The sequence below is a fragment of the Rhinoraja longicauda genome, chromosome 5 (genome assembly GCF_053455715.1).
Source record: "Rhinoraja longicauda isolate Sanriku21f chromosome 5, sRhiLon1.1, whole genome shotgun sequence".
Taxonomy (NCBI): Eukaryota; Metazoa; Chordata; class Chondrichthyes; order Rajiformes; family Arhynchobatidae; genus Rhinoraja; species Rhinoraja longicauda.
The window spans coordinates 84,658,943-84,803,121 of NC_135957.1; the positions used below are offsets into that span (position 1 = coordinate 84,658,943).

At 46.7% G+C, this 144,179-nt stretch overlaps 2 protein-coding genes across 4 annotated transcripts in view; one reads left to right on the forward strand and one right to left on the reverse strand.

Annotated features, from left to right (window-relative positions):
* Positions 1-23,883: 23,883 nt before the first annotated feature.
* armc2 (armadillo repeat containing 2) lies at positions 23,884-116,915 on the forward strand. Its single transcript, XM_078400255.1, has 18 exons — positions 23,884-23,997; positions 25,446-25,727; positions 27,944-28,016; positions 38,511-38,676; positions 41,497-41,689; positions 59,604-59,680; positions 65,870-65,977; positions 67,251-67,426; positions 69,151-69,253; positions 71,300-71,523; positions 77,883-78,028; positions 81,992-82,091; positions 96,512-96,842; positions 103,550-103,672; positions 104,524-104,637; positions 111,337-111,469; positions 112,236-112,396; positions 116,108-116,915. The coding sequence occupies exons 2-18, from the start codon at positions 25,471-25,473 to the stop codon at positions 116,278-116,280; spliced, it is 2,658 nt and encodes an 885-aa protein (XP_078256381.1). The 5' UTR covers positions 23,884-23,997; positions 25,446-25,470; the 3' UTR covers positions 116,281-116,915.
* Positions 116,916-121,969: 5,054 nt separating this feature from the next.
* Positions 121,970-144,179, reverse strand: part of sesn1 (sestrin 1) — a 24,803-nt gene continuing 2,593 nt past the window's right edge. For 2 of the 3 annotated variants that reach the window (XM_078399879.1, XM_078399877.1), the window contains exons 2-10: positions 139,314-139,379; positions 137,595-137,792; positions 136,078-136,260; positions 133,594-133,815; positions 132,665-132,812; positions 131,745-131,860; positions 129,756-129,946; positions 128,741-128,885; positions 121,970-124,593 (exon numbers count right to left, since the gene is read on the reverse strand). In XM_078399879.1, the coding sequence (XP_078256005.1) occupies positions 124,507-124,593; positions 128,741-128,885; positions 129,756-129,946; positions 131,745-131,860; positions 132,665-132,812; positions 133,594-133,815; positions 136,078-136,260; positions 137,595-137,792; positions 139,314-139,379 (1,356 nt within the window). In that variant the 3' untranslated portion in view covers positions 121,970-124,506. The remainder of the gene's footprint in view (positions 124,594-128,740; positions 128,886-129,755; positions 129,947-131,744; positions 131,861-132,664; positions 132,813-133,593; positions 133,816-136,077; positions 136,261-137,594; positions 137,793-139,313; positions 139,380-144,179) is intronic. The other variant, XM_078399878.1, reaches the window with a different exon arrangement.

The following is a 144,179-nucleotide window of genomic DNA, read 5'->3' on the forward strand; positions in this document are numbered from 1 at the left end:
TTGTATCAGAATGATTGAAGTGGTGATAGAATGGGACTAATGAACAGTGTCAACAAAGGCAAGAATACTAATGAGAAAACGAACATGTCAACTGATTGAATGAAGTGGAACAAATCGGCATCGTCAGAATGCCGGAAGACTAAAAAACAGATGATGGTTTTAATCCTTTTTAACCTAATATGCAATTGATTCATTGGCATTTTTAAATAATTTGAAACTGCATGAGCTTATTCACAATGAATTGCTGGTTTGAATGGACATCTCGAATTTATGACCCAACTTTATCTGGTCTTCTATAATAAGAGTGTAAGATTTAGAGGTGTAGTTGGTGATTTAAAAAAAAATACATTCATGTGTTGACAAATCACCTACCCTTGGTAAAACTGCCTCTAACTTTGCTTGGCTTTACAGACCAATGTTGTGTACAGACCAATCTTGTGAAATAGTGATTGGGTAGAAAGTTTTTTTGTGTGTTTACAGATTATTGCATTCAGAGATAAAAAGCCAAAATAATTTTCTCTCAAAGCCAATTTTGTTGCATGCATTGGAATTTAAATATATTTACAGGATTGGACAACTTGCTCTATATACACATTAATCATAGAATTGTTTTCAAAGTTCCTATCATTTAAACAGAAAGAAAACTTTGCCCTTCCCCATTCTGAGTACAGATTGATTTGATATAACAAATCATATCATCATCATCAGATAAAAAGCTGCCTCCCTTTTGAACAGAATCAACAATGGTCAGCTTTAATGTGGTCTATTTTCTGTAGGTACATTTATACTTGTATAGTAAATTGTTTTCAATAATGCATTTCTGTATGACATTTGTACATTTATTGAAAGTTTTATTGTACTGTGTACCCTTGATCACCTTTTTGAAATGTTTCTATATAAATATACAGCAGCTCAGATTGCACCAATTTATGCATATTTCTTCAACTAATGTGTAAGATCTTTCTCTTTATACAATAGGGTAATGCACATTTATATTTTACTATGGCCAGAGACAAATCATTATGCATGATTATTTAGTAGTAAATTAGCAGTTTGCTTCAACTCATTGCATGAAATGCTAGGCCATTGTGGTCATTGATGTTAGTGCCCTTGGGGAGCGAACAGTGAAGAAACTTAAATGTGTAACTTATGTCTCTCATAAATGGATTCTTGTCTTTTCATCATGGACGTCATCTAAAAAGGTGTGCTATATGCTATTGTAATTGTAGAATGATAGCATATCAATTATAGCTATTGAATTGTCCTCATCAAATGTAAATGAAGTTTAAGGTAGTATATTCATTCCTTTCATTTACCAATGTTTTTATTTTTGCTCTTAAAATCACACCACTTATTAACTTCTGAATCAGGTATTTTGAGGGAGAATTCTGCATATGCCAATGTTCTTTCTATGGTAGAATAGCAATTAAAAATGCTCCCGTTCCTGCCAGTCTATTTGGAATCGCACTACCAACCATAACCCAGTGTTGTCAGTGGCCTGAATGTATAGCAAGTCTCAGGTTAGCATCTCAGGATATGGAGAGAGGGAATTGCAGGGATTTACAATACCACAATAAGTGAATGTTAACTCAAACCTTCTGGGGTTTGTATAAAATTAATGGGAATGGAAAAGTGCTTTTGTTCTTTTGAAATTAATTTAGTCCTAATGTTTGCAACTTGTAAAACTCAGATCATACATATATAAGCCAATTTGTTAAATTCACTTGTGCACTGTCCATTGATCAGATTCCATGCCTTTATTGTTATCCCCTCCCCCCACCCCCCCCCCCCATGAAACGTACCACTTGGCTACCAGTTAAATCTATTGGTTTGAAACTGCCACAATTCAAGTTTCTGGGAAAAAATCAGCATTTTTTATAAACTCTGTCCACTATCCAATTCTGCCTGCATCCATTGTTCAGAATGTGGTGACTGGCACTGATTAAAATTGAGATGGGAATATCCTATATTTTATTTTTCAAATGCATATATTGAAATATTATGTACATGAAATCTATATTCTAAGATGAATATACTACCTTCCCTTCGCCTCCTGTAAATTTGATTAGTTTTGACAAGAAAACAAAAGTTCTATTGAACTGCAGTTTTTTATTGAATAAATTATTGGTATGTATTGCTATGTACTTCATTAATCTGTGCTCTAGAAGAGTGCGCATGTAAAATAAAGCTTGATAACACTATATATTGAACTGAAATATTTCCTTTGGGTTCTAATTTTCATATGTAAATTCTATTCATGGGTTATTCCAAATGGAAGGTAGTTATAAATATAATTGCACAGCAAGTTACTTTTTTCTCATCTACTGATCTCATCTATTGCATCTGCTGTTCCCAATGTACATCCTACAGACCCAATATAGACCCATGGCAACCATTTCAATAAACACTTACGCTCGGTCCGCTGAGGCCCAACGGATCTCCCAACCATTTCAATTCCCATTCCCATACTGACCTTTCTGTCCTGGGCCTCCTTCCTCCATTGCCAGAGTGAGAACACAAGCAAATTGCAGGAACAGCACCTCGTATTTCGCTTGGGTAGCCTGCAACCCAGCGGAATGAACATTGAGTTTGTTAATTTTAAGTCACTTCCACCTACACTCCTCCCCACTTGCCCTCTTCCTCCTCTCCAGTCGTTTAACTAGTTCCTCAGCTCTCCACAGAAGATAGACACAAAATGCCTGAGTAACTCGGCGGAACAGGCAGGATCTCTGGTTAGAAGGGATGGGTGACTTTTCGGGTTGAGATCCTTCTCACCACATTGTATCCTTCCTGAGTTCCCACCCCCTCTAGCCAACAATAGGCCCACCGGGGCACCACCCAGCCTGAGATTTAGTTACCGGTCCTGATTGGTCCTGGTGTTTTCTTGCACTAGCTCTTCATTCCCCCCCCTTCAGTCTGAAGAAGGGTCCTGGCTCAAAACGTCACTTATTCCTTTTTCTCCAGAGATGCTGCCTGACCCACTGAGTTAGTCCAGCACTTTGTGTCTACCTTTTTGACTAGGTTGTGCACTTACTACCCATGTAAGAATCTGAGTTCTCATTTGGAAAATCTCCAAATTTGAAAAGCTGAAACCATTTGAAAATGCCTTAATTACTGCCTTAATTACTGTCATTTTCTCCTACACATAGGATAGTGTACAAATGTGCATATTCACTCACCCATCCAGTTCACTGGTCCCTTGCCAAGCCACTGGTAGTTTGGATTTTTTTCATTTGTGGAGGCTTTCAGTGACAGCAGTCCAGGGTCTGCCAAGAGACTTTAGACTGACTTGGGAAGTAGTAAGAACAGTCTCAGTCTGGGGACACAAGAAATTGCGGATGCTGGAATCTTGAGCAAAACACAAATGCTGGAGGAACTCAGCAGGTCAGGCAGCGTCTGGGGTGGGACACAAAATGCCGGAGTAACTCGGTGGGTCAGGCAGCATCTTTTGAGGAAAAAATAGGTGACGTTTCAGGTCACAAATTTTCTTCAGACTGAAATTAGAGGTGGGAGGGGGGGGGGGGAGGAAATAAAACGGAAGTGAGAAAAGGTCAGAACAAATCAAGGCCGGCAACAGATGACCGGAGCCCACAGTGGCCCATTGTTTTATTCACAAAATGCTGGAGTAACTCAGCAGGTCAGGCAGCATCTCGGGAGAGAAGGAATGGGTGACGTTTCGGGTCGAGACCCTTCTTGTTGTCTGGGGAAGGTGTGATAACGAGGTTTACAAGGATGTGAACAGTGGAACTGGCAGAATGACAATGTGGGGGGGGGGGGGGGGGGGGAAGAGAGAGGGGATGGAATGCAGGAGTTACTTGAAATTAGAGAAATCAACTTTCCTTGTAAACTGCCAAAGCGAAGTATGAGTGTGGCTTCACTCTGTGACAGTGGAGGTGGAGGTGATGTGTCGGGTCGACTGAAGACATGAAACGACACCATTCCTTCTCTCCAGAGATGCTGCCTGTCCCGCTGAGTTACTCCAGCATTTTGTGTCCATCTTCGGTTTAAACCAGCATCTGCAGTTCCTTCTTACACATTTCACCTGCTCCACTGCCAGATCTCCTCAAGGTATGTCTACTTTGAAGAAGTTTGCTCTCCAATGAGAGTTCTGCAGCTCAGTCTGAAGAAGGGTCTAGACCTGAATCGTCACCCATTCCTTCTCTCCAGAGATGCTGCTTGGCTCGCTGAGTTACTCCAGCATTTTGTGTCCAACCCCTCCATAGATTAAGCCTGATTTGCTGAGTTCCGCCAACTCTCTGTGCCGGGGTCGAGTGGATGGGGTGCTGATGCAGGGAAACGATAGGTAAAGTGGTATTTTTACTGATATTTTTTAACACATCCCAACATTGGCCTCGGGGGCTGTGCCTGTGCAATCCAGGAGTAGACGACCCTACAATAGACAATAGGTGCAGGAGGAGGCCATTCGGCCCTTCGTGCCAGCACCACCATTCAATGTGATCATGGTTGATCGTCCACAATCAGTACCCCGTTCCTGCCTTCTCCCCATAACCCCTGACTCCGCTATCCTTAAGAGCTCTATCTAGCTCTCTTGAATGCATTCAGAGAATTGGCCTCCACTGCCTTCTGAGGCAGAGAATTCCACAGATTCACAACTCTGACTGAAAAAGTTTTTCTCATCTCAGTTCTAAATGGCCTACCCCTTATTCTTAAACTGTGGCCCCTTGTTCTGGACTCCCCCAACATTGGGAACATGTTTCCTGCCTCTAACGTGTCCAACCCCTTAATGATCTTATATGTTTCGATAAGATCCCCTCTCATCCTTCTATCTTCCAGTGTATACAAGCCTAGCCGCTCCAGTCTTGCATTGCTGTCATGTCCCCGCCCCTTCACAGACTCTCTGTGAAGTGGATATTTTCTGAAATAGGAGCAATAATAAACTGGACTGGACCGAAAACAACGATGCGCTATACAGAAAAGGCCAGAGCAGACTATCTGCTAAGGAGGCTCAGGTTCTTTGGAGTGCAGGGGGCACGCCTAAGGACCATCTACAACACGGTGGTTGCATCGGCCATTTTCTATGGAGTGGTCTGCTGGAGCAGCAGCATCTCAGCGGTGGAAGGGAAGAGACTCGCCAAGCTGGTCAGGAAGGCCAGCTCTGTCCTGGGTTGCCCCCTCGACTCAGTGCAGGTGGTGGGAGAGAGGAGGAGGATGGTAAAGTTAACATCGCTGCTGGACAACGACTCCCACCCCATGCAGGACACTGTCACTGCACTGAGTAGCTCCTTCAGTGACAGACTGCTTCACCCCAAGTGCGTGAAGGAGAGATATAGGAGGTCCTTCCTTCCCGCTGCTGTGAGACTGCACAACCAGCACTGCTCCCAGCAGACGAGTCAACAATAACAGCTAAGAACACACGGAAACTGATAACAATTTATGTATCTTATTCATAATGAATGATCTCTTGCTATCCACTCTGCTGCTGTAACACTAAATTTCCCCAGGTGGGACAAATAAAGGAATATATTATATTATTTTACGCAGTCCCAGCTGCAACTGCCCATAAAGGCCCATTGCAGCATCACCTCATTTGTTTGCCAGCGAGCCGTCCTCTCCTCTCTGGGTCTTCAGCTTTGACTTGCCACTAGGGTTGCCAACTTTCTCACTCCCAAATAAGGGACAAAAGGTGACGTCACCGCGCCCTACGTGACCTCACCCAGCCAGTGGCCACGTGCTCCTGCTCCATCAAAGGCGGCCACCCGGGCCGGGAGGCGGGTTGCCACTCAACCTCCGTCAGGCGGCACCCGGGCCTACAGTGTCCGGGCCCTCAGCGGCCTCCGGGCCTACAGTGTCCGGGCCTACAGTGTCCAGGCCGACAGTGCCCCCCCGGGCCTAATACGGGACATGCGAATTTAGCCCAATATACCGGATGCCCCGGCTAATACGAGACAGTTGGCAACTCTAGTTGCCACACATGATGCACCAACAAAGAAATTGGCCTCTGTTTCATACTCCTGGGGCTACAGTTACACAGCATGGAAAGAGGCCCTTCTACCAAACGTGCCCATGCCAACCAAGGTGCCCCCTCCACACTGGGCTCACCTGCCCATGTTTGGCCCATATCCCTCAAAACCTTTCCTTATCCATATCTCATCAATTTATTGAATCGTTGCACAATTTATTTGTTAAGACCAACAGCTGACCATAGCTCACGCTACTTAATATTCAGGGGATGTAGGTGACAGGGAAGTACACTGCAAGGCCTGCCAAACAACCTAAGAATAAATATCATCTCATGGAAAATTCTCCTGCTTCCTTGTTAGAGGATTACTTTTCTGCCAACTCTAAATTGAAGATTAAATTTTCTTAAACAAAATGATAAGACTCTAGGTACAGTGTGTATATACCATTCTCCGAAAGAATAAGGTAAGTGGGCAGTAAAATATTGTGTTTTTTTCTGTAGGAGAAAAACTGCAGATGCTGGTTTAAATCGAAGGTAGACACAAAATGCTGGAGTAACTCAGCGGGTCAGGCAGCATCTCGGGAGAGAAGGAATGGGTGACGTCTCGACACGAAACATCACCCATTCCTTCTCACCCGAGATGCTGCCTGACCCGCTGAGTTACTCCAGCATTTTATGTCGACCTTGCTTTTTTTTTCTGAAGGAAGACACAAAATGCTGGAGTAACTCAGTGGGTCAGGCAGCATCTCAGGAGAGAAGGAATAGGTGTCGTTTCGAGTTGAGACTCTTCTTCAGACTGATGTCAGAGGACAAAGATAGAATGTAGTGCAATTAATATTCAATTAGAGAAATCAATATTCATACCGTTGCGTTGTAAGCTGCCCAAGTGAAAAATGAGGTGCTGTTCCTCCAATTTGCATTTGGCATCACTCTGTAAAATGGAGGAGGCCCAGAGCAGAAAGGTCAGTGTGGGAAATGAGAAGGGGAGTGAAGGTGTTTGGCAACCAGAAGATCGAGTGTGAAAGGAACAAATCAAAGCCAGTCTTGGAGCCAGGGAGCAGGAGGAATCACAGAGGGGGAGCAGCGAGAGAGGAGGTGAACTTCTTCAAAGTAGAGTAAGAAAATAACTGCAGATGCTGGTACAACTCGAAGGTATTTATTTCACAAAATGCTGGAGTAACTCAGCAGATCAGGCAGCATCTCAGAAGAGAAGGAATGGGTGATGTTTTGGGTCGAGACCCTTCTTCAGACTGATGTCAGGGGGGCGGAACAAAGGAAGGATATAGGTAGAGACAGGAAGACAGTGGGAGATCTGGGAAGGGGGAGGGGAAGAGAGGGACAGAGGAACTATCTAAAGTTGGAGAAGTCAATGTTCATACCACTGGGCCGCAAGTTGCCCAAGCGAAATATGAGGTGCTGTTCCTCCAATTTCCGGTGGGCCTCACTATGGCACTGTAGGAGGCCCATGACAGAAAGGTCAGACTGGGAGTGGGAGGGGGAGTTGAAGTGCTCAGCCACCGGGAGATCAGGTTGGTTAAGGCGGACTGAGCGATGGTGTTGAGCGAAATGATCGCCGAGCCTGTGTTTGTCTTCAAAGCAGACATACCTTGAGGAGATTTTGCAGACAAAATGTGTGGGAAGGAACCGCAGATGCTGGTTTACACCAAAGATAGTCACAAAATGCCAGAGTAACTCAGCGGGTCAGGCAGCATCTCTGGAGAGGAGGAATGGGTGACGTTTCGGGTCGGGACCCTTCTTCAGACTCAGCGGGTTCGGCAGCAAAGTTGTTGTACAAGGTTGGAATTACCTCTTGGCATGGATTGAGCATTGTGTTGTGGATAGAAAACAGAGGAGTAATTAATTGGTCATTCTCAGGTAGTCAATCCACAGTGAGAGAAGTGCCAGGGATCAGTGGCTCCTCGAGATTTATTTTCATGATTATGCTGAAAATACAGAATGCAACAATTCCAACTTTCACCGTACCTTGGCATATGTGACAATGAACTAAACTGAACTTTGTTCAAGAAATATAGCTGGAAACTGATAAAGCTAGAAGTTATGGTGCAGCTTTATACGACTTTGGATAGGCTGCATTTGGAGTACTGCCTTGTGTGTAATTCTGTTTAGTTTACTTTAGAGTTACAGCGCAGAAACAGGCCCTTCGACTCACCTAGTCCACGCCGAGCTGTGATCACCCTGTGCACTAACACGATCCTGCACACACCATGGGATAATTTACAATTATACCATGCCAATTAACTTACAAACCTTGATAGACACAAAAAGCTGGAGTAACTCAGCGGGACAGGCAGCATCTCCTCAGAAGGCAGTGGAGGCCAATTCTCTGAATGCATTCAAGAGGGAGCTAGATAGAGCTCTTAAGGATAGCGGAGTCAGGGGGGTATGGGGAGAAGGCAGGAACGGGGTACTGATTGAGAATGATCAGCCATGATCACGTTGAATGGCGGTGCTGGCTCGAAGGGCCGAATGGCCTCCTCCTGCACCTATTGTCTATTGAGAAGGAATGAATGAATGAATAAGTTTATTGGCCAAGTATGTGCACATACAAGTAATGTGCCTTCGTGCTCCGCTCACAAATGACAACACAAACATACAGTTAACAATTAAGATTAAAGCATAACCACATCAAAACAATACAGATACAACATTATGGTCCAAACATGCGGGTGAAAATAAACCAGGACAAAAAAGAGACTACAGACTTTGGTTATTGTGTAAAACTATCACTCGTGGAAAAAAGCTGTTTTTATGTCTGGCTGTGGCTGCTTTGACAGTCTGGAGTCGCTGGAAAGGGTGACGTTTGGGGTCGACACCCTTCTTCAGACTAGTTAGGGATAAGGGAAATGAGAAATATAGACGGTGATGTGGAGAGATAAAGAACAATGAATGAAAGATATGCAAAAAAGTGACGATGATAAAGGAAACGGGCCACTATTAGCTGTCTGCAGGGTGAAAATGAGAAGCTAGTGCGACTTGGGTGGGGGAGGGATAGAGAGAGGGGGAATGCCGGGGCTACCTGGAGTGAGAGAAATCAATATTCATACCACTGGGCTGTAAGCTCCCACAACTATCTCGACTACACTTCTTCCCACCCTGCTTCCTCCAAAGACTCTATCCCCTACTCCCAATTCCTCCGTCTACGCCGCATCTGCGCCCAGGATGAGGTGTTCCATCCTAGAACATCCGAGATGTCCTCATTCTTTAGGGAACGGAGGTTCCCCTCTCCCATCATAGATGAGGCCCTCACTCGTGTCTCCTTGGTACCCCTCAGCTCCGCCCTTGCTCCTCCTCCTAATAGAGACAGAATCCCCCTAGTCCTTACCTTCCACCCCATCAGCCGTCGCATACAACACATAATCCTCCAACATTTCTGCCACCTCCAACGGGATCCCACCACTGGCCACCCTTTTCCGCCTTCCGCAGAGACCGTTCCCTCTGCAACTCCCTGGTTAACTCATCCCTTCCCACCCAAACTACCCCCTCCCCAGGTACCTTCCCCTGCAACCGCAGTAGATGCAACACCTGTCCCTATACCTCCTCCCTCGACTCTGTCCAGGGACCCCGACAGTCCTTTCTGGTAAGGCAGAGGTTCACTTGCACCTCCTCCAACCTCATCTACTGTATCCATTGTTCAAGATGTGGACTCTTATACATTGGCGAGACCAAATGAAGAATAGGCAATCGTTTCACGGATCACCTTCGCTCAGCCCGCCTGAACCTACCTGATCTCCCGGTTGCTGGACACTTTAATTCTCCTTCCCATTCCCACACTGACCTTTCTGACCTTAAAGCTTAAAGCCCAGTGGTATGAATATTGATTTCTCTCACTCCAGGTAGCCCCGGCATTCCCTCTCTCTCTATCCCTCCCCCACCCAAGTCACACCAGCTTCTCATTTTCACCCCACAAACAGCTTACAATGGCCCGTTTCCTTTATCATCGTTACTATTTTTGCATATCTTTCATTCATTGTTCTTTATCTCTCCACATCACCGTCTATATCTCTCGTTTCACTACTCCCTAACCAGTCTGAAGAAGGGTCTCGACCCCAAACGTCACCCATTCCTTCTCTCCAGAGATACTCCAGCTTTTTGTGTTTATCAAGGTTTAAACCGGCATCTGCAGTTCCTTACACAACCTACAAACCCTCACGTCTTTGGAGTGTGGGAGGAAACCGGAGCACCTAGAGAAACTCCATGCAGGTCATGGGGAGAACGTAGACTCTGCACAGATAAGTAACATAGAAACATAGGAAATAGGTGCAGTAGGAGGCCATTTGGCCCTTCGAGCCAGCACCACCATTCATTGTGATCATGGCTGATCATCTACACTCAGTAACCTGTGCCCAACGTCTCCCCATATCCCTTGGTTCCACTAGCCCCCAGAGCTCTATCTAACTCTCTCTTAAATTCATCCAGTGATTTGGCCTCCACTGCCCTCTGTGGCAGAGAATTCCACAAATTCACAACTCTCTGAGTGAAAAAGTTTTCTTCTCACCTCAGTTTTAAATGGCCTCCCCTTTATTCTAAGACTGCGGCCCCTGGTTCTGGACTCCCCCCAACATTTTTCCTGCATCTAGCCTGTCCACATTTTGTGCCTTTTAAGTACCCGCGGTCAGGCTGGAACCCGTGTCTCCGGTGCTGTAATGCAGCTTCTTTAATGCTGTGCCACCGTGCCACCCTGATCTGGATCTGTCCGCCCCATTACAGGAAGGGTGTGGAGGCTTTGGAAAGGGTGCAGCTGAGGTTTACTAGAATGTTGCCTGGAGTAGTGGGGATTAGTTACTGGGAGAGGTTGGACACACTGGGGTTGTTTGCTCTGGAATGCCAGAGGCTGCGAGGAGACCTGATGGAAGTATATAAGATGATAAGAGGCATCGATAGGGTAGACAGTCAGAACGCTTTTCCCAGGCTGGATAATCAAAGGTAATTTGTGCGGCACGGTGGCGCAGCGGTAGAGTTGCTGCCTTACAGCGAATGCAGCGCCGGAGACTCAGGTTCGATCCTGACTACGGGCGCTGTCTGTATGGAGTTTGTACGTTCTCCCCGTGACCTGCGTGGGTTTTCTCCGAGATCTTCGGTTTCCTCCCACACTCCAAAGACGTACAGGTATGTAGGTTAATTGGCTTGGTAAATGTAAACATTGTCCCTAGTGTGTGTAGGATAGTGTTAATATGCAGGGATCGCTGAGCGGCGCGGACCCGGTGGGTCGAAGGGCCTGTTTCCGTGCTGTATCTCTAAACTAAACTAAAGTAAACTAATCTAACTGGGCATAACTTTAAGATGGGAGGGTCAAAGTTTAAAAAGGTGTGCAAGGTAGGTTTTATTCTACACAGAGGGTGGTGGGTGCCTGGAATGTGCTGCCTGGAGTGGCAGTTGAAGCAGAGACGTTAGTGGCATTTAAAAGACTTTTGGACATGCAGGGAATGGAGGGACAGGGGATCAATTGCAGGCAGATGTGATGGTCTTGGCATCATGTATGGCACAGGAATTGTGGGCCGAAGGGCCTGTTCGGCTATCCTGTTCTATGCAGATGATGGAAAGGATGATTCAAAGATAGGTCGTGTGAGTGGGCATGAAAAAGGCAGATAGAGCTGATGTTAAAATGGGAGGTTATTCACCTATAGAACTAGACGGGCGTGAATCTCTCCTGCGGGCCCGGCAACCCTCCCCCAACTAACGACACTCATCCACCCTATCCTCCCTCGACCCCCCTTAAAACTCCCCTGGGGCCGGGGGCAGGCGAGGGGGGGAGAGGAAAAGGGAGGGAGCCACTCACCCCAGCCCTGGGCGGCCATCGCTGTGGCCAGCGGTAGGAGAGCTCTCCTCACCCCCCCCCCCCCCTCATTGGCTGCCACTCCCGTCATTCCGGTGGGTCCTGCCCCCGGCGGCCATCTTGGGCATGGCAATTAGAAAAGGGATTTTTTAAAGTTTAAAAAGTGATTTTTAAAGTTTAAAAAGTGAAAAACGTTTAAAATATAACAACCATTTGAGCAGCAGGACAATGGTGAGTATGGTGGACATAAAATTGTTGCACTGTTGTGTACCATTTTGGCTGCACTTCAGGTATAAACAAAGTAACAAACATACGAGAGTTTTAATAATATATAGATATTTGTACATACCAGGGTCTGGTCAACTAGCATTACATTATTAATCCATTGTATTATTGATTTTTATATTAATTTGTGTTACTGCATTAATAGGCCTAGTAAAGCTTCAGCAAGTAAGAATTTCAATATTCTGTTGCCAGTGCATATAACATTTAAAGTCTCTTGATTCCCGTGACCTGCCCATGACTGCAAGAAACTGCAGAGTTGTGGATGTAGCCCGGTCCACCACACACACCAGACCCCCCTCCAGTGACTCCGTCTACACTTCACGCTGCCTCGGAAAAGCACCCGACATCATCAAAGACTTATCCCACCCCAGTCATTCCTTCTTTTACCATCTCCTGTCCGACAGAAGGTACAGAAGTTTGAAAGCGCACACCACCAGACTCAGGAACAGCCTCTTCCCCTCTGTTATCAGGCTTCTGAACGGTCCTTCCATAAGCTAGGGCACTGTCCGATTCACCTCTGCCCCATTGCGGACATTGGACTTTGTCTCTGGAACTTGTGTGGTTGCAGCCATTTTAGTTGTCTTGCTGCCAGCATTGAGTTACTGTAATAAAGACTTCTGTTGTACCTTGAAGACTCGCAAAGTTTCATACAGGCATAGAACAAGAACTCGAAAAACATATACTGTATATACACACACACACACGCACATATATAGTGTAATAATAACAATAATAGTTATGGAGTTCTGAGCTTAATGAGGTTGCAGTGATTAATAACCTGATGGCACCTGGCTGCTCCGTTTTCATTAAGATGTGTGGATTTGTATGTTAATTGTCCTGTGTAAATTGCCCGTGGTGTGCAGGGAGTGGATGGGAAATAATAGTGTGAACGTCGGCGTGGACTCAACAGGGCCTGTTTTGACGTTGTATCTCTCAACTAAACTAAAATAAATTGTGTCAATAAACTCGAGTGAAATCTCAATGCAAATGACTTTATCCTGCCGCATAGTTTCCACTGTCAAAGTGAAACCTTTGTTCACAAATTCGTGCATCTTTTCAGTTAATGAGAGCAACTATTAGCAAGAATATATATATATATATTTTTGAACAAAGTTTATTTCTGATTTTTTTATTAATACAGCATTGACAATTCAATGCATGAACACATTAGTACTGATAGAAGGAATGGGCGACGTCGCCTGAGATGCTGCCTGACCTACTGAGTTACTCCGGCATTTTGTGAATAAATACCTTCGATTTGTACCAGCATCTGTAGTTATTTTCTTATACTTTCTTTTAGTACTGATAGATATCCCCCCACCCCCTACCCCCCACCCACAATACCATTCAGAGGGTATACAACTTCAGATATGCAAGGAAAATAAGCAAATAAGTAAACATAAACAGAAGCATTAAAAATTTAAAAAAATTAAATAATAAAAAATAAAAAGATAATAAAAATAATAATAACAATAATAATCTTTTTAAAAGATTGTTAGAGGTTTAAAGCAGTACACCATATTATCTAGGGCACTAACACGCATAAAAACAGAGAAGAGGGAAGCAGAAAAATCGGAATGTTAAGACTTTCTAATACTTCAATTCCACTCTTAATTACATACACACATATCAAAGACTCTACTCAACCATAAAATAATCAGAGCCTAAAGCATCAATACAACTAAGAAAAGGTTGCCATATCAATGTAAACTTGTCAGCTGATTCCCTAACCTTCTCCAATTTAATAAAATACAACATATCCCTAATCCACTGTGCAAATGTTAGAGGGTTACAATCTTTCCATCTGATCAAGATTTGTCGTCTGGCCACCAACGTGGCAAAAGACAAAAGATTTAGTTGATTATTATTTAATGCAAGACTTTGTGTTACCACACCGAATAAAGCAAGGGGAGCTGATGGTTCTAAGGATTCATTAGTAGTTTGGGAGAGCATATTGAATATTAATTGCCAAAAATTAGATAACTTAGGACAATCCCAAAACATATGAATTAAAGTGGCTTGATTCTGCCTGTAACGATCACACATGGAGTCTATATTGGGTGTGAATTGGGCTAGCTTAGCTTTGGTCCAGTGCAAACTGCATAACAGTATGCTTCATGCATATCGAAGATGTGTATATACCCCGAATCTTCAAGAATATTTGAATGTTATTTTTCAATGACGTGATATATATATATTTTTAATATATTTTTTTTCCCCAGTCAATACAATACAACAGATTGACTATACAGTTGTGAAAGTTACATAGTACAAAATCATTGTATCAAAAATAAAACAATATAATCACACACGATATTTTCTAACCGAAAAAAAAGGTGTAGGCAGAAGCCAAAGCTTATTGTGCCTACCCTTAATACTTAACAAAATATGATTTAAAAATAACACTACATCATAAGTCAGAGGCAGATAAACAAAACATAGAAAGAAACACAAATATATTCAAGAACCATCATTTCTGTCATGTCGAAGGTATTTATTCACAAAATGCTGGAGTAACAGCAGGTCAGGCAGCATCTCAGGAGAGAAAGAATGGGTGACGTTTCGGGTCGAGACCCTTCTTCAGCTGCCTGACCTGCTGAGTTACTCCAGCATTTTGTGAATAAATACCTTCGATTTGTACCAGCATCTGCAGTTATTTTCTTATACTTTCTGTCATGTCAGTCACTTCTCAGTGCTGATCACATTTTAGTCGCGCATTACGGTCTTTTAAAAAATAAATGCATTCTTAAATAGTGTTTGCCACCCATTATTAATGCAATGCCAACCATATTAACCAAAAGGACTGCGTGCGTGTGTACGGTGAAAAGCTCCACTTTGCTTCTAGTCCCAGCAACAGTCCGACGATTGGCTTTTAGAACGAGGGGGTGTCGTTAATGATTGGTAGAATTGGTCTGCGAACTGGAGCTGCAGAGAGCGGAGATAAAACGGTCATTGGCTGACAAAGGGAGAGCTTCGAGACAAATGAACAGCTTTGTATCCAAGGCAGTGAGTCATGTGCAGCTATTTTCTGCTTGCCTTGGATGTAGGAAGTGCCCTGCGTGCCAGCGCAATAAGTGGAGGAGCTAACGCTGAATTATTATATCATCTGAAGACAGCGTGTCTGTCTGAATCGTTCACAGTTCTTTGAGCAGCATTCATGCAGAGATGACCACGGGCTAAATGCTACCCACACTCTGCTCACTCAGTGCAGAATATTATATTTAGGACATTAGTCCATCATGCAGATAGACACAAAGTGCTGGAGGGACACTGCGGGGCAGACAGCATCTCGAGAGAGAGAGAGAGAGACGGAATGGGTGACGTTTCGGGTCGAGACCCTTTCTCACTCTCAGTTTGAAGAAGGGTCTCAAAACAAAACGTCAACCAATCCTTTTCTCCAGAAATGCTGTCTGTCCCGCCGAGTTACTCCAGCCTTTTGTGCCTACCTTCGGTATCATCCAGCAATTGCAGTTCCTTCTGAGACGCAGGTAATAAATTGGCCCACTGCACTTTGCCTACCGCCACAACATATCCACGGACGATGCCATCGCCCGAGTCCTACACTCGTCCCTGGAACAGCTGGACAAGGGAGACACCTGCGTCAGAATGACAGGCAGCATCTCCGGACAGAAGGAATGGGTGACGTTTCGGGTCGAGACTCTTCTTCAGATTCGACCCGAAACGTCACCCATTCCTTCTTCCCAGAGATGTTGCCTGGCCCGCTGAGTTAATCCACCATTTTGTGTTAATCCACCATGTTGCCTGGCCCGCTGAGTTAATCCACCATTTTGTGTTAATCCACCATGTTGCCTGGCCCGCTGAGTTAATCCACCATTTTGTGTTAATCCACCATGTTGCCTGGCCCGCTGAGTTAATCCACCATTTTGTGTTAATCCACCATGTTGCCTGGCCCGCTGAGTTAATCCACCATTTTGTGTTAATCCACTATGTTGCCTGGCCCGCTGAGTTAATCCACCATTTTGTGTTAATCCACCATGTTGCCTGGCCCGCTGAGTTAATCCACCATTTTGTGTCTACCTATGTCGGACTCCTATTCATAGACTACAGCTCTGCCTTTAACACTATTATACCATCCAAACATCACCAAACTCGCGGGACTTGGTGTCAACACTCATCTTTGCAAATGGATCCTCGACTTCCTGACCAACAGACTCCAATCAGTGAGGATAGGGGACAAATCATCCTCTACGGTAATCCTCAACACTGGTGCTCCACAAGGCTGCGTTCTCAGCCCCCTTCTTTACTCCGTGTACACCCACCACTGTGCAGCCACGTACACATCTAATTCAATCTACAAATTCGCAGACGACACCACCATTGTGGGCCGGACATCAAACAATGATGAGACGGAGCACAGGAAGGAGATCCAGAACCTCGTGTCCTGATGTCGAGACAACGACCTCTCTCTCTCAATGTCAGCAAGACAAAGGAGATAGTGATGGGCTTCAGGATGTGAAGCGGTACACACGCCACAGTTTGCATTGACCACGCCGAAGTAGAGATGGTTGAAAACCTAAAATTCCCAGGAGTCAACATCACCAACAACTTCTCCTGGACCGCCCATATTGAAGCAACGACCAAGAAAGCACACCAACTTCCTTATAAGGCTTAGGAAGTTCGGCATGTCCCCTACAACTCTCACCAACTCACCATCATTCTACAGATGCACAATAGAAGGCATTTTATCAGGATGCACCACAGCTTGGTTTGGACACCATCACATAAACCAACCTCCCTATTATTGTCTCCATTTATACCTCACGCTACTTCGACAAGGCCAGCAGCATAATCAAGGACGAGTCGCACCCCGGCCACTCCCTCTTCTCCCCTCTCCCATCGGGCAAAAGGTACAGAAGTGTGAAAACGCACACCTCCAGATTCAGGGACAATTTCATCCCAGCTTCACCACAACCAGAGAGCAGTGTTGAACTACTATCTACCTCATTGGCGACCCGTGGACTACCTTTGATCGGACTTTACTAGCTTTACCTTGCACTAAATGTTATTCCCTTATTATGTATCCATAAACTGTGAATGGCTCGATTGTCATCATGTATTGTTTTTCCGCTGACTGGTTAGCAGACAAGGAAAGCTTTTCACTGTACCTCGGTACACGTGACAGTAAACTAAACTGTAAACTGCGGATGAACACAGGCAAGGGGACTTTTGATGGACAGATGATTGGCCAGAGATGAAAAACCTGACCTGAAATGCCACCTACCCATGTTCTCCAGGGATGCTGTCAGACTCACTGAGTTACTCCAGCACTTTATATATCTTGTGAACCAGCATCTGCAGTTTCTTGTTGCAACATAATCAAAGACCTGTCCCACCCCGGTCATTCCTTCTTATCCCCGCTCCCATCCGGCAGAAGGTACAGAAGCTTGAAAGCGCGCACCGCCAGACTCAGGAACAGCTTCTTCCCCTCTGTTATCAGGCTTCTGAACGGTCCTTCCATAAGCTAGGGTCTGATTCACCTCTACCCCAGTAGGGACATTGGACTTTATCTATGGAACTGATGAGCTACGATACTGAGAACTGTGCAGACACCTTGTGTTTTACACATGCTTGACTTACGTGGTTTTAGAATAATGTGCTTGTCTCTTTGCTGCTGACATTTAATTTACACACTTTTATTTTTGGAATAACACGCTCAAATTTTGGCCTGGCACCATGTGACAGTGTAATCTGCTGCACTGCCGAGCAGGATATGTTTAATTTACTACTTTTTGACTGGCATGCTGCTTTACAAATGTGTAACCCCCGCATAAAACACCACATGCCTGAATTCTGCACTTGTTTCATCTTTTCATCACTGACCATTGTCCAACCACCTGCCTATCAAAGACTCCCCTCACCTGTATCCACCCCTCACTGTCCAGGCTTTGTCCTGCCCCTCCTCTCTCCCAGTTTTCTCCCCCTCCCCCCCACCACAATCAGTCTGAAGAAGAATTCCACTCGAAACGTCACCTATCCATGTTCTCCACAGATGCTGCCTGACCCCGCTGAGTTACTCCAGCACTCTGTGAAACGCCACCTATCCATGTTCTCCAGAGATGCTGCCTGACCCTGCTGAGTTACTCCAGCACTCTGTGAAACGCCACCTATCCATGTTCTCCAGAGATGCTGCCCGACCCGCTGAGTTACTCCAGCACTCTATGTCTTTTTTCTGCACTCTCATGCATTGCTAATGACCAGTTCAGGAACAGCTTCTTCCCCTCTGTTCTCAGGCTTCTGAACGGTCCTTCCACAAGCTAAGGTGCTGTCCGATTCACCTCTACCCCATTGCCTAAATTAGGTTTTGGCGTTAATTAAACACCTACGTAATAAAAAAAAAACGCATAACTCTAATGCGCGTAAAACATGAGGGGGGGCTGTATGTAAATGACAAAATAATGAAGCACATTTGGCCGTTGGATGATAATTGACTGGGCACTTAATCAGGCAGTGATGTGAAGCAAAATCCTTACATTAGTTCTACGGCTTTCCATAAGCTTCAGATAATAGCGGTGGTTAGCGCAAACCTAAGTCACGGAGACTCGGATTGTCGGCTGGCTTTGTGCAGTGGAATAAGGTCATAGCTTCATCTCAGTAGCTAGCATTAGCAAAATAGTAATTAGTAGCAGGCAGCTGCAGTGTGACATAGAACGGGGAAGGAAAAATAAATGGGAGTTTAAAGAAAGAAGCACCAGATTGCAAGTAACTTCTTCATCTAAGCGAGCTATTAAACAAAAGCTAATGCGACCTTGGATTGCTTTTGGATTAGTTTAGAGATGCAGCATGGAGGCAGGCCCTTCGGCCCACCGAGTCCACACCGACCATCCATCACCCATTCACACAAGTTCCATGTTATCCCACTTTCCCATCCACTCCCGACACACATGGAGTAATTTATAGAGGTCAATTAACCTGCAAATCCGCACGTCTTTGGTATGTTGGAGGAAACCAGAACACAGAGCAGGAAACCGGAAACCCACGCGGTCACAGGAACGTGAAAACTCCACGCAGACAGCACCCGGGATCAGTATCAAACCCAGATTTAGACTTTAGACATTAGATTTTTTTTTTTAGATTTAGAGATACAGCGCGGAAACAGGCCCTTCGGCCCACCGAGTCCGCGCCTCCCAGCGATCCCCGCACATTAACACTATCCTACACACACTAGGGACAATTTTTACATTTACCCAGTCAATTAACCTACATACCTGTACGTCTTTGGAGTGTGGGTGGAAACCGAAGATCTCGGAGAAAACCCACGCAGGTCACGGGGAAAACGTACAAACTCCGTACAGACGGCGCCCGTAGTAAGGATCGAACCTGAGTCTCCGGTGCTGCATTCGCTGTAAGGCAGCAACTCTACCGCTGCGCCACCGTGCCATCCTTAGAATTTAGAGATACAATGCGGAAACAGCCCTTCAGCATACCAAGTCCGCACTGACCAGTTATCACCCCGGACACTAGCCTGCACACATAGGCACAATATTTACAACTTATTGAAGCCAATTAACCTAACAACCTGAGATAGACACAAAAAGCTGGGGTAACTCAGCGGGACAGGCAGCATCTCTGGAGAGAAGGAATGGGTGACGTTTCGGGTCGAGACCCTTCTTCAGACTGGTTAGGGTCACCCATTCCTTCTCTCCAGAGATGCTGCCTGTCCCACTGAGTTAAGGTCTGAAGAAGGGTCTCGACCCGAAACGTCGCCCACTCCTTCTCTCCAGAGATGCTGTCCGTCCTGCTGAGTTACACCAGCTTTTTGTGTCTATCTTCGGTTTAAACTAGCATCTGCAGTTCCTTCCTACACAACCCACAAACCTGCACGTCTTTAGTATGTGGGCAAAACTAGAGCACCTGGAGAAAACCCACGCAGTCACAGGGAGAACGTACAAACTCCATACAGACAGCACCCGCGGTCGGGATCGAACCTGCGTCTCTGCCGCCATAAGCAGCACCACTGTGCCATCCCCAAATCTCTGGCCGCCACTGGCGGAGCGGGAGCACGTGGCCGCCGGCTGGGTGAGGTCGCGTGGCGACGCGGGGCGGTGACGTCACCCTTTGTCCCTTATTTGGGAGTGAGGAAGTTGGCAACCCTACCGTATCGCGACAATGACAATAAATATCTAAACTACACCCCCATTTAGATCTCAGTTGGAATCACCCCCAAAGACTGAAAACCCAAGGAAAAGATGTGCTTCCTAATGCTGGGTCAACGCTGGCTCCCTGCAGAGTAACTCCACTGGTCCCTTTCCCTCCTACTTCCTTGCAACCTTGCAACTAACTCTCCCAACGTACCTGCCCGTCGATTTCCCTTTGATTCTTTTACCTCATACCTAACTATGGCAGAGGTTTAGGTCGACTGAGTTTGAGAGGAAGGGTAGGCAGGGGTTCAAATTATCACAAGTAATAGGAGCAGAAATAGGCCCGTCAAGTCCACTCCCATTCAATCATGGCTGATCTATCTTTCCCTCACAACCCCATTCTCCTGCTTCTCCCCCATATCCAGGCCTTTCACTTTTCGGTAAGTTACAATGAGGTCCCCTCACTAGGGTTGGCAACTATCCCGTATTAGCCGGGACATCCCGTATATAGGGCTAAATTGGTTTGTCCCGTATGGGACCGCCCTTGTCCCGTATTAGGCCCGGGGAGCACTGTAGGCCCGAAAACTGTAGGCCCAGACACTATAGGCCCGGGGGCCGCTGTAGGCCCGGAGGCCCAGGCGCCGCCTGACGGAGGTTGCACAGCAACCCGCCTCCTGTCCCGGGCGGCCGCCTTTGGTAGAGCGGGAGCAGGTGGCCGCTGGCTCGGTGAGGTCACGTGGGACGCTGGGAGGTGACGTCACCTTTTGTCCCTTATTTGGGAGTGAAAAAGTTGGCAACCCTACCCCCCACATCCTCCTAAACTCCAGCGCGTAGAGGCCCAGTGCTGTCAAACGCTGGCCCAGTGCTCATCATATGTTAACCTAATCATTCCTGGGATCATTCTGGTAAACCTCCTCTGGACCATCTCCAACTCTAGCACGTCCTTCCTCAGATATGGGGCTCAAAACTGCTCACAGTAATCCAAACGCGGTCTGACTAGTGCCTCAGTATTACCCCCTTCTCCCTGTTTCTATATTCTAGCCCTCTCAAAATAAATGCTAGCATTGTAGTGGGCTGATGGACTGAAGTGTACAAGGAGTATTACGGATAATGCAAATTAACTTAGAGTCTGGGTTAACACATGTACCTCTGATGTTGTAGCCATGGCAGAAACGTGGTAGAGAGAAGGGCAGGACTGACAACTTACTTTAGACTTTAGAGGTACAGCGCGGAAACAAGCCCTTCGGCTCACCGAGTCCACGCCGACCAGCGATCACCCCGCACATTAGCACTATCCTACACACTGGGGACAATTTGCAATTTTACTGAGGCCATTTAACTTGTAAAAACCTGTATGAATTATTTGCTTACTGAAAGACTTTGTCTCAATGTCTCATCTTTTTTTGTGACCCCCCCTGTTCTAATTGAACGATTCAATGCCAAGTATAACTTTCGCGGTTCCAAGCTCCTTATGCTCAAGACTTCTGTTACATCCATTCATCTACCTCCTTTCCAGAAAGTGCCTGAGACAAATATTCCCGCTTCCCTAAGCTCTATAAGTGCAGGCATCACATCCCCCCTCTGGACCTCTTTCAACTGGCTCCAAATCTTTCCTGTAATGCCGAGTCAAAACTAAATGCAATATTCTTGAAGGAAAAAGCTGCAGTTACTGGAAGTCTGAAGAAAAAAGTGACATTAATTGCCAAAAGCAGTCGGCTGGTACGCAGACAGACACAAAATGCTGGAGTAACTCAGCAGGACAAGCAGCATCTTTGGAGAGAAGAAATGGGTGGCATTTCAGGTCGAGACCCTTCTTCAGACTGAAGGCCTGTTTCCATGCTATAGCTGTTAGCCTTACATCGGTAGCGGGGAAGATGCTTGAGTCGATTATTAAAGATGTAATAGCAGCGCATTTGAAACGCAGTGACAGGATTGATCAAAGTCAGCATGGATTTATGAAGGGGAAATCGTACTTGACTAATCTTCTGGAATTTTTTGAGGATGTAAAAGGTAGAATTGATAAGGGAGAGCCAGTGGATGTGGTGTATCTGGACTTTCAAAAAGCCTTTGACAACGTCCCACACAAGAGATTAGTGTGCAAAATTAGAGCACATGGTATTGGGGGTGGGGTATTGACATGGATAGAGAACTGGTTGGCAGACAGGAAGCAAAGAGTAGGAATTAACGGGTCCTTTTCAGAATGACAGGCAGTGACTAGTGGGGTGCCGCAAGGCTCGGTGCTGGGACCCCGGTTACTTACAATATATATTAACGATTTAGACAAGGGAATTAAAGGTAACATCTCCAAGTTTGCGGATGACACAAAGCTGGGTGGCAGTGTGAGCTGCGAGGCGGATGCTATGAGGCTGCAGGGTGACTTGGATAGGTTGGCTGAGTGGGCAGAAGCACGGCAGATGCAGTATAATGTGGATAAATGTGAGGTTATCCACTTTGGTAGCAAGAACAGGAAGGCAGATTATTATCTGAATGGTGTCAGATTAGGAAAAGGGGAGCTGGGTATGCTTGTACATGTGTCACTGAAAGTAAGCATGCAGGTACAGCAGGCTGTGAAGAAAGCTAACTGCTGAAGGCAGTGAAGGCCTTCATTGCGAGAGGATTTGATTTTAGGAGCAAAGAGGTCCTACTGCAGTTGTACAGGGCCCTAGTGAGACCGCACCTGAAGTATTGTGTGCAATTTTGGTTTCCTAATTTGAGGAAGGACATTATTGCTATTGAGGAGGTGCAGCGTAGGTTCACCAGGTTAATTCCTGGGATGGCGGGACTGACACATGATGAAACAATGGGTCGACGGGGATTTAGAAGGATGAGAGATCTTCAAGATTCAAGATTCAAGATTCAGTTTATTGTCACATGTACCAATTAAGGTACAGTGAAATTTGAGTTACCATACAGGCCGCCAACTCCTCGATGTTAGGCCGCAGTGGGGACGGAGATACGACACGGAGAAAAATCACATCTCCGTCGAGGTAAGAGATTGAAAAAGAAAATCCCCCAATTCCCCCCCCCCCCTCCACCCCCCACATAAAACAAACCAAGAAACAATAAAACATACTTTTAACACATACTTAAAATAATTTAAAAACAGTAGAAAGGACAGACAGACTGTTGGCAAGGCAGTCAGTGCTGGTGGTGCCACCCGGTTTTATAGAAACATATAACATTCTTAAAGGATTGGACACGCTAGATGCAGGAAAAATATTCTTGATGTTGGGGGAGTCCAGGGGTCACAGTTTAAGAATAAAGGATAGGCCATTTAGGACTGAGATGAGGAAAAACATTTTCACCCAGAGAGTTGTGAATCTGTGGACTTCTTTGCCACAGAAGGCAGTGGAGGCCAATCCACTGGATGTTTTCAAGAGAGTTAGATTTAGCTCTTAGGGCTAACGGAATCAAGGGATATGGGGAGAAGACAGGAACAGGGTATGGTAACATTATATTGAATGGTGGTGCTGGCTAGAAGGGCAGAATGGCCTCCTCCTGCACCTATTTTTCTTTGGTTCTATCTTGCAATGCATCAGGTGGGTGAGGTAACCTGGTGCCACAAACACACACACACACTACAGTGATGTCACACACACACAGAATAGTGACATGCCACCTGACCGTGACGTCACACGCACACACAGAGTAGTGACGTTGCACCTTACCGTGGCGTCACACGTACACACAGATTGTGACGTGGCACCATGCCGTGGCGTCACGTCTGGGCATCGCGACGCGGCGACGTCGTGGAGCGGGGACGCGCCTGCGCGCTGCAGCCTGGCCGAACCCGCCTCTCCTCAAGCGTTCGCCGGCTCCGCAGCGGCTGGAGGCGACCGGGCCTTGGGACGCTGAAGGACGGGGCATCAATCGCCAACATGCGAGTCCGGTAGATGCAGGTGGGCAGAAACTCTCGGTGAATTGAGGAGGGCAATGGCCGATCAGGGGTGGGTGGGAGAAGTGGTTTAAAATAAATGTCTCCGTCGACTACTACCCTCGGCGAGGCGGCCGCGGACCCCGTTACCATGGAAACCACGGCGCCGCGCATGCCCCGCCCCATAACAACAGTCGTCGTCGACATGGCGACCGCCCGGAAATGACGTATGCTTCCGCCCGATGGGTGGTCAGCGCCTTCATCCCCCGCTTGGTTGCCAGTGGCAACGTCGCCCCTCTCTCTTCCCTCTGGGTCCCCCATCATCTGGTGTGTGTGTGTTGCTTCAGGTTCCAGCGTCTGCAACTCATTCTCTCAGCAATAACATCTCACCCACCGGCTTGTATACACTGGAATTTAGAAGGATGGGAGGAGATCTTATTGAAACGTATAAGATTATTAAGGGGTTGGACACGTTAGAGGCAGGAAACATGTTCCCAATGAGTCCAGAACCAGGGGCCACAGTTTAAGAATAAGGGGTAGGCCATTTAGAACTGAGATGAGGAAAAACTTTTTCAGTCAGAGAGTTGTGAATCTGTGGAATTCTTTGCCTCAGAAGGCAGTGGAGGCCAATTCTCTGGATGCATTGAAGAGAGAGCTAGATAGAGCTCTTAAGGATAGCGGAGTCAGGGGGTATGGGGAGAAGGCAGGAACGGGGTACTGATTGAGAATGATCAGCCATGATCACATTGAATGGCGGTGCTGGCTCGAAGGGGCGAATGGCCTACTCCTGCACCTATTGTCTATTGGCTTGCCCAATTACTTTCCCGTATTGGAATGCGAGCCTTATGTTTAAATCACAGAGTGAGACACAAGATCTCCTCAACTTGGTCAAAAAGACCCGCTTCAAAATTTAATCACTACTCTACTCACTACTCACTGCGCGAGATAACCACTCAATCAACCACAGTAATCAACCAGAACCAGACGTGGCCATGACTCAAGGGTTTAGTTTATTAGAGATACAGCTCGGAAACAAGCCCTTCGGCCCATCGGGTCCGCGCCGCCCAGGACATTAACACTATCTTACCTACACACGCACACACTAGGGACAGTTTTTACATTTACCAAGCCAATTTACCTGCAAACCTGTACATCCTTGTAGTGTGGGACGAAACCGAAGATCTCGGAGAAAACCCACGCAGGTCAAGGGGGAGAACGTACAAACTCCGTACAGACAGCACCCATAGTCGGGATTGAACCCGGGTCTCCGGCGCTGCATGTATCTATAAACTAAACTAATGATAATTAGTTCCCTTGGATTATTCATATGTCTGTATGTTGAATGGTTTAGCATGCTTCAGCACCTTACTCCGTTTAGAATTGTCAGGGTTGTAGATATAAAACGTCTAGCATTTTTCCATGTGATAAAGATTGTTGAGTTGACAATAATTTCTCTTTTTATTTTCCCCACAGTGCATATTCAAATTGTGTATACGACATGGAGAATTTCCAGGGTTACTCATCTGCTCTGGGAAAGATGCAGTCTCCAAGGACTAAAAGAACTGTAAAAGCCTCAGCCTCTGTAGGGCATTCGACATGTCAACCAAAGACGAGTGCAGAGATTATTAGTGAGGCCCGAACTTCATTGAGAATATTAAAGACGCAGAGACCATTTACCCCAAAAGATGACCAAAGGAAACTGTTTGGGTTGACTTCCTCTCGTACTGATGAGATTAGGCCTCCATCTTCTTTCAGGTACAGATATCAGATAGTTAGATTTCTCAATTTCTCAATATATATTTCTCAAATATTTATCAAATATGGTCGTAAATTGATCCCTGGTGTGTGTAGGATGCAACTAGTTTCATCCAATATGGTAACTCTTTTTGAAGGTGAATCAAGCAGGTGAATCTGATATTAGAGCCACAGTTTTATTTTAATTTTAGGGGTTTATTGAACTAATTGTCAATTCCTGTAGCTAGTGAGCAGAAGAAAAGCAAAAGAATAATCCGAGGGAACTAATTATCATTAGTAAAATGAAAATTCTGTTACTCTGTAAATAAAACAGCAGTGTTTTCAAAATGTTCATTGCTTGGCAAATGTTGATGTTCAATGGGACCGATATCTCCTGTACAGATGTCATTGAAATTTCGTTTTGTTTAGTTTAGAGTTACAACGCGGAAACAGGCCCTTCGGGCCACTGTGTCTGCGTCGACCAGTGATCCCCGCACACTAACACTATCCTACACACACACCAGGGACAATTTACGATCATACCAAGCCCAAGCTTCATACCTGTACGTCTTTGGAGCGCGGGAGGAAACCGGAGACCCCGGAGAAAACCCACGCAGGTCACGGGGAGAACATACAAACTTCGTACAGGCAGCACCCGTAGTCAATATCGAAACCAGGTCTCTGGCGGGTGGCTGTGCCACCTTAAAAAGGTCTCCTGCACTAATCTAACTGTACTGCACTGCAACTAAACTATCCTCTCACCAGCTGCAGTGTGGCCTGACCTTCCATCTACCATTTACCTTATTGAAGACCTTTGAACTATCTTTAATCGGACTTTATCTTGCACTTAATATAGCACCTTTTATTCTTATCTGTACACTGTGGACGGCCTGATTGTAATGTATAGTCTTTGACTGGATAGCACGCAACTACAAAAATGAATTTTCACTGTACCATGGTGCACGTGGCAATAATAATTAACTAAACGGAACACTAAAACTAAACAGTAATAATAATAAACCTTCCTTGATTGCTTCTTTGTACTGATCTATGGTATAATTTGACTGGATACCACACAAAACTTTGTTTTCAGTATCTTGGTACATGTGACAATAATAAAACAATACTAACAGCAGAATTAGACATGGACAATTGTGCACAGTTTTGGTCTCTTTATCCAAAAGAGGATAGAAGGCACAGCATGTGCAAAGAAGCTTCACCAAAATGGATGCTTAGACAGGTTTGTGAAGTGGGATTCATTAGGTTAGACTTTTATTCTGTAGAGTAAGGAGAAAATGTGAGGAGATGTGAGGAGATTTCATTGCAACTTATAATATTCTTGCCAGGGTGGATGCAGGAAGAATGTTTCATCTAGTTGAGGAGTCTAACACTATCCTACACACACTAGGAACAATTTTTACATTTACCAAGCCAATTAACCTACAAACCTGTACGTCTTTGGAGTGTGGGAGGATACTGAAGATCTCGGAGAAAACCCACGCAGGTCACGGGGAGAACGTACAAACTCCGTACAGACAGCACCCGTAGTCAGGATCAAACCCGGGTCATCGGTGCTGCAAGCGCTGTAAGGCAGCAACTCTACCGCTGCGCCACCGTGCCGCCGAGATCTTTGGTTTCCTCCGACACTCCAAAGACGTACAGATATGTTGGGTAAATTGGACTTGGTAAATGTACAAATTGTCCCTAGTGTGTGTGGGATAGAGTTAGTGCGCGGAGATCGCTGGTCGGCGCGGACTCGGTGGGCCGAAGGGCCTGTTTCCGTGCTGTATCTCTAAACTAAAACTAATCTAAAGCAGGAATCAGTCTAGTGAAGCATCTTTGTACAGTTTGTTTTGACTGTCCTTGCACTAATTTTGTTCACTCAAGGTTAGCTATATGCTATATTTAACCCTGTAATATTACATTGATAACTCCAAGCGATTCATTTTGGGGATTTTTTTATGTTGTCCTTAAGCAATATTGCCGCAGACAGCTGTGGAGGCCAAGTCAAGGCGGAGATTGAACAGATTCTTCACTAGTACGGGTGTCAGAGGTTATGGGGAGAAGGCAGGAGAATGTGGTTGAGAGGGAGAGATAGATCAGCCATCATTGAATGACAAAGTAGACTTGATGGGCCGAATGGCCTAATTGTGCTCCTATAGCTTATGAATGAATATCTTTAAAAATCTCGTCGTAAGCACCAGGAGGAACTAAAATTCCATGCTATATTTCTACAGCCTTCATGCTCGCAGTTTTGAAGGAAGTGAATCAAGACCCTTGACAGGAGCACGGCTCAGTCCACTTGATCACGTGAGTGTAAAACAACAAACCAAAGCCAATCCTCTGGATGCTTTCATGGAAACATAGAAACATAGAAAGTAGGTGCAGGTGGAGGCCATTTGGCCCTTCGAGCCAGCACCGCCATTCATTGTGATCATGGCTGATCGTCCCCAATCAGTAACCCGTGCCTGCCTTCTCCCCATATCCCTTGATTCCACTAGCCCCTAGAGCTCTATCTAACTCTCTCTTAAATCCATCCAGTGATTTGGCTTCCATTGCCCTCTGTGGCAGAGAATTCCACACATTCAGAACTCTCTGGGTGAGAAAGATTTTTCTCACCTCAGTTTTAAATGGCCTCCCCTTTATTCTAAGACTGTGGCCCCTGGTTCTGGACTCCCCCAACATTGGGAACATTTTTCCTGCATCTAGCTTGTCCAGTCCTTTTATAATTTTATATGTTTCAAGAGAGAGTTATGGGGAGAAGGCAGGAACGAGGTACCGATTGTGGATGATCAGCCATGATCACAGTGAATGGCGGTGCTGGCTCGAAGGGCCGAATGGCCACCTCCTGCACCCATTGTCTATTGTCTAAGATACCCCAAATATTGTAGATGCTTGAATCCGGAGCAATAAATAAACTGCCTGTGGAACTCAGTGGGTCAGGCAGCATCTGTGGAGGGAAATGGACTGATGACGTTTTGGGTCGAGACCCTCCCAAAGGACAACCTATTTGAACTGTTCAGTTTGAACATTGTGGCTTTTACAACATAGAACATTACCGTGTAGGAAGGAACTGCAGATGCTGGTTTGCACCGAAGATAGACACAAAATGCTGAGTAACTCAACGGGTCAGGCAGCAAAGGAATAAGTAACGTTTCAGTCGGAAGAAAGTTCTCGACCCGAAAGGTCACCTATCCATGTTCTCCGGAGATGCTGCCTGACCCGCTGAGTTACTCCAGCACTCTGTGAAACGTCACCTATCCATGTTCTCCAGAGATAGAAAATAGGTGCAGGAGGAGGCCATTCGGCCCTTCGAGCCAGCACTGTGAAATGTCACCATTCCATGTTCTCCAGAGATGCTGTCTGACTTGCTGAGTTACTCCAGCACTCTGTGAAACGTCACCTATCCATGTTCTCCACAGATGCTGCCTGACCCGCTGAGTTACTCCAGCATTTTGTGTCTATAGATCATGACAGCACAAGAATACTCCCTTCGGCCCACAATGTCTGTGCCGAACAGGTTGCCAAGATCATCACTTATCTACCTGCATGTAATCCATATCCCTCCATTCCCTGCCTATCCATATGCCTATCCAAAAGTCTCTTAAATGTCACTGTGGTATCTGCCTTCACGTACCACCTCCAGCAGCGTGTTCCAGGCACCTATCATTCCCTAGGTAAAAAAACTTGCCCCACGTATAACGTATCACGAAACGTATAAGATTATTAAGGGGTTGGACACGTTAGAGGCAGGAAACATGTTCCCAATGTTGGGGGAGTTCAGAACAAGGGGCCACAGTTTAAGAATAAGGGGTAGGCCATTTAGAGCTGAGATGAGGAAAAACTTTTTCAGTCAGAGAGTTGTGAATCTGTAGAAATCACTGCCTTCTGAGGCCAATTCTCTGAATGCATTCAAGAGAGAGCTAGATAGAGCTCTTAAGGATAGCAGAGTCAGGGGGTATGGGGAGAAGGCAGGAACGGGGTACTGATTGAGAATGATCAGCCATGATCACATTGAATGGCGGTGCTGGCTTGAAGGGCCGAATGGCCTCCTCCTGCACCTATTGTCTATTGTCTATTGTCACACATCTCCTTCAAACTTTGCTCCTCACCTTAATGCTGTGCCCTCTGGTGTTTGATTTTTCCATCCTGGGAGAAGATTCTGACTGTCTACCCCATCTATGCCTCTCGTATTTTCATATACTTCTCCCCGCAACCTCTGGTGTTCCAGAGCAAACAAATCTGTCTAACCTGTCCTTTTCTGTCAATTATTTTGTAATGAAGCTGTGAAAAACGTCTTATCAGAAGTGGTGGAAAATATATTGTAATGGATCGATTTTTCATCTATAATTTTCACCAGTTTAATTATCTCAGCACAGGGAACATTTGGCACGATATAGTTTAGTTTAGTTTAGAGATACAGCGTGGAAACAGGCCCTTTGGCCCAGCAGGTCCGTGCCGACCAATGATTAGTTCTATCCGACGCATTAGGGACAACTTACAGAAACCAATTAATGTACAAACCTGCACATCTTTGGGATATGGGAAGAAACCGGAGCACCCGGAGGAAACCGACGTGGTCACGGTGAGAATGTGCAAACTACGTAGAGACAGCACCCATAGTCAGGATCGAATCCGGGTCTCTGGCTCTACGACAGCAACTCTCCTGCAACTCCACTATGCTGTCCTCGTTAAGATATCTGAGTCTGTTAGTAGCTAGCCTAGGGAACATATCTGAGTCGGAAAGTAGCTAGCCTAGGGAACATACTGGTAAATAGAGTCATGGAGTATTTCAGCATGGAAACAGGCCCAAGTTGCCCATGCTAATCAACTCGTCTCATCTCCACTAGTCTCTCGATACGATGCAATATGATACGATAGATCTTTATTTATCCCAGGAGGGAAATTGACTACCTGTCTACCTTTGGCCCATAGACCTCTAAAGCTATCCTATCCATGTATCTGTCTAAAAGTTTCTTTAAGGTTGAGATAGTAGCTGCCCCAACAGCCTCCTCTGGCAGCTCGTGCTATACATCCACCACCCTTTGTGTGAAAAAGTTACCCCCCAGGTTCCCATTAAATCTTTCCCCCCTCACATGTTCTCTGGTTCTTAATACCCCTACTCTGGGCAAAATACTCCGCATTTACCCAATCTATTCCTCTCATAATTTTATACACCTCTATAAGAGCCGCCTGCGCTCCAAGGATTAGAGCTCAACTTCTCACTGTAGCTCAGGCCCTCGAGTCATGGCAACATCCTCGTTAATCTTCTCTGTACCCTTTCCAGCTTGACAACATCTTTCCTATAACACGGTGCCCAGAACTGAACAGATTGATCCTAAGGCCCTATATCGAGGATGTTTACATGTAGTAATTAGACCAACGTTTGTGATGTTGTCCATGAAAGAATATCCTCATAATATGTGGAGTTTACATTGACTCCCACACAAATTTCACAAGATTTGCAACTCAGTTAAAACTCAACCCATCGCCTTTATAAGTCAATACAATGAACTGCAGACTTTGGACTCTTGAGTAAGACAGAGTGCTGGAGTAACTCAGCAGGTCAGGCAGCAGCTGTGGAGGGAATGGATAAGAGGGAATGAGTGTGAAGAAGGGAAACGTTCCCTTTCCAACCCCTCCAGAGATCCTGTCTGACCTGCTGAGATCCTTCGGCACTGTGTGTTTTGCTTGCCCTTTTCAATATCAATAGGCTTCGTGCATGATTCCCAATCTCAGGAGGCAGAATGCATTCTTGTAAGATTAAAATATGGCTTCGACGGTACATAGTGTCGCCAACTGTCCTGTATTAGCTGGGACATCCCGTATTTTGGGCTAAATTGGTTTGTCCCGTATGGGACCGCCCTTGTCCCGTATTAGGCCCGGGGGCCGCTGTCGGCCGGGACAGTGTAGGCTAACGGAGTGTGTTCGGGAAACGGGGCTGCATGTGTTCGCCTAACAGAAGTTGCGTAGCAACCCGCTTCCCGGCCCGGGCGGCCGCCATTGGTGGAGCGGGAGCACGTGGCCGCTGGCTGGGTGAGGTCACGTGGGGCGCGGGGCAGTGATGTCACCTTGTCCCGCATTTGGGAGTGAGAAAGTTGGCAACCCTAACGGTTCAACAGACAGGCTGCTTAAACTTAACTGACAGTAGATTTCCAAGGGCCTGTGAAAATTAGGCAGAAAATGGATATAAACATACTTGGATCAAACAATTCAGTATTGTCTGTAGTATGACCCAGAACCAGGGGCCACAGTTTAAGAATAAGGGGTAGGCCATTTAGAACGGAGATGAGGGAAAACTTTTTCAGTCAGAGAGTTGTAAATCTGTGGAATTCACTGTTCAGAAGGCAGTGGAGGCCAATTCGCTGAATGCATTCAAGAGAGAGCTGGATAGAGCTCTTAAGGATAGCAGAGTCAGGGGGTATGGGGAGAAGGCAGGAACGGGGTACTGATTCAGAATGATCAGCCATGATCACATTGAATGGTGGTGCTGGCTCGAAGGGCCGAATGGCCTACTCCTGCACCTATTGTCTAAAGAGTGCATCCCTTGATCTCCTTTGCCACTCTTGCTGACTCTAAACAACACACCAAAATTAAAGGAACATAAGAAACAGGGTTGGACTGTGTGGCCCCTCTCATCTGTTTTGAAATAAGGATTATTATATATCAGGTGTATGTAATAGTGCCACCTTTGGTTGGAGGATTGTAAACGATTGAATAAACCACAGTACAGCTGGGCAGTCATGTACCGTCCGGTCAGCAGTGAGTTAACTTGTTATTCTGTGTCTGAGCTCAAGATATCACAAATTGGCGACGAGGGTGGGATCGTCGATTCCCCAGCTTTACTTGTTTGTGTAGATATTACACAATCGAGCCAGCACCGCCCTTCAATGTGATCATGGCTGATCATTCTCAGTCAGTACCCCGTTCCTGCCTTCTCCCCATACCCCCTGACTCCGCTATCCTTAAGAGCTCTATCTAGCTCTCTCTTGAATGCATTCAGAGAATAGGCCTCCACTGCCTTCTGAGGCAGAGAATTCCACAGATTCACAACTCTCTGACTGAAAACGTTTTTCCTCATCTCAGTTCTAAATGGCCTACCCCTTATTCTTAAACTGTGGCCCCTGGTTCTGGACTCCCCCAACATTGGGAACATGTTTCCTGCCTCTAACGTGTCCAACCCCTTAATAATCTTATACGTTTCGATAAGATCTCCTCTCATCCTTCTAAATTCTAAATAAGGAATTCCTTCTAAATAAGGAATTCTACCGAGGCACGGAGAAGGTTGTATAACTTTTGGTGTCAAGGAAAGCTGGAAATCGGGTCACAAAGTTGAATTCTGTGAGACTGTTAAAAAAAAAATAATCTAAAATGGCGATGCCCAGTGGATATATCGGAACATTGGGTGAGTTCCAGCAAAGCCGGGAAACGTTCAGTGCGAACATCGAACATTTAGAGATGTTTTTTGCTGCAAATAACATCACTGAAGTAGAAGCTTCTGATGCAGAATCAAGACGATTCAATGAATCAGAATCAGAATCAGAATAGCCTTTATTGTCATCCAAAAAAACAAGTCTTTTGGACGAAATTCCGTCACCCACAGTCCAACAATAAGAGCAATAGAAATAAGCAATAACACACACTATCACAAACCAACACAAAACAAACAAAAAAGAAACATCCATCACAGTGAGTCTCCTCCAGTCACCTCCTCTCTGTGATGGAAGGCCAGAATGTCTTTTCTCTTCCCCTGCCGTCTTCTCCCGCGGTCAGGCTGTTGAAGTTGCCACGTTGGGGCGGTCGGGGCTCCCGACATTGAAGCCCCCGCCAGGCGGAGAAAAATCCCGCGGCCTATTTCAGGCCGCGCCGGACGGTGAAAGGTCCGCAGCGGGCCGACCCAAGCCCTGCGATTTGGGGCGGGCGAAGCCGCTGCCAGAGCTCAAACTAGCAACTCAAACTAGGAAAAGAGCAATTTTTCTCACTGAAATGGGTCCCGATGTTCATGATACAGTAAAGAATTTATTAGCTCCAGCCAAACCAAAGGACACGCCTTTGAAGGTTATTCTGAAGAAGTTAACAGAACATTATGACCCTAAGCCCTTAGAAATAGCTGAAAGCTATCGTTTTGGAACGAGATGCCAACTTCCAGAGGAGGATATTAGTAATTTTATCGTGACGCTCAAGAGGTTATCAATTCATTGTAATTTGGGAAATTTCCAAGACCAGGCGTTAAGAGACCGTTTCGTGTGTGGACTGAGAAGTGAGCGGATCCGAAGTAAGCTGATGACAGTGTATGACCTGACCTTTGAAACAGCTTGTAAAACTGCTTTGTCAATGGATATGGCAGAAAGGGGTTCTAGAGAAGTTAGGACAACTTCTAGACGACCAGTGGACGAGTTGAACAAGCTGCAGTCCAGCAAACTAAAGACGGATAAGTCGACAAAGACGTCAGAGAATCGTTATCCATGGAAAGGTAGCAAGACGACTGCAAAGTCATGCTATCGCTGTTTGGGCTCACATCTAGCACAGTCTTGTCCGTTCTTCAAGGCAAAGTGCTACTCGTGTCACAAGATGGGACACCTAGCGAAGGCTTGTCGAAAGGCTAAGCAGAAAAAAGGTTCAACAACAAGTAAGCTGCATTCTGTGGATCAACTGCAGGCAGAGGAAGAGCTTCTCGATATATACACCATCTGCAGCAATGAGCTAGTAAACCGGAAGACAAAGAATGTGTCCGTGCAAGTCCAGTTGAATGGAGCTCATGTTAGCATGGAAGTCGACACAGGAGCATCTGTGAGCGTGATTCCAGAATTGGTGTATCGGGAGAAGCTGAGTCAAATTCCTTTGGAAGCGAAGCGAATCGAGCTACGTGGTTACTCTGGAGAGAAGATTCCAGTGTTAGGATGCGTACATGTACCAGTTAGGTATAAGGAGCAACAGGCAGAGAACGTAGTGAATGGGCAACACCCATTGTAGTTGTACCTAAACCTGATGGTAGTGTTAGACTGTGTGGGGATTATAAGGTGACCGTAAACCAGGTATTTGAAGATAGCAGACCAGATATCCTACCAACGGCAGAGGATTTGTTTAGCACCCTCACAGGTGGTCAAGTCTTCACAAAAATGGACTTGACAAATGCCTACTTGCTGTTAGGTGTAGATGACGAATCTAAATCCAAGCTAACTATTAACACGCATTTGGGATTGTTTCAGTTCAATAGGCTTCCATTTGGTATATCATCAGCCCCAGGGATGTTTCAAGGGGTAATGACACAAATTCTAGAGGGAATTGAAGGTGTGGTGTGTTACTTGAATGACATCCTCATCGCAGCCCCTGACAGGCAGACACATGATGAAAGGTTGGAAGTGGTACTCAAACTACTTGAAACACACAGTGTTCGAGTGAAGGCACAGAAGTGTGAGTTCTTTCAAAACTCGGTAGAGTACTTGGGTCATAAGATAGACAAGGATAGTCTACATCCCACCAAGGGTAAGGTTGATGCGATCAAAAATGCGCCCACTGCCAGAAACATATCTGAGATCCGGTCCTTTTTAGGATTAGTGCATTATTATGGGAAGTTTGTGCCAAATCTGTCCACCTGTTTACATCCCTTGAATGAGCTTATGAGAAAAGATGTACCATGAAAGTGGACACGTAAATGTGATCAAGCTTTCAAGTCATGTAAAGCTCAGTTGGCAGAGAGTTCAATGCTTGTTCATTACGATGTCAATAAGCCGATGAAGTTAGCATGTGATGCTTCACCATACGGTGTTGGTGATGTGATCTCTCATGTGTTAGAAAATGGAGAATAAAGGCCAATAGCATTTGCGTCTAGAACACTCAATGCCAGTGAGAGAAATTATGCGCAAATAGAGCGAGAGGCTCTTGCATTAACTTTTGCCGTTGGAAGGTTTCACAAATACTTGTATGGTAGAAGGTTTGTAATCGAGACAGATCATCAGCCATTGACAGTGATCCTAAATCCAAAAGCACACATACCAACTCTGGTAGCAGCCAGAATGCAAAGATGGGCATTGATATTGTCTGCATACCAGTATGACATTCAGTAACGTAAGGCAGCAGAGCACAGCAATGCTGATGCCATGTCTAGATCACCTTTGGAATCGGAGGTTACCCCAAACAGAGAGGACTTGTTTTACTTCTCTCATGTAGATGAGTTACCTATCACATCAGGAGACATTCGGAAGGCTACTCGCACTGACAGATTTTTGTCAAGAGTGCAGGAATATATTACAAATGGATGGCCAAACAAATTGCCGAATTCAGAGGCAGAACTGAAACCATTCTTTGTACGTAGGAACGAACTCTCAGTAGACCAAGGTTGTGTCATGTGGGGAGCGAGAGTTGTAATACCGGAAAAATATGGAGTAAAATTGCTAGAAGATCTTCATGATCAGCATTTGGGAATGTGTCTAACAAAGAGTCTAGCTAGAAGCTATCTATGGTGGCCAGGTCTAGATAAGGATATAGAACAAATGGTGAAAGAGTGTAGCACATGTCAAGCAGTTGGAAAGAATCCACCCACAGTACTGCTACAGCCATGGAAATGGCCGGTTAGAGTGTGGCAAAGATTACACATTGACTTTGCAGAGTTAGATGGACAACAATTGTTCATTGTTCATTGCGATTGATAGTCACTCCAAGTGGGTTGAGGTGTTTTCGATGAAAAAAACGACATCCAGCAAAACCATAGACATTTTGCGAGGGTTGTTTGCATCCTATGGATTTCCAGAGGAAATTGTGTCTGATAACGGACCACAATTCTGTTCACAAGAGTTTGCACAATTCATGAAAGGGAATGCTGTAAAACACACTAGAGTAGCTCCATACCATCCCGCGTCCAATGGAGCAGCAGAACGCACAGTGCAAATTGTGAAGTGGACATTAGTCAAACAACTGCTGGATCCAAATCCAAAGAAAAGACAGTTGTCTTTGTTTCACAAACTGGCTACACTTCTGATTACATATCGAAACACACCTCACACCACTACTGGTCAAACACCAGCTGAACTGTTCTTGAAAAGAAAACCCAGAACAAGGTTTTCACTGTTGAAACCAAACTTGGCTCAAACCGTAGAAGAGAAACAGGAGAAACAAAAAGCATATCATGATGGAAGTATAGTAAAGGAAAAACCATCATCACAAGTGGGTGAAGTGGTTACCTGGAAGAGTAGTGAGAAAGTGCGGACCACGGACATACTTGGTCAAGATGTTTGGAAGTGGAAAGGTGAGAAAAGTACACATTGACCATGTCATGCCTATGCAAGCACAGACAGGATTGAAATCAGACCAATTAGACGAGTCAGATAATTGGGTTACCACTCAAGTACAGGTACCAGATGAACCAGAAATGGTACAAGAAGGTACACAAGTTAGTGTATTAGGGTGGCAGGAGTTGTAATAGCGCCACCTTTGGTTGGAGGATTGTAAATGATTGAATAAACCACAATACAGCTGTGCAGTCATGTTCCGGTCAGCAGTGAGTTAACTTGTTATTCTGTGTCTGAGCTCAAGATATCACAGTGTACAATATTTAACATTGGAATATTCAGTGAAACATTGGTCACCAATAATGTAGCATTTAGATTGTGTAGTAAGGGTATAGTTATGGGTGAACACATAACTCCTGTGTATGCGTATTGCACTCCCCGTATGGTCTTTCTGCTGACTGGTTAGCACGCAAGAAAAGCTTTTCACTGTACATGTGCATTGGTGAGACCACACCTGGAGTATTGTGTACAGTTTTGGTCTCCTAATCTGAGGAAAGACTTTCTTGCCATGGAGGGAGTACAGAGAAGGTTCACCAGATTGATTCCTGGGATGGCAGGACTTTCATATGAAGAAAGATTGGATAGACTCAGCTTGTACTCGCTGGCATTTAGAAGATTGAGGGGGGATCTTATAGAAACTTACAAAATTCTTAAGGGGTTGGACCGGCTAGATGCAGGAAGATTGTTCCCGATGTTGGGGAAGTCTAGAACAAGGGGTCACAGTTTAAGGATAAGGGGGAAGTCTTTTAGGACCGAGATGAGAAAGTTTTTTTTCACACAGAGAGTGGTGAATCTGTGGAATTCTCTGCCACAGAAGGTAGTTGAGGCCAGTTCATTGGCTATATTTAAGAGGGAGTTAGATGTGGCCCTTGTGGCTAAAGGGATCAGGGGGTATGGAGAGAAGGCAGGTACGGGATACTGAGTTGGATGATCAGCCATGATCATATTGAATGGCGGTGCAGGCTCGAAGGGCTGAATGGCCTACTCCTGCACCTGTTTTCTATGTTTCTATGTTTCTATGTTACAATAAACTAAACTCAAACTCAAACTCAGTTTGCATGTAGACACAAATGCTGGAGTAACTCAGCAGGTCAGGCAGCATCTCGGGAGAGAAGGAATGGGTGACTTTTCGGGTCGAGACCCTTCTCGAGACTTGAGTCTGAAGAAGGGTCTCGACCCGAAACCTCACCCATTCCTTCTCTCCCGAGATGCTGCCTGACCCGCCGAGTTACTCCAGCATTTTGTGGCTACCTTCGATTTAAACCAGCATCTGCAGGTTTTTTTCCCTACTCAGTTTGCTCGTTCTCCCTGTGAGCACGTGAATTCCCTCCCACATCCCAAAGACGTGCGGGCCGATAGGTTAATTGGGCCCACGTGAATTGTACGTCATGTGCAGGGAAAATAGGATGACATAGAACTAGTGTGAACTAGGGTGATCAATGATTTGGATTGGACTCGGCGTATTAACTTGTCAAAATGTTGTTTAAATTCTGGACTTTGTTTTTCTCTGGATCAGAAACCAAAAATTGCTACCACTTCATGTAAAGATGAACAGGCTCCCATTCCGAAACCGCCACTGGACCCAATCGAGATTAAAAGAGTAAGCAGTGCTCGTGCCCGACTGTTTAAAGTAACTTCCCAGGGAAATCTTCTGCCTGACAAAGCGAGTCATCCCGAAGAAAGTAAGTAGCTCAAAATATTTACGCCCAGTTGGGTTATTCATTGTTCCTTTTTGATTCTTGGAAAAAAGTAAAAATAGTTTTGTTACTGAAATTCTGAAGTAGACAATAGACAATAGGTGCAGGAGGAGGCCATTCGGCCCTTCAAGCCATCACCACCATTCAATGTGATCATGGCTGATCATTCTCAATCAGTACCCCGTTCCTGCCTTCTCCCCATACCCCCTGACTCCGCTAACCTTAAAAGCTCTATCTAGCTCTCTCTTGAATGCATTCAGAGAATTGGCCCCCATTGCCTTCTGAGGCAGAGAATTCCACAGATTCACAACTCTGACTGAAAAAGTTTTTCCTCATCTCAGTTCTAAATGGCCTACCCCTTATTCTTAAACTGTGGCCCCTTGTAGTTTTGTAACTGTACTCCTCTGGTAAGACCATACCTGGTCAGACTACATCTGGAGTATTGTGTGCAGATTTGGTCTCCTAATTTGAGGAAGGACATCCTTGCTATTGAGGCAGTGCAGCGTAGGTTAAGGTTAATCCCCGGGATGGTGGGACTGTCATATGATGAAAGAATAGAAAGACTGGGCTTGTATTCACTGGAGTTTAGAAGGATGAGAGGGGATCTTATAGAGACGTATAAAATTAAAAAAGGACTGGACAAGCTAGATGCAGGAAAAATGTTCCCAATGTTGGGGGAATCCAGAACCAGGGGCCACAGTCTAAGAATAAAGGGGAGGCCATTTAAAACTGAGGTGAGAAGAAACTTTTTCACCCAGAGAGTTGTGAATTTGCGGAATTCTCTGCCGCAGAAGGCAGTGGAGGCCAATTCAATGGATGAATTTAAAAGAGAGTTAGATAGAGCTCTAGGGGCTAGTGGAATCAAGGGATATGGGGAGAAGGCAGGCACGGGTTACTGATTGTGGATGATCAGCCATGATCACAATGAATGTCGGTGCTGGCTCGAAGGGCCAAATGGCCTCCTCTTGCACCTATTTTCTATGTTTCTATCTATGTTTAGACTTTAGAGATACAGCAGGGAAACGGGGCTTTCAGCCCAGCATGTCCGCCGTGACCAGTGATCACCCCATACACAAGCACTATCCTCCACACTTGGGCCAATTTGCAATTTTACCGAAGCCAATAAACCTATAAACCCTTGCGTCATTGGAGTGTTTGAGGAAACCGGAGCACACCCAGAAAAGAACAACGTGGTCACAGGGAGAACGTACAAACTCCGTACAGCCATCATCCATAGTCAGGATGGAACCCAGATCTCTGGCAGCAACTCTATCGCAGCGCCACTGTGCTGGCCCGAATCCTTGGTCTCCTATTCCATCCCAGTCTTCACTCATAGAAACATAGAAACATAGAAAATAGGTGCAGGAGGAGGCCATTTGGACCTTTGAGCCAGCACTGCCATTCATTGTGATCTTGGCTGATCATCCACAATCAGTAACCTGTGCATGCCTTCTCCCCATATCCCTTGATTCCGCTAGCCCCTAGAGCTCTATCTATCTCTCTTTTAAATTCATCCAGTGAATTGGCCTCCACTGCTTTCTGTGGCAGAGAATTCCACAGATTCACAACTCTCTTCTCACCTCAGTTTTACTTTATCACAAGACCTTCTCCACAATGTTAGTTGCTTCTATCCTGAGAGTTTAACTATTCTGTTGAATTGGCACTCCTCGTGCTTGTCACCTCAAGTCAGGAGTAGTGTGCTCTTCAGCCTACTGACAACAATATTCTAAGTTTTGATAATATGTGCTGTTTGCAAATAACTAAAATAAAATGGAAGAGCAGAAACAAGGAACTGCAGATGTTGGTTTACAAAAAAAAGACACAAAAGTGCTGGAGTAACTCAGCGGGTCAGGCAGCATCTCTGGAGAACATGGATAGGTGATGTTTCACAGAGTGCTGGAGTAACTCAGCGGGTCAGGCAGCATCTCTGGAGAACATGGATAGGTGACGTTTTGGATCGGGACCCTTCCTCAGACTGTGTTTAATATAAATATTAACTCAGATGTGCAAATCTTGATATCCTGCAATCTTGAAATTTAAATTTCTGGTTCAAAGTGAGATCGCTTTTACTGACTCATTTGCAAGTTTAACACTCAACTATCTTGTGTAATATAGATTATTTTAAAAAGCTCTCTTATTACTGTTATTGTATATTTTTTCAGATATTGCCACTCTCAGTTTTAAGTGAGTGGTAATTTCTTTTCATTGTTGAAAAGAACCACACTCATTGTTCAACATTCTCATTTATTCGGTTTAATAAATCCATGGGCCGAATGGCCTAATTCTTCTCCTATAACATGATCTTATGAATTTGTGAAGTAAAAATTTAATTGCTCTGTTTCAGGACAAATGACAATCAAATACTCTTGAGTATTAGTAAACACTCTCCTCCCCCACCTTGCCCCTTCCTCCACCCTAGTCGTTTAACCAGTTCCACATTTCACATTGTGTCCCTCCTGAGTTCACACCTTCCCTCGCCAACCATGGGCCCATCCAGGGCGCCTGAGGTCATTTGTTTGCCAGTCCTGATTAGTCCTGGTCTTTTTCCGCCTCCAACTCTTCACCCCCTTCCCCCCCCCCAATACTTTCAGTCTGAAGAAGGGTCCCGACCTGAAACGTCACCTATCCTTTACCTCCAGCGATGCTGCTTGACCCGCTGAGTTACCCCAGCACTTTGTTTGTACCTTTGGTAAAAAAACAGCGTCTGCAGTTCCTTGCTTCTACGCTTGAATCTTGACTCGTCAATGCAATGCCCTCCTTGTAGCCTTGCACTAAATAACGCAGAGTTTTATGCTTTACTTATAGTTATAAAGAAGTTACATTCAGATGGATCCCTCAGCAATAAAAGCTCCTCATACGATGCTGATAAATCTGCCTCATCGCAATTGAACACAGATATCTTAGCAACTGGAAGCAGGCAATGTGAGGGAGAAGATATGATGCCTGACAGGATTATGGAGCATTCCAGCTCACTTTCACCACAGAATAGTCTTGAGAGGTACTTCTTTGATCCAAATATTATGGTTGAAGTTCCAATTATTTATAAAGCACCCAACCAACTAATGCATTTGGAAATGAATTGATATTTATTTTCTAAAGTACCTGGGGAACATCGGTTTAAGGTGAGGGGGGGGTGGGGGTAAAGATTTAATAGGAACCTGAGGGCCAACTTTTTTACACAAAGGTGGGTAGGTGTATGGAACGAGCTGCCGGAGGAGGTAGTTGAGGCAGGTACTATCACAACGTTTAAGAAACATTTGAACTGCTACATCAACAGGACATGTTTTGAGCGATATGAGCAAAACGCAGGCAGGTGGGACTGGTGTACATGGGGCATGTTGGTTGACTTGTATGCGTTGGGATGAAGGGCCTGTTTCCACGCTGCTGAATCAAACATATCAGGAATATTAACTTAAATCATTTTGTTTCTTGATCTCCTTATTCTTGTTGATTGTTGACAATGTTCCTTTTGCAAATGAGTAAAATGTTGTAAACTGTGGTTTTAACAATTTTTAACATAGAAACATAGAAAATAGGTGCAGGAGTAGGCCATTCGGTCCTTCGAGCCTGCACCGCCATTCAATATGATCATGGCTGATCATCCAACTCAGTATCCCGTACCTGCCTTCTCTCCATACCCCCTGATCCCTTTAGCCACAAGGGCCACATCTAACTCCCTCTTAAATATAGCCAATGAACTGGCCTCAACTACCTTCTGTGGCAGAGAATTCCACAGATTCACCACTCTCTGTGTGAAAAAAAACTTTCTCATCTCGGTCCTAAAAGACTTCCCCCTTATCCTTAAACTGTGACCCCTTGTTCTGGACTTCCCCAACATCGGGAACAATCTTCCTGCATCTAGCCTGTCCAACCCCTTAAGAATTTTGTAAGTTTCTATAAGATCCCCCCTCAATCTTCTAAATTCCAGCGAGTTCAAGCCGAGTCTATCCAGTCTTTCTTCTTATGAAAGTCCTGCCATCCCAGGAATCAATCTGGTGAACCTTCTCTGTACTCCCTCTATGGCAAAAATGTCTTTCCTCAAATTAGGAGACCAAAACTGTATGCAATACTCCAGGTGTGGTCTCACCAATGCCCTGTACAACTGCAGCAGAACCTCCCTGCTCCTATACTCAAATCCCCTTTATCTTTTTGTGGAAAATGGAAGATGTCTCGTGGCAGTGTTGATAATATTCTGACTGAATTTGTCCTCTGACACTCTCTAGGATAGTGTGTAGGATAGAACCCTACACACATTGTCGGGTTCTATCCTACACAACCTGGACGTTGGTCGGTACGGACTCGACGGGCCGAAGGGTCTGTTTCCACACTGTAAATCTTAACTAAACTAAACAAATAGGACGGGGGTGGGGGGGGTGGGGGGGGATGTGATGGAGCGGAGGTCAGGAGATATTACATAGTAAGGAAGGCAAATTCATTGCTAGTATTTATTATCAAGAGGACTGGAATACAAAAACAGAAACGTATAAGATTATTAAAGGGTTGGACACGTTAGAGGCAGGAAACATGTTCCCAATGTTGGGGGAGTCCAGAACAAGGGGGCACAGTTTAAGAATAGATGGTAGGCCATTTAGAACTGAGACGAGGAAAAACTTTTTCAGTCAGGGAGTTGTGAATCTGTGGAATTCTCTGCCTCAGAAGGCAGTGGAGGCCAATTCTCTGAATGCAATCAAGAGAGAGCTGGATAGAGCTCTTAAGGATAGCAGAGTCAGGGGGTACGGGGAGGAGGTAGGAGCGGGGTACTGATTGAGAATAATCAGCCATGATCACATTGAATGGCGGTGCAGGCTCAAAGGGCCGAATGGCCTCCTCCTGCACCTATTGTCTATTGTATATTGTCTATTGTCTATTGTCGATCAAATCCCGAACAAACAGACTTAAGAACAGTTTTTACCCCAGGGCCATACGAGAACTGAACACTACCTTTGCACTAGGCAACACCGTTAAAAAATCTTGTACTTAATATAATTGTATTTAATTGTATTTATGTATTTATTTGTTTTTGCATTTATTGCATATATGTTTGTACGCACCGTCAGGATTGGCTATTTTTTAATTTCGTTGTACTCGTTGCAATGACAATAAATGAATATTATTATTATTATTATTATTGTCTAATGCTGAGGCTCCATAAGGCACTGGTCAGGCTACATTTGGAGTATTGTGAGCAAATGTGGGCCCCGTATCTGAGGAAGTATGTATAAGAAGATAACTGCAGATGCTGGTACAAATCAAAGGTATTTATTCACAAAATGCTGGAGTAACTCAGCGGGTCAGGCAGCATCTCAGGAGAGAAGGAATGGGTGACGTTTCGGGTCGAGACCCTTCCGAGGAAGTATGTGCTGGCTCTGGATAGGGTCCAGAGGAGGTTTACAAGAATTGTTCCAGGAATGAGTGGGTTAGCATATGATGAGCGTTTGACAGCACTGGGCCTGTACTCGCTGGAGTTTAGAAGGTTGAGAGGGGACCTCATTGAAACTTACAGAATAATGAAAGGCCTGGATAGAGTGGATGTGGAGAGGATGTTTCCACTGGTGGGAGAGTCTAGGACCAGAGGTCACAGCCTCAGAATTAAAGGGCGCTCTTTTAGAAAGGAGATCAGGAGGAACTTCTTTAGTCAGAGGGTAGTTAATCTGTGGAACTCATTGCCACAGAGGGCCGTGGAGGTCAAGTCAGTGGGTATTTTTAAGGCAGAGATGGACAAATTCTTGATTAGAACTGGTACGAAGGGATATGGGGAGAAGGCGGGAAATTGGGATTAGGAGGCAGAGATCAGCCACGATTGATCCATTCTTTCATCATATGTCAGTCCTGCCAGGAATTAACCTGGTGAATCTACGCTGCACTTCCTCAATAGCAAGAATGTCCTTTCTCAAATTAGGAGACCAAAACTGCACACAATACCCCAGGTGCGGTCTCACTAGGGCCCTGTACAACTGCAGTAGGACTTCCTTGCTCCTATACTCAAATCCTCTCGTTGTGAAGGCCAACATGACATGAGCTTTCTTCACTGCCTGCTGTACCTGCATGCTTACTTTCAGTGACTGATGCACTAGGACACCCAGATCTCGTTGTACGTCCCCTTTTCCTAATCGGTCACCATTCAGAGAATAAACTTCCTTCTTGTTCTTGTCACCAAAGTGGATAACCTCACATTTATCCACATTATACTGCATCTACCGTGCATCTGCCCACTCACCCAATCTATTCAAGTCACCCTGCAGCCTCATAGCATCCTCCTCGCAGCTCACACTGCCACCCAGCTTTGTGTCATCCGCAAACATGGAGATGACACATTTAATTCCCTCGTCTAAATCGTTAATATATGTTGTATTCATCATATGAGCAGAGATTTGGAGTCCATTAGGCCATTACGGGTAGGCCATTTAGAACTGAGATGAGGAAAAACTTTTTCAGTCAGAGAGTTGTGAATCTGTGGAATTCTCTGCCTCAGAAGGCAGTGGAGGCCAATTCTCTGAATGCATTCAAGAGAGAGCTAGATAGAGCTCTTAAGGATAGCGGAGTCAGGGGGTATGGGGAGAAGGCAGGAACGGGGTACTGATTGAGAATGATCAGCCATGATCACATTGAATGGCGGTGCTGGCTCGTAGGGCCGAATGGCCTCCTCCTGCACCTATTGTCTATTGTCATTAATGTCTGAATAAAGATAGTCCGAGGGTTTTCAATGAGGTAGATGTTATCTCTGGATCGCTCTCTATTTGCTGGTAGGATGGTTCAGTTGCCTGATGACAGCTGGGAAGAATTCTGCTCTCTGTACCTTGATGGGAGCGGGGGTTGGGGTGGAAGCTATCCCACAACATTATTACATTTTCATGTCCGCCACAAATCTACAAATTCCTTCCCCTACATTTGCATCTAAAAGTCATTATATATACCACAGACTGAAAGGGCCCAGCACCGATCTGTGGAGTGCATCGCTAGTCACGAATGTCAATATGTTTCATTTACATGATCGCAGTTGCTATCTGCTGCCATGCTCGTGTATGTTGCCAGGTAATATCGTAACGTTTCAGAAATATTTAGACAGGTACATGGATAGTATAAATGAAAGACATGGAAAGACATTCTTGCCATAGAGGGAGTACAGAGAAGGTTGATTCCTGGGATGGCAGGACTTTCATATGAAGAAAGACTCGGCTTGTACTCGCTGGAATTTAGAAGATTGAGGGGGGATCTTATAGAAACGTACAAAATTCTTAAGGGGTTGGACAGGCTAGATGCGGGAAGATTGTTCCCGATGTTGGGGAAGTCCAGAACAAGGGGTCACAGTTTAAGGATAAGGGGGAAGTCTTTTAGGACCGAGATGAGAAAGGTTTTTTTCACACAGAGAGTGGTGAATCTGTGGAATTCTCTGCCACAGAAGGCAGTTGAGGCCAGTTCATTGGCTTTATTTAAGAGGGAGTTAGATGTGGCCCTTGTGGCTAAAGGGATCAGGGGGTATGGAGAGAAGGCAGGTACGGGATACTGAGTTGGATGATCAGGCATGATCATATTGAATGGCGGTGCAGGCTCGAAGGGCCGAATGGCCTACTCCTGCACCTATTTTCTATGTTTCTATAAGTTTGGAAGGATAAGGGCCAAACTCAGGCAGGTGGGACTAGTGTAGATTAGTTTAGTTTATTGTCACGTATACCGGGGTACAGTGAAAAGTGTTGCTGTGTGCTCACCAGTTGGACGGTGTGGGCACGTTGGACTGAAGGGCCTAGTTCCGCACTGTATAGCTCTATGACTCTCTCATCGATTTGTTGACGATCACAGCCCAAGAATGAGAGAAAAAAAAATGTTTAATTCCCAAAAGAATAAATGGGGGTCAATATGAATTTTTTGGAAGAATTTGTTGCACATATGCTGATTGTACTTTGCAGATATGCCTCGTTTGTTCTATCTTGGCCAAACAGAATCTTATATTAACTATTTACAAGTACTTTGTACTCTGATAAGATAAATAATTGTGATCATTTAAACCTGAGCTAAGTCGATAAGTTTTAAGTTTCTTTTAATGTTGTGTATGGTCTTGGTTAACAGTCTGTATAAAGGAACATAATTATAAATATTGTGAAAACATTTAATTTAATCGAGATGAAAAAAAGTATACTATGTTTACTGTGTTTTAGGGAAATGAAAACCTGTGGTTTACCAACACTGGAATTGTGGGTCAAATAATTTATTCTAGTGTAGTTGCTCCCCAGCGATACAGAAGATAGGTGGGGCAGAACTGTATTCCTTTAACTTATCTTCTAAAACCAAAGTTTGTTGAAGTAAAAAAAGTTTCCGCATGGGTATGTGAAAAGGAGAAAATTTCAAGTTGAAGGCCTTTTATCAAGTAACCTCCATTTTACTGAAATTAGCCTCTTCCATTTAAACCTTTGTTATTGCTTCTAATTCTTTCACATGAAAAATCTCCACCGGTTATGAGTACAGTTTCCCAGATGCTCTGATAATTAAAAAGCAACATTCTGATATTTTTATTCAAAAGAGATTTCAAATAAATATGGAATGTGTAAGAAGGAACTGCAAATGCTGGTTTAAACCGAAGATAGACACAAAAAGCTGGACCAAGAAGGTCTCTTATCGAAGAGTCTGAAGAAGGGGCTCGACCCGAAACGTCACCCATTCCTTCTCTCCCGAGATGCTGCCTGACCTGCTGAGTTACTCCAGCTTTTTGTGTCTACCTTCGATAGCAGAAACATAGGTACAGATTGATTATCGTTTCTAACAACAGAAAAACATTATTATCATTGGTAAGTTAAAACAATTATAGTTCTGAGAACAACATTAAAAAGTAGTTTTCAAATTTAGAAATGATGAACGGGAAGGCACTTAGTATGTCTAGAATGCCTAGTGTCTTTCTTCCTGAATTGAAATGGGTTTAGTTTAGTTTATTTAGTATAGAGCTTAGAGATACAGCATGTTCTATGTTATCCCACTTTCCTATCCACTCCCTGCACACCTGGGGCAATTTACAGAGCCCAATTAACTTTGCTGTTTTATTTATAGTCATACAGCTCAGAAACAGGTCATTTGGGCCAGTTCATTAATGCCGGCCACGATGTTTATCTGAGCTAGTCCCATCTTGCCTAATTAGCATCGTTTTTAGTTTAGAGATACAGTACGGAAACAGGTCCTTCGGCCCACCGTCCATGCCGACCATCGATCACCCACTCACGCTAGATCTACGTTATCCCACTTTCTTATCTACTCCCTGTACACACTAGTGGCAATTTACAGAGGGTCAATCAACCTACAAACCCGCACGTCTTTGGATGCAGGATGCAAACCCACGTGGTCACTGGGAGAACGTGCAAACTCCACACAGACGGCACCTGCAGTCAGGATTGAACCCGGGCCTCTGGCACTGTGAGGCAGCAGCTCTACCAGCCGCCCCACTGTGTATAATTAACAGTTTCCACACCTGGATGAATCATTCATAAACTAGAATGTTCTTCAGCTGGTTGCGAGTAGGATGAAGAGAGAGCATTTTGTTCACCAGATTGATTCCTGGGATGGCAGGACTTTCATATGAAGAAAAACTGGATAGACTCGGCTTGTACTCGCTGGAATTTAGAAGATTGAGGGGGGATCTTATAGAAACTTACAAAATTCTTAAGGGGTTGGACAGGCTAGATGCAGGAAGATTGTTCCCGATGTTGGGGAAGTCCAGAACAAGGGGTCACAGTTTAAGGATAAGGGGGAAGTCTTTTAGGACCGAGATGAGAAAGTTTTTTTTCACACAGAGAGTGGTGAATCTGTGGAATTCTCTGCCACAGAAGGTAGTTGAGGCCAGTTCATTGGCTATATTTAAGAGGGAGTTAGATGTGGCCCTTGTGGCTAAAGGGATCAGGGGGTATGGAGAGAAGGCAGGTACAGGATACTGAGTTGGATGATCAGCCATGATCATATTGAATGGCGGTGCAGGCTCGAAGGACCGAATGGCCTACTCCTGCACCTATTTTCTATGTTTCTATGTTTCTATGTTTCTGCCGGCTAGGTCCCACCAGAAAAATGTTTTATCTACTCGTGGCAGATATGAGGCATGGCAATGTTTGAACCTTGCTGCGATGATAACATGCTTCTGTTCCAATTACTATCTGCAATCAGTTAAAATTAGGTGGCTGAGCTTCAGAAAACCAGGGACCCGAAGGGGCACCCACCAGTCCCTAGCTGCATTGAGCAAGGAAGTCCAGTGGGCTGTGAAACAGGTCCATGGGGTCACCCTGGCCACGCTCTCATTACTTTCATGCCATCGGCAAGAAGGGGCAGGAGCCTAAAACGCAAACGTCCACGTTCTGGTCGCCGACCGGCCAGCATGCAACAAAAGCTTTTCACTGTACCTCGGCACACGTGACAATAAACTCAACTGAAACTGAACTGAGGGGCAGCTTCTTCCCAACAACCATCAGGCTATTAAACACCGCAACCTCCAACTAAACTCTGAACGACGTAGATTTGTTTAGGTGTCGATGTTTCTTTGCACGATTATAGTTTTTATATATATACTGAATTTTTTATTGTTTATCATGGTGCTTACAGAGCACTATGTGTACACATTTGTTATGCTGCCGCAAGTGCAAGTAAGAATTTCTTTGTTCCATTTCGGGACATATGATAGAAACAGAGAAACATAGAAAATAGGTGCAGGAGGAGGCCATTTGACCCTTTGAGCCAGCACCGCCATTCACTGTGATCATGGCTGATCATCCACAATCAGTACCCCGTGCCTGCCTTCTCTCCATATTCCTTGATTCCACTAGCCCCTAGAGCTCTATCTAACTCTCTTTTAAATTCATCCAGTGAATTGGCCTCCACTGCCAATTCCACAGAGAATTCCACAAATTCACAACTCTCTGGGTGAAAAAGTTTCTTCTCACCTCAGTTTTAAATGGCCTTCCCTTTATTCTAAGACTGTGGCCCTTGGTTCCAGACTCCCCCAACATTGGGAACATTTTTCCTGCATCTGGCTTGTCCAGTCCTTTTATAATTTTGTACGTCTCTATATGATCCCCTCTCATTCTTCTAAACTCCAGTGAATACAAGCCCAGTCTTTCCTATCTTTCCTCATATGACAGTCCCGCCATCCCAAGGATTAACCCCGTGAACCTATGCGGCACTGCCTCAATAGCAAGGATGTCCTGCCTCAAATTAGGAGACCAAAACTGAACACAATACTCTAGATGTGGTCTCACCAGGACCCTATACAACTGCAGAAGGACCTCTTTACTCCTATACTCAAATCCTCTCGTTATGAAGTCCAACATGCCATTAGCTTTCTTCATTGCCTGCTGTACCTGCACATTTACTTTCAGTGACTGGTGTATAAGGACACCCAGGTCTCGTTGCACTTCCCCATTACCTAACCTGATACCATTGAGATAATAATCTGCCTCCTTGTTTTTGTCGCCAAAGTGGATAACCTCATATTTATCGACATTATACTGTTTCTGCCATGCATCTGCCCACTCACTCAACCTGTCCAAGTCACCCTGCAACCTCCTAACATCCTCTTCGCAGTTCACACTGCCCCCCAGCTTTGTGTCAATAGACAATAGACAATAGGTGCAGGAGTAGGCCATTCAGCCCTTCGAGCCAGCACCGCCATTCAATGCGATCATGGCTGATCACTCTCAATCAGTACCCCGTTCCTGCCTTCTCCCCATACCACCTCGTTCCGCTATCCTTAAGAGCTCTATCCAGCTCTCTCTTGATAGCATCCAACGAACTGGCCTCCACTGCCTTCTGAGGCAGAGAATTCCACACCTTCACCACTCTCTGACTGAAAAAGTTCTTCCTCATCTCCGTTCTAAATGGCCTACCCCTTATTCTTAAACTGTGGTCTCTTGTTCTGGACTCCCGCAACATTGGGAACACGTTTCCTGCCTCTAATGTGTCCAATCCCCTAATTATCTTATATGTTTCAATAAGATCCCCCCTCATCCTTCTAAATTCCAGTGTATACAAGCCTAATTGCTCCAGCCTTTCAACATACGACAGTCCCGCCATTCCGGGAATTAACCTAGTGAACCTACGCTGCACGCCCTCAATAGCAAGAATATCCTTCCTCAAATTTGGAGACCAAAACTGCACACAGTACTCCAGGTGCGGTCTCACCAGGGCCCGGTACAACTGTAGAAGGACCTCTTTGCTCCTATACTCAACTCCTCTTGTTATGAAGGCCAACATTCCATTTGCTTTCTTCACTGCCTGCTGTACCTGCATGCTTCCTTTCAGTGACTGATGTACTAGGATACCCAGATCTCGTTGAACATCCCCTCTTCCTAACTTGACACCATTCAGATAATAATCTGCCTTTCTATTCTTACTTCCAAAGTGAATAACCTCACACTTATCTACATTAAACTGCATCTGCCATGTATCCGCCCACTCACACAACCTGTCCAAGTCACCCTGCAGCCTTATTGCATCTTCCTCACAATTCACACTACCCCCCAGCTTAGTATCATCTGCAAATTTGCTAATGGTACTTTTAATCCCTTCATCTAAGTCATTAATGTATATCGTAAATAGCTGGGGTCCCAGCACCGAACCTTGCGGTACCCCACTGGTTACTGCCTGCCATTCCGAAAGGGACCCATTTATCCCCACTCTTTGCTTTCTGTCTGTAACCAATTTTCTATCCATGTCAGTACCCTACCCCCAATACCATGTGCTCTAATTTTGCCCACTAATCTCCTATGTGGGACCTTGTCGAAGGCTTTCTGAAAGTCGAGGTACACCACATCCACTGACTCTCCCCTGTCAATTTTCCTAGTTACATCCTCAAAAAATTACAGTAGATTTGTCAAGCATGATTTCCCCTTCGTAAATCCATGCTGACTCGGAATGATCCTGTTACTGCTATCCAAATGCTCAGCAATTTCGTCTTTTATAATTGACTCCAGCATCTTCCCCACCACTGATGTCAGACTAACTGGTCTATAATTACCCGTTATCTCTCTCCCTCCTTTCTTAAAAAGTGGGATAACATTTGCTATCCTCCAATCCACAGGAACTGATCCTGAATCTATAGAACATTGAAAAATGATCTCCAATGCTTCCACTGTTTCTAGAGCCACCTCCTTAAGTACCCTGGGATGCAGACCATCAGGCCCTGGGGATTTATCAGCCTTCAGTCCCATCAGTCTACCCAAAACCATTTCCTGCCTAATGTGGATTTCCTTCAGTTCCTCCATCACCCTAGGTTCTCCGGCCCCTAGAACTTTTGGGAGATTGTGTGTATCTTCCTCAGTAAAGACAGATCCAAAGTAACAGTTTAACTCGTCTGCCATTTCTTTGTTCCCCATAATAAATTCCCCTGCTTCTGTTTTCAAGGGACCCACATTTGCCTTGACTATTTTTTTCCTCTTCACGTACCTAAAACATCTGCAAACTTGCTAGTGTTACTTCTAATTCTATCATCCAAACCATTAATATATATTGTAAATAGTTGCGGCCCCAGCACTGAGCCTTGCGGCACTCCACTCGCCACTGCGTGCTATTCTGAAAAGGACCCGTTTATTCCTACTCTTTGCTTCCTGTCTGCCAACCAATTTTCTATCCATGTCAATACACTACCCCCAATACCATGTGCTCAAATTTTGCTCACCAATCTCCCATGTGGGACCTTATCAAAGGCTTTCTGAAAGTCTAGATACACCACTGGCTCATCTTCATCCATTTTACTTGTCACATCCTCAAAAAATTCCAGAAGATTAATCAAGCAGGATTTCGCCTTCATAAATCCATGCTGACTTGGACCAATCCTTTTACTGCTATCCAAATGTGCCGTTATTACCTCTTTAATAATTGACTCCAGCATCTTCCCCACCACCGATGTCAGGCTAACTGGTCTATAATTCCCCGTTTTCTCTCTCGCTCCTTTCTTGAAAAGTGGCTTAACATTAGCTACCCTCCAATCCACAGGAACTTATCCTGAATCTATTCAACATTGGAAAATGATCACCAATGCGTCCACGATTTCTAGAGCCACCTCCCTGAGTACCCTGGGATCAGAATCAGAATAACCGTTATTGTCATCCAAAAAAACAAGTCTTCTGGACAAAATTCCGCTACCCACAGTCCAACAACAAGAGCAACAAAAATAAGCAATAACACACACAATCACAAACCAACACAAAACCAAAAAAAAAGAAACATCCATCACAGTGAGTCCCCTCCAGTCACCTCCCCACTGCGATGGAAGGCCAGAATGTCTTCCCTCCTCCCCTGCCGTCCTCTCAGGCTGTTGAAGTTGCCACGTCGGGGCGGTCGGGGCTCCCGACATTGAAGCCCCCGCCGGGCAGAGAAAAATCCCACCAGGCCGCGCCGGACGGTGGAAGGTCCGCAGCGGGCCGACCCAAGGCCCGCGATTCGGGGCGGGCGAAGACGCTGCCGCTGCCGGAGCTCCCGATGTCGGCCCACACCCAGGGGCCTACGAGCTTCCGATATCCACGCGGCCCGAGGCCGGAGCCTCCGAAGGCGAGTCGCAGCCGCTCCCACGGCGCCACCACAGCCTCCGAAGGCAGCCAGCTGCGCAGATGGTGAGTCCGGTCCGCGGGCTCTGCGAACCAAAGCCCAGGTGGTCCCAGGTGGAGGCCGCCAGCTCCAGGTGTTTGGCCGATGGTAGGCCGCAGCGGGAACGGAGACACCACTCAGAAAAAAGGTTGCGTCTCCGTACGGAAGGGACAATTTTACAGTTCCCCTCCCCCCCAACACATAGTACACAAACACAAAAAACAATACATCACATCTAAACACTACAATTAAGACAATAAACAACAAAAAACACAAAAGACAAATGGACTGCAGGTGAGCCACAGCTGCTGCGCAGTGCTGCCACTTGATGCAGACCATCAGGCCCTGGGGATTTATCAGCCTTCAGTCCCATCAGTCTACCCAATACTATTTCTCGCCTAATGCAAATTTCTTTCAGTTCCTCTATCTCCCTTGATCCTCTGTCCTCTAGTACATCTGGGAGATTGTTTGTGTCTTCCTTAGTGAAGACAGATCTGAAGTACCTGTTCAACTCTTCTGCCATTTCCTTGTTACCCATAATAATTTCACCCGTGTCTGCCTTCAAGGGACCCACATATGACTTTGCTACTTTTTTTCTCTTAACATATCTAAAGAAGCTTTTACTGTCCTTCTTTATATTCTTGGCCAGCTTCCCCTCGTACTTCATATTTTCAGCCCGTATTGCCCGTTTTGTTACCTTCTGTTGTCCTTTGAAAGTTTCCCAATCCTCTGGCATCCCGCTATTCTTTGCTGTGTTATACACCTTTTCCTTTAGTTTTATTCCATCCCTAACTTCCCTTGTCAGCCACGGATGCCTCTTACTCCCCTTAACACTCCATAATAAAACACTCCTAACTCTTGCGTTATGACTGAGATGAGAGATGCTTAAACGTTGAGTGAGGTTGCTGCTGATGTGCTCCGATGACCTTGGGTGCAGCCTGGGAATAAGAATGCCACTGTGGTAGAGACCTGGTGCGTTTTTGTCAGACCTAACAGCAGCAAAATGATCAGATGGTGGAAGAGTTAGTGGAGGAGAAACAAGAGGAAACTAACTCTCGTGTGGGTCACATTGATGTAGTTCAAAATAGTGCAGAAATTTGTTTAACCACCTTTGTGTGTGGGAGGTGACCTTTGCTTACCTCAGACACCCGGCATTCAATTTTGACTCCCACATATGAACACGGTAATTTGAGTAGCATGTGAGGGCCATCATTTCATAAATTCTAGGGACAGAATTATGACATTTGGCCCATCAAGTCTACTCCACCATGTAATCATGGCCGATCTATCTTTCCCTCCTAACCCCATTCTCCTGCCTTCTTCCCATCACCACTGACACCTGTACTGATCAATTATCTGTTAATCTCTGCCTTAAAAATCCCCAATGGCAGCCTCCTCAGCCTTCTGCGGCAATGAATTCCTCAGATTCACCATCATCTGAAGAAATTCCTTCTTATCTCCTTGCTAAAGGTTCTAAAGGGTCAGGAAGACAAGCATCTGTAACATGTTTCCCGAACCTAGACAGTAAGTGGTTTCGAGGGGTATGAACCAAACACAGGCTTCGTGCAAGTGGGCAGCGCAGTGGAGTAGCCTGTACAGCGCTTCCTCGGGCGCTGTCTGTGTGGAGTTTGCATGTTCCCCCTGTGGCCCCGTGGGTTTCCTCCGGGTGCTCCGGTTTCCTCCCACATCCTAAAGATGTGCAGTTTTGTTACGTTAGTTGCCTGTCTGTGCATTGCCCCTAATGTGTAGGGAGTGGATAGGGAGATTATTAAGGGGTTGAACACGTTAGAGGCAGGAAACATGTTCCCAATGTTTGGGGGAGTCCAGACCCAGGGGCCACAGTTTAAGAATAAGGGGTAGGCCATTTAGAACGGAGATGAGGAAAAACTTTTTCAGTCAGAGAGTTGTAAATCTGTGGAATTCTGTGCCTCAGAAGGCAGTGGAGGCCAAGTCTCTGAATGCATTCAAGAGAGAGCTAGATAGAGCTCTTAAGGATAGCGGAGTCAGGGGGTATGGGGAGAAGGCAGGAACGGGGTACTGATTGAAAATGATCAGCCATGATCACATTGAATGGTGGTTGAGAATGTGAAACAACAGAGAACTAGTATGAATCGGTGATCGATGGTCGGCATGGATTTGGTGGGCCGAAGGGCCTGTTTCCATTCTGTATCTCAAATTAAATCTACAGTGGCCTCCATAATGTTTGGGACAAAGACCCATAATTTATTTATTTGCCTCTGTACTCCACAATTTGAGATTTGTAATAGAAAAAATCACATGTGGTTAAAGTGCACATTGTCAGATTTTAATAAAGGCCATTTCACCATGTAGAAATTACAGCTGTGTTTATACAGAGTCCCCCCATTTCAGGGCACCATAATGTTTGGGACACATGGCTTCACAGGTGTTTGTAATTGCTCAGGTGTGTTTAATTGCCTCCTTAATGCAGGTATAAGAGAGCTCTCAGCACCTCGTCTTTTCTCCAGTCTCTCCATCACCTTTGGAAACATTTTATTGCTGTTTATCAACCTGAGGACCAAAGTTGTGCCAATGAAAGTCAAGGAAGCCATTACGAGACTGAGAACCAAGAATAAAACTGTTAGAGACATCAGCCAAACCTTAGGCTTACCAAAATCAACTGTTTGGAACATCATTAAGAAGAAAGAGAGCACTGGTGAGCTTACTAATCACAAAGGGATTGGCAGGCCAAGGAAGACCTCCACAGCTGATGACAGAAGAATTCTCTTTATAATAATGAAAAATCCCCAAACACCTGTCCGACAGATCAGAAACACTCTTCACGACTCAGGAGTGGATTTGTCAATGACCACTGTCCGCAGAAGACTTCATGAACAGAAATACAGAGGCTACACTGCAGGATGCAAACCACTGGTTAGCTGCAAAAATAGGATGGCCAGGTCACAGTTAGCCAAGAAGTACTTAAAAGAGCAACCACACTTCTGGAAAAGGTCTTGTGGACAGATGAGATGAAGATTAACTTGTATCAGAGTGATGGCAAGAGCAAAGTATGGAGGAGAGAAGGAACTGCCCAAGGTCCAGAGCATACCAACTCATCTGTGAAACATGGTGGTGGGGGTGTTATGGCCTGGGCATGTATGGCTGCTGAAGGTACTGGCTCACTTATCTTCATTGATGACACAACTGCTGATGGTGATAGCATAAGTACCCAAATGTTCTAGGGGCCGGAGAACCTAGGGTGATGGAGGAACTGAAGGAAATCCACATTAGGCAGGAAATGGTTTTGGGTAGACTGATGGGACTGAAGGCTGATAAATCCCCAGGGCCTGATGGTCTGCATCCCAGAGTACTTAAGGAGGTGGCTCTAGAAATAGTGGAAGCATTGGAGATCATTTTTCAATGTTCTATAGATTCAGGATCAGTTCCTGTGGATTGGACAATAGCAAATGTTATCCCACTTTTTAAGAAAGGAGGGAGAGAGAAAACGGGTAATTATAGACCAGTTAGTCTGACATCAGTGGTGGGGAAGATGCTGGAGTCAATTATAAAAGACGAAATTGCTGAGCATTTGGATAGCAGTAACGGGATCATTCCGAGTCAGCATGGATTTACGAAGGGGAAATCATGCTTGACAAATCTACTGTAATTTTTTGAGGATGTAACTAGGAAAATTGACAAGGGAGAGTCAGTGGATGTGGTGTACCTCGACTTTCAGAAAGCCTTCGACAAGGTCCCACATAGGAGATTAGTGGGCAAAATTAGGGCACATGGTATTGGGGGTAGGGTACTGACATGGATAGAAAATTGGTTGACAGACAGAAAGCAAAGAGTGGGGATAAATGGGTCCCTTTCGGAATGGCAGGCAGTGACCAGTGGGGTACCGCAAGGTTCGGTGCTGGGACCCCAGCTATTTACGATATACATTAATGACTTAGACGAAGGGATTAAAAGTACCATTAGCAAATTTGCAGATGATACTAAGTTGGGGGGTAGTGTGAATTGTGAGGAAGATGCAATAAGGCTGCAGGGTGACTTGGACAGGTTGTGTGAGTGGGCGGATACATGGCAGATGCAGTTTAATGTAGATAAGTGTGAGGTTATTCACTTTGGAAGTAAGAATAGAAAGGCAGATTATTATCTGAATGGTGTCAAGTTAGGAGGAGGGGGAGTTCAACGAGATCTGGGTGTCCTAGTGCATCAGTCAATGAAAGGAAGCATGCAGGTTCAGCAGGCAGTGAAGAAAGCCAATGGAATGTTGGCCTTCGTAACAAGAGGAGTTGAGTATAGGAGCAAAGAGGTCCTTCTACAGTTGTACCAGGCCCTGGTGAGACCGCACCTGGAGTACTGTGTGCAGTTTTGGTCTCCAAATTTGAGGAAGGATATTCTTGCTATGGAGGGCTGCAGTGTAGGTTCACTAGGTTAATTCCCGGAATGGCGGGACTGTCGTATGTTGAAAGGCTGGAGCGATTGGGCTTGTATACACTGGAATTTAGAAGGATGAGGGGGGATCTTATTGAAACATATAAGATAATTAGGGGATTGGACACATTAGAGGCAGATAACATGTTCCCAATGTTGGGGGAGTCCAGAACAAGGGGCCACAGTTTGAGAATAAGGGGTAGGCCATTTAGAACGGAGATGAGGAAGAACTTTTTCAGTCAGAGGGTGGTGAAGGTGTGGAATTCTCTGCCTCAGAAGGCAGTGGAGGCCAGTTCGTTGGATGCTTTCAAGAGAGAGCTGGATAGAGCTCTTAAGGATAGCGGAGTGAGGGGGTATGGGGAGAAGGCAGGAACGGGGTACTGATTGAGAGTGATCAGCCATGATCGCATTGAATGGCGGTGCTGGCTCGAAGGGCTGAATGGCCTACTCCTGCACCTATTGTCTATTGTCTATAATGAATTCTGTAATATATGTGGACACATTCTATCTGCTTAAGTTCAAACAAATGCCTCAAAATTCATTGGACAGTGGTTCATTCTACAGCAAGACAATGATCCCAAACATACTGCTAAAGCAACAAAGGAGTTTTTCAAAGCTAAAAAATGGCCAATTCTTGAGTGGCCAAGTCAATCACCCCATCTGAACCCAATTGAGCATGCCTTTTATATGCTGAAGAGAAAACTGAAGGGGACTAGCCCCCAAAACAGGCATAAGCTAAAGATGGCTGCAATACAGGCCTGGCAGAGCATCACCAGAGAAGACACCCAGCAACTGGTAATGTCCATGAATCGCAGACTATAAGCAGTCTTTGCATGCAAAGGATTTGCAACAAAATACTAAACATGACTACTTTCATTTACATGATATTGCTGTGTCCCAAACATTATAGTGCCCTGAAATGGGGGAAACAATGTATAAACCCTGCTGTCATTTCTACATGGTGAAACCAATATTTATGAAAATGGCCTTTATTAAAATCTGACAATGTGCACTTTAACCACATGTGGTTTTTTTGCTATTACAAATCTCAAATTGTGGAGTACAAATAAATGATGGGTCTTTGTCCCAAACATTATGGAGGGCACTGTATACTAAACAGGCAAAAATGGGACTAACTCAGGCAAACATCTTGGCCAGCTTGCATGAATTGGGATAAAGGACTTGTTTCTGAGCTGTATGACTATGAATACAACAGCAGGTTTGTTCATTGGCCTCTGTGATTTGCCCCGAGTGTATTGAGAGAGGATGGGAAAGTGGGATAACGTAGAACTTATGTGAATGGGTGATCCAATCAAACCAGATGATACTCTACATAAGTACAATCAAGCCAGGCACAAATACAATAGACAGAGCAAAGAGTGCAGAATATGGTTCTCAGCATTGCAGTACACCAGTTCCATCGACAATGTTCTCCCTGTAACCATGCGAGCTTCCTCCGGGTGCTCTGGTTTACATCCACAGCCAAAACCGTGCAGACTTTTAGGCTGTTTGGCCTCCAAATGTGTAGGGAGTGGATGCGGAAGTGGAATAACATAAAACCCATGTGAACGGGTCGATGTGGACTCGGTGCGCCGAAGGGCCCGTTTCAATTAACTAAACTAAGGGCGGCACGGTGGCGCAGCGGTAGAGTTGCTGTCTTACAGCGAATGCAGCGCCGGAGACTCAGGTTCGATCCTGACTACGGGCGCTGTGTACGGAGTTTGTACGTTCTCCCCGTGACCTGCGTGGGCTTTCTCCGAGATCTTCGGTTTCCTCCCACACTCCAAAGACGTACAGGTATGTAAGTTAATTGGCTGGGTAAAATGTAAAAATTGTCCCTGGTGTGTGTAGGATTGTGTTAATGTGCGGAGATCGCTGGGCGGCGCGGACTCGGTGGGCCGAAGGGCCTGTTTCCGCGCTGTATCTCTTTAAAAAAAAAATCTAATACTTGTGTTCATCTGTTTCAGTGAATTTGCTAAACAAGATGTTGGACTTTCTAACAGTTCTGGAAGCACTGAAAATATCAAGCAACCAAACAGATCAGGTATTTCCTTACATAGGAATATTCTCGTTGAGCACAATTAGCAAATAAAAATTTAATTTGCAATTTATTAAGTTTATTCTGGTCATCAAGATTAGATGGCAGGTGTAGCAGCTTGTAGCACCTCTCATCTCTGGGAAATAAAAATATAACAACAGGTTCCATTCAGATAGCTGGGAACAAATGTTTAGGCTGGTACTTCAGGATGCAAAATCGCACGATTGAATTTCGGAGGACAACTAGCTGATGTGACCAAGGTCATAGAATCTTTACAGGGTGAATGGAAGCCACTGAAGAGAACAGAACCTCCTTAAAATGACTTGTCTTGAATGCTTAAACGTATTACGAGTCATTGAATTCTTTTTACACAACCCTTTCAGAGATTCCTTTGGCATTCCTTTAAGTCTGCATATAATGATTGTGAGAAACCAGGAACTGCAAGTGCTGGTTTTATCAAAAAAAGAAATAGTGTTGGAGTGGTTAGGAAGCATCTCTGAAATACATGGATAGATGATGTTTCGGGTCAGGACCAGTTCGTAATTCAACAGGTCAGATAACATCTCTGGAAGATATGGTTTGACGACGTTTCAGCCCGCGACCCTTTTTCAAAAGGGAGTGAAGAAGTGTCACGTCCCGCAATGTCGTCTCTCCATGTCCACCGACCGGTGATGCTGCCTGACCTGCTGAGTTACTCCAGCACTCCAGTGACATTTATAAAGCTAGCTCTAGGACAGTGAAGGAACATTTTTACATTTTCCATCAACTTCTGTGAAATAGAAATTAGGGTGCCCAAGTTAAATGTATAATTCAATGAGATTATCACTTTTAAATTCATATACAACAAAACATTAAAGGTTCCCACGTTAATTTTAGCAATTAGTTGAGTTCTCGCATGACATAAGAAATGACTGTAAAGTTTCAGGTGCTGCTCTACAGCTGTGGTGTGAAGTGGCTGACTTTATTCAGAAATATACCCAGACCATGCTATAGTTAGCTGATTGGGTGGGTGGGGTGAAGATCACTGGCAGTAAGAAGTAAGAAAAAGTTAGATGGAACAAAATAGACACCCATAGGAGTGGAAATGTATTTTATAAAGTAATATTAAACTTTAGAAACATAGAAAATAGGTGCAGGAGTCGGTCATTCGGCCCTTCGAGCCAGCACCGCCATTCAATATGATCATGGCTGATCATCCAGTATCAGTACCCTATTCCTGCTTTGTCCCCATAATCCCTCGATTCCTTTAGCCCTAAGAGCTCTATCTAACTCTCTCTTGAATACATCCAATTAATTGGCCTCCACTGCCTTCTGTGGCAGAGAATTCCACAGCTTCCCAGCTTTCTGGGTGAACAAGTTTTTCCTTATCTCAGTCCTAAATTGCCTACCCCTTAACCTTAAACTATGATTCCTGGTTCTGGACTCCCCCAACATCGGGAACATTTTTTATGCATCAATTCTATCCAATCCATTAAGAATTTTATATATTTCTATTATCCCTTAAGAATTTTATGTTTCTATATCCCTTAAGAATTTTATATGTTTCTATAAGAAAATAACTGCAGATGCTGGTACAAATTGAAGGTATTTATTCACAAAATGCTGGAGTAACTCAGCAGGTCAGGCAGCATCTCTGGAGAGAAGGAATGGGTGACGTTTCGGGTCGAGACCCTTCTTCAGACTCTATAATCCCTTAAGAATTTTATATGTTTCTGTATCCCTTACTTTGGACCTGTCTTCACTAAGGAAGATACAAACAATCTCCCAGATGTTCTGGTGGCCAGAGATCCTAGGGTGATGGAGGAACTGAAGGAAATTCACATTAGGCAGGAAATGGTGTTGGGTAGACTGATGGGACTGAAGGCTGATAAATCCCCAGGGCCTGATGACCTGCATCCCAGAGTACTTAAGGACGTGGCTCTAGAAATCATGGATGCATTGGTGATCATTTTCCAATGTTCTATAGATTCAGGATCAGTCCCTGTGGATTGGAGGGTAGCTAATGTTGTCCCACTTTTTAAGAAAGGAGGGAGAGAGAAAACGGGAAATTATAGACCAGTTAGTCTTACATCAGTGGTGGGGAAGATGCTGGAGTCAATTATGAAAGACGAAATTGCGGAGCATTTGGATAGTACTAACAGGATCGTTCCGAGTCAGCATGGATTTACGAAGTGGAAATCATGCTTGACTAATCTTCTGGAATTCTTTTGAGGATGTAACTAGGAAAATTGACAGGGGAGAGCCGGTGGATGTGGTGTACCTCGACTTTCAGAAAGCCTTCGACAAGGTTCCACATAGGAGATTAGTGGGCAAAATTAGAGCACATGGTATTGGAGGTAGGGTACTAACATGGATAGAAAATTGGTTGACAGACAGAAAGCAAAGAGTGGGGATAAATGGGTCCCTTTCAGAATGGCAGGCAGTAACTAGTGGGGTACCGCAAGGCTCGGTGCTGGGACCACAGCTATTTACAATATACATTAATGACTTGGATGAAGGGATTAAAAGTACCATTAGCAAATTTGCAGATGATACAAAGCTGGGTGGTAGTCTGAACTGTGAGGAAGATGCTATGAGGTTGCAGGGTGACTTGGACAGGTTGTGTGAGTGGGCATTTGCAGTTCAATGTGGATAAATGTGAGGTTATCCACTTTGGTGGCAAGAATAGGAAGGCAGAGTATTATCTGAATGGTGTCAAGTTAGGAAAAGGGGACGTACAACGAGATCTAGGTGTCCTAGTGCATCAGTCACTGAAAGGAAGCATGCAGGTACAGCAGGCAGTGAAGAAAGCCAATGGAATGTTGGCCTTCATAACAAGAGGAGTTGAGTATAGGGGCAAAGAGGTCCTTCTGCAGTTGTACAGGGCCCTAGTGAGACCGCACCTGGAGTACTGTGTACAGTTTTGGTCTCCAAATTTGAGGAAGGATATTCTTGCTATTGAGGGCGTGGAGAGTAGGTTTACTAGGTTAATTCCCGGAATGGCGGGACTGTCATATGATGAAAGACTGGAGCGAATAGGCTTGTATACACTGGAATTTAGAAGGATGAGAGGGGATCTTATCGAAACGTATAAGATTATTAAGAGGTTGGACACGTTAGAGACAGGAAACATGTTCCCAATGTTGGGGGAGTCCAGAACAAGGGGCCACAGTTTAAGAATAAGGGGTAGGCCATTTAGAACGGAGATGGAGGAGGCCCAGGACAGAAAGGTCAGATTGAGAATGGGAGGGGGAGTTGAAGTGCTGAGCCACCGGGAGATCAGGTTGGTTGAGTCCGACTGAACGGAGGTGCTCAGCGAAACGATCACCTATAGTTGCCATTCAAGCCTAATTTATACAGTTTGTGGAGAAACCTGCAGCAGTATGGAATCACTCCTATTATTTATCAGAAGCGTTATTGGTGATTCTTTAGTAATTTCATAAATGAAGGCTCGGACTGCTGTGAGGAAGCTATACTCTCACCTTGCAAAACACATCATGTGTCGGGCCCAAAGGAACATAGGAAAGCAATCATTGATTTCCTGTGCTGTTGCTTATAAATGAGAATAATAATGTCTATTTCTTCCTGTATCTGTGTCTCTGCCTTTTCTATTTGTCTCTAGTTCTGATTTTGAAAATGTCAATCATTTTATTTCTCCCCTCCCTCGACCAAATTTACTTTTAAAAAAGCCGCAGATTATTTGGCTACGAACACTCTCATTAGTGAGCTCGTTTTGAAGAAACACAAAGCAGTCATCTGTCCTACGTTACAAAAGGGACAATATTTCAAAGGTATTATAGTACACGGTTGCAAGCTCCACGTTCTCACCCTCTTTAGATAAAGGAAATATTTTTTTCTGAAATGTCCATTGGATTCCTCAGTGACTATTTTATGTTAAGTATCTTTACTTTTGTTCTTCAGTGGAAATACTCTCTCTGTATTCACTATATCATAACTTTTCATCATTTTAAAGATTTCTATGAGGTCACTTTTCTCAAAGGAAAAGAGACCCAATCTGTGGACTTTAGAGAAACAGGCCCTTCGGCCCACCGAGTCCGCGCCGACCTGCTATCAACCCCGTACACTATCACTATCCTACACACTGGGGACAATTTTACAATTTCACCAAGCCGATTAGCCTACAAACCTGTACGTCTTTACAGCGCGGGAGGAAACCAGTGCTCCCGGAGAAAACCCACGCAGGTCACGGGGAGAACGTACAAACCCGTAGAGGCAGCGCCCGTAGTCGGGATGGAATCCCGGTCTCTGGCGCTGTAAGGTGGCAACTCTACCGCTGCACAACCGGGCCGCCCTCTTTGCTGAAAATGTTTTCTCCGTATTAATTATATCATAACCTTTCATAATTTAAAAGATTTCAATGAGGTCGCTTTTCTGATGCCTGTTCTTAAGGGAAAAGAGTGTGCAGCCTTGCATTTCTTGATTCTTCTCTGTACCCTCTCCAGTGCCTCTATACCCTTGAGTATGCCGTACACTTAAATGTGGTGTAACAGATTTAGCGTAGTTACACCAAGCTTAATATTAAATCCCAGTTCAATACCATTGGACTTACATTATTGTCCTCAGAAGTGAATGAGGGGAATGGGCTTATCTGCTGAGAGTTAGCAGAGACTTGGTCGGCTGGATGGTTTAGATAGTCATGGAGTCATACAGCATTGAAACAGGCACTTCATCCCAACTTGTCCACGCTGTCCAAGATGCCCCATCTAAGCTAATCCTATTTGTATGCATTTGGCAAATATCCAGCTAAACCGTTTGTATCTGCCCAAATCTCTTTTAAATGCTGTTATAGTACCTGCCTCAACTACCTCCTCAGGCAGCTCGTTCCACTTACTCACAACCCTCTGGGTGAAAAAGTTTCTCCTCAGGTTAATGTTAAATCTGTCCCCTCTCGCCTTAAACCATCCGATCAACCATCCGATCCTCATGATTTTGTACATCTCTACAAGATCATCGCTCAGCCTTTTGTGCTCCAGGCAATAAAGCCCTAGCCTGCCCAACCTCTCCCTGTAGCTCAGGCCCTTGCTCAGGTCCCGGCACCATCCTCTTCTGTGCTGTTGTGATTCTTTGGTGATACCCAGAGGCCCATTTAACAATTTCTATCCTTTAGTTTAGTTTAGTTTAGAGATACAGCATGGAAACAGGCCCTTCGGCCCACCGGGTCCGCGCCGACCAGTGATCCCCGCACATTAACACTATCCTACACCCACTAGGGACAATTTTTACATTTGCCCAGCCAATTAACCTACGTACCTGTACGCCTTTGGAGTGTGGGAGGAAACCGAAGATCTCGGAGAAATCCCGCGCAGGTCACGGGGAGAACGTACAAACTCCGTACAGACAGCACCCGTAGTCGAGATCGAACCCAGGTCTCTGGCGCTGCATTTGCTGTAAGGCAGCAACTCTACCGCTGCGCCACATTGACATGGTTTTATTTTAAATTATTTATTGACAGCACCTCTCATGTCTCCATTGCTGATCACGGGTGCTGTCTGTACGGAGTCTGTACGTTCTCCCTGTGACCTGCGTGGGATTTCTCCTGGTGCTCCTGTTTCCTCCCACACTCCAAAGACGAGCAGGTTCGTAGGCTAATTGGCTTAGGTAAAAAATTGTAAATTGTCCCTGGTGCATAGGCTAGTGTTATAGTATGGGGTGATCGCCGATCGGTGCGGTCTCGGTGGGCTGAAGGACCTGTTCCACGCTGTATCTCTAAAAGTCTAAAAAATGTCTTAACCTTTTAAGACGTTCAAGGGAAAACAATCCAAGGTTTTCCGTTCTCTCCTAGTAGATGATACTCTATAATCCAGGCAGCATCTGGTAAACCTTCTCTGCACCCTCTCCAAAAGCCTCCATGTCCTTCCTGTAATGGGGTGTCAGCTGGAACTTGCAGGTGGAGCTTGCTCCTGCATGGAACCTCTGAGAGTAATTGCAATAAATTTCAGTTCAAAGTAAATTTGCTAGCTAACTGACCACAAGAAATTAATTCACAAAATGCTGGAGTAACTCAGCAGGTCAGGCAGCATCTCAGGAGAGAAGGAATGAGACCCGAAACGTCACCCATTCCTTCTCTCCTGAGATGCTGCCTGACCTGCTGAGTTACTCCAGCATTTTGTGAATAAATACCTTCTATTTGTACCAGCATCTGCAGTTATTTTCTTACCACAAGAAATTAACACTTCGTCTAATTTTGGGTTTCAGAATTGAGGAGTGGATCAAGACCATGTGAAGAAGAAAGTGAAGAAGAGATTCTGTACTGGAATATGAAGATCCAGCCTATTGTTGATGAACTTAAACCTCTCAGTAGTGGTAGGTGTATATAATTTAATCATTTGTAGGATTATTCTTCAACTGTCATTGGCAACTTATTTTAAGTTAGAAACAAGGAAGGGAAGATGCTGGTTTACCAAAAAAGACACAAAGTGCTGGAGTAACTCAGCGGATCAGGCAACTCGTCTGGGGAACATGAATAGGTGTCCTTTCTGGTCGGGGCTACACAATTCGCAACTTTTCTGCCCTGTCCTGGAGTTTCACAATTTACAACTCTTTATCCTTTTTGGCCTTACAACTGTCTTTTCATCCCTGCCCTTTGTCCAACAATCTGCCTATCAATACCCCCCTTACTTGTGTTCACCTATTACCTGCCCCTCCTATTTCCCAGCTTTCTTTCCCCCCTGCGATCAGTCTCGACCCGAAATGTCACCCATTCCTTCTGTCCGGAGATGCTGCTTGTCCCGTTGAGTTACTCTAGCATTTTGTGTCTGTCTTCGGTGTAAACCACCAAAGGGGATGTACAACGAGATCTGGGTGTCCTAGTGCATCAGTCACTGAAAGGAAGCATGCAGGTACAGCAGACAGTGAAGAAAGCCAATGGAATGTTGGCCTTCATAACAAGAGGAATTGAGTATAGGAGCAAAGAGGTCCTTCTGCACTTGTACAGGGCCCTAGTGAGACAGCACCTAGAGTACTGTGTGCAGTTTTGGTCTCCAAATGTGAGGAAGGACATTCTTGCTATTGAGGGAGTGCAGCGTAGGTTCACGAGTTTAATTCCCGGAATGGCGGGACTGTCGTATGTTGAAAGACTGGAGCGACTAGGCTTGTATACACTGGAATTTAGAAGGACGAGAGGCGATCTTATCGAAACATATAAGATTATTAAGGGGTTGGACACATTAGAGGCAGGAAACATGTTCCTAATGTTGGGGGAGTCCAGAACCAGGGGCCACAGTTTAAGAATAAAGGGTAGGCCATTTAGAACGGAGATGAGAAAAAACTTTTTCACTCAGAGAGTTGTGAATCTGTGGAATTCTCTGCCTCAGAAGGCAGTGGAGGCCAATTCTCTGAATGTATTCAAGAAAGAGCTAGATAGGGCACTTGAGGATAGCGGAGTCAGGGGGTATGGGGAGAAGGCAGGAACAGGGTACTGATTGTGGATGATCAGCCATGATCACATTGAATGGCGCTGCTGGCTCGAAGGGCCGAATGGCCTACTCCTGCACCGATTGTTTATTGTCTATTGCCTATTGTCTATTTATATGTGCAGAGTATGTACAAAGTAAAGGCATTATTTATTTCTGACCAGGCAACAGTGTGGAACATCTCTGTAAAACATGTTGCAAACTCCTTTATGCACTGCGAGAGGGAAACATGCTGGGGAAAATGTGCAAAAGGAGAGCTGTGCTTTTGAAAACGTTGTACAAACTGGTGGATCTTGACTCAGATAAACTTTCCATCGAGCTGGCTAAACTCATATTAGCGGTAAGTGTTAGGACATGCACCTCAACGTCCATGAACAGGCTTAGATTCTGTTCACAGATTGCTGGAGTAACTCAGCGGGTCAGGCAGCATCTCAGGAGAGAAGGAATGGGTGACGTTTCGGGTCGAGACCCTACTTCGGACGGCTTAGATTCTGTGGTCAGTGACAAGTGAACGGAAGTCATTGTTAAGTACACTTCTGCTTGCCTACAAACGTTCCATTATGCTGAGTTTCGGGTCTAGAGATGCAGAATGGAAACAGGCCCTTCAGCCCACCGAGTCCATGCTGACCATCCATCACTAGTTCCACATTATCCCATTTCATTATCCCACTTTTTTGAATCCATTCCCTACACACGAGGGGCAATTTACAGAGGCCAAATAACTTACAAACCCACATGTCTTTGGGAAGTGGGAGGAATCCCTGGGATGGAGGGACTGTCATGTGAGGAAAGATTGGAAAGACTGGGCTTGTATTCACTGGAGTTTAGAAGGATGAGAGGGGATCTTATAGAGACGTATAAAATTATAAAAGGACTGGACAACCTAGATGCAGGAAAAATGTTCCCAATGTTGGGGGAGTCCGGAACCAGGGGCCACAGTCTAAGAATAAAGGGGAGGCCATTTAAAACTGAGGTGAGAAGAAACTTTTTCACCCAGAGAGTTGTGAATTTGTGGAATTCTCTGCCACGGAGGCCAATTCACTGAATGAATTTAAAAGAGAGTTAGATAGAGCTCTAGGGGCTAGCGGAATCAAGGGATATGGGGAGAAGGCAGGCACGGGTTACTGATTGTGGATGATCAGCCATGATCACAATGAATGGCGGTGCTGGTTCAAAGGGCCAAATGGCCTCCTGCACCTATTTTCTATGTTTCTATGAAACCGGAGCACCCGGAGGAAACCCACGCGGTCACAGGGAGTGCATGCTCCACGCGTACAGCACCCGGGTCTATGGCGCTGTTAGGCAGCAGCTCTACCAGCTGCGCCACCGTGCCGCCCTGGATTCCTGTTAGTCTTCGTCAGCTATTTTGGTACAATGTCTTCTACAGGACAATGTAATCAAACTGAAGAACTGCAGTTTGATGTGCAGGTTAGAACTTTTCAGATTAAATGCCTCAGACTTGAACATTTACTTTCTCTTCCCGCTGGTCCTGCTTCACTAGTAGAGCATCGTAAGCACTTTGCATTTTTATTGCGGCAAGTTCATAAATAGCGGAATTAGGCCATTCGGCCCATCGAGTCTACTCTGCCATTCAGTCATGGCTGATCTATCCTCCCCTCTCAACCCCATACTCATGCCATTTTCCCATACCTCTTGACACCCTAACTCATCAAGAATCTTTTAATCTCTGCCTTAAAAATATCCAACAACTTGTCACCACAGCCTTCTGTGGTAAAGAATTCCACAGATTCACCACCCTCTGACTAAAGACATTCCTCCTCATCTCCTTTCTAAAGGCACGTCATTTTATTCTGAGGCTGTGATCTCTGGTCCTAGACTCTCCCACTAGTAGAAACATCCTCTCCACATCCACTTTATCCAAGCCTTTCACTATTCAGTAGGTTTCGATAAGGTCTCCCCTCATACTTTTAAACTGATAGAGGTCAGAGATGATAGAATTCCCAATTACCACTATATTGCAATATAAGGCTATAGTTAGTAATATTTGGACTGTCATATTCCAATTAATCACTTATCTTTGTATTTGGTTTCTTTTACTTCTAGCTGAAAGTAAGTGGAAAAAATCTACTTAATGTCTCTAAATTGATGTTCAAAGTTAGTAGAAGTGAGAATAACGATGCTCTCTTCCAAAATGATGAAATCTTGGGTAAGTTACGTTTCTCCAAAAATACTTGTCTTCTAAAAATAGTCTTGTCGGGAATCGCTGTTATTTAGATTTAGATTTTAGATTTAGAGACACAGCGCAGAAACAGGCCCTTTGGCCCACCGGGTCCGCGCCGCCCAGCGATCCCCGCACACTAACACCATCCTACACCCACTAGGGACAATTTTTACATTTGCCCAGCCAATTAACCTACAAACCTGTAGGTCTTTGGAGTGTGGGAGGAAACCGAAGATCTCGGAGAAAACCCACGCAGGTCACGGGGAGAACGTACAAACTCCGTACAGACGGCGCCCGTAGTCGGGATGGAACCTGAGTCTCCCGTGCTGCATTCACTGTAAGGCAGCAACTCTACCTCTGCGCCACCGTGCCGCCCAAATTACAGGATAGAGTTTTCTGCGTAGGAGGCAAAAAAACTAAGAATAAAGGAGAAAGCATAGCAATCTTTCACATGAATTAATTTTAATGCGCACTAGACCAAGTGGACCCGTGGGTGCCAAACCTCTCCTGCATTGGTGCAGCACCCTCTCCCCCCCCCTCCCCCCTCTCCCGGCCCCTCCCCCTCCCCTCCCCCTACCCCCTTCCCCTCCCCCCTACAGTTATAAGTCACATGTACCTTTAAAACATCGTCTTGTGTCAAGGACAAGATGCTCCTGACCCGCTGAGTTACTCCAGCACTTTGTGTCTATCTTTGGTATAAGGCAGCATCTGCAGTTCTTTGTTTCTACATTCTGCCTTGTGTTTTACTGAAATGCATTGCCATCTGCTGGCATTAACGAGAGAAATACAGGCCTCCAAATGAAATACTTTCATTAGTGTGCTCATGAATCATCTATATACTGAAACTCTCGTTTGTTTGTTTGTTTGTTCCTGAACTTCAGCCAAAACGGTACACGATAGCGCGACAATTTTAGGCCCACCTCACTCACCATCGTCCCTTTGGTGCTAATGGAAGAAGTTTCATTGAAATCGGTGTTATATTTTTAAAGTTATTCATATTTTAAAGTTTAAATCTATCTCCTAGGGAGGGAGGGAGAAGGGAGGGAGGATAAGGGGGTTGAGGGGGATGGAGTGAGGGGGGAGGGGGAGGGGAGGGGGAGGGGCCGGGAGAGGGGGGAGGGGGGGAGGAGAGGGTGCTGCACCAATGCAGGAGAGGTTTGGGCCCCACGGGTCCACTTGGTCTAGTGCGCATTCAATGTGATCATGGCTGATCATTCTCAATCAGTACCCCGTTCCTGCCTTCTCCCCATACCCCCTGACTCTGCTATTCTTAAGAGCTCTATCTAGCTCTCTCTTGAATGCATTCAGAGAATTGGCCTCCACTGCCTTCTGAGGCAGAGAATTCCGCAGATTCACAACTCTCTGAGTGAAAAAGTTTTTCCTCATCTCAGTTCTAAATCCCCTTATTCTTAAACTGTGGCCCCTTGTTCTGGACTCCCCCAACATTGGGAACATGTTTCCTGCCTCTAACGTGTCCAACCCCTTAATAATCTTATACGTTTCGATAAGATCTCCTCTCATCCTTCTAAATTCCAGTGTATACAAGCCTAGTCGCTCCAGTCTTTCAACATATGACAGTCCCGCCATTCCGGGAATTAACCTAGTAAACCTACGCTGCACGCCCTCAATAGCAAGAATATCCTTCTTCAAATTTGGAGACCAAAACTGCACACAGTACTCCAGGTGCGGTCTCACTAGGGTCCTGTACAACTGCACAGGTACAGTGAAAAGCTTTTGTTGCGTGCTAACCAGTCAGCAGAAAGACTATGCATGATTACAATCGAGCCGTCCACAGTGTATGGATACACGATGAAGTGAATAACGTTTAGTGCAAGATAAAGTCTTACAGTCTTGAAGGTTTGAAAATTGTATTCAGATTTCCGAAATTGCTTCCAATGGTGCTGTTATTAATGCACGTTTAAATAATCGCCAAAGAATTTACAATGTAAGATATGAATTATTTTATTTTCACTTTCTTTTAATTTTTTTCTGCAATGTTGAAGGCTGATTGAGCACTGTTTATCTTTGCAGATTATCTGCTGGAGGTCTTCAGTTTTGCAGACCCACTCAGTAACATCGATGCTTTTTTGTACTTTGTGGGAACATTCAAATTCCTCACCGGGAACGTGATCTTACTCAAGGACCTACTCAACAAAGGTTTAGTTGAGTCTTTGGTGCAGGTAATGGCGGAGATAAACGATGCCAACAGAACAGGTGACACCTACTTTTGCAGCTCTGGGCATTTACTGGTCCAGGTCAGTAACGTTTAATTTGTTATATTTACATGCTGACAGTAATTTGTTATGTTTACATGCTGATATTTTTCATGGTCACCACCGCTAATGTTATTTGTTATGCAAAAATATTCCTAATTGTCTTTCCTTACACTGTCCATGCATTGACAAGTTCATAGGAGCAGTATTAGGCCATTCGGCCCATCAACTCTACTCCGCCATTTCAATCATGGCTGATCCCCTATTAATAGCAATTTGATTAAGAACATCCAATTATTTCATTTTACATGTACGTTCTTATGCTTTTAGTCTTTAGTATTTTTAAACAATCAAGATGGTGTGAAACAGCTTGATGGTTTGTTATTGCCTATTCTGTTCCACTGCTTAAGGCAAATTCAATTTAAACAGTGGAATGAATGCAAGATCAGACATCAAAGTGGCTATTTTAAAAAAAAAACCTTTCTGTGTAAAGTGCATCAAAATATTCTAAAAAGTACAGATTTTCTCAAATCTTTTAGGTTTTCTCAAAGCAGCCAGTGGATGGTGCTCTTGTTATGCGCAGAGAATTTTCAAGGTTAATGAACTGAGGTCTGATCCCTGCTAGATAGACATAAAATGCTGGAGTAACTCAGCGGGTCAGGCAGCATTTCGGGAGAGAAGGAATGGGTGACGTTTCGGGTCGAGGCCCTTCTTCAGACCCTTCTGAAGAAGGGTCTCGACCCGAAACATCACCCATTCCTTCTCTCCAGAGATGTTGCCTGACCCGCTGAGTTACTCCAGCATTTTGTGTCTGCCTTCGGTTTGATCCAGCATCTGCAGTTATTTTCCTACACGTCTGATCCCTGCTATAACTTTTTCTCGATGTTATAACAAATAGAGGTATCACTGCTGCTTACAGTCTACAGAGATGCTGTCTACCCATATAAAACAGTGTTTAATTAGATTGAGTGGCAGTTGTTAATGTTTTTGCCCTCCCCCACCACTTTCTTGGGAATAACAGAGAAATTCCAATTGCCTTTCTTGGCATCGACCTTGGATCATAAGATTGTTAGAAACAGGTGCAATGATAGAGCACGTATTCTCTCGAGGCAGGTCTGCCTTTCAGTGGTATTACCATTGATCCACACACTTGTTCACATTCTAGCCTGATCTCTATATTCCCTTGGCGCTCAAAAAAAATCTACTGATCTCAACTTCAATGTACGTAAGAAAATAACTGCAGATGCTGGTACAAATCGAAGGTATTTATTCACAAAATGCTGGAGTAACTCAGCAGGTCAGGCAGCATCTCAGGAGAGAAGGAATGGGTGACGTTTCGGGTCGAGACCCAGAATTTATGCTTCAGCTTGACTCATGGTGATTGAATGGGACGAGAACATGGTGTCAGAAGTGGGATACGAACCCATGCCTCCTTGTATGTAGTAGGGTCTCGACCCGAAACGTCACCCATTCCTTCTCTCCTGAGATGCTGCCTGACCTGCTGAGTTACTCCAGCATTTTGTGAATAATCAACTTCAATGTACAATGCGTCCATAGCTGTAGGGGACTAAGAATTCTAGTGAGCGGCTCAAATGCTCAAAGGCGAGTTTATTGTCACAAGTACCAATTCAGGTACAGTGAAATTCGAGTTACCATACAGCCATACCATAGAAAATGCGACAAGGCGCACATCCCGCACAAAGGTTAACACCAACATCCACCAAGTCAAGTCGCGTCAAGTTTATTTGTCACATACACATACAAGATGTGCAGTGAAATGAAAGGTCACCCACAGTATTTGGATTCTCAGAAGCTTTCGGTAAAATCCCATGTTGAAGTCAGGTCAGCAAGGTTAGAACACACTGCTGGGGGTAATATACTGAGTCAGCTACTCCAATTTTGGTGGACCTCAACTCTGGATTATTAAGGGGTTGGACACGTTAGAGGCAGGAAACATGTTCCCAATGTTGGGGGAGTCCAGAACCAGGGGCCACAGTTTAAGAATAAGGGGTAGGCCATTTTGAACTGAGATGAGGAAAAACTTTTTCAGTCAGAGAGTTGTGAATCTGTGGAATTCTCTGCCTCAGAAGGCAGTGGAGGCCAATTCTCTGAATGCATTCAAGAGAGAGCTGGATAGAGCTCTTAAGGATAGTGGAGTCAGGGGGTATGGGGAGAAGGCAGGAACGGGGTACTGATTGAGAATGATCAGCCATGATCACATTGTATGGCGGTGCTGGCTCGAAGGGCTGAATGGCCTCCTCCTGCACCTATTGTCTATTGTCTATTGGACGTTTCATAATTGTGTATTTTTGTAGAGATGTCTCGGTATTTTCGCACAGCATTTTTCTTTGCCGCCTGACCCGCTGATTACTCCAGCGCTTTGTCTTTTTTGATATGAAGAAGGGTCCTGACCCAAAACATCACCTATCCATGTTCTCCAGAGGAGCTGTCTGATCCACTGAGTTACTACAGCAATTTGTGTGGTCAGTCATATTAACTGACTTGATCGTGTCTGTGTTCGATGATGTATATCCGGTTCCTGATCCAGTCCAGGTTTTTCTACATGCTAACCAGCTGTTGGTCGGGTGGGATTCAGCCACCAGGGGGTCGGAGGGAACTAGGCCCGGAGACGACAGCACGATGTATTGTATCCTCTGAGCATCCACGCAATAAAGAATTTATGCTTCAGCTTGACTCATGGGGATTGAATGGGACGAGAACATGGTGTCAGAAGTGGGATACGAACCCATGCATCCTTGTATGTAGTAGGGTCCCGAACCAAAACGTCACCTATCCATCTATATGGATTTTAGGCCCCCCTTACTCACCGTCGTCCCTTTGGTGCTAATGGAAGAAGTTTCATTGTTATATTTTTAAAGCTATTCACATTTTAAAGTTTAAATCTATCTCCGAGGGAGGGAGGGGGTGGAGGGAAGGGGGGGGAGGAGGATAAGGGGGGTTGAGTGGGACGGAGTTTGGGGAAGGGGAAGAGAAAGGGGGGGAGGGGAAGGAGAGGGGAGGGGAAGAGGAGGGGAAGAGGAGGGGGAGAGGAAGGAGGGGGAGGGGGAGAGGGTGCTGCACCAATGCAGGAGAGGTTTGGCCCAACGGGTCCACTTGGTCTAGTATTTTCTAAAGATGCAGCCTAACCTGCTGAGTTACTCCAGCACTTGGTGACAATCTTCCGCATAAACCAGCATCTATCTGTAGTTCTTTTCTACATGTGTTCACCACAGATGTCTGACCCGCTGAGTTACTCCAGCACTTTGTATCTTGAATTCATGTCCGTGTTCAGTATAATTTATAAGTTTTATGTTTTAGTGTGATGCCTGTCCTTATGCCCGCAATCCTGCTGCTTTCAGGATCGTCACTGTCGCTGTTTCCCACCGCACTTGTGCATGTGGCAATAAACTTGACTTGACTTGACTTGATCGATTTGGCATGCTCAAAATACATGCTTGCACCATCCCAACGCTTCATTGCGACTGATCTGTGAAATGCTTTGAGTCAATAAGGGTTTTATAAAAGCAATTTTTTTCATTACCTGACCTGCTGTTGGACTAAGTAAAGATTATTTCGTTTGAATTTTAATTTGCTTGAATTGAAGGAACACCCTGTTTCAGTGACTGTGATATTCACTGAAGTAATAATCATCCCGTTTGAAGGACAGGAGAAATCAACAGAGTAATTGATGTCTGCTTTTCAGTATTGTATCGGGGGGGTTAGACTTTAGAGATAAACAGGCCCTTCAGCCCACAGAGTCCACGCGGACCAGCGATCACCCTGTACTATCCTACGCACTAGGGACAATTTATAATCTTACCAAAGCCAATTAACCTCCAAACCTGTATGTCTCTGGAGTGTGGGAAGAAACCGGAGCGCCCGGAGAAAACCCATGCGGTCACGGGGAGAACGTACAGACTCCGTACAGACTGCACCTTTAGTCAAGATTGAACCCGGGTTTCTGGCGCTGTGAGGCAGCAACTCTACCGCTGCACCACCATGCTGCCTCAACTTTAGTAATGATGAAGGGCCTGTTTCCGAGTTGTATCTCTAAAGTCTGAAGTCAAAAAATTAAAAAGATGCAGTGCAACACCTGTTTCGACTATCTCTTTGAAACACTATAAACAGCACCTCTAATGTCAAAGGAGATTTGAGTCTTGACCCGAAACATCACCCAATCCTTCTCTCCAGAGATGCTGCCTGTCCCGCTGAGTTACTCCAACTTTTTGTGTCTATCTCCAATGTCAATACCTACATTGCAAATTGAATCCTTTTTAATGTCCAACTGAGACTTGCAGTTTTAGTCCAGAATCTCTGGAACATTTCAAGTTCTTTCATTTTTTTAATGATGTCCCTCTTATAAATCAGCTTTTAAAACCTATTCATGGAGCAGCTGGTGATTTATAACTTTGTTTTTCCAAAGAAACTGTAGTAGGTTTTTGCCAGACATCAACTTTGCTTCACACTGATTGGTAAGTATGCTGCCTTTTTGCCAAAGTAATAGCATTTGAAGTGGCCAAGCCACACAGAAATTGGAAATCAAGCACATGGAAATCTGAAACAAAAACAGAAAGTATTGGCAACACTCAGCAGAAAGAACTTTGGACTGTTTACATTTCAGGGCTGGAATCAGAACTGGGCAGGTTTAGTTTAGTTTAGAGATACGGCGTGGAAACAGGCTCTTCGGCCCATCGAGTCAGGACCGACCAGCGATCCCCGCACACTAACACTATCCTACACACAGTAGGGACAATTTACATTTATACCAAGCCAATTAACCTATAAACCTACTCGTCTTTGGAATGCGGGAGGAAAGCGAACATCTCGGAGAAAACCCACGAGGCCATGGGGAGAACGTGGAAACTCCGCACAGACAGCACCTGGAGTCGGGATGGAACCCGGGTCTTTGGCGCTGTGAGGCAGCAACTCTACCGCTGCGCCAGCAGGCTGCCCAGGTGAGGAAACAAGTCAGTGAAAGCTGGGGAGCGAAGGATAGGAGAAAGGGAATATCTCTGATCACGTGTGCCCAGAGTTACCTGGGCAACCCCAATGTTTATTAATCTGTCCGCTTAATACATCAGTAAAGAAAGTTATATAGAGAGAAAACAAAACTACATGTTAATGTCAGATTCTCGCCTTGGTCCGAATATAATAAACACACTTCAAGGACACTGAACATAAACTTTTTTTCAATCTCTTCTCTCGACGGAGATGCGATTTTTTTCCCGTATCGTATCTCCGTCCCCACTGCGGCCTAACATCGAGGAGTTGGCGGCCTTTCCTGGAGACCGACGGGCGCTCCAAGCCGCGGGTATCTGCGGGACTTTAACATCGCGGGGCTTGCGATCCCTTTGCCAGGGATCGAAGCTCCAACCGTGGGGCCTGTGGTCTTCAACATCGTGAAGCCCGCGGTTTCTGGTAAGAAGAGGCCGATTCGGGAGCTCCATGCCGCGGTGAGCGTTTCAACCGCCCTGACGCGGGAGTTTCGATCACCCTGACGGGGGCTTCGATCATCGGCTGCAGGGGCTTTGATCACCTGGTTCACTGCGAATGGTTTGACTGCCCCGACAGCGGGAGAACAAGAGGAAGAAGTTGAACTTTATTGTCTTCCATCACAGTGAGGAATGTAGAATCCACTGTGGTGGGTGTTTATGTTAACTTTTATTTTATGTGGCTGTGTCTTGTTGATCCAGTTTATGCCTTGTTACCGTGAAGCTTGGTTTTAAGCAACCCATACAAGATGTTATAGTTCAAAACTCTCAAGTACTTACCGACTTGTCAGTGATTTCAGCGAAAATTAAGACGCCGGAGAAGCATTGACAGCGTGGGAATTTTGCGTCGTTTCCGAAGACGGTGTAATCTCGACCTGACTCGGCATTGTGGTCATTGTCGTCGGGTAAAAGAAAATGTTGGCGATCTGCTACGACTTTGACAGTCGCCGGCAGCCGCCAAAAAAATCGCCTAAGTGGGACAGGCCCTTAACTGGTACATGTGACAATAAACTGTCCTTGAACCTTGAAATCTTGTTTTATTCCACCATTCCTTTACATTCCATCGACATGTGTCCTCTCCATTGGCGGCCATCTTGACTTTGCTTCTAGCAGCCATCTTGTTGCCGCCTCATGATGCCTCCCGCACCATCATCTTACCCGGCAGCGACCATCTTAAGGTTTTGTTGATAAATGCCACTCAGAGCTTTGCTGAAGCCTGAAAAGTGTTTTATTCTCTTAAATGCCCACTTCTTTACTTCAATGTCTAGTGACATAGTTTTTCCCGTTTTCCTTTAATTGTCAAATAAATGTAAAATAAAAATTATTTAAAATGGAATTAAGTCAGATTTGTAAACAATGTTTTGGGAATGATCCTGTTTTTGAATTATATGTGTTTTTTTTCATTGGAAGGTCACAGCTACTCTGCGAAACTTGGCGGACCTCCCACAGTCCCGTTCACGGTTCCTCGGCACTGGAGCACTATCAGAACTGTGTGTGATAATGGAGCAGCACATAAACGACAAAGACATTTGTCTGAACGTGGCCAGAATATTCAGGTAATAGGATAAAAACATTCAGTGAGCAACTGTTGGAAATCTCTAAATAATTTAAAACATTTCCCTCATATCTAATTTTGCTTTAAATCCTTGCTTTAAATCACCTGTGCTTATGAATTAATTTCGTTTTTTTTAGTTTAGAGATAGAGCAGGGAAACAGGTCCTTCGACCCACCGAGTCCGCACCAACCGGCGATCCCCGCACACTAATGCTATCCTACACACACTAGGGACAATTTACATTTTACCGAAGCAAATTAACCTGTACGTCTTTGGAGTGTGGGAAGAAACCTGAGCACCCGGAGAAAACCCACACTGTCACGTGGAGAACGTATAAACTCCGTACAATCAGCGCCCTTAGTCAGGATCGAACCCTGGTTATAGACACAAAAAGCTGGATTAACTCAACGGGACAGGCAGCATCTCTGGAGAGCAGGAATGGGTGACGTTTGGGGTCGAGACCCTTCTTCAGACTGGTTACGGATAATGGAAACGAGAGATATGGACGGTGATGTGGAGAGATAAAGAACAATGAATGAAAGATATGCAAAAATGTAATGATGATAAAGGAAACAGGGTGAAAATGAGAAGCTGGTGCGACTTGGGTGGGGGAGGGATAGAGAGAGAGGGAATGCCGGGGCTACCTGAAGTGAGAGAAATCAATATTCATACCACTGGGCTGTAAGCTGCCCAAGCCAAATATGAGATGCTGTTCCTCCAATATTGCGTTTAGCCTCACTCTGACAATGGAGGAGACCGAGGACAGAAAGGTCAGTGTGGGAATGGGAAGGAGAATTAAAGTGTCCAGCAACCGGGAGATCAGGTAGGTTCAGGCGGGCTGAGCGAAGGTGTTCCGCGAAACGATCGCCCAGTCTGCGTTTGGTCTCGGTGATGTATAAGAGTCCACATCTTGAGCAACGGATACAGTAGATGAGGTTAGAGGAGGTGCAAGTGAACCTCTGCCTAACCTGAAAGGACTGTCGGGGTCCCTGGACAGAGTCAAAGGAGGAGGTATAGGGACGGGTGTTGCATCTCCTGCGGTTGCAGGGGAAGGTACCTGGGAAGGGGGTGGTTTGGGTGGGAAGGGATGAGTTAACTGGGTCCGGTTGAGTTAACCGAGACCGAACCCGTGTCTCTGGCGCTGTGAGACAGCAACTCTACCGCTGCGCCACAGTGCCGCCCTATTTAGCACCCAGATTAGAATCTGCGTAATTATTACTTTATGTTAACTTTTATGTAGTTGTGTGTCTTGTTGCTTTTTTTAGTATGGGTGCATGGTAATCTGAATTTCACTGTACCATAATTGGTACTTTTGGCAATAAACTGAGCTTGAAACCTTGAAACATAGGAAGTACCTGGGTACATGTGACAATAAAGTATCATTGAATCATTAAAGTGAGAGGGGAAAGATTTAATAGGAACCTGAGGGGCAACTTTGTCACTCAGCGGTTTGTAGGTATACAGTATATGGAACGAGCTCCCAGAGCATCACAAAATGCTGGAGTAACTCAGCGGGTCAGCCAGCATCTCTGGAGAGAAGGAATGGGTGACGTTTCGGGTTGAGAGCCTTCTTCAGACTGATGTCAGGGGGGGCGGGACAAAGAAAGGATATAGGTGGAGACAGGAAGACTGTGGGAGAACTGGGAAGGGGAGGGGGAGAGAGGGACAGAGGAACTATCTAAAGTTAGAGAAGTCAATGTTCATACCACTGGGCTGTAAGCTGCCCAAGCGAAATATGAAGTGCTGTTTCTCCAATTTGCGGTGGGCCTCACTATGACACTGGAGGAGGCCCATGACAGAAAGATCAGACCGGGAGTGGGAGGGGGAGTTGAAGTGCTCTGGCACCAGGAGATCAGGTCCGCTCAGTCCGCCTTAACCAACCTGATCTTCCGGTGGCTGAGCACTTCAACTCCCCCTCGTACTCCAAGTCTGACCTTTCTGCTTTCCCCTAGAGCTCTATCTAACTCTCTTTTAAATTCGTCCAGTGAATTGGCCTCCACTGCCTTCTGTGGCAGAGAATTCCACAAATTAACAACTCTTTGGAGGGCTATGGGCCAAATGCAGGCAAATGGGATGCCCTAAGATGGGGCATTTTGTTGGACAAGTTGGGCCGAAGGCTCTAACCAAGATTCAAGATAGCTTTATTTGTCATCCAAATTGGACGAAATTCCGTCACCCACAGTCCAACAACAAAAGCATCAAAATAGGCAGACCACACAACAAAGCATCAAAATAGGCAAACCACACAACCCCCAAAAACACACAAAAAAAGAAACATCCATCAAAGAAACATCCATCAGAGTGAGTCTCCTCCAGTCCTCTCCTCACTGTGATGGAAGGCCACAATGTCTTTTCCCTTCCCCTGCCGTCTTCTCCCGCGGTCAGGTCGTTGTGGTTGCAGGCCGCGCCGGACGGTCCGCAGCGGGCCGACCCAAGCCCCACGATCCGGGGTGGGCGAACACGCTGCCGCTGTTGCTGCATGTCGGGGCGGCCACGGCTCCCGACATTGAAGCCCCCGCCCAGCAGAGAAAAATCCCGCGGCCTATTTTAGGCCGCGCCGGACAGTGAAATGTCCTCGACTCAAGCCCCGCGATCCGGGGCGGGCGAACACGCTGCCGCTGCCGGAGCTCCCGATGTCGGCATCCACGCGGCCCGAGCCTAAGGCGAGTCGCAGCCGCTCCTGCAGCCTCCGAAGACGGCCGGCGTCATAGACTAAGCACATGTTGAGAAGGACATGGATTTATTACCTATGTCTCAATACCTCGGGTGCCATGAGTGACTTTGACAAGAGATCCTTTGGTACTTTAGCAGAGATGAAATATTGGAGTGATTCAAACAGGAATTTTGGGCGACGTGAACACTAATTTGGGAGGCTACAACATGTTGCCTTTGGATGGAGTCACTTCAAGCAGAAAAATGAATCCGACGCAGGGTCGAGAAACTCGGCACAGTACAAGAATGTTGCCGGGTCTTGAAGACCTGGGCCACAGAGAGAGGTTGGGCAGGCTAGGACTTTATTCCTTGGAGCACAGGAGGATGAGAGGCGATCTTATAGAGGGGGAAAAAGATCATGAGGGGAATTGATTGGGTAGACACACAGAGTCTCTTACCCAGAGGAGGGGAGTCAGGAACCATGGGACATAGGTTTAAGGTGAGAGGGCAAAGATTTAATGGAAATCTGAGGGGCAGCTTTTTCACACAGAGGGTGGTGGGTTTATGGAAAGAGCTGCTGGAGGAGGTAGTAGAGATAGAAACTATAACAACATTTAAGTCATTTAGACGGGTATGAATGAATGAATAAGTTTATTGGCCGAGTATGTACACATACAAGGAATGTGCCTTGGTGCTCCACTCGCAAGTAACAACACGAACATACAGTAAACAATAAAGAATAAAGCATAAAACAATTAAAACATTAAGAATACAACGTTACGGTTTAAACATGAGTGAAATAAACCAGAGCAAAAAGAGACGACAGACGTTTGGTTATTGAGTGGAGCTACTGCTTGTGGGGGAAAAGCTGTTTTTATGTCTGGCTGTGGCTGCTTTGACAGTCCGGAGTCGCCTTGCAGAGGGAAGTGCTTCAAAGAGTTTGTGGCCAGGGTGAGAGGGGTCAGAGATGATCTTGCCCGCTCGCTTCCTGGCCCTTGCTGCGTACAGTTCGTCAATGGGGGGAAGGTTGCAGCCAACAATCTTCTCAGCTGTGCGAACGATCCATTGCAGCCTCCGGATGTCGTGCTTGGTAGCTGAGCCAAACCAGACCATGATGGAGATGGATAGAAAAGGTTGAGAGGGATGTGGGTCAAATGCAGGCAGGCGAGACCCGTGTAGATGGGCACCTTGGTCTGGCATGGGCAAGCAGGGGTTGAAGAGCCTGTTTCCTTGCTGTTTGACTCTAGTATATCAACCTCTTGCAAAATCGCATTGTTATCACTCAAATAACTTAATTCATCTCTCTTTGCAGCAAACTTTCAGCCTACAATGATTTCTGCCTTGTGTTGTCCGAATGTTTCAGCTGCTACCAATTATTTTTGACCATCCTCCACAGACACCAAAGGAAGCAGGTTAGTTTTACAGTCGCTGCAAGTCCTGGATTTTACCTCCTCAGTTGTTTGAGAACCAGGGCTTTACCTATTGTGGGTATCATTTTACAAAGGATTTCTTTTGATAACCGGGGAACAGAAGATATTTGTGCAGGAAAAAACTGCAGATGCTGGTTAAAATCGAAGGTAGACACAAAATGCTGGGGTAACTCAGCGGGTCAGGCAGCATCTCTGGAGAGAAGGAATGGGCGACGTTTCGAGTCGAGACTCTTCTTCAGACTGAAGAACGATCACGACCCGAAAAGTCACCCATTCCTTCTCTCCTGAATTGCTGCCTGACCCGCTGAGTTACCCCAGCATTTTATGTCTACCAAACAGAAGATATTTTTTTCCCTTTAGCAAAAAGTATAAGATTATTAAGGGGTTGGACACGTTAGAGGCAGGAAACATGTTCCCAATGTTGGGGGGGGGGTCCAGAACAAGGGGCCACAGTTTAGGAATAAGGGGTAGGCCATTTAGAACGGAGATGAGGAAAAACTTTTTCAGTCAGAGAGTTGTGAATCTGTGGAATTCTCTGCCTCAGAAGGCAGTGGAGGCCAATTCTCTGAATGCATTCAAGAAAGAGCTAGATAGAACTCTTGAGGATAGCGGAGTCAGGGGGTATGGGGAGAAGGCAGGAACGGGGTACTGATTGAGAATGATCAGCCATGATCACATTGAATGGCGGTGCTGGCTCGAAGGGCCGAATGGCCTACTTCTGCACCTATTGTCTATTGTCTAAAACACAAAGTGCTGGAAGAACTCGGCAGGTAAGGTAGCATCAGTGGAGGGAATGGACTGGTGGCATCAGGACAATTAGTCAGACTTCATTGTATGTCCGAGTGGATCATGCGCAAACCGTTTTCTTGTCTCCCACTGGTCAAGTCAAATATTTGGTGTTGATTTATGGAAAAGTTTCATAGCTTGGATGGAGAACTACTCTGTAATTCGAAAAAGCAGGGTGCTGATTCTGAAGAAGAGTCTCCACTCTGAACAAGGGTATGGGATTACAGTGAACTTGCTGAGCGTGGAAGGGACGATTGTAAAGGGGGTGTTTGTGCATCTGTCAGTTGTTATGGGCATGGTCCTTTTGTATTACAAGTAATGGGGTTCTGCAGCAATTTGTAAATTGGGGCATAAATAAAACAGAACACAGAACAGTGCAGGGTGGACACAAAATGCTGGAGTAACTCAGCGGCAGTAACTCAGTCCAAAGAGGGGTCTCGACCCGAAACGTCACCCATCCCTTCTCTCCCCAGATGCTGCCTGACCCGCTGAGTTACTCCAGCATTTTGTGTCGACCTTCGATTTAAACCAACGTCTGCAGTTTTTATTCCGACACTGAACAGTACAACACAGGAACAGATTCCTCGGCCCACAATGTTTAACAACGTTAAACTGACCTTATCTGCCAGACCCCTCCATTCCCTGCACTCCCATGTGCCTATGTAAACTTTCCCCCTCTCACCTTATAGCTGTGCCTCTAGTGTTGGACATTATCCACCCTGCGATTAGTTGCCTAATCAAGCCAGATCAACTGGACCATTTCATAAATTCATAAGTTCATGTCATAGGAGCAGAATTATGTCATTCCATCATGGCTGATCAATGACAGATACCAAAAGCTGGAGTGACTCAGCAGCACAGGCAGCGTCTCTGGAGAGAAGGAATGGGTGACGTTTCGGGTCGAGACCCTTCTTCAGATCTATTTTTCCCTCTCAACCCCATATCCTCCAAACCTTTCCTATCCATGTACATGTCCTTCAAAGTTTTTTCAAAAGTCATTATTGCACCTGCCTCTGCCACTTCCTCTGGCAGCTCGTTCCATACACCCACCACCCTCTGTGCGAAACAATTGCTCCCTGGACTCCTTATAAATCTTTCCCCTCTCACCTTATTCCTACGCCTGCTATTTTTAGGCTTCCCTACCCTGGGAAAATGACTGTGGCTATTCACCTTATCTATGTCCCTCCTGATTTTATACACCTCTACAAGGTCACCCGTTGGCCTCCTACGCTCCTGTAAACAAAATGATAACGTTTTTACTGCCTCTCTTGATAAGTCTGATAAAAATCTTTATTTCATCCTTTCCAGTTTAATCTTGGTGTGGCTTAAAATTGTAAACAAAATGCAGTGTTTAAAATATCATTGTTCTGTATAGGAATGTCCTTAACATTGTCGATGTACAATATGTACTTTGTTCTTTATATACTACTCCTAAAAGGGCAATATCTATTGATGTGGCTTCAACAATAGAGTTAACATTAAATGGTTATTTAAATCTGCATACCAACTCTAACATTGCATAAATAGAATAAGGGCAAACAATATCTTCTGGAACATATACGTAGTTTTAGACTTTTTCCATTTAATAATATTTGGTTTATTTATTTTATTGTCAAGTGTACCAAGGTACAGTGAAAACATAGAAACATAGAAAATAGGTGCAGGAGTAGGCCATTCGGCCCTTCGAGCCTGCACCGCCATTCAATATGATCATGGCTGATCATCCAACTCAGTATCCTGTACCTGCCTTCTCCCCGTACCCCCTGATCCCTTTAGCCACAAGGGCCACATCTAACTCCCTCTTAAATATAGCCAATGAACTGGCCTCAACTACCTTCTGTGGCAGAGAATGCCACAGATTCACTCTCTGTGTGAAAAAAAATGTTCTCATCTCGGTCCTAAAAGACTTCCCCCTTATCCTTAAACTGTGACCCCCTTGTTCTGGACTTCCCCAACATCGGGAAAAATCTTCCTGCACCTAGCCTGTCCAACCCCTTAAGAATTTTGTAAGTTTCTATAAGATCCCCCCTCAATCTTCTAAATTCCAACGAGTACAAGCCGAGTCTATCCAGTCTTTCTTCTTATGAAAGTCCTGCCATCCCAGGAATCAATCTGGTAAACCTTCTCTGACCTCCCGCTATGGCAAGAATGTCTTTCCTCAGATTAGGAGACCAAAACTGTACGCAATACTCCAGGTGTGGTCTCACCAATGCCCTGTACAACTGCAGCAGAACCTTCGTTGCTTTCGTTGCAACAAAGCTTTCGTTGCATGCTATCCAGCCAGCAGAAAGACAATACATGATTACATTTGAGCTGTCCACAGTGTACAGATACAGGATAAAGGAATAACGTTTAGTGCAAGGTAAAGCCAGAAAAGTCCGATTGAGCTTACTCCGAGCGTCTCCAATGAGGTAGATAGTAGTCCAGGATTGCTCTGGTTGTGGTAGGATGATTCAGTTGCCTGATAACAGCTGTGAAGAAAATGTCCCTGAATCTGGAGGTGTGCGTTTTCACACTTCTGTACCTTTTGCCCGATGGGAGAAGAGGGAGCGGTCGGGGTGCGACTGGTCCTTGATTATGCTGCTGGCCTTGCCGAGGCAGCGTCACTGTGGATGGAGTCAGTGGAAGGGAGGTCGGTTTGTGTGATGATCTGGGCTGCGTCCACGATTCTCTGCAATTTCTTGCGGTCGTGGATGGAGCTGTTCCCAAACCAAGCTGTGATGCATCCTGATAAAATGCTTTCTCGGTTGCACTTGTAGAAGTTGGTGAGAGTTGAAGGGGGCATGCTGAACCTCCTAAGCCTTGTAAGGAAGTGAAGGCGTAGGTTCGTTGCTTCAATATGGGCGGTCCTGCAGTTGTTGGTGATATTGACCTATTGTTCTGTACTCTATATGTGGGTATGTCATAATTTCATGACTTTCAAGTCACACATAAGTTTATATTATTCCTATCATTTGGGTTTCTGCCACCTGATACTAATTGTAGCATGACCGAAATATTGGAATAATTCCTCTCTGGGGATGTGTATGAACATTTATACATGCTGGAGGTTGAGGGGATACTTGATAGAGGTATATCAATTTATGAATACTCTGGAGAATTGTGTGCAGTTTTGGTCTCCTAATTTGAGGAAGGACGTCCTTGCTATTGAGGCAGTGCAGCGTAGGTTCACCAGGTTAATCCCCGGGATGGCGGGACTGTCATATGAGGAAAGATTGGAAAGACTGGGCTTGTCTTCACTGGAGTTTAGAAGGATGAGAGGGGATCTTATTGAGATGTATAAAATTATAATTGTGGATGATCAGCCGTGATCACAATGAATGGCGGTGTTGGCTCGAAGGGCCTAATGGCCTCCAACTGCATCTATTTTCTATGTTTCTATCTACATTAGTGTGAGACATGTTGTGATACATATCTATGTTGTGATGCGTAGACAGTCAGAACCTTTCACTCAGGGTGGAAAATGTCCGGCACTGGAGGCATTGTGCAAGTTAGGCCGAAGGGTCTGTTTTCATGCCGTCTCGCTTTGTAACTCCATTACTCTATGATTGGAAGAGAAGGAACTGGTTGCCATTCACACTCTGCTAGCTCAATGCTTCAGAATCGATCAGAAATGAACCAAATCAATTTTTGAACCACATGAGACATCATTACAGACTTCACGCACGGCACCACAAAATGCTTAAAACGTTAGTTAACATCATACAACTAATTCGAAAAGCGGGAACAAAAATGAAGGAAATAAAAACCATCTCACTGTGGGATTACTTAGTTCAGTTTATTTGGAGGGATGTATCCAAACGAGTCATAATTCCGCTTGCTCCCAGGAATCGGACTTTATAGAGTTGATGAAAATACCGATCATGGCTTCACGAGGTTGCTGACTGTTTGAAACTGAACTGCTTCCAGTTTGGGTTCAATTAAAATATACATGGGAGGATCCCACCTACAATGTGACTGGGATGAGGATTTAGAAATGCTACAACTAACATAGGAAAGGGCCTAGATAGATAGGATGTTTCCAGTGGTGGGAGAGTCTAGACCAGAGGTCATAGCTTCAGAATGAGAGGACATATCTTTGGAATGGAGATGAGGAGGAATTTCTTCAGCCAGAGGGCGGTGAATCTGTGGAGTTCATTGCCACAAATGGCTGTAGAGGCCAAGACATTGGGTATTTTTAAAACGGTGATTGACAGGTGCTTGATTAGTTAGGATGTTACTAAGGATGCAGAAGCTTGAAAGCACGCACCACCAGACTCATGAACAGCTTCTTCCCCTCTGTTATCAGGGCTTGTGAGCAGTCCTTCCATTAGCTAGGGTACTGTCCGATTCACCTCTACCCCATTGCGGACATTGGAGCAGCAACTCTACCGCTGCGCCACCGTGCCGCCCTAAAATGCTGAGAACTATATTCTAGCACTCTGAATCTTCCCCTTTGCTCCACTTATTGTAGTGAGTTTAACTTCATTGTATCTATGTATACTATGTATCTGATCTGTTTGGACAGCATGCAAAACAAATCTCTTCCCTGTATTTTGGCACAGGCGAACATAATAAACCTAAACCTACAGGAGGATAAGTACTTAATCGCGCGCAACTGATACCTCTTAAGAAGGCCACGTTGGAGAATAATCTGTTGGAGTACTTGAGGGAGTAGGACAAGATAAAGCTGAAGGCTTCTCCTTAGCTCTCCAGTGAACGTGTGCTTCTTGTTGCTTTCCTTATCTATCATTGCAACACAGGCATACACAGTTTGAGGGGGCTGCTTAAAGCCAGCAGCCACATTTTTGTGTGCTTCACGATCTAATTTCCATTTTAAAATAAAATCAACTGTGCTTCTCATTGAAATTGACCTGCATAGTGCACAGAAAAGTGCAAAGTAGGGCATTTTGCAGGTTGAATAAGTGTTATTGTGTAGGAAGGAACTGCAGATAACATATAACATATAACATATAACAACTACAGCATGGAAACAGGCCTGTCCGGCCCTACCAGTCCATGCCGACCATTCTCCCTGACCTAGTCTCATCTACCTGCACTCAGACCATAACCCTCCAATCCCCTCCTATCCATATACCTATCCAATTTACTCTTAAATAATAAAATCGAGCCAGCCTCCACCACTTCCACCGGAAGCCCATTCCATACAGCCACAACTCTCTGAGTAAAGAAGTTCCCCCTCATGTTACCCCTAAACCTTTGTCCCTCAATTCTGAAGCTATGTCCCCTTGTTGGAATCTTCCCCACTCTCAAAGGGAAAAGCCTACCCACGTCAACTCTGTCCGTCCCTCTCAAAATTTTAAAAACCTCTATCAAGTCCCCCCTCAACCTTCTACGCTCCAAAGAATAAAGACCCAACCTGTTCAACCTCTCTCTGTAGCCTAAGTGCTAAGGGGGTTTTGGGGTTGTGTAATTTGAATGCCTGTTTAGCGCTTTTATTGTTGGACTGTGTTTTTGGGGGTTTTGGGGTTGTGTGATTTGAATGCCTATTTAATGCTTTTATTGTTGGACTGTGTTTTGGGGGGTTTTGGGGTTGGGTAATTTGGGTGCCTGTTTAGTGCTTTTATTGTTGGACTGTGTTTTTGGGGGTTTTTTTGGGGGTGTAATTTTGATGCTTATTTAATGCTTTTGTTGTTGGACTGTGGGTGATTGAATTAACATTTTGTTCAAGATGGCCGCGCCGTTGTGTTTTGGCTGTCTGCCACTGTATGTTTCTTTTTTTTCCTAGTCAGATGTGCAGCACTTTGGTCAACGTGGGTTGTTTTTAAATGTGCTATACAAATAAATTGACTTGACTTGACTTGAAACCCAGGCAACATTCTAGTAAATCTCCTCTGTACCCTCTCCATTTTGTCGACATCCTTCCTATAATTTGGCGACCAGAACTGCACACCATACTCCAGATTTGGCCTCACCAATGCCCTGTACAATTTCAACATTACATCCCAACTTCTATACTCGATGCTCTGATTTATAAAGGCAAGCATACCAAACGCCTTCTTCACCACCCTATCCACATGAGATTCCACCTTCAGGGAACAATGCACAGTTATTCCCAGATCCCTCTGTTCCACTGCATTCCTCAATTCCCTACCATTTACCCTGTACGTCCTATTTTGATTTGTCCTACCAAAATGCAGCACCTCACACTTATCAGCATTAAACTCCATCTGCCATCTTTCAGCCCACCCTTCCAAAAGGCCCAAGTCTCTCTGTAGACTTTGAAAATCTACCTCACTATCAACTACTCCACCTATCTTAGTATCATCTGCATATTTACTAATCCAATTTGCCACACCATCATCCAGATCATTAATGTAAATGACAAACAACAGTGGACCCAACACAGATCCTTGGGGCACTCCACTAGACACTGGCCTCCAACCTGACATACAATTGTCAACCGTTACCCTCTGGTATCTCCCATTCAGCCATTGTTGAATCCATCTTGCAACCTCACTATTAATACCCAACGATTTAACCTTCTTAATCAACCTTCCATGTGGAACCTTGTCAAATGCCTTACTGAAGTCCATATAGACAACATCCACAGCCTTGCCCTTATCAATTTCCCTGGTAACCTCTTCAAAAAATTCAAGAAGATTAGTCAAACATGACCTTCCAGGCACAAATCCATGTTGACTGTTTCTAATCAGGCCTTGATTATCCAAATAATTATATATATTGTCCCTAAGTATCTTTTCCATTAATTTTCCCACCACAGACGTCAAACTAATAGGTCTATAATTGCTAGGTTTACTTTTAGAACCTTTTTTAAACAAAGGCACAACATGCGCAATGCGCCAATCTTCCGGCACCATCCCTGTTTCTAATGACGTTTGAAATATTTCCGTCATAGCCCCTGCTATTTCTGCACTAACTTCCCTCAATGTCCTAGGGAATATCCTATCAGGACCTGGAGACTTATCCACTTTTATATTCTTCAAAAGTGTCCGTACCTCCTCTTCTTTAATCCTCCTAATTTCCATCACTACTCTACTTGTTTCGCTTACCTCACATAATTCAATATCCTTCTCCTCGGTAAATACCGAAGAAAAGAAATTGTTTAATATCTCCCCCATTTCTTCCGGCTCAGCACATAGCTGTCCACTCTTACTCTCTAATGGACCAATTTTATCCCTCACTATCCTTTTGCTATTGACATATCTGTAGAACCCCTTGGGGTTTACTTTTACATTATTTGCCAAAGCAGCCTCATATCTTTTTTTCGCTTTTCTAATTTCCTTTTTAAGATTCCTTTTACATTCTTTATATTCCTCAAGAACCTCATTTACTCCCTGCCGCTTATATTTATTGTATATCTCCCTCTTTTTCCGAACCAAGTGTCCAATTTCCCTGGAAAACCATGGCTCTTTCAAATTATTATTCTTTCCTTTCCACCGAACAGGGACATAAAGACTCTGTACTCTCAAAATTTCACCTTTAAATATCCTCCATTTCTCTATTATATCCTTTTCATAAAACAACAATTTCCATTTCACTCCTTTTAAATCCTTTCTCATCTCCTCAAAATTAGCCTTTCTCCAATCCAAAATCTCAACCCTTGGTCCAGATTTGACCTTCTCCATAATGATATTGAAACTAATGGCATTATGATCACTAGACCCAAAGTGCTCCTCAACACATACCTCCGTCACCTGACCCATCTCATTTCCTAACAGGAGGTCCAACACTGCCCCTTCTCTGGTAGGCACCTCTACGTATTGCTGCAAAAAACTATCCTGCACACATTTTACAAACTCCAAACCATCCAGCCCTTTAACAGAATGTGATTCCCAGTCTATATACGGAAAATTGAAATCACCCACAATCACCACTCTGTGCTTACTACTAATATCTGCTATCTCCTTACATATTTGCTCTTCCAATTCTCGTTCCCTATTTGGCGGTCTATAATACACCCCTATAAGTGTTGCTAAACCTTTCTCATTTCTGAGTTCCACCCAAACAGCCTCCTTAATCGAGCCTTCTAGTCTGTCCTGCCAAAGCACTGCTGTGATATCCTCCCTGACAAGCAATGCAACACCCCCACCTCTTGCCCCTCCGATTCTATCACATCTGAAACAATGAAATCCTGGAATATTTAATTGCCAATCGCAACCCTCCTGCAACCATGTTTCACTGATCGCCACAACATCATACTTCCAGATGTCAATCCAGGCTCTAAGCTCATCCACCTTTCTTACAATGCTCCTAGCATTAAAATATACACATTTAAGGGACCCATCATTTCTTATTCTCAGTTTATTTCTTTTTCCTTCTTTCTCTCCTACATATTGGGTCTGAGTGTTTCCCTTTTCTGCCTCCTGCCTCACACACTGCCTATTAGCTATCTGTGTTTGAGTCCCTCCCCCCAACCGTACTAGTTTAAAGTCTCCGCAGTTATTTTAGCAAATCTCCCCGCCAGGATATTGGTTCCCCTCGGGTTCAGATGCAACCCGTCCTTTTTGTACAGGTCATACTTCCCCCAGAAGAGGTCCCAATGATCCAGAAACTTGAAACCCTGCTCCCTGCACCAGTTCCTCAGCCACATATTTATCCTCCACCTCACTCCATTCCTATTCTCACTATCGCGTGGCACAGGCAGTAAGCCTGAGATTATTACTTTGGAAGTCCTTTTTTTTAACTCTCTTCCTAGCCCCCTGAATTCTCCTTTCAGGACCTCTTCCCTTATCCTACCTATATTGTTGGTACCTATATGTACCACGACCTCTGGCTCCTCTCCCTCCCCTTTCAGGATATCCTGGACACGCTCAGACACATCCCGGACACCGGCACCAGGGAGGCAAACCACCATCCGGGTCTCCCGACTGCGTCCACAGAAACGCCTATCTGACCCCCTCACTATAGAGTCCCCTATTACTACTGCTCTCCTCTTCCTTTCCCTACCCTTCTGAGCAACAGGGCCGGACTCCTTGCCAGAGGCCCGGGCACCGTCGTTGCCCCCAGGTAGGCTGTCCCCCCCAACAGTACTTAAACAGGAGTACTTATTTCCAAGGGGTACAGCCACCGGGGTACTCCCTAGTCCCTGCCTCTGTTCCTTGCCCCCCCTAACAGTGACCCACTTGTCTACCTCCCGTGGTCTAGGAGTGACCACCTCCCTGTAACTCCTATCTATAACCTCCTCACTCTCCCTGATCAGACGGAGGTCATCAATCTGCCGCTCCAGGTTCCTAATACGGTCCCTTAGGAGCCCCATCTCGTCACACCTGGCGCAGATGTGGATGTCTGGAAGACTATCAGACTCCCAGATTCCCCACATCTGACACCCAGAACAAAAAACTGCCCTGGCAGTCATACTCTCCAAACAAAGCCCCGCGCTCGGTTACTAAACCTACCGCCCGGCCGCTACTCCAACCGCTCCAACCGCCCACCCAAAAGAACTGAGTGATCTCCAGGGAGAGGCGAAAAACCGGATAAAAAACCCAGGCCAATTTGGGAAAAAATCCGGGAAATTCCTCTCCGACCCCAAGCTAGGCGATCGAAACTAGTCCGGGAGATCACACAGGTCTTACTCCTTACTATCCCCACACAATCCCCACACACTACTTCCCAAGCAACGCAGCTAGGTGCTGCTTGCTGCTGCTGCTACTGCTGATTGCTGCTGCTGCTGCTACTGCTGATTGCTGCTGCTGCTACTGCTGATTGCTGCTGCTGCTACTGCTGATTGCTGCTGCTGCTACTGCTGATTGCTGCTGCTGATTGCTGCTGCTGCAACAGCGTCATGGAGTGATACAGCGTGGAAACAGGTCTTTCGGCCCAACTTGCCCACACCGGCCAACATGCCCCATCTACACTAGTCCCACTTGCCTGCGTTTGGTCTATGTCCCGCTAAACCCGTCCCATCCATGTGCCTCTCTAAATGTCTCTTAAAATGGCAATGGTACCTGCCTCAACTACCTCCTCCAGCAGTTCGATCCATACGCCTACCACCCTTTGTGTGAAAAAGATACAGGTGTACACCGAAGATAGGAACAAAATGCTGGAGTGACTCAGCGGGTCAAGCAGCATCTCTGGAGAAGAGGAATAGGTAAAGTTTTGGGACGAGACACTTCTTCAAACTTCTTCAATGTTATTGTACTTGCCCTCTTTTCCTACCTCCAGTTCCTCCCCCCTCATCCCCCCCCCCTCTACTTTCAGTCTGAAGAAGGGTCTTGACCCGAAACGTCACCCATTCCTTCTCTCCAGAGATCTGCCTGTCCTGCTGAGTTACTCCAACATTTTGTGTCTATCTTCAGTGTAAACCAGCACCTGCAGATTCTTCCTACACAATAACACTTGTTTCAACCTGCAGAATCTCCAACTTTGCACATTTTTGTTTTCATTGGGTCAGAGATGCTCCTGACTCCAGCACTTAATGAGTCTCAAGAACATAAGTTCATTTTGAACAAAACAAAATAAATTTGCACGTATTGTAACTTTGCAACCAACCTTGGACAGATGAAAGATCCAAAATGCAAGATTGTTTTGTCAGCCGAGATAGCTGAGAACCGACTGGTTAATAATTTTGGCTTAACACAGCAAATTCAACTTGTCTCTGAATCAGAAGGTCATGGCTTTAGTCCAAGAACCGATCAAATGATCGAGGCTTGGCTGCGGTATCATTCTTGGTTTTATGTGTAAGATCTTGGACTAGAGTACGGCAGCTTCTGCAGCTGAATATAAAAGAGCTCATTTGCAAAGGAGCAGGAGATTCTCAATCCCAGCCTCAATCAACAGCAGTGAAAGCAATAGACAATAGGTGCAGGAGGAGGCCATTCAGCCCTTCGAGCCAGCACTGCCATTCAACGTGATCATGGCTGATCATCCACAATCAGTACCCCGTTCCTGCCCTCTCCCCATACCCCCTGACTCCGCTATCATTAAGAGCTCTATCTAACTCTCTCTTGAAAGCATCCAGAGAATTGGCCTCCACTGCCTTCTGAGGCAGAGAATTCCACAGATTTACAACTCTTGGAGTAAAAAAGTTTTTCCTCAACTTCTCTTGTCATGAAGGCCAACATGCCATCAGCTTTCTCCACTGCCTGCTGGACCTGCATGCTTACTTTCAGTGACTGATTCCTGCATGCTTACTTTCAGCAGATCCATTTCATAGAAGCAGATCCATTTCATAGAATGTAGAAAAATACAGTGCAGGATCAGGCCCTTCAGCCCACGATATCTGTGCCAAATCTATATCGCTCCATTCCCCGCGTATCCATGTGCCTATCTGAAAGTCTCATAAATGCCTCATTTCGTTCAGTTTAGAGATACAGCGCAGAAACAGGCCCTTTGGCCCACCGAGTCCATACCAACCAGTGATCCCCACACACTAACTCTATCGTACCCAATACTCGGGACAACTTACAATGTTACCAAGCCAATTATTAGAAAACCTGCACATCTTTGGAGTGTGGGAGGAAACCGGAGCTCCCGGAGAAAACCCACGCAGGTCACGGGGAGAACGTACAAACCCCGCACAGACAGCACCCCTAGTCGGGATTGAACCCGGGTCTCTGGCGCTGTAAGGCTACCTGGCCACCCTGCTATAAAACAAAGTATCTGACTTTTGACGCAAAGGGAGAAAGAAAGGTGGCAAAGTTTGCAACACTAATGATAAAATATAGAATGTGGAAGAGTATTTTACAGCAAATGTAGAACGCATGGCCAGGAGTGGTATTGGAGGCAGATACGATAGTGACTTTTAAAAGGCTTTTAGACAGGGACATAGCTGTGCAGAGAATAGAGGGTTAGAGATACAAACATAGAAAATAGGTGCAGGAGTAGGCCATTCGGCCCTTCGATTCAGCACCGCCATTAAATATGATCATGGCTGATCATCTAAAATCAGTACCCCGTTCCTGCATTCTCCCCATATCCCTTGATTCCATTAGCCCTAAGAGCTAAATCTAACTCTCTCTTGAAAACATCCAGTAAATTGGCCTCCACTGCCTTCTGTGGCAGAGAATTCCACAGATTCACGTAACTCTCTGGGTGAAAAAGTTTTTTATCGTCTCAGTCCTAAATGGCATACACCTTATTCGTACACTGTGACCCCTGGTTCTGGACTCCCCCAACATCGGGAACATTTTTCCCGCATCTAGCCTGTTCAATCCCTTAAGAATTTTATATGTTTCTATAAGATCCCCTCTCTTCCTTCTACATCCCAGTGAATACAAGCCCAGTCGACCCAGTCAACATATGTCAGTCCCGCCATCCCGAGAATTAACCTGGTGAACCTTTGCTGCACTCCCTCAATAGCAATAATGTCCTTCCTCAAATTAGATAACCAAAACTACACACAATACTCCAGGTCTCATCAGAGCCTTGTACAACTGCAGTAGGACTTCCTTGCTCCTAAACCCAAATCCTCTCACTATGAAGGCTAACATGTCATCAGCTTTCTTCACTGCCTTCTGTACCTGTATGCTTCCTTTCAGTGACTGATGTACAAGCACACCCAGGTCTCGATGCGCCTCATCTTTTCCTAATCTGACACCATTCAGATAAGAATCTGCCTTCTTGTTCTTGCCACCAAAGTGGATAACCTCACATTTATCCACATTATACTGCATCTGCCATGCATCCGCCCACTCACACAACCTGTCCAAGTCACCCTGCAGCCTCATAGCATCCTCCTCACAGCTCACACTGCCACCCAGCTTTGTGTCATCTGCAAACTTGGAGATGTTACATTTCATTCCCTCGCCAAAATTGTTAATATATATTGTAAATAACTGGGGTCTCAGCCTTGCGGCAGCCCACTAGTCACTGCCTGCCATTCTGAAAAGGACCTGTTAATTCCTACTCTTTCCTTCCTGTCTGCCAACCAGTTCTCTATCCATGTCAATACCCCACTCCCAATACCATGTGCTCTAATTTTGCAAACTAATCTCTTCCGTGGGACCTTGTCAAAGGCTTTTTGAAAGTCCAGATACACCACATCCACTGGCTCTCCCTTATCCATCCCTAGATCATGTGTAGACAGAGGAGATTGGTTTATCATGACATCATTGTTAAACATAGAAAATAGGTGCAGGAGGAGCCCATTTGGCCCTTCGAGCCAGCACCGCAAACATTGTGGGCCGAAGGGCCTGTTCCTGTGCTGTACTTTTCTATGTTCTATGCTCTAATCTACCTAATGGACTGAAGTGCTGGACGTTTAAAAAATATATATTTAGATACCAGGCTTCCTACAGTGAATCGGATTTACACTTGATTTTAACAATCAATCATATTTATTCTAAACACAAAGTGCTGGAGTAACTCAGCGGGACAGGCAGCATCTCTGGATAGAAGGAATGGGTGACGTTTCGGGTCGAGACCCTTCTTCAGACACGAAACGTCACCCATTCCTTCTCTCCAGAGATGCTGGCTGTCCCGCTGAGTTACTCCAGCACTTTGTGTCTTTATCTTCGGTGTAAACGAGCATCTGCAGTTCAATAGACAATAGACAATAGGTGCAGGAGGAGGCCATTCGGCCCTTCGAGTGAGCACTGCCATTCAATGTGATCATGGCTGATCATTCTCAATCAGTTCCTTCCTACATATTTATTATAAAGTTGTCAGAATTCACACACCATCACAGTGTGGGGTTTTTTTTTCTCACTTTCTAGGATTTAATCGTCCGTGTTGTCTTCATTTTGGGAAATATGACTGCAAAGAACAATAACGCAAGAGAGGAGTTGTATAAACAGGAGAACAGTGTGGAAACGTTACTGACTTTGTTCCAAATGTATCACGAGCTCAATACTAAAAGGAAACTCACTCCACCAATGACTCAGAGCGAGAAAGGAATGATTGAATCTAAAAGCCAGAAGCCTTCCGAGGCGGAAGATGTCCTGATAAAGTTGATCAGAGTGATTGCTAATCTGTCCATAAACAGCGATGTCGGCTCTGCGCTCTCTGCAAACTGGACCTGCGTGGAACTGCTAATTAAAGTCTTAGGTTAGTGCGCAGTCTTTTTATGCCGATTATACGAATAAGTATGTTTAAAAAGCAAGGTTTGACCATTTATCCGCTTCAATGCAGATTGATCTAGAGACTAAAACTCTCGTTTGTTTGTTTGTTTGTTCCTGAACTACAGCCAAAACGGTACACCTGCTTCTGTGGGTCCCTTGAAGACAGAAGCAGGGAAATTTATTATGGGGAACAAGGAAATGGCAGACGACTTGAACCGGTACTTTGGATCTGTCTTCACTAAGGAAGATACAAACAATCTCCCAGATGTTCTAGTGGCCAGAGATCCTAGGGTGACGGAGGAACTGAAGGAAATCCACATTAGGCAGGAAATGGTGTTGGGTAGACTGATGGGACTGAAGGCTGATAAATCCCCAGAGCCTGATGGTCTGCATCCCAGGGTACTTAAGGAGGTGGCTCTAGAAACCATGGACGCATTGGTGATCATTTTCCAATGTTCTATGGATTCAGGATCAGTTCCTGTGGATTGGAGGGTAGCTAATGTTATCCCACTTTTGAAGAAAGGATGGAGAGAGAAAATGGGAAATTATAGACCAGTTAGTCTGACATCAGTGGTGGAGAAGATGCTGGAGTTAATTATAAAAGACGAAATTGCGGAGCATTTGGATAGCAGTAACAGGCTCGTTCCGAGTCATCATGGATTTACGAAGGGGAAATTATGCTTGACTAATCTTCTGGAATTTTTTGAGGATGTAACTAGGAAAATTGACAGGGGAGAGCCGGTGGATGTGGTGTACCTCGACTTTCAGAAAGCCTTCGACAAGGTCCCACATAGGAGATTAGTGGGCAAAATTAGAGCACATGGTATTGGGGGTAGGGTACTGACATGGATAGTAAATTGGTTGACAGACAGAAAGCAAAGAGTGGGGATAAATGGGTCCCTTTCAGAATGACAGGCAGTGACTAGTGGGGTACCGCAAGGCTCGGTGCTGGGACCGCAGCTATTTACAATATACATTAATGACTTGGATTAAGGGATTAAAAGTACCATTAGCAAATTTGCAGATGATACAAAGCTGGGTGGTAGTGTGAACTGTGAGGAAGATTCTATGAGGTTGCAGGGTGACTTGGACAGGTTGTGTGAGTGGGCGGATGCATGGCAGATGCAGTTTAATGTGGATAAGTGTGAGGTTATCCACTTTGGTGGTAAGAATAGGAAGGCAGATTATTATCTGAATGGTGTCAAGTTAGGAAAAGGGGACGTACAACGAGATCTGGGTGTCCTAGTGCATCAGTCACTGAAAGGAATCATGCAGGTACAGCAGGCAGTGAAGAAAGCCAACGGAATGTTGGCATTCATAACAAGAGTTGAGTATAGGAGCAAAGAGGTCCTTCTGCAGTTGTACAGGGCCCTAGTGAGACCACACCTGGAGTACTGTGTGCAGTTTTGGTCTCCAAATTTGAGGAAGGATATTCTTGCTATTGAGGGCATGCAGCGTAGGTTTACTAGGTTAATTCCCGGAATGGCGGGACTGTCATATGTTGAAAGACTGGAGCGACTAGGCTTGTATACACTGGAATTTAGAAGGATGAGAGGGGATCTTATCGAAACGTATAAGATAATTAAGGGGTTGGACACGTTAGAGCCAGGAAACACGTTCCCAATGTTGGGGGAGTCCAGAACAAGGGGCCACAGTTTAAGAATAAGGGGTAGGCCATTTAGTCATGACAACAACATATATACACTGGAATTTAGGATGAGAGGGGATCTTATTGAAACATATAAGATTATTAAGGGGTTGGACACGTTAGAAGTTGATTGGGTTAATGTGCGATGAGCGTTTGACGGCACTGGGCTTGTAGAACGTAGAAAACCTGGAAAAATAGGTGCAGGAGTAGGCCATTCGGCCCTTTGACCCAGCACTGCCATTCAATATGATCATGGGTGATCATCTAAAATCAGTACCCGGTTCCTGCTTTTTCCTCCGTAATCCTTGATTCCGTTAGCCCTAAGAGCTAAATTAAATCTCTCTTGAAAACATCCAGTGAATTGTCCTCCACTGCCTTCTGTGGCAGAGAATCACACAGATTCACAACTCTCTGGGTGAAAAGGTTTTTCCTCATCTCAGTCCTAAATGGCCTACCCCTTATTCTTAAACTGTGACCCCTGGTTCTGGACACCCCCAACATCGGGAACATTTTTCCTGCGTCTGGCCTGTCCAATCCGTTAAGAATTTTATATGTTTCTCTTGGACCCCCTCTCATCGTTCTAAATTCCAGTGAATACGAGCCCAGTTGACCCATTCTTTCATCATATGTTAGTCCCGCCATCCCGGGAATTAACCTGGTGAACCTACGCTGCACTCCCTCAATAGCAAGAATGTCCTTCCTCAAATCCCCTTACTCGCTGGAGGTTGGAAGAATGAGGGGGGACCTCATTGAACCGTACCGAATGGTGACGGGGCTGGATAGAGTGGATGTGGAGAGGACGTTTCCACTAGAGGGAGAGTATAAAACCAGAGGCCATAACCTCAGAATTAAAGAACGTACCATTAGGAGATGAAGAGGAGTTTCTTCAGCCAGGGGGAGGGGAAACTCTGCCACAGAAGGCAGTCGAGGCCGTCAATTAATATTTTTAAGGTAGAGATTGGCAGATTTTTCATTAGTGCGGGTGTCAGGGGTTATGGGGAGAAGGCAAGAGAATGGGGTTGAGAGGGAAAGATAGATCAGCCATGATTGAATGGTGGAGCAGACTTGATGGGCTGAATGGTCCATTTCTGCTCCAAGAATTCATGAACTTCCTATTTCTTCACAATCACCACTTCTTCTATCCTTATCTCACACCTTCTGTCGATTCATCTCTGGCGTTTGTCCAACCATCTGCCTATCCAAAATCCCCCCTCACGTGTAGGAAAGAACTGCAGATGCTGGTTTAAATCGAAGGTAGACACAAAATGCTGGAGTAACTCAGCGGGTCAGGCAGCATCTCTGGAACGAAGGAATGGGTGACGTTTAGGGTTGAGACCCTTCTTCAGGCTGATGTCAGGGGAGGGTGCGGGACAAAAATAGGATGTATCTTTGCACCTGCCCTGACATCAGTCTGAAGAAGGGTCTCGACCCGAAACATCACCCATTCCCTCTCTCCAGAGATGCTGCCTGACCCGCTGAGTTACTCCAGCATTTTGTGTCTACCTCCCCCTCACATGCATCCACCTATCACTCGTCAGGCTACGTTCTGCCTCTCTTCTTTTCCAGCTATCGCCACCCCCCACCACAGTCAGTCTGAAGAAGTGTCCCGACCCAAAACGTCACCGGTCTGGGCTCTCCAGAGAGTTACTCCACCACCTTGTGTCTTTTTTCTTGTGAACTAGCACCTGCAGTTCTTTGTATCTACCAAATTGTTGCTCTTGTTCTAAATGGAAATGTCATTCGGAGGTTACAAGACTTTGTCAAGTGGTTTCTTTGTAAGTCATTTCACACAGTTTGACACGGTTTGAGTGCGAGACCTCAAGCACTTGATTCACAGGGGCATGGAAGCCCAAATGCTGGAAGGTGGGTAATAATTGCAACAAGACGTCTTTCCTGCCTACTCAAATCTTGTAATGAAAGGTCAACATGCTATTCTTCATCTACTGACTTCCTACACCTACGCATCAGCTTGACATAAAACATCCACAATTTCCTTCAACATCAACATTACCCATTCGCTTACTATTTAAAATATATTCTGGTTTTCTATTTTGAGGACCCAAAACTTTTTGTATTTTCATTTTTCTACATTATATTGCACCTGCCACTGACAAGGCTTGTTGGTATCCTCTTGAAACCCCTGTACAACCTCTTCCCTACTCATAGTTTAGTTTACAATAGACAATAGGTGCAGGAGTAGGCCATTCGGCCCTTCGAGCCAGCACCGCCATTCACTGTGATCGTGGCTGATCATCCACAATCAGTACCCCGTTCCTGCCTTCTCCCCATATCCCTTGACTCCGCTATCTTTAAGAGCTCTATCTAACTCTCTCTTGAAAGCATCCAGAGAATTGGCCTCCACTGCCTTCTGAGGCAGAGAATTCCACAGATTCACAACTCTCTGGGTGAAAAAGTTTTTCCTCATCTCCGTTCTAAATGGCCTAGCCCTTATTCTTAAACTATGGCCCCTGGTTCTGGACTCCCCCAACATCGGGAACATGTTTCCTGCCTCTAACGTGTCCAATCCCTTAATAATCTTATACGTTTCGATAAGATCCCCTCTCATCCTTCTAAATTCCAGTGTATACAAGCCTAGTCGCTCCAGTCTTTCAACATACCACAGTCCCGCCGTAGCCTCAGATTAAAAGGACGTTCCTTTAGAAAGAAGATGAGAAGGAATTTCTTTGTCAGAAAGTGATGAAACTGTGAAATTCACTGCCACAGACAGGTGGAGGCCAGGTCAATGGATTTTTTAAAGACTGAAATGGACAGATTCCTGATTAGTGCGGGTGTCAGGGGTTATGGGACCAAGGCCAGAGAATGGGGTTGAGAGGGAAAGATAGATCAGCCATGATTGAACGGCGGAATAGACTCGATGAGCCGAATGGCCTTATTCTGCTCCCAGGGACAATCTACAGCAGTCAATTAACGCACGTCTTTGGAGTGTGGGAGGAAACCGGAGCACCCGGAGAAAACCCACGCAGGTCACAGGGAGAACGTACAAACTCCAGACAGGCAGCACCCGTGGTCAGGATCGAACCCGGGTCTCTGGCGCTGTGAGGCTGCAACTCTACCGCTGCACCACCATAGTGCCACCAAATGTTATCACCTGCAAATTTGTAAATAGGGCATTCAGTTCCCTCAGCCAAATTATCCACATGGATTGTGAACTGCTGGGAGCCAGGCACGGACCCTCGAGTCACAATCTGCCAAGCTGACAATGGTCTATTTAGTCCATCGCCAACCTTTAGAAAGATAACGGGCAATGTGCATTATCGATACAAATTCAATTGCACAAGTTCCACTAAATGATCCTTGGATCAGCCGTACATTTACCTGCTGATAGGAGATATACACCAATCAGCCAAAACATGATGACCACTGACAGGTGAGGTGAATAACATTGATTATCTTGTTACAATGGCACCTGTCAAGGGGTGGGATATATTAGGCAGCAAGTGAACAGTCAGTTCTTGAAGTTGATGTGTTGGATGCAGGAGAAATGGGCAGGAGTAAAGACCTGAGCGACTTTGACAAGGGCCAAATTGTTATGGCCAGACGACTGGGTCAGAGCATCTCTGAAACGGCAAGGCTTGTGGGGTGCTCCCGGTCAGCAGTGGTGAGTACCTACCGACAGTGGTCCGAGGAGGGACAAACCACAAACCAGCGACAGACAGGGTGTTGGGCGCCCAAGGCTCATCGATGCGCGAGGGCAACGAAGGCTATCCCGTCTGGTCCGAACCGACAGAAGGTCGACTGTGGCACAAGTCACAGAAAATGTTAATGGTGGTCACGGGAGGAATGTGTCACAATACACAGTGCATCGCACCCTGCTGCGTATGGGGCTGCACACGGAGGACCAACAGCATATTAGGCAGGTGGGCATAATGTTTTGGCTGATACGGTGTATGTCATGTATTTGAAGTATCTTTCTGTCCTCCCTATTTCAACCGTTGCTCTCACCTTGCGGTACATGTAAAAACGGTGAAAGATGCACATTCAAGTCTTCCAGGTTTCTATGTCTAAACACAAAGTGCTGGATGAACTCAGCAGGTCAGGCAGCACCTGTGAAGGGTATGGACAGACGACCTTTCGGGATGGAACCCTTGTTCAAACGTAGACCTTAGGGCGGCACGGTGGCGCAGTGGTAAATCACAGCGCCTAGACCCGGGTTTGATCCTGAATATGGGTACTGTCTGTCCGGAGTTTGTACGTTCTCCCTGTTACCGCGTGGGTTCTCTCCGGGTGCTCCGGTTTCCTCTCACATTCCGAAGACGTACAGGTTTGCAGGTTGTGTAGGAAAGAACTGCAGATGCTGGTTTAAATCGAAAGTAGACACAAAATGCTGGGGTAACTCAGCGGGTCAGGCAGCATCTCTGGAGAGACGGATTGAGTGACGTTTCGGGTCGAGACCCTTCTTCAGACTGAGTGTAAGAAAATAACTGCAGATGCTGGTACAAATCGAAGGAATTTATTCACAAAATGCTGGAGTAACTCAGCAGGTCAGGCAGCATCTCAGGAGAGAAGGAATGGGTGACGTTGCGAATGTCACCCTTTCCTTCTCTCCTGAGATGCTGCCTGACCTGCTGAGTTACTCCAGCAATTTGTGAATAAACTTCTTCAGACTGATGTCAGGGGAGGGGGCAGGACAAAGATAGAATGTAGTCGGAGACAGGAAGACTGGTGGGAGAACTGGGAAGGGGGAGGGGATGGAGAGAGAGGGAAAGCAAGGGCTATCTGAAGGTTTTCAGGGGAGGGGCAGGTTTGTAGGTTAATTGGCTTCTGTAAATTGTTCCTGGTGTGTCGGATTGAACTAGTGTACAGGGTGATCGGTGGTCGGCATGGACTCTGTGGCACGAAGGGCCAGTTTCCACGATTTACTCTAAAGTAACCCTGCTAAGTTCCTCCAGCACTTTGTGTTTTGCTCAAAATCCAGTTCCTTGTGGCTCCAGATAAGAAGTCTGTAGGAGTTAAGATTGAGGGCTATTTCTCGATTGCTTAGAACAAATCATAACCATATTTTATCTTTTTTGTTTTGCAACCAGAATCAAACAAGGTTGAAGATAGTGAAGAGCTGATGATGAACGCGGCTGCCACAATTAATAACCTGTCTTACTATCAAGTGAAGAATTCTGCTATCAGGACCAGGCAGCTGCATATAGCCGAATGTATGTCCATTACTCTAGTGCTGCTCCGTCTGTCAGAATTAAAAGGCACTTCATTCAAGTTGTCTGCTTGTCAGCGCAAATATTGTGTGCCATCGGGCCCATTCCTGTCCTGTACTGTTCTACAGTGCATTCAGAAAGTATTCAGACCCCTTCATTTTTTCCACATTTTGCTATGTTACAGCCTTACTTTAAAATGGATCAAAGGCCAGTTCTCTGGATGCTTTAAAGAGAGAACTAGATAGAGCTCTTAGAGATAGCGGAGTCAGGGGGTATGGGGAGAAAACAGGAACGGGGTACTGATTGTGAATGATCAGCCACGATCACATTGTGGAATTCTCTGCCTCAGAAGGCAGTGGAGGCCAATTCTCTGAATACATTCAAGAGAGAGCTGGATAGAGCTCTTAAGGATAGCGGAGTCAGGGGGTATGGGGAGAAGGCAGGAACGGGGTACTGATTGAGAATGATCAGCCATGATCACATTGAATGGCGGTGCTGGCTCGAAGGGCCGAATGGCCTCCTCCTGCACCTATTGTCTATTGTCATTGAATGGCGGTGCTGGCCCAAAGGGCCGAATGGCCTCCTCCTGCACCTATTTTCCATGTATCTATCTCCGATTTCCTCCCACACTCCAATGACGTGCAGGTTTGTAGGTTAATTAGCTTGGTATGATTGTAAATTGCCCCATTGCCCCTGGTGTGTGTAGGATAGTGTTCATGTGCGGGGATCGCTGGTCGGCACGGACTGGGTGGGCCGAAGGACGTGTTTCCGTGCTGTATCTCTGAACTAAATATCAATGCTGCAATTTAAGTCCTCTCTCACTAACCGCAATCTTAATTTATCTCCCCTTTCAGTAATGATGAAACTTCTGCTGTGCAACAGCATGGATGCAATTCTGGAAGGAGCCCGGGTCTTTGGTAATCTCTCTCGATCCAAGGAGATCCGTGACTTCATTGTACAGAAAAATGGTAATGGGAATATATCGCGGTCACATCTGTGGACTTTAGAGGCACAGCGTGGATGGAAACACACACCCTTTGGCCCCACCAACTCCTCCGCTATGTAAAACTATGTGAGGCACAGATAGGGTAGACAGTCAGAACCTTTTTCCCCGAATGGAAGTGTCAAAGTCCCGAGGGCGCAGCTTCGAGGTTAAAATGGCAGAGTTTAAAGGAGAGGCGCGGGACAAGTTGTATTTTTACGCAGAGGGTGGTGGGTGCCTGGAATGCACTGCCGGGGGTGCTGGTGAAGGCAGATGCGATAGTGGCGTTTAAATAGGAACCTGATGGGTCATTCTTTCACGCAACGTGTGGTGGGTGTATGGAAAGAGCTGGAGGAAGAGGTAGTTGAGGCAGTTACTATCACAACATTTAGACAGGTACCAAGGCAAGGACAGATTTAGAGGGATATGGGCCAAATGCAGGCAAGTGGGACTATTCACTGGAGCTTAGAAGGATGAGAGGGGATCTTATAGAGACGTATAAAATTATAAAAGGACCGAACAAGCCAGATGCAGGAAAAATGTTCCAAATGTCGGGGGTGTCCAGAACCAGGGGCCACACAGTCTAAGAATATAGTGGAGGCCATTTAGGGCTGAGGTGAGAAGAAATTATTTCCCCCAGTGAGTTGTGAATTTGTGGAATTCTCTGCCACAGAAGGCAGTGGAGGCCAATTCACTGGATGAATTTAAAAGAGAGTTGGATAGAGCTCTAGGGGCTAGTGGAATCAAGGGATATGGGGAGAAGGCAGGCACAGGTTACTGATTGTGGATGATCAGCCATGATCACAATGAATGGCAGTGTTGGCTCGAAGGGCCAAATGGCCGCCACCTGCACCTATTTTCTATGTTTCTATCTACGTTAGTGTGAGACATGTTGGTCGGCGTGGGCATGTTGGGCCGAAGGGCCTGTTTCCACTCTGTATATGACTCTATGGGCACATGGATATGTAGGGATATGGATCACATGCAGGCAGATGAGATTAACTGATCTTGGCTTCATGTTTGGCACAGGCATTGCCTGTCAAAGGGCCTGGATTTTGTGCTGGATTTTGCTATGTGTAAGAAGGAACTGCAGATGCTGGTTTAAACCGAAGATTGACGGAAAAAGCTGGAGAAACTCAGCTGGACAGGCAGCATCTCTGGAGAGAAGGAATGGGTGACGTTTCAGGTCAAGACTCTTCTTCAGACTGGTTAGGGATAAGGGAAACGAGGTATATGGACGGTGATGTGGAGAGATAAAGAACAATGAATGAGAGATATGCAAAAATGTAATGATGATGAAGGAAACAGGCCATTGTTAGCTGTTTGTGGGGTGAAAATGAGAAGCGAGTGGGGGAGGGATAGAGAGAGAGAATGCCGGGGCTACCTGAAGTGAGAGAAATCGATGTTCATACCACTGGGCTGTAAGCTGCCCAAGCAAAATATGAGATGCTGTTCCTCTAAGTTACGTTTAGCCTCACTCTGACAATGGAGGAGACCGAAGACAGAAAGGTCAGTGTGGGAATGGGAAGGAGAATTAAAGTGTCCAGCAACCGGGAGATCAGGTTGGTTCACGCGGGCTAAGTGAAGGTGTTCCGCGAAACGATCGCCCAGTCTGTGTTTGGTCTCGCCAATGTATAAGAGTCCACATCTTGAGCAACGGATACAGTAGATGAGGTTGGAGGAGGTGCAAGTGAACCTCTGCCTAACCTGAAAGGACTGTCGGGGTCCCTGGGCAGAGTCGAGGGAGGAGGTATAGGGACAGGTGTTGCATCTCCTGCGGTTGCAGGGGAAGGTACCTGGGGAGGGGGTGGTTTGGGTGGGAAGGGATGAGTTGACCAGGGAGTTGCGGAGGGAAATGGGGTGGAGATGGGAAAATGTGGCCAATGGTGGGATCCCGTTGGAGGTGGCAGAAATGTCGGAGGATTATGTGTTGTATGTGAAGGCTGATGGGGTGGAAGGGAAGGACAAGGGGGACTCTGTCTCTGTTAGGGGGAGGAGCAAGGGCGGAGCTGCGGGGTACCGAGGAGACACGAGTGAGGGCCTCGTCTATGATGGGAGAGGGGAATCCCCGTTCCCTAAAGAATGAGGACATCTCGGATGTTCTAGGATGGAACACCTCATCCTGGGCGCAGATGCGGCGTAGACGGAGGAATTGGGAGTAGGGGATAGAGTCTTTGCAGGAAGCAGGGTGTTTGAGAAGAAGGGTCCTTCTCTCCAGGGATGCTGCCCGTCCCGCTGAGTTACTCCAGCATTTTGTGTCTTATCTTCGACTGATGGGACAGTTTCTTCCAGATTTAGGGGCAGTTTCTTCACAACTGTTATCAGGCAACTGAACCATCCTATCACCAACTAGAGAGCTGCCCTGACCTACCATCTACCTTGAAGATGGACAGAAAATGCTGGAGTAACTCAGCGGGTCAGGCAGCATCTCTGGAGAAAAGGAATAGGTGACGTTTCGGGTTGATATCTTTCATCAGACTGATGAAGGGTCTCCATCCGAAACGTCACTTATTGCTTTCTTCCAGAGATGCTGCCTGACCCGCTGAGTTACTCCAGCATTTTCTGTCTATCTTTGGTGTAAACCAGCATCTGCAGTTCCTTCTTTGTACCATCTACCTGACTGGAGATGCTCGGATTCTCTTTAACCGGGTTTTACTGGACTTTATCCTGCAGCTGTGTACTGTGGATGGCCAGATTGTAATCGTGTATAGTCTTTCCGCTGATTGGATAGCAGGCAGCAAAAAGCTTTTCACGGTACCTCGTTACACGTGACAATGAACTAAACTAAACTAGGCGGGGGACTTGGCATCATATCGAGTAGTTGAGGCAAACTGTACAAGTGCATCGATGGAGTGAACACATGTACGAGGGAGGAATGAGTAGAAAGATATTTAGGTTTATTGTTGCCACATGTACTGAGGTGAAAAGCTTTACTTTGCATGCCATCCAATCTGATAATCTGTAATGCTATTCATAAATACAATCGAGTCAATGTCAAGTACAATAGGTGGAGCAAAAGGGGAAGATACAGAGTGCGGAATATAGTTCTCAGCATTGTAGTGCATCAGTTCCTCAGACAAAGTCCAATGTCCGCAAAGGGGGAGAGGTGAATCGGACAGTGCCCTAGCTTACGGAAGGAGGGGAAGAAGCTGTCCCTGAGTCTGGCGGTCCGCACTTTCAAGCTTCTGGATCTTCTGCCGGATGGGAGCCGGGAGAAGAAGGAATGGCAGGGGTGGGACAAGATTATGTTGGCTGCTTATCCCGAGGCAGCTTGAAGCGCAGATGGTGTCTATGGCAGGAAGACGGGTCTGGGTGATGGACTGGGCTACATCCACAACTCTGCAATTTTGTGTCAATAGACAATAGGTGCAGGAGGAGGCCATTCGGCCCTTCGAGCCAGCACCGCCATTCAATGTGTTCATGGCTGATCATTCTCAATCAGCACCCCGTTCCTGCCTTCTCCCCATACCCCCTGGCTGCTATCCTTAAGAGCTCTATCTAGCTCTCTCTTGAATGCATTCAGAGAATTGGCCTCCACTGCCTTCTGAGGCAGAGAATTCCACAGATTCACAAGTCTCTGACTGAAAAAGTTTTTCCTCATCTCAGTTCTAAATGACCTACCCCTTATTCTTAAACTGTGGCCCCTTGTTCTGGACTCCCCCAACATTGGGAACATGTTTCCTGCCTCTAACGTGTCCAACCCCTTAATAATCTTATACGTTTCGATAAGATCTCCTCTCATCCTTCTAAATTCCAGTGTCTTGGGCAGAGCTGTTGCCAACCCCAGCTGTGATGCAACCCAACGGTGTGCTTTCTATGGTAGACCTGGAGAAGTTTGTAAGAGTCATCGGAGACATGCGCGTACCACCAGACTTAAGAACAGTTTCTACCATCAGGCTTTTGAACTCATAAACTCATTTCAAATCATATATGTTGATTATTTTTAATATTGTCTTTTTACCCATTTTTAATATTGTCTTTTTACCTTACTAATGACATTTTTTAAAAAAAAATTCTTTAATCTTATTTATCCTTGGAATATTACTGCTGAGGTGACCCGTTGTTTTGTCAAATACATTTCATTGTACCGTTGACCCTGTGCCAACCTACATATGACAAATAGAATTTATTATTATTATTATCATTACATGCAGATATGTTGATTGGCTTAGGGCAGGGCGGTGGTGCAGCGGTAGAGTTGCTGCCTTACTGCACTAGAGACCCGTGTTCAATCCTCACTACGGGTGCTGTCTATACATTCTCCCCGTGACCTGCATGGGTTTTCTCTGGGTATTCCAGTGTGCCCCCACACTCCAAAGATGTACTTGTTTGTAGATTAATTGGTTTCGGTGACATTTTAAATTGTCCCTAGTGTGTAGGGTAGTGCTGGTGTGCGGGGATCGCTGGTCGGCGCGGACCCGGTGGGCCGAAGGGCCTGTTTCCGCGCTGTGTCTCTAAACTAAACTAAAATAAATGATTGCAACTTGCCTCAAGCATAGAGATATGCGTGAAGGCTTCCTGACGGGGACTGGGAACGCGGCCAGAGGCCTCTGGCGAGGTGCCGCGGTCTCAAAGCCTTCTGATCGCCACGTAGACGCCCGGGTCGGGGCCTCACGGGTCGGACGGAGGAGCCGGGCTTCGCGGGTCGGTGGAGCGGCAGACAGAGCCTGCGGCTAGGACCCGGGTCGCCACCACGGAGGCATGAAACGTGCGTCGACAGTGGCGAGGCCTCGGCGGCGGTGAAGCCGCGGCAGCAGTGAAGCCTCTCGACGAGGGGGCCTCGGCGGTGGTGAAGCCTCGCGGGCCGACCCGCGGTCAGTGAGAGCGTGGAGGATCACCGCGAGGGGGGAGAACAATGGAGGACCCGGCGTGGGGGGGGGGAAACAATGGTGGACCCGGCCTGGGGGGGGGGGGGGGAGGAAGAAGAATGGAGGACCCGGCGTGAGGGGGAGGGGAATAACAATGGAGGACGACTGTGAGGGGGGAGGGAGGGGGGGGAACAATGGAGGTCCCAGCGTGGGGGGGGGGGGGGAGGAAGAACAATGGAGGACCCGGCGTGGGGGGAACCGCAGCGGGGGTGGGGGGGGAGAACAAAAGGGGGAGCCGGTGTGCTTTGTAACTGTCAGCGCCCTACATGGCTGCTCTTTGTATACATCGTGTATGCAAGCAAAAAATCTCACTGTGCCGAGTCAGATGTGACCATAAAGTATTCCATTCCATATGCAGAATGTTTCTGAGTGAAAATTAACCATGGAAAACATAACAAAACATAACAGCTTGTGTCACATGCAAGTTATTTTACCTGTTTACAAAAAACCTGTTTCATTTCTGGTTCATTGACTATGAAGCACATTGGGAGATGCTGTAGATAATAGATTGATGATATAACCTTTTACTCATTTCTCTTTTAAGGAAGAGGCACTTTAGTTTAGCTTAGTTTATTGTCACGTGTACTGAGGTACAGTGAAAAGCTTTTTGTTGCAAGCTATCCAGCCAGCAGGAAGACAATGCATGATTACAATCGAGCCGTCCACAGTGTACAGATACATGATTTATCTCATAGAGTCATAGAGTGACACGGTGTGGAAACGGGCCCTTTGGCCCAACTCGCCCACACCGGCCAACAATGTCCCAGCTACCCCTGTCCCACTTGCCTGCGCTTGGTCCATATCCCTCCAAACCTGTCCTATCCATGTACCTGTCCAACTGTTTCTTAAACGATGGGATAGACCCAGCCTCAACTGCCTCCTCTGGCAGCGTGTTCCATACACCCACCACCCTCTGTGTGGAAAAAGTTACCCCTCGGATTCCTATTAAATCTTTTCCCCTTCACCTTGAACCTATGTCCTCTGGTTCTCTCACTCCAGGTAGCCCCGGCTACCCTCTCTCTCTATCCCTCCCCCACCCAAGTTGCACCAGCTTCTCATTTTCACCCTACAAAGAGCTAACAATGGCCTGTTGCCTTTATCATCCTTACTTTTTTGCATATCTTTCATTCATTGTTCTTTATCTCTCCACGTCGCCATCTATATCTCTCGTTTCCCTTACCCCTAACCAGTCTGGAGAAGGGTCTGGACTCAAAACATCACCCATTCCTTCTCTCCAGAGATGCTGCCTGACCCGCTGAGTTGCTCCAGCTTTTTGTGTCTATCTACAGATGCAGGATACCTAGACACAAAATGCTGGAGTAACTCAGTGGGTCAGGCAGCATCTCAGGAGAGAAGGAATGGGTGACGTTTCGGGTCCACACCCTTCTTCAGACTGATGTCAGGGGAGGGGGCGGGACAAAGATAGGATGCTGTAGGAGACAGGAAGACAGTGGGAGAACTGGGAAGGTGGAGGGGAAAGAGAGGGACAGAGGAACTATCTGAAGTTAGAGAAGTCAATGTTCATACCGCTGGGGTGTAAGCTGCCCAAGCGAAATATGAGATGCTGTTCCTCCAATTTGCGCTGGGCTACATGATACCTTATAAAAAGGAAAGAACGTGAATCTGCTGTTGGAGTAGAGGTTTAAAAGAGTGGAGCGATAGTAACGTGTGATGGCACGCCCACGTCTGTGACCAGCACACAAAGAGTGGCCTGGCCTGGGCGCCATCTTGGATCAGTGGGCTTTCTCAATTACATGGCATTAGTAATTAGCGTAATCATATAAAAATAAGTCACTTAAAATGGTTTTTCTCCTCAGTGGACAAATTCATGATCACACTACTGGATGCCAAGCATCAGGATGTCTGCTTCGCTGCCTGTGGAGTACTTATAAACCTGACCGTTGATAAAAACAAGCGCCCCGTTTTGAAACAGGATGGAGGAATTAAAAAGTAAGTTTCAATCCTCAATTTTCAATAGACAATAGACAATGGGTGCAGGTGGAGGCCATTCGGCCCTTCGAGCCAGCACTGCCATTCACCATGATCATAATAATAATATATTCCTTTATTCGTCCCACACCGGGGAAATTTACAGTGTTACAGCAGCAACGTGGATAGCAAGAGAGCAAGAGATCATTCATTATAGATAAAAGATACATAAATTGTCATCAGTTTTCTGTGTGTTCTTAGCTGTTGTTGTTGACTCGTCTGCTGGGAGCAGTGCTGGTTGTGCAGTCTCACAGCAGCGGGAAGGTAGGACCTCCTATATCTCTTTCACGCACATGGCTGATCATCCACAGTCAGTACCCCGTTCCTGCCTTCTCCCCATATCACTTGACTCCGCTATCCTTAAGAGCTCTATCTAGCTCTCTCTTGAAAGCATCCAGAGAATTCATCTCCACTGCCTTCTGTGGAATTCTCTGCCTCAGAAGGCAGTGGAGGCCAATATTCTGGATGCTTTCAAGAGAGAGCCGGATAGAGTTCTTAATGATAGCGGAGTCAAGGGATATGGGGAGAAGGCAGGCACGGGTTACTGATTGTGGATGATCAGCCATGATCACGGTGAATGGCAGTGCTGGCTCGAAGGGCTGAATGGCCTCCTCCTGCACCTATTGTCTATTGACTGTGGGCCCAAGGTCCTGTTCCTGTGCTGTACTGTTCTGCGGTCTATTCTACAACGCCCTTGTTTTTAAGCACTGTGCTTTCTTGCTTCCAGGCTAATTGACTGCTTGAGAGACTTTGGACCCACTGACTGGCAACTGGCCAGTCTTGTCTGCAAAACACTTTGGAACTACAGTGAGAAGATAACTATCGCTGCACGCTGCTTTGGCGAAGAGGAGACTGGGGAACTACTGCAACTCCTTTCTGCATATCTAGGTACAAAAGGTTCAATGAGAAGTCATACCAAATAGACAATAGGTGCAGGAGGAGGCCATTCGGCCCTTCAAGCCAGCACCGCCATTCACCGTGATCACGGCTGATAATCCACAATCAGTACCCCATTCCTGCCCTCTCCCCATACCCCCTGACTCCGCTATCATTAAGAGCTTTAGAGATACAGCCCGAAAAAATGCCCTTCGGCCCACCGAGTCCGCGCCGACCTGCGATCCCCACCGACTAGCACTATCTTACACACACTTGGGACAATTTACAATTTTTACCGAAGCCAATCAGCTAAGAATAAGAAGGCAGATTATTATATTCTTATTCCAACAATAAATCAGAGCATCGAGTATAGAAGTTGGGATGTAATGTTGAAATTGTACAGGGCATTGGTGAGGCCGAATCTGGAGTATGGTGTGCAGTTCTGGTCGCCAAATTATAGGAAGGATGTCGACAAAATGGAGAGGGTACAGAGGAGATTTACTAGAATGTTGCCTGGGTTTCAGCACTTAGGCTACAGAGAGAGGTTGAACAGGTTGGGTCTTTATTCTTTGGAGCGTAGAAGGTTGAGGGGGGACTTGATAGAGGTTTTTAAAATTTTGAGAGGGACGGACAGAGTTGACGTGGGTAGGCTTTTCCCTTTGAGAGTGGGGAAGATTCCAACAAGGGGACATAGCTTCAGAATTGAGGGACAAAGGTTTAGGGGTAACATGAGGGGGAACTTCTTTACTCAGAGGGTTGTGGCTGTATGGAATGGGCTTCCGGTGGAAGTGGTGGAGGCTGGCTCGATTTTATTATTTAAGAGTAAATTGGATAGGTATATGGATAGGAGGGGATTGGAGGGTTATGGTCTGAGTGCAGGTAGATGAGACTAGGTCAGGGAGAATGGTCGGCGTGGACTGGTAGGGCCGGACAGGCCTGTTTCCATGCTGTAGTTGTTATATGTTATATGTTATAAGAAGGCAGATTATTATCTGAATGGTGTCAAGTTAGGAGGAGGGGACGTACAACGAGATCTGGGTGTCCTAGTGCATCAGTCACTGAAAGGAAGCATGCAGGTACAGCAGGCAGTGAAGAAAGCCAATGGAATGTTGGCCTTCATAACAAGAGGAGTTGAGTATAGGAGCAAAGAAGTCCTTCTGCAGTTGTATAGGGCCCTAGTGAGACCGCAACTGGAGTACTGTGTGCAGTTTTGGTCTCCAAATTTGAGGAAGGATATTCTTGCGATTGAGGGCGTGCAGCGTAGGTTCACTAGGTTAATTCCCGGAATGGCGGGACTGTCATATGTTGAAAGACTGGAGTGGCCACGCTTGTATACACTGGAATTTAGAAGGATGAGAGGGGATCTTATCGAAACATATAAGATTATTAAGGGGTTGGACACGTTAGAGGCAGGAAACATGTTCCCAATGTTGGGGGAGTCCAGAACCAGGTGCCACAGTTTAAGAATAAGGGGTAGGCCATTTAGAACTGAGATGAGGAAAAACTTTTTCAGTCAGAGAGTTGTGAATCTGTGGAATTCTCTGCCTCAGAAGGCAGTGGAGGCCAATTCTCTGAATGCATTCAAGAGAGAGCTAGATAGAGCTCTTAAGGATAGCGGAGTCAGGGGGTATGGGGAGAAGGCAGGAACGGGGTACTGATTGAGAATGATCAGCCATGACCACATTGAATGGTGGTGCTAGCTCGAAGGGGCGAATGGCCTACTCCTGCACCTATTGTCTACTGTCTATTGTCTAACTCTATAAACCTGTATGTGTTTGGAGTGTGGGAGGAAACTGGAGGACATGGGGAAAACCCACGTGGTCACAGGGAGAACTGTGAACACATTCCGTACAGACGGCACCCATAGTCGGGATGGAACCCGGGTCTCGGGCGCTGTGAGGCAGCAACTTTGAGGGCGGTCACGGTGGTGCAGCGGTAGAGTTGCTGCCTTACAGCGAAGGCAGCGCCAGAGACCCGGGTTCGATCCCGACTACGGGTGCCGTCTGTATGGAGTTTGTACGTTCTCCCCGTGACCGCGTGGGTTTTCTCCGGGATCTTCGGTTTCCTCCCACACTCCAAAGACGTACAGGTTTGTAGGTTAATTGGCTTGGTAAATGTAAAAATTGTCCCTAGTGTGTGTGTAGGATAGTGTTAATGTGCTGGTCGGCGCGGACCCGGTGGGCCGAAGGGCCTGTGTCCACGATGTATAAACTAAACTAAACCTATGTCCTTAGGGTTGCCAACTTTCTCACTCCCAAATACGGGACAAGATGACGTCACCTCCCCGCTCCCCACGTGACCTCACCCAGCCAGCGGCCACGTGCTCCCGCTCCACCAATGGCAGCCGCCTGGGCCGGGAGACAGGTTGCTAAGCAACCTCCGGATTCAGGGTGCAGGGGGTTTAGACCCGTCCGGGCCGCGTTCGAATCAAGGCATCAGTGGACCGCGCAAAGGCTGAAGGACGCAAACTGAGGGGATTGGAGGCTTTGGAAAGGGTACAGAGGAGGTTTATAGCGTTATAGAGTGATACAGTGTAGTTGCTGCCTCAACTACCTACTCTGGCAGCTTGTTCCATACACTTGTGGGAAAGGCAACACCTCAGATTCCTATTAAATCTCTACAAACTCCACCTTAAAACTATGTCCTCTGGTCCTACTCTGGGCAAGAGACTCTGTGCATCTGCCCGATCTATTCCTCTCATGATTTTAAACACAAAATACGCAAAGAATGGAGGGATACGGATCATGTGGAGGCAGATAAGAGTTTAATTTAGAGATACAGCGTGGAAACAGGCCCTTCGGCCCATCAAGTCCATGCCGACCAGCCGTCCCCGTACACACTGGGGACAATTTACAATCTTTACCAAAGCCAATTAACCTACAAACTTGTACGTATTTGGAATGTGGGAGGAAACCGGAGCACCCGGTGAAAACCCACGCAGTCACGGGGAGAACGTACAAACTCCGCACAGACAGCACCCGTAGTCGGGGTGGAACCTGGGTCTCTAGTGCTGTAAGGCAGCACCTCTACTGCTGATCCACCGTACCGGCCCATTGTCTTTGTCTTTTGGCATCATGTTCGGCACCAATATTGTGGGCCAAAGGGTCTGTTCATGCCCAGCACTGTTCTATGTTCTATCATTTAAGATTATTAAGGGGTTGGACATGTTAGAGGCAGGAAACATGTTCCCAATGTTGGGGGAGTCCAGAACAAGGGGCCACAGTTTAAGAATAAGGGGTAGGCCATTTAGAACGGAGATGAGGAAAAACTTTTTTAGTCAGAGACTTGTGAATCTGTGGAATTCTCTGCCTCAGAAGGCAGTGGAGGCCAATTCTCTGAATGCATTCAAGAGAGAGCTAGATAGAGCTCTTAAGGATAGCGGAGTCAGGGGGTATGGGGAGAAGGCAGGAACGGGGTACTGATTGAGAATGATCAGCCATGATCACATTGAATGGCAGCGTTGGCTCGAAGGGCCGAATGGCCTACTCCTGCACCTATTGTCTATTTGTTTTGCAACATTTTCCATCTTTCTCTCTCCCCTTTGCCACAAAGGTGAGCCGCTTTTGTTTATCTGACGTAACATCAAACGTGATTTTTGCTTTAAAATACTCAAGGAAGAATTAATTCCTTTCCTTTTTCTAAAAGTCGGCCTTTTTCACTTCCCCCCCCCCCTCCCTGCCCCCCCCCCCCCCCCCCCCCCCCACTCTTTTGTTTGTTCCTTAGACGAAGAGATAGCCTTGGACGTGGCGACGAATGGTTCTGACGAGCAGCTCGTGGAGCAGCACAAGGTTTGCTGGGAGTCCGAGTTTGTCCCGGTGGCACAGCAACTACTGCAGAGGATTCAACGGCACCACAGTCACCTCGAACCCCTCCCCTTCTCCGCAGCGCAGAACTGACCCCCGCTCTCGTCAGTATGTGGTGGTGCGGCGCGGTTTTTAAAAAACAAACTTGTTTCTTTTTTTTTCTTTGACACGCGGGACCTCCTTCAGTTGCGAGGATTGAAGTTATCGCCCAACAGGTCCCGACAGAAATGCTCGATTTGCACTTTGCTTGATGGTTTCATCTACCCCCCCCCTCCCCCCCACTGACAACAAAATCACAGAGCCTTGAAAATATATCGTTCCAAATTTCCAAAATTAATTCTGTTAAATTGAGTGAGGTAATTCTTCCACTGGTTGCGGGAGATTGGTATTTGATCCTTGTGCGTGCCTTCCTTTATGTTAATGTACAGTGTAAGATACCGACCCTGTCGGAACTATAATGATGACCTAGCTTGAAAAAAAAAACCAAAAATATATTTTTGTACATTATGAGTAATTTGAGCTCTAACGAGGTCTTTTGTGGCAATCTAATTTAACGTGGATATCAATTTTTAGTCTGATAACAGAATAAAATTCTTCATTTATGTCTTCATTATAAACGATTCCCAGAGCAGTAAATATAGGATGGGATGGTGCAGAAAAATATAGAATCTAAAAAATGTTGCAGCCCCCTACACTACAATATACAATGAATTCAGTTCATTAAATCAGGGCGGCACTGTGGAGTCACAGTAGAGTCACAGCGATGGAGACCCGGGTTCAATCCTGACTGCGGGTGCCGTCTGTACGGAGTTTATAAGAAAATAACTGCAGATGCTGGTACAAATCGAAGTTATTTATTCACAAAATGCTGGTGTAACTCAGCAGGTCAGGCAGCATCTCGAGAGAGAAGGAATGGGCGACGTTTGAAGAAGGGTCACCCATTCCTTCTCTCCTGAGATGCTGCCTGACCTGCTGAGTTACTCCAGCATTTTGTGAATAAATACCTTCGGTCTGTACAGAGTTTGCACCTTCTCCCCGTGAGTGGCCCGGGTGGGTTTTCCCCGGGCGCTCCGGTTTCCTCCCACACTCCAAAGACGTGCGGGTTTGTCGGCTAATGGGCTTTGTAGAATTGAAAACTGTCCCCAGGGTGTGCAGGATAGTGTATGTGTGTGGGGATCATTGATCGGCACGCGCCCGGTGTGCCGCAGGGCCCGTTTCCGCGATGTACCCTAACAAAACACCAAATCAAACTGGAAATTGAAAATATCTCAGCAGCAGAGACCACAAAACCACAAGGTTGACACGAAGTTTCATTTTATTTACGGCTTACAAAATTTCATGGATTCAACAATAGGTGGGCTGGTGCACGGATCAAGCTGCCAGAGGTGGTGGTTGAGACAGGTACGATAACATTTAAAAAAACATTTGGACAGGTACGTGGACAGGAAAGGTTTAGAGGGACCCTAGACCAAGTGGACCTGTTGGGCCCAAACCTCTCCTGCATTGGTGCAGCACCCTCTCCTCCTCCGCTCCCCTCCCCTCCCCTCCTTCTTCCCCATCCCTCCTCCCCCTCCCCTCCCTCCTCCCCCCCCTCCTTCCCCTCCCTCCTCCCTATCCCTCCCTCCTCCCCTTCCCCTCCCCATTCCCCTCTTCCCCCCCTTCCCCTCCCCCTTCCCCCCTTCTCCTCCCCCCACTCCATTCCCCCTCAACCCCCCTTATCCTCCCTCATCCCCCTCCCACCCTAGGAGATAGATTTAAACTTTAAAAAGTGAATGACTTTAAAAATATAACCGATTTCAATGAAACTTCTTCCATTAGCACCAATGGTGAGTAAGGTGGGGCCTAAAATTGTCGCGCGATCGTGTACCGTTTTGGCTGTAGTTCAGGAACAAACAAACAAACAAACAAACGAGTTTTAGTGTATAAATGGGCCAAACGCAGGCAGGTGGGACTAGCTTAGGTGGGGCATCCTGGTCAGCATGGGCGAGTTGGGCCGAAGGGCCTGCCTCCCTGCTGTATGACTCTACGGTGAGGAATGTGGAATTAATAATGTTGAAAGGTATCGGGATGGCAGACAGAAGTCACCGACAGAGAGCAGGGAGGTGCAGCGAGACGTTAGAATGGTTTAAGTTTATTATTGTCACATGTACTGAGGTACAGTGAAAAGGTTTGTTTTGCATGCTGTCCCAAGGTCAGATAATACGAAACATAAATGCAATGAGGTTCAAGTACAATAGGTGGAGCGAGGGGGAAGATACATAGTATAAGAATATATAGTATAAGAAAATAACTGCAGATGCTGGTACAAATCGATTTATTCACAAAATGCTGGAGTAACTCAGCAGGTCAGGCAGCATCTCGGGAGGGAAGGAATGGGTAACGTTTCGGGTCGAGACCCTTCTTCAGACTGATGTCAGGGGGGCGGGACAAAGGAAGGATATAGGTGGAGACAGGAAGATAGAGGGAGATCTGGGAAGGAGATGGGGAAGAGAGGGACAGAGGAACTATCTAAAGTTGGAGAAGTCGACGTTCATACCACTGGGCTGCAAACTGCCCAGGCGAAATATGAGGTGCTGTTCCTCCAATTCCGGTGGGCCTCACTATGGCACTGGAGGAGGCCCATGACAGAAAGGTCGGACTGGGAATGGGAGGGGGAGTTGAAGTGCTCGGCCACCGGGAGATCAGTTTGGTTAATGCAGACCGAGCGCAGGTGTTCAGCGAAGCGATCGCCGAGCCTGCGCTTGGTTTCGCCGATGTAAATAAGTTGACATCTAGAATATAGAGTGCAGAATATAGTTCTCAGCATTGTAGCACATCAGTTCCACAGACAAAGTCCAATGTACATAATGTTGGCTGAGTTACTCCAGCACCTTGTGTCTGTTTTTTTGGTAAACCACTATGTTTCCAGACCAATAATGTCCTTTTAATGGTTGCAAACTGGAACCATTTTGTTCAGAACAGTAAGAATGTTGCTATTTTGACTGGTCACCATACCCTGCATTACAAACTCAAAGTGCTGGAGGAACTCAGCGGATGAGGCAGCATAGAGTAATGGATCATGGAAACAGGCCCAACTTGCCCACACCGGCCAACATGTCCCATCTACACTAGTGCCACCTGCCTGCATTTGGCCCACATCCCTCCAAACCTGTCCTATCCATGTACCTGTCTAACTGTTTCTTAAACGTTGGGATAGTCCCTGCCTCAACTACCTCCTCTGGCAGCTTGTTCCATGCACCCACCACCTTTTGTGTGAAAAAGTTACCCCTCAGATTCCTATTAAATCTCTTTGCCTTCACCTTAAACCTATGTCCTCTGGTCCTCGATTCCCCTGCTCTGGGCAAGAGACTCTGTGCATCTACCCGATCTATTCCTCTCATGATTTTATACATGTGTGTAGAGGAAATGGATATTTCGGGTTGGGTCAGTGTGAAGAAGGGTCTCGACCCAAAGCATCGTCTCTCCATTTGTTGTGCATCTGTTTCTGTGTTTGGCTTCATACTGATCCAAGGACCCCCCACCAATCAATGTAGCCTCGTGGATAAAGGGGAGGCCCAGACGGAGGTTACATGATTAGAAAGAGGGACGGTCTTGTCACCACCATCACCAGGTTACCCTACATTAGGTGACACAGCTGGTCGAGCTGCTGCCTCCCAGCGTCAGAGAGAGCGGTGCCAACTATCTCACTCCCATATACGGGACAAGGTGATGCCCCGCGCCCCACGTGTGACCTCACCCAGCCAGCGCCCACGTGCTCCCACTCCACCAATGGCGGCCGCCTGGGCCGGGAGGCGGGTTGCTATGCAACCTCCGTTAGGCGGCGCCCAGGCCTCCGAACCTACACTGTCCGGACCTACAGCACCCCCCCAGGCCTACAGCACTCCCCCAGGCCTAATACGGGACAAAGGCGGTCCCATACAAAAAATAATAATTTAGCCCAATATACGGGATGTCCCGGCTAATACGGGACAGTTGCCAACCGTAGCCAGAGACCCAGTTTTGATCCTGACCTTTGTGTGGAGTTTTCACTTTCTCCCTGTGACTGCACAGGTTTCCACCGGGCGCTCCGATTTCGTCCCACATCCCAAAGACGTGCGGGTTTGTGGGTTAATTGGACTCTATAAATATGTATGGAGCGGATGTGAAAGTGGAGTAACATAGAAATAGTGTGAACGGGTTTTCGCTGGTCGATGTGGACTCGGTGGGCCGAAGAGCCTGTTTCCATGCTGTATCTCTAAACTAAACTAAACTCAGCACAGACAGATGGAAATTCAAGGCCTGGTTAAATAGAACAGACACAACTGCTGAAAACTATATTTTGCACTCTCTATCTTCCTCCTTGGACCACCTATTTACTGAGTTTGAATTGATGGTGTTTAGTTTAGTTTAGAGATACGGCGCGGAAACAGGCCCTTCGGCCCACCGGGTCCGCACCGACCAGCGATCCCCGCACATTAACACTATCCTACACCCACTAGGGACAATTTTTACATTTACCGAAGCCAATTAACCTACAAACCTGTACGTCTTTGGAATGTGGGAGGAAACCGAAGATCTCGGAGAAATCCCACGCAGGTCACGGGGAGAATGTACAAACTCCGTTGAGACAGCACCCGTAGTCGGGATGGAACCCGGGTCTCCGGCGCTGCATTCGCTGTAAGGCAGCAACTACCGCTGCGCCACCGTGCCGCCCCGTTTATGTACAATGCTATCTGATTAGATTGGATAGCACGTAAAACAAAACTTTTCACTGTACCTCGGTACGCATGACAATAATAAACTTAAACCCAAACATAAACCTAAACGCTTTTCAGAATCATGCAATTTCAACACCAGGGCTTAAATCTATCAGCAATGTCACACCACACAGGCAGGCGACAAACTAATTTAGCTATTTCACAAACGTGTTAAAGGAAGTGGTGGTGCAGGAAGCAGCTGCAAGCCCAAGGGTTTGCTGCACTGCAGAATATTCTGCCTGCTGGCTCTTTTTTTTGATAGATAGCAGAAGGCTGTACTTTTGTACAATAGATGCAAAGAACATCTGACAAGAATGCCTGCTTCTGTACTCAACAGTCACAAAGTTTCAAAGGATTTTACCAGAGGTGCACTAAATTATCACTTCAAGTAGGCAATAGCGAATTAGCCAGGTGCAGGAAGATAAGCAATTATCTTGACATCATGTTCAGCTCGGGTCATCAACTGTCCCATATTAGCCGGGACATCCCGTATTTTGGTTTGTCACATACGGGACCGCCCTTATCCCGTATTAGGCCCGGACGGCGCTGTAGGCCCGGGCACTGTAGGCCCTGACACTGTCGGTCGGGGGCCACTGTAGTCCCAGACACTAGGCCCGGACATTGCAGGTCCGGACATTGCAGGTCCGGACACTGAAGGCCGGGGGCCACTGTAGTCTCAGACACTGTAGGCTCAGACACTGTAGGCCCGGGGACCGCTGTAGTCCAGGACACTAGGCCTGGGCGCCGCCTAATGGAGGTTGTGTAGCAACCCGTCTCATGGCCTGGGCTGCCGCCATTGGTGGAGCGGGAGCACGTGGCCGCTGGCTGGGTGAGGTGGCGCGGGGCGGTGACATCGCCGTTTGTCCCTTATTTGGGAGTGAGGAAGTTGGCAACCCTATGTTCAGCACAGATGTGGTGGGCCGAAGGGCTTGTTCTGGTGCTGTGTTCTATATTTCTGTACCAATAAAACAGCCAGGTTATAAATTCAGTTTTATTTCAAATGTCAATAATTACATTTCGAAAACATTTAATATTTTTTATAACAACTGTTGATGAACATTCAAAAGGCTCAATGCTGGAATTCCAAGTCACGTATGAGTGATTGGTAAACACAATGTTTCAGCTTTGTTAGGTAAGCTGTTAATGGTTAAAATATCACATTAAAGATTAGGGATTTGTTGCTACAGTTCTGAAAACTACAGTCCAGTCAACCAGAACCTGTTTCCAGACATAGCTACTGAAGACATTATTACCAAAGAGCAAAATGAACCTGTTTTATAGGTAGTAAAACCATACCCTGCTTTACAAACTATGCACAAACTCAAAGTGCTGGAGGAACTCAGCTAATGAGGCAGCATAGAGTAATGGAGTGTGGAAACAGGCCCTTCAGCCCAACTTGCCCACACCAGCCAACATGTCCCATCTACACTAGTGCCACCTGCCTGCATTTGGCCCATATCCCTCTAAACCTGTCCTATCCACGTACCTGTCTAACTGTTTCTTAAACGTTAGGATAGTCCCTGCCTCAACTACCTCCTCTGGCAGCTTGGTCCATACACCCACCACCCTTTGTGTGGAAAAAGTTACCCCTCAGATTCCTATTAAATCTCTTCCCCTTCACCTTAAACCTATGTCCTCTGGTCCTCGATTCCCCTACTCTGGGCAAGAGACTCTGTGCATCGACCCGATCTATTCCTTTCATGAATTTGTGCGCGTGTGTGGAGGAAATGGATATTTCGGGTTGGGTCAGTCCGAAGAAGGGTCTCGACCCAAAACATCGTCCCTCCACAGTTGCTGCCTGACCTTCCGAGTTCCTCCTGCACTTTGAATTTTGCTCAAGATCCCAGCATCTGCAGTTCTATGTGTCTCCACATTTACAGAGTGCAGAAGTACTGGGCAAAGTACTTTCTATCAGGAAGACAGGACTCATATCATACATCGCTATCATTGAATTATTATTAGCGTATCATTCGATCACCTGTTCACACTAGTTCTATGTTATCCCACTTTCTCACCCATTCCCTACACACTAGGGGGCAATTAACCTACAACCCCACATGTCTTTGGGACCTGGGAGGAAACCGGAGCACCCGGAGGAAACCCACGCAGACATGGGGAGAACGTGTAAACTTAGGGATGCCAACTATCTCACTCCCAAATAAGGGACAAAAGGTGACCTCACCCAGCCAGCTGCCACGTGCTCCCGCTCCACCAACGGCGGCCGCCCGGGCTGGGAGGCGGGTTGCTAGGCAACCTCCGTTATGGCCTCCACTGTCTGGGCCTACAGCGTCCGGGCCTACAGCCCCCCCCCCCCCCCCCCAAAGCCTAATACAGGACAAGGGCGGTCCCGTGCAGGACAAATCAATTTAGCCCAAAATACGGGATGTCCCAGCTGATACGGGACAGTTGGCAACCCTGTGTAAACTCCACACAGGCAGCACCCGAGGTCAGGATTGGACCCTGGGTCTCTGGCGCTGAGGCAAGGCCCCACTACCTCACCCTTTTATGAAAGCAAATACAAAAAGAACAGGTTGGCGTTTCACAGCACAAAATGCAAGTTCCAGAAATACTTCCAAACATTTATACAGCAACATTTCAAAATATATATATATATATATAAAGTCAGTTAGGTGTCAGACTGAGATGCACTACCACAGTGTGTCACAGTACCGGCTCAGCTGGCTGCGGTCCTTCTTTTAGTTTAGATGGTCTTTTAGTTTAGCTTGGTGTTGGAGACATTCACTAGCAGATACAGAGGCAACCACACTCAGCTGAAACACGGCCCTCCAAAAACAACATCTCCGAGTCCTCTGAATACTTTAATAAAACAAAATAAAACTCTTATCTCCAGTTATATTTAGCAATGAGAGGGCACAAAGTGCAGGAGTAACGTCTTGAGGAAGGGTCTTGGCCTGACACGTCACCTGTCCATGTTCTCCGGAGATGCAGCCTGACCCGCTGAGTTTAGACTTGAGATACAGCGATCAGCGAACACCCCGCACACCAGCCCCATCCTACACACCTGGGACCATTTACAATCTGAAACCAATTAACCTGCAAGCCTGTGCGTCTTTGGAGTGTGGGGGGAAGCCGGAGCGCCCGGAGAAAACCCACTCGGTCACGGGGAGAACGTACAAACCCCGTACAGACAGCACCCACAGTCAGGATTGAACCCTGGTCTCTGGCGCTGCGAGGCGGCAACTCTACCGCTGCGCTGCCCCAAGTTACTCCAGCACTTTGTGTCCTTTTGTTTATTAAACAGAATCTGCAGTTCTTTATTTCTACTTTTAGCAAACGCACAGTCTAGTTTTTTGTTTTTTTTGACACACAAAGAACACTAGCTTATTTAATGCTGATAGTCATTCAGTGTATTAGAATTTTGCAGTACCACACGCTCGAACCTCAGCTCCTCCGTTTCCTTTGTGGGCACGCTGTGTGGGAGCTGAGACAGAGTGTAGCAGGAGGGAGCACCTGGTCCAGGGTGTGCGTGGCGCGGCGCGGCGGGGTGCGGTACAGTGGTGGGTTCGGGCAGCTGGCTGGCTCTGGTCTCGATGATCTGGCAGCTTCCCCCGTCAGGTGGCCCTCACGTCAGGTGGCGGGTGATGGCGGTCAGAGCATACAGCAGCTCTGCCTGCATACGAGCCTCCATCAGCAGCAAGTTCACGTGAACCTGGAGGGCGGACAACCACAGTGGAATCAAGCATCCCGTCTGCAATGTTTAGAGACACAGAGTGGAGAGAGCAGGCCCTTCAGCCCACCCGCCCAGCGATCCCCGCACACCAACACTATCCCACACACACTAGGGACAATTTTTACATTTATACCAAGCCAATTAACCTGCAAAACCTGCACATCTCTGGCGTGTGGGAGGAAACCGAAGATCTCGGAGAAAACCAGCGGAGTCAGGGGTATGGGGAGAAGGCAGGAACGGGGTACTGATTGAGAATGATCAGCCATGATCACATTGAATGGCGGTGTTGGCTCGAAGGGCCGAATGGCCTCCTCCTGCACCTATTGTCTATAAAACCCACGCAAATCACATGGAGAACGTACAAACTCCGTACAGACAGCACCCGTAGTCGGGATGGAACCCGGGTCTCGGGCGCTGCATTCGCTGTCAGGCAGCAACTCTACCGCTGCGCCACCGTGATCGTCCAGAAAAACATAGAAAATAGGTGCAGGAGGAGGCCATTTGGCCCTTCGAGCCAGCACCGCCATTCATTGTGTTCATGGCTGATCATCCACAATCAGTAACCCGTGCCTGCCTTCTCCCCATATCCCTTGATTCCACTAGCCCCTACAGCTCTATCTAACTCTCTTTTAAATTCATCCAGTGATTTGGCCTCCACTGCCTTCTGTGGCAGAGAATTCCACAAATTCACAACTCTCTGGGTGAAAATGTTTTTTTCTCACCTCAGTTTTAAATGACCTCCCCTTTATTCTGAGACTGTGTGTCCCCTGGTTCTGGACTCCACCAACATTGGGAAAAAGCGGGGAAAAAAACTGTTTACACCAACTACATGGGGATGAGTGGGTTAACATATGCTGACGTTTGACGGCACTGGGCCTGTAGTCGTTGGAGTTTAGAAGAATGAGGGGGGACCTCGTTGAAACATGGGTCTCAGGGCCTGTTTCCGCCCTGTATCTCGACACTGAACTAAAACTAAATCGTCCGTACATATGAGCATTAAATTTGGGCTGAAGGGCCTGTTTGCGTGCTGCACGACTCTATATCTGATCTGTTTGGATGCAAAACAAAACTTTATACTCATGCATTGTCTTTCCGCTGACTAGATAGCACGCAGCAAAAGCTTTGCACTGAAGGAATTCTGTGGAATTCTCTGCCTCAGAAGGCAGTGGAGGCCAATTCTCTGAACGCATTCAAGAGAGAGCTAGATAGAGCTCTTAAGGAGAGCGGAGTCAGGGGGTATGGGGAGAAGGCAGGAACGGGGTACTGATTGAGAATGATCAGCCATGATCACATTGAATGGCGGTGCTGGCTCGAAGGGCCGAATGGCCTCCTCCTGCACCTATTGAAAAAAAACGGAGAAAAAAACTGAACTGATGTTTCCACTAGTGGGAGAGTCTAGGACTAGAGGTCATAGCCTCAGAATAAAAGGACCTGCCATTAGAAAGGAGATGAGGAGGAATTTCTTCAGCCAGGGGGTGGTGAATCTGGAATTAATCGCCACAGACGGCTGTGGAGGCCAAGTCATTGGGTATTTTTATGGAAGAGATTGACATATTCTTGATTAGTGCGGTTGTCAGGGGTTACGGGGAGAAGGCGGGAGAATGGGGTTGAGAGGGAGAGACGGATCAGCCACGATTCCATAGCGGAGTAGACTCAATAGGCTGAAGGGGTCTCGTTCTGTTCCATCACTTAAGACCATAAGACATATGGTGCCACAGCGTTAGAGTTCCTCCCTCACAGCGCCAGAGACCCGGGTTCCATCCTGACTACGGGTGCTGTCTGTGCGGAGTTTGCACGTTCTCCCTGTGACTGTGTGGGTTTTCTCCGGGTGCTCCGGTTTCCCCCCACGTTAATAATAATAATAAAATATTCCTTTATTCGTCCCACACCGGGGACATTTACAAAATTCCAAAGACCTGCAGGTTATTGCAGGTGAATTGGCTTCGGTAAAAATTGTAAATTGTTCCCTAGTGTGTGTAGGATAGTGCTATTGTGCGGGGATCGCTGGTCGGCGCGGACTCGGTTGGCCTGTTTCCACGCTGTCTCTCTAAAGTGCAGTGTCTAAAATAATTGAATGTTAAGGGTGAATTTGTCGTGTTTGTTTTCTCGCTTCATCCTGTGGTATTTGTTCCCACACACCCACCTACAGTTTCACAGCGCGTGAGAGGCAACGCAATTAGTTCTCAACCTCCATCACAAGTGAGGCCATATCTCAAACGTTACTGAATTAGATTTCACATGTTTTAGATAATCGCGGGTTGTGAAAGATGACACATGATATTTAAGGTAGACACAAAATGCTGGAGTAACTCAGCGGATCAGGCAGCCATCTCGGGAGAGAAGGAATTGGTGACGTTTCGAGTCGAGACCCTTTCTTCAGACTGACTTGAATGTTTTTGGTTATTACATGTTATCGTTGAGTATTTTGTTTACAGCCTGTTATGCTGCAACTAAGAATTTCATTATTTCATCTGGCCGCACAGTGGTAGAGTTGCTGCCTTACAGCGCTAGAGACCCAGGTTCCAGCTGGGTGGTAGTGTGAACTGTGAGGAAGCTGCTATGAGGTTGCAGGGTGACTTGGACAGGTTGTGTGAGTGGGCGGATGCATGGCAGATGCAGTTTAATGTGGATAAGTGTGAGGTTATCCACTTTGGTGGTAAGAATAGGAAGGCAGAGTATTATCTGAATGGTGTCAAGTTAGGAAAAGGGGACGTACAACGAGATCTGGGTGTCCTAGTGCATCAGTCACTGAAAGGAAGCATGCAGGTACAGCAGGCAGTGAAGAAAGCCAATGGAATGTTGGCCTTCATAACAAGGGGAGTTGAGTATAGGAGCAAAGAGGTCCTTCTGCAGTTGTACAGGGCCCTAGTGAGAACGCACCTCGAGTACTGTGTGCAGTTTTGGTCTCCAAATTTGAGGAAGGATATTCTTGCTATTGAGGGCGTGCAGCGTAGGTTAATTCCCGGAATGGCGGGACAGTCGTATGAGCGACTAGGCTTGTATATACTGGAATTTAGAAGGATGAGAGGGGATCTTATCGAAACGTATAAGATTATTAAGGGGTTGGACACGTTAGAGGCAGGAAACATGTTCCCAATGTTGGGGGAGTGCAGAACAAGGGGCCACAGTTTAAGAATAAGGGGTAGGCCATTTAGAACTGAGATGAGCAAAAACATTTTCAGTCAGAGAGTTGTGAATCTGTGGAATTCTCTGCCTCAGAAGGTAGTGGAGATCAATTCTCTGAATGCATTCAAGAGAGAGCTAGATAGAGCTCTTAAGGATAGCGGAGTCAGGGGGTATGGGGAGAAGGCAGGAACGGGGTACTGATTGAGAATGATCAGCCATGATCACATTGAATGGCGGTGCTGGCTCGAAGGGCCAAATGGCCTCCTCCTGCACCTATTGTCTGACTATGGGCGCTGTCTGTACGGAGTTTGTACATTCTACCCGTGACCACGTGGGTTTTCTCCGGATGCTCAGGTCACCTCCCACACTCCAAAGACGTACAGGTTTGTAGGTTAATTGGCTTTGGTAAAATTGTAAATTATCCCTAGGGTGGAGGACAATACTAGTGTACGGGGATGTCTGTGGGTCTCAGGGCCTGTTGTCCGCCCTGTATCTACACTGAACTAAAACTAAATCGTTCGTACATATGAGCATTAACTTTGGGCTGAAGGGCCTGTTTCCGGGCTGCACGACTCTATATCTGATCTGTTTGGATAGCACGCAAAACAAAACGTTATACTCATGCATTGTCTTTCCGCTGACTGGATAGCACGCAGCAAAAGCTTTACACTGAAGGTAGGCCCAAAATGCTGGAGTAACTCAGCGGGTCAGGGCAGCATCTCTGGAGAGAAGGAATGGGTGACGTTTCACGTTTCGACCCGAAACGTCAACCATTCCTTCTCTCCAGAGATGCTGCCCTGACCCGCTGAGTTACTCCAGCATTTTGGGTCTACCTTCGATTTAAACCAGCATCTGCAGTTTTTTTCCCTGCACAGAAGCTTTACACTGTACCTCGGTGCACGGGACAATAAACAAAACTGGGCTTTTCACTGAACCTCGGAACACGTGACAATAGTAAACCTAGATTCTGAATTATCGCAGGTGTGGAAGTCGTTCGTACCTTCTCGGAGTGTTTGAATTGCCTCCAGAAGCTGTTGTACATTCTCTTTGTGGTCTTGGCCGGAGAACAGACGACAGTCTTTATATAAAGCTTGAAGTTGCGATCCAACAGCTGGTTGATTTCCCCGTAGTCGTAATCGTCATACCTGTCGGAGAGAGACCAGATCAGATCAGCGACAAGCAATCAATGGCTGCAATTCAGATTAGGAGATGTCTTTTGGTGGTGCAGCGATAGAGTTGCTGCCTCACGGCGCCAGGGACCCGGGTTCCATCCTGACCGCGGGCGCTGTCTGTACGGAGTTTGTACGTTCTCCCCGTGACCTGCGTGGGTTTTCTCCGGGTTCTCCGGTTTCTTCCCACACTCCAAAGACGTACAGGTTTGTAGGTTAATGGGCTTTGGTAAAATTGTAAATTGTCCCTAGTGTGTGTAGGATAGTGTTAATGTGCACGGGCTCGGTGGGCCGAAGTGCCTGTGTCTCTAAAGTCTAAAATAATTGAATTTGAGGATGAATTTCTTCCACACTCCAAAGACGTGCAGTTTTGTAGGTTAAATGGCTTGGTAAAATTGTAAATTGTCCCCGGTGCGTGTAGGATAGCGTAAGTGTGTGCGTATCGGCGTGGACTCAGTGGGCCGAAGGGCCTGTTTCCACGTTGTATCGCTAAACTAAAGCGGTCACGGTGGTGCAGCGGCAGAGTTGCTGCCTTACAGCGAATGCAGCGCCGGAGACCCGGGTTCCATCCCGACTATGGGCGCTGTCTGTACGGAGTTTGTGCGTTCTCCCCCCGTGACCTGCGTGGGTTTTTCTCCGAGATCTTCGGTTTCCTCCCACGCTCCAAAGATGTGCGGGTTTTGCAGGTTAATTGGCTTGGTAAATGTAAAAATTGTCCCCGGTGTGTGTAGGAGAGTGTTAGTGTGCAGGGATCACTGGTCGGCACGGGCTCGGTGGGCCGAAGGGCCTGTTTCCACGCTGTATCTCTGAAACTAAAACTAAACAAAACTAAAGGAGTGGACTGACCTTATTCCAAACATACAATGGATGTAGTTCCAGATGGCACGGCGTAGCATGGTGGTGTCTACGTCTTTATGCGTGGCCATGGTGTTGTACGTCAGGTTGTAGGCGATCTGGAACTTCTCATCCAACAGCTGGCCAACATCTGGGTAAAGGCGGTTAACAAGGGAGTACCCGTGGTCTTCCCAGGTGTAATCCTGAGCAGGAATTAAAGGATAAAAATAAGATCGTAAGACATCAGGCCCAATAGGTAGAGCAAAGGGGAAGATACAGAGAGCAGAATATACACCGATCAGCCAAAACATTATGACCACCGACAGGTGAAGTGAGCAACATTGACGGTCTTGTTACAATGGCACCTGTCAAGGGGTGGGATATATTAGGCAGCAAGTGAACAGTCAGTTCTTGAAGTTGATGTGCTGGATGCAGGAGAAATGGGCAGGAGTAAAGACCTGAGCGACTTTGACAAGGGCCAAATTGTTATGGCCAGATGACTGGGTCAGAGCATCTCTGAAATGGCAAGGCTTGTGGGGTGCTCCCGGTCAGCAGTGGTGAGTACCTACCGACAGTGGTCCGAGGAGGGACAAACCACAAACCGGCGACAGACAGGGTGTTGGGCGCCCAAGGCTCATCGATGCGCGAGGGCAACGAAGGCTATCCCGTCTGGTCCGAACCGACAGAAGGTCGACTGGGGCACAAGTCACAGAACATTTTAATGGTGGTCACGGGAGGAATGTGTCACAATACACAGTGCATCGCACCCTGCTGCGTATGGGGCTGCACACGGAGGACCAACAGCATATTGGGCAGGTGGGCATAATGTTTTGGCTCATCAGGTCATAATGTTTTGGCTGATCGGTGTAGATCTCAGCATTGTAGCGCATCAGTTCCAGAGACAAAGTCCAATGTCCGCAATGGGGTAGAGGTGAATCGGACAGTGCCCTAGCTTATGGAAGGACCGTTCAGAGCCTGGTAACAGAAGCTGTCCCTGAGTCTGGTGGTGCGCACTTTCAAGCTTCTGGACCTCCTGCCGGGCAGGAGCGGGGAGAGGGAGGAATGGCCGGGGTGGGACAAGTCTTTCACACCTTTCCCTCCCATATCCTTCATTTCCCTCTCCCCTGACTCACAGCCCGAAGAAGGGATTCGACCCGAAACCTCACCTATTCCTTTTTCTCCAGAGATGCTGCCTGGCCCGCTGAGTTACTAAAGCATTTTGTGTATGTCTACGATAATGTTGCCTGTTCTTCTGAGGCAGCGCGAAGTGTAGGTAGAGCCAATGGTGGGAAGTCCGAAAGATATTCATAATTTCGAGGAGCAGAATTAGGCCATTTGGCCCATCAAGTCTACTCCATCATTGTGATCATGGCTGATCATCCACAATCAGTAACCCGTGCCTGCCTTCTCCCCATATCCCTTGATTCCACTAGCCCCTAGAGCTGTATTTAACTCTCTCTTAAATCCATCCAATGAATTGGCCTCCACTGCCCTCTGTGTCAGAGAATTCCACAAATACACAACTCTCTGGGTGAAAAGGTTTTTTCTCACCTCAGTTTTAAATGTCCTCCCCTTTCTTCTTAGACTGTGGCCCCTGGTTCTGGACTCCCCCAACATTGGGAACACTTTTCCTGCATCTAGCTTGTCCAGTCCTTTTATAATTTTATACGTCTCTATAAGATCTCCTCTCAACCTTCTAAACTCCAGTGAATACAAGCCTAGTCTTTCCAATCTTTCCTCATATGACAGTCCCGCCATCCCGGGGATCAATCTCGTGAACCTACGCTGCACTGCCTCAATAGCAAGGATGTTGTTCCTTAAATTTGGAGACCAAAACTGCACACAATACTCCTGGTGCGGACCTGTACAACTGCAGAAGGACCTCTTTACTCAAATCCCCTCGTTATGAAGGCCAACATGCCATTAGCTTTCTTCACTGCCTGCTGTAACATTGAAACATCATAAATAGTTAAGACCGACAGAAACATTGTAAGGTTGTACCTGTGCTCGATAGGTGGGCACATATTGGTCGCCATGCCTGGAGAAGTCCTTGTAGCCGTAACTGGGGTCTTCAAAATGACGCGAGATTTCCCTCGTGTTTATCGACCTCTCATTTTCTGCAGGAAACAAAATGTCAGCTTTAGGTTTTTAGACTGCAGACTTTAGAGATACAGCACGGAAACAGGCCCTTCGGCCCACCGGCCCACCGGCCCACCGGCCCACCGGCCCACCGCGCCGACCCCTGTACACTACCACTGTCCCACACACACCGGGGACAATCTACAGACACCAATTAACCTACTAACCTGCACGTCTTCGGAGCGTGGGAGGAAACTGGAGCACCCGGGGAAAACCCACGCAGGTCACGGGGAGAACGTACAAACTACCGTAAAGACAGCACCCAAGGTCAGAGACCCGGGTTCGATCCTGACTACGGGTGCAGTCTGAACAGTTTTCTCCGGGTGCTCCGGTTTCCTCCCACATTCCAAAGTGATGTAGGTTTTGTGGGTTAATTGGCGTCAGTCCATTGCCGCTAGTGTGCGCAGGATAGTGTTAGTGTACGGGAATCATTGATCCATTGGGGCCACACAGTCTAAGAATAATGGGGAGGCCATTTAAAACTGAGGTGAGAAGGAACTTTTTCACCCAGAGAGTTGTGAATTTGTGGAATTCTCTGCCACCGAGGGCAGTGGAGGCCAAATCACTGGATGGATTTAAGAGAGTGTTAGATAGAGCTCCAGGGGCTAGCGGAATCAAGGGATATGGGGAGAAGGCAGGCACGGGTTATTGATTGTGGACGATCAGCCATGATCACAATGAATGGCGGTGCTGGCACGAAGGGCCGAATGGCCTCCTCCTGCACCTATTTTCTATGTCTATGTCTGTGTCTATTAAGGAAAGCCAACAGATCTCATTTTTACCTGAAGGTGCAACATAGAAACTCTCGGTTTTTTCTCTCTCAAATCTGGTCGCCATTTCCTCTTGACTGGTTCCTTCGTCTCGACATTCTTGCAAGCGTTTCATTTTTTCCAGTAAGGCTTCTACCTCACAAGTAGTTCCTGTGACCTGCTAAAAGTACACATCGTTATCAGTGCACTGCAGGAACTGGTATCATGGAGAGTTCAAATAAAGAACATATATTCTGCAGTGACACCGTTTAGCAGCAGAAATCACCAGACCTTCAATAAAAGATTTGAAAGGAAATATCATCTCGTTCATAAATCCAAGAGCGCGGTTCGATGGTGAGAAGGGCAAAGTTTAAAGGAGGATAGACGACAAAATGCTGGAGTAACTCAGCGGGACAGGCAGCATCTCTGGAGAGAAGGAAAGGGTGACGTTTCGGGTCCAGACCCATCTTCAGACCGAGAGTCAGGGCCGAGGGAAACGAGAGCTATGGAAGGGTTAAGGTGTGAAAAGGACAGATTGTGGAAACAGGCCCTTCGGCCCACCGAGTCCGTGCCGACCAGCGATCCCCGACGCTATAACCTGCACATGCAGGTGGAGCGGTGGCGCAGCGGTAGAGTTGCTGCCTCACAGCGCCAGGGACCCGGGTTCGATCCCGACTACGGGTTCCGTCTGTGCGGAGTTTCTTCGTTCTCCCCGTGTGACCTGCATGGGTTTTCCCTGGGTGCTCCGGTTTCCTCCCACACTCCAAGGGCGTGCAGGTTTGTCAGTATAATTGGCTTGGTATATATGTGAATTGTCCTCAGTATGTGTAGGATAGTGCTAATGTGCGGGGATCGCTGGTCGGCACGGGCCCAGTGGGCCGAAGGGCCGGTTTCCCCACTGTACCTCTGAAGTAAACCAAGCATGCTCCCCGGAGTAAGGGTGGCCAAATCTTTGATCTTACCTCCATCCTTTCGTGGCCGCAGAGTTGTTCTTCCGTAGTGTTGCCGTTGGCGACGTCAGACGCAGTAGGGCGTCGGGGCGAGTGGCCGCCATTGCAGTGTGTTTCGGGGACGATCCCACAGCCGAACGTGAAGGAGGCCAGGGAGTGGTAGTGTGCCAGCAAAACCAACACGTGGATCAGCTCTGCCAGCGACCAGCCATGATCCTCAGCCTTCAGTAGCCCCTGCAAACAAAGAGACAGAGAAACATAGAAAACAGGAGCAGGAGGGGGCCATTCGGCCCTTCGAGCCTGTGCGCACCGCCATTCATTGTGATCATGGCTGATCATCCACAATCAGTAACCCGTGCCTGCCTTCTCCCCATATCCCTTGATTCCGCTAGCCCCTAGAGCTCTATCTAACTCTCTTTTAAATTCATCCAGTGAATTGGCCTCCACTGCCCTCTGTGGCAGAGAATTCCACAAATTCACAACTCTCTGGGTGAAAATTTTCCTTCTCACCTCAGTTTTAAATGGCCTCCCCTTTATTCTTAGACTGTGTGGCCCCTGGTTCTGGACTCCCCCAACATTGGGAACATTTTTCCTGCATCTAGCTTGTCCAGTCCTTTTATAATTTTATACGTCTCTATAAGATTCCCTCTCATCCTTCTAAACTCCAGTGAAAGAGCAGTGTTTGTGCTCAGAAGGTCATAAGTGATATAATAATTGCGCCATTCGGCCCATCAAGTCTACCCCGCCATTCAATCATGGCTGATCTATCTCTCCCTCCCAACCCCATTCTCCTGCCCTCTCCCCAAAGCCCCTGTACACCCGTACTAAACAAGGAAGGGTCCCGACCCGAAACGTCACCCATTCCTTCTCTCCAGAGATGCTGCCTGGCCCGCTGAGTTACTCCAGCATTTTGAGTCTACCTTCGATTTAAACCAGCATCTGCAGTTTTTCTACCTACATAAGAATCTATCTATCTCTGCCTTAAAAATATCCCTTGACTTGGCCTCCACAGCCTTCTGCGGCAAAGAATTCCACAGATTCACCGCCCTCTGACTAAAGAAATTCCTCCTCATCTCCTTCCTACAAGAATGTCCTTTCATTCTGAGGCTGTGCCCTCTGGTCCTAGACTCTCCCACTAGTGGAAACATCCTCCCCACATCCACTCTATCCAGGCCGCTCACTATTGTTTAACGTTTCAACCTCACACCAATCTCATCCTCACGGTGGCGCAGCGGTAAAGCTGCCGCCTTACAGCGCCAGAGACCCAGGTTCAATCCTGATAGAACGGCGGAGTGGGTTTGATGGGCCGAATGGTCTTATTCTGCTCCTAGAACGCATGACTGCGGGCGCTGTCTGTACGGAGTTTGTGCGTTCTCCCCGTGACCCGCGTGGGTTTTCTCCGGGTGCTCCGGTTTCCTCCCACACTCCAAAGACGTGCAGGTTTGTAGGCTAATTGGCTTCAGTAACTTGTTAATTTTTCCCTCGTGCGTCGGGTAGTGCTGGTGTACGGGGTGATCGCTGGTCGGCACGGGCTCGATTGGCCGAAGGGCCTGTTTCTGCGCTGCCTCTCTAAAGTCCAAAATACAAACTACCACTCAGAAAAACCTGATTTGGTTTCCTTTGAGTCGTACAGCACGGAAAAAGGCCCTTCAGCCCAACTTGCCCATGCTGACCAAGATGCCCCATTTACACTAGTCCTTCCTGCCCACGTTTGGCCCATATCTCTCTGAACCTTTCCTGTGCATGTACAGCAAACCCTTGTCATTACAGACCTCTTTAAAGTCTAAAGTCGTACTCGTTTCAAATACGTCTTGTTGAGGAGTCCCATTGTGTGTATCTCGTTCTCACCTAGCCCACAGCCAACAATGGCCTGATTCCTTTATTACTTTTATGCATCTCTTTTTCATTCCTTTGTTCTGTCTCTCTACATCACCGTCTACATCTCTCATTTCCCTTTCGCCCGACTCTCAGTCTGAAGAAGGGTCTCGACCCGAAGCGTCGCCCATTCCTTCCCTCCAGAGATGTTGCCTGACCCGCTGAGTTACTCCGGCTTTTTGTGTCTACCTTCTTCGTGGGGGTAGTTGTGCAGGGTAGCTAGGGGTTGCCAACTACCTCACTCCCAAATAAGGGACAAGGTGACGTCACCGCCCCGCGCCCCACGTGACCTCACCCAGCCAGCGGCCACGTGCTCCCGCTCCACCAGTGGCCGCCGCCCGTCAGGGCCGGGAGGCGGGTTGCTAAGCAACCTCCATTAGGCGGCGTCCAGGCCTCTGGGCCTACAGCGTCCGGGCCTACAGAGTCCGGGCCCACAGAGTCCGGGCCCACAGCGTCCGGGCCCAATACGGGACAAGGGCGGTCCCATACGGGACAAACCAATTTAGCCCAAAATACGGGATGTCCCGGCTAATACTGGACAGTTGGCGACCCTACGGGTGGCGTGGGTGTGAGGGAGGCCAATGAAATCAGAGCGTGGATGGAAACTAAGATATTACTCACTTCGATGTGGTCTTTGGTGATGAGCCAGGGCCTGTGAGCAAGGATCTTGTTCACCTGACTTAAAGTCTGAAGCTTCGCAGGGGCAGCGTCGAGCCCGGATAACCATTTGGGATCACCGCCAACTTGGAGGAAGTCATTAACGTGGAGGTTGACAAGATACAGGCACTGGTGCTGTGCAGCTGCCTGTGTGATACAACGTGCGAAACAATCAGGCTCCATCTCAAATCAGGTTTAAAAAAAAACATGCATCTCCATTCATTCCTTCAACCATAATCATTGATTCACAGCTGCCTGTGATACAACGTGGGAAACAATCAGGCTCCATCTCAAATCAGGTTTAAAAAAAAAAAACATGCATCGCCATTCATTCCTTCAACCATAATCATTGATTCACATGTTCTAGGAGTAGAATTAGGCCATTCGGCCCATCGAGTCCACTCCGCTATTCAATCACGCCTGCTAGCTTGTCCAGTTTTAAATCCTTCTAAATTCCATGACTACAAGCCCAGTCTTTCCAATCTTTCCTCATATGACAGTCCTGCCCAAAGATACTAGAGGAACAAGATGGACCACCCGTTGAAATCGCCTATACTGAAGTGTGGTACGCAAAGGAGCGTAGCGTTCGCCATTTTAGTAAGCAAAACCCGCCGTTCGCTAGGCCTCTCGCAGTGTAATCAGTGTTGTGGGGGAACAGTATGTGTGATGATACCATAAAAAAAGCAGACTATATCTCATCCATCAATTCACAGATTTTAGTTATTTTTCTTTTAAAATGTTTCTGCAAGTTTCTGTCTACTAAAATGGCGCCATGACGCACTACGGTTTTTAGGGTCGAGCGGTCTGTCTTGCTCTGCTCTGTTATCTTTGGTCCCGCCATCCCGGGGATTAACCTGGTGAACCTACGCTGCACTGCCTCAATAGATTATTAAGGGGTTGGACACGTTAGAGGCAGGAAACATGTTCCCAATGTTGGGAGAGTCCAGAACAAGGGGCCACAGTTTAAGAATAAGGGGTAGGCCATTTAGAACTGAGATGGGGAAAAACTTTTTCAGTCAGAGAGTTGTGAATCTGTGGAATTCTCTGCCTCAGAAGGCAGTGGAGGCCAATTCTCTGAATGCATTCAAGAGAGAGCTAGATAGAGCTCTTAAGGATAGCGGAGTCAAGGGGTATGGGGAGAAGGCAGGAACGGGGTACTGATTGAGAATGATCAGCCATGATCACATTGAATGGCGGTGCTGGCTCGAAGGGCCGAATGGCCTCCTCCTGCACCTATTGTCTATTGCAAGGACGTCCTTCCTCAAATTAGGAGACCAAAACTGCACACAGTACTCCAGGTGTGGTCTCACCTGTACAAATGCAGAAGGACCTCCTTGCTCCTATACTCAACTCGCGTTGGAATGTGGCGCGCTGCGTTTAGGTGAACGCCTCACGTTGGTACGTGGGCAGCCGCCGAACTTTACCGGGTAGTTTATATACATGGCTCAGATCTGATCACGGCCGTGGCAGCAGTAACTCACCATGATGGCAATGTAATGGCGGTAACTGTACGGCAGCGGGCCATCCACATGCAGCAGGTAGTGCTGGGTTTTGAGAAAGCTGTCAAGGTAGTGCGGATGGAAACCCATCAACAAGGTCACGTTGTCCAAGCGACCCAACGCAAAGGCGTCAACCAACAAAGCTCGCGTCTCTGCATCGTCCCTTGCCAATTGCAGGATCTGTCGGAAAAATGGTCGCTTGTTACTTTGCGCATGTCACGGCGATCGTATCGACATCGGGGCACGACACAGAGTGCTGGAGTAACTCAGCGGGTCAGGCAGCGTCTGTGGAGGACATGGATAGGTGACGTTTCACAGAGTGCTGGAGTAACTCAGCGGGTCAGGCAGCGTCTGTGGAGGACATGGATAGGTGACGTTTCACAGAGTGCTGGAGTAACTCAGCGGGTCAGGCAGCATCTGTGGAGGACATGGATAGGTGACGTTTCACAGAGTGCTGGAGTAACTCAGCAGGTCAGGCAGCATCTGTGGAGGACATGGATAGGTGACGTTTCACAGAGTGCTGGAGTAACTCAGCGGGTCAGGCACCCTGTGAAACGTCACCTATCCATGTTCTCCAGAGATGCTGCCTGACCCGCTGATTAACAATCGGTCAATCTCTGCCTTAAAAATATCCATCGACTTGGCCTCCACAGCCCTCTGTGGCAATGAATCCCACAGATTCACCACCCTCTGACTAAAACAAGCAGAGAAAGCTGCAGAAGCCGATACAATTAGGAGTTTTACAAGAGAATTGGACAGATCTGCCACAGAGGGCAGTGGAGGCCAAATCAATGGACGGATTTAAGAGAGAGTTAGATAGAGCTCTAGGGGCTAGTGGAATCAAGGGATATGGGGAGAAGGCAGATACAGGTTATTGATTGTGGATGATCAGCCATGATCACAATGAATGGCTGTGCTGGCTCGAAGGACCAAATGGCCTCCTCCTGCACCTATTTTCTATGTTTCTAGATATCTGGATATAAGGGTCTTGGAGGAATATGGAGCAAATGCATGCAAATGGGACTCGCCCACAATGACCACTTGGTCAGCAAGACTCAGCATGGACAGGTTGGGCTGAAGGTAGGGTTTCCAACTGTCCCGTATTAGCCGGAGCATCCCGTGCTTGGTCCCGCCCTTGTCCCGTATTAGGCCCGGACGGCGCTGTAGGCCCGGACACTGTAGGGCCGGACACTGTAAGGCCGGACACTGTAAGGCCGGACACTGTTTGCCTGGACATTGTAGGCCCTGACACAATAGGCCCGGACACCGTAGGCCCGGACACTGTAGGCCAGGGGCCCCTATAGTCCCGGACAGTGTAGGCCCAGGCGCCGCCTAACGGAGGTTGCGTAGCAACCCACCTCCCGGCCCGGGGTGGCCGCCATTGGTGGAGCAGGAGCACGTGGCCGCTGGCTGGGTGAGGTCACGTGGGGCGCGGGGGCGGTGACATCACCTTGTCCCTTATTTTGGAGTGAGGAAGTTGGCAAGCGTAGCTGAAGGACCAGTTTCCATGCTGTGTGGCTCTATGATACATAGATAGACACAATATGCCGGAGTAACTCAGCGGGACAGGCAGCATCTCTGGAGAGGTGGGACGGGCGATGTTTCGGGTCGAGACCCTTCTTCAGACTTTTCAGATGAAAGGAGAATCATTTGAGTTTCACTAGTGGGTGCAGATTCAGTGCTGGAATGAAACACACTTACTTCCTTCTCGGGAATAAATTCACTTGGTCCTCGCGCCAAAGGCCTGGGGATTCCCACTTCCATTTCCTGCAAGGAATAAGAACAGCATTTAAGTCTGGAAGTTGAAGGGGAGGCACGGTGGCGCAGCGGTAGAGTTGCTGCCTCACAGCGCCAGAGACCCGGCTTCCATCCCGACCACGGCTGCTGTCTGTACGCAGTTTGTGCATTTATCCCCGTGGACCACGTGGGTTTTCTCCGGGTGCTCCGGTTTCCCCACACACTCCAAACACGTGCAGGTTGGTAGATTAATTAGCTTCAGTAAAATTATAAACGGAACCCTAGTGTGTAGGATAGTGCGAGTGTACGGGGTAATTGCAGGTCGGCGCGGACACGGTGAGCCGAGGAGATTGTTGCCGCGCTATATCCCTGTATCTCTAAAGTCTAAAGAATAGCTGTGTAATAAAAGATAGACAATAGACAATAGGTGCAGGAGTAGGCCCGGACACTGTAGGCCCGGACACTGTAGGCCCGCACACTGTAGGGCCAGGACACTGTAGGCCCGCACACTGTGGGCCCGGACACTGTGGGCCCGGACACTGTGGGCCCGGACACTGTGGGCCCGCACACTGTAGGGCCAGGACACTGTAGGCCCGCACACTGTGGGCCCGGACACTGTGGGCCCGGACACTGTGGGCCCGGACACTGTGGGCCCGGACACTGTAGGGCCAGGACACTGTAGGGCCAGGACACTGTAGGGCCAGGACACTGTAGGCCCAGACACTGTGGGCCCGGACACTGTGGGCCCGGACACTGTGGGCCCGGACACTGTAGGCCCGGACACTGTAGGCCCGGACACTGTAGGCCCGGACACTGTAGGCCCGGACACTGTGGGGCCCGGACACTGTAGGCCCGCACACTGTAGGGCCAGGACACTGTGGGCCCGGACACTGTAGGCCCGCACACTGTGGGCCCGGACACTGTGGGCCCGCACACTGTAGGGCCAGGACACTGTGGGCCCGGACACTGTAGGCCCGCACACTGTGGGCCCGGACACTGTGGGCCCGGACACTGTGGGCCCGGACACTGTGGGCCCGGACACTGTGGGCCCGGACACTGTGGGCCCGGACACTGTGGGCCCGGACACTGTGGGCCCGCACACTGTAGGGCCAGGACACTGTGGGCCCGGGACACTGTGGGCCCGGACACTGTGGGCCCGGACACTGTGGGCCCGGACACTGTGGGCCCGGACACTGTAGGCCCGCACACTGTAGGGCCAGGACACTGTGGGCCCAGGACACTGTGGGCCCGTACACTGTAGGGCCAGGACACTGTAGGGCCAGGACACTGTGGGCCCAGGACACTGTGGGCCCGGACACTGTGGGCCCGGACACTGTAGGCCCGCACACTGTAGGGCCAGGACACTGTGGGCCCAGGACACTGTGGGCCCGGACACTGTGGGCCCGCACACTGTGGGCCCGCACACTGTGGTCCAGACACTGTGGGCCCGGACACTGTGGGCCCGGACACTGTGGGGCCAGGACACTGTGGGCCCGGACACTGTGGGCCCGGACACTGCGGACCAGGACACTGCGGCCGCCATTGGTAGAGCGGGAGCACGTGGGCCGCTGGCTGGGTGAGGTCGCGTGGGGGCGCGGGGCGGTGACGTCACCATTTGTCCCTTCTGTGGGAGCGAGAAAGTTGGCAACCCTACCCATTCGGGAAAAAGGCGGTCCTCCCGAGTACGGGACAAACCCATTTAGCCCAAAACCACGGGATGTCCCGGCTAATACGGGACAGTTGTGCAACCCCCCTAGTGAGACCAGAGAGAGGATCAGAACAACCGGTATCACACAGCGCAGAGGAGATCTTATCAAAACGTATAAGATTATTAAGGGGTTGGACACGTTAGAGGCAGGAAACATGTTCCCAATGTTGGGGGAGTCCAGAACAAGGGGCCACAGTTTAAGAATAAGGGGTAGGCCATTTAGAACGGAGATGAGGAAAAACTTTTTCAGTCAGAGAGTTGTGAATCTGTGGAATTCTCTGCCTCAGAAGGCAGTGGAGGCCAATTCTCTGAATGCATTCAAGAGAGAGCTAGATAGAGCTCTTAAGGATAGCAGAGTCAGGGGGTATGGGGAGAAGGCAGGAACGGGGTACTGATTGAGAATGATCAGCCATGATCACAATGAATGGCGGTGCTGTCTCGACGGGCCGAATGGCCTCCTCCTGCACCTATTGTCTATGTTTCTGTGCCACAGGTGGTTGCCACCATCCGACATATGGTCCCCCCCTGTCGGCCGAATGTTCTCAAAGCCACCTGGCCGGCTGCCTGGAACACTTTGTCGCCTGGTAAACCCACTGAGGCAGGCTTGTTTACAGCAGCATTTCCACAATTCACTGTGCAAGAGCATCGTGGACAAATCTACATACAATGCAAAGATTACAGTGGGCTGTTAAAAGTGGGAGTGTGCGAAGATTATTTTTTTTGTTTTTAAACGCTGTGCTTTTCTTTTGGCAATGGTCCAACATTTTAATTGTCCCACTGCCAAGAACATAATGTTCTGCCACATTCACATCAACAACCGAGCCACTTTGAGATAGCCTTGCTTTCGGGTTTTTTTTCTCTCTCTCTCAGCCCGAAGTTTAATATGTTAACGAGAGGCTGTTAATAAATGACAGCTACTCCGGAAAACATGTGAAAAGTGGTGTGACATCTGTGAGCAGCTTAACGGAGCATAATATTTGACTAAACCTCCCCCCCCCCACCCCCCCTCTCCCACCAACAACTCCCCACCCATGTACCCGACAACAGAGAGCAGAACAGCACAGGGATAGGTCCTTCGGCCCACAAGGTCTGTGCCAAATGTGATGTCGAAAGCAAATGTTATCTCAAAGGGCACAGAGTGCTGGAGTAACTCAGCCGGTCAGGCAGCATCTCTGGAGAACATGGATAGGTGACGTTTCACAGAGTGCTGGAGTAACTCAGCGGGTCATAGAAACATAGAAAATAGGTGCAGGAGTAGGCCATTCGGCCCTTCGAGCCTGCACCGCCATTCAATATGATCATGGCTGATCATCCAACTCAGTATCCCGTACCTGCCTTCTCTCCATACCCCCTGATCCCTTTAGCCACAAGGACCACATCTAACTCCCTCTTAAATATAGCCAATGGACTGGCCTCAACTACCTTCTGTGGCAGAGAATTCCACAGATTCACCACTCTGTGTGAAAAAAAACTTTCTCATCTCGGTCCTGAAAGACTTCCCCCTTATCAGGCAGCCTCTGTGGAGAACATGGATAGGTGACGTTTCACAGAGTGCTGGAGTAACTCAGCAGGTTAGGCAGCATCTGTGGAGAACATGGATAGGTGACGTTTCACAGAGCGCTGGTGTAACTCAGTGGGTGTGTTACTCAGTGGCTCATCCAAGACAGAAACATAGGCAATAGGTGCAGGAGGAGGCCATTCAGCCCTTCTAGCCAGCACAGCCATTCAATATGATCATGGCTGATCATCCAAAATCAGTACTCCTCCCTGAACTCCTCCCTCAGGCAGCCCCTTCCTTAAAACCACCACCCTCTGAGTGAAAACGTTGCCCCTCAGGTTCCAACTAAATCTTTCCCCTCTACGCACTGACTGTTACTATAGCAACAGTTAAAAGACATTTGGACGGGCACCTAGACTGGGATGGTTTAGAGGGAAAGGTAGACACAAAATGCTTGAGTAACTCAGCGGGACGGGCAGCATCTGTGGAGAGAAGGAATGGTCTCGACCCGAAACGTCACCCATTCCTTCTCTCCACAGATGCTGCCTGACCTGCTGAGTTACTCCAGCATTTTGTGAAATAAATACCTTCGATTTGTACCAGCATCTGCAGTTATTTTCTTACAAAACACAGGTGATCATTATCGCTTTTACTAAGTTTCAAAATTTCAATTAAAAAAAAAAGAAAACCAATATAAAAACTTCACAGGTTCAGTTTTGGTCACCCTGCTTTAGGGATGATGTCCTTAAGCTGGAATGAGTGCAGAGAGGATGCTGGGGAGATAGTGAGTGGCTGATAAGGCTAGCACATTATTCTTTGTACGTTCTCCCCGTGACCTGCGTGGGTTTTCTCCGAGATCTTCACTTTCCTCCCACACTCCAAAGACGTGCAGGTGTGTAGGTTAATTGGCTGGGCAAATGTAAAAATTGTCCCTAGTGGGTGTAGGATAGTGTTAATGTGCAGGGATCGCCGGGCTGTGTATACACTTTATTCTTCTCCCTTCGTCCCGCGCCAACCATCGTTCGTTGGTTCACACCAGTTCCACGCCGTCCGAGATCCAACTTTCCCCCGTCCACTCTCTGCAATTTACTCCGGGGGCAATTTACCGGGGGCCGATTAATCTACAAACCCGCACGCCTTCCCGGGATGCGGGAGGAAACCGGAGCACCCGGACGAAAAAACGGCGCACAGGTCACGGGGAGAACGTGCAAACTCCACACAGTCAGCAGCACCCACAGGGTGGGGGTTGGAACCCGGTCTGTGGCGCCGTGACGAAGCAGGCCTACCCGCCGGGCAGTTACCACGCAACCGAGCGGTTGGCGGGCACGGTGGCGCGGCGGTAGAGTTGCCGCCTTACAGCGAATGCAGCACCGGAGACTCAGGTTCGATCCTGACTACAATAGACAATAGGTGCAGGAGGAGGCCATTCGGCCCTTCGAGCCAGCACCGCCATTCAATGTGATCATGGCTGATCATTCTCAATCAGTACCCCGTTCCTGCCTTCTCCCCATACCCCCTGACTCTGCTATCCTTAAGAGCTCTATCCAGCTCTCTCTTGAATGCATCCTCTGCCTTCTGAGGCCGAGAATTCCACAGATTCACAACTCTCTGACTGAAAAAGTTT

What these genes read in the sequence shown, in the direction of transcription:
- armc2 (XM_078400255.1), top strand. Translation starts at nt 25,471, where the DNA reads ATGGAGAATTTCCAGGGTTACTCATCTGCTCTGGGAAAGATGCAGTCT. An exon ending in ACTTAAACCTCTCAGTAGTG is followed by an intron (nt 65,978 to 67,250) that starts GTAGGTGTATAT and finishes ATTTCTGACCAG; the next exon opens with GCAACAGTGTGGAACATCTC. An exon ending in AACGTGGCCAGAATATTCAG is followed by an intron (nt 78,029 to 81,991) that starts GTAATAGGATAA and finishes CTCTCTTTGCAG; the next exon opens with CAAACTTTCAGCCTACAATG.